At 55.1% G+C, this 141,275-nt stretch overlaps 6 protein-coding genes across 13 annotated transcripts in view; 2 read left to right on the plus strand and 4 right to left on the minus strand.

Moving 5' to 3' along the window:
* Positions 1-3,299: 3,299 nt before the first annotated feature.
* ZNF687 (zinc finger protein 687) lies at positions 3,300-45,409 on the minus strand. 3 transcript variants are annotated; one of them, XM_040411869.1, is made up of 9 exons: positions 45,236-45,409; positions 15,930-18,060; positions 15,661-15,839; positions 15,407-15,583; positions 14,792-14,969; positions 10,527-10,832; positions 5,935-6,047; positions 5,715-5,856; positions 3,300-5,547 (listed from the first exon to the last, which is right to left on the minus strand). In XM_040411869.1, exons 2-9 carry the CDS (start codon positions 18,039-18,041, stop codon positions 5,113-5,115), a joined length of 3,642 nt encoding a protein of 1,213 aa, XP_040267803.1. In that variant the 5' UTR covers positions 18,042-18,060; positions 45,236-45,409; the 3' UTR covers positions 3,300-5,112. The 3 variants fall into 3 exon arrangements, with proteins under 3 accessions (XP_040267803.1, XP_040267805.1, XP_040267804.1); XM_040411871.1 differs by lacking the exon at positions 45,236-45,409 and adding an exon at positions 18,482-18,611; XM_040411870.1 differs by lacking the exon at positions 45,236-45,409 and adding an exon at positions 18,441-18,572.
* Positions 45,410-45,743: 334 nt separating this feature from the next.
* On the plus strand, positions 45,744-61,902 carry LOC120982033. 3 transcript variants are annotated; one of them, XM_040411905.1, is made up of 6 exons: positions 45,744-45,809; positions 55,825-55,974; positions 61,258-61,380; positions 61,457-61,567; positions 61,643-61,760; positions 61,832-61,902. In XM_040411905.1, the coding sequence occupies exons 1-6, from the start codon at positions 45,762-45,764 to the stop codon at positions 61,864-61,866; spliced, it is 585 nt and encodes a 194-aa protein (XP_040267839.1). In that variant the 5' UTR covers positions 45,744-45,761; the 3' UTR covers positions 61,867-61,902. The 3 variants fall into 3 exon arrangements, with proteins under 3 accessions (XP_040267839.1, XP_040267840.1, XP_040267837.1); XM_040411906.1 differs by lacking the exon at positions 45,744-45,809 and adding an exon at positions 55,349-55,459; XM_040411903.1 differs by lacking the exon at positions 45,744-45,809 and adding an exon at positions 55,570-55,675.
* Positions 61,903-62,137: 235 nt separating this feature from the next.
* Positions 62,138-76,203, minus strand: PSMD4 (proteasome 26S subunit ubiquitin receptor, non-ATPase 4). Its single transcript, XM_040411898.1, has 10 exons — positions 76,100-76,203; positions 75,672-75,812; positions 66,972-67,086; positions 66,802-66,888; positions 66,637-66,705; positions 65,823-66,038; positions 65,627-65,735; positions 63,218-63,349; positions 62,622-62,686; positions 62,138-62,542 (listed from the first exon to the last, which is right to left on the minus strand). The coding sequence occupies exons 1-10, from the start codon at positions 76,123-76,125 to the stop codon at positions 62,372-62,374; spliced, it is 1,131 nt and encodes a 376-aa protein (XP_040267832.1). The 5' UTR covers positions 76,126-76,203; the 3' UTR covers positions 62,138-62,371.
* A 36,972-nt stretch (positions 76,204-113,175) lies between these two features.
* On the minus strand, positions 113,176-124,716 carry PIP5K1A (phosphatidylinositol-4-phosphate 5-kinase type 1 alpha). 2 transcript variants are annotated; one of them, XM_040411883.1, is made up of 16 exons: positions 124,224-124,716; positions 120,343-120,389; positions 116,123-116,215; positions 115,918-116,048; positions 115,730-115,847; positions 115,499-115,651; positions 115,120-115,419; positions 114,589-114,794; positions 114,394-114,477; positions 114,265-114,313; positions 114,104-114,188; positions 113,901-114,032; positions 113,699-113,825; positions 113,563-113,625; positions 113,382-113,484; positions 113,176-113,306 (listed from the first exon to the last, which is right to left on the minus strand). In XM_040411883.1, exons 1-16 carry the CDS (start codon positions 124,273-124,275, stop codon positions 113,304-113,306), a joined length of 1,746 nt encoding a protein of 581 aa, XP_040267817.1. In that variant the 5' UTR covers positions 124,276-124,716; the 3' UTR covers positions 113,176-113,303. The 2 variants fall into 2 exon arrangements, with proteins under 2 accessions (XP_040267817.1, XP_040267816.1); XM_040411882.1 differs by having other exon boundaries at positions 113,699-113,828.
* Positions 124,717-126,063: 1,347 nt separating this feature from the next.
* Positions 126,064-129,526, plus strand: LOC120981586 (mucin-1-like). The gene is made up of 2 exons (XM_040411124.1): positions 126,064-127,456; positions 127,506-129,526. The coding sequence occupies exons 1-2, from the start codon at positions 126,064-126,066 to the stop codon at positions 129,524-129,526; spliced, it is 3,414 nt and encodes a 1,137-aa protein (XP_040267058.1).
* Positions 129,527-132,441: 2,915 nt separating this feature from the next.
* Positions 132,442-141,275, minus strand: part of PBXIP1 (PBX homeobox interacting protein 1) — a 50,237-nt gene continuing 41,403 nt past the window's right edge. Inside the window, exons 3-13 of one of the 3 annotated variants that reach the window (XM_040411873.1) lie at positions 140,181-140,241; positions 140,043-140,104; positions 139,850-139,961; positions 139,679-139,765; positions 139,369-139,581; positions 139,256-139,279; positions 139,102-139,178; positions 138,411-138,536; positions 136,572-137,926; positions 135,147-136,079; positions 132,442-135,095 (exon numbers count right to left, since the gene is read on the minus strand). In XM_040411873.1, the coding sequence (XP_040267807.1) occupies positions 134,618-135,095; positions 135,147-136,079; positions 136,572-137,926; positions 138,411-138,536; positions 139,102-139,178; positions 139,256-139,279; positions 139,369-139,581; positions 139,679-139,765; positions 139,850-139,961; positions 140,043-140,104; positions 140,181-140,241 (3,528 nt within the window). In that variant the 3' untranslated portion in view covers positions 132,442-134,617. Of the gene's footprint in view, positions 136,080-136,571; positions 137,927-138,410; positions 138,537-139,101; positions 139,179-139,255; positions 139,280-139,368; positions 139,582-139,678; positions 139,766-139,849; positions 139,962-140,042; positions 140,105-140,180; positions 140,242-141,275 lie in introns of all 3 variants that reach the window. The other 2 variants (XM_040411872.1, XM_040411874.1) reach the window with 2 other exon arrangements.

The raw sequence follows: 141,275 nt of genomic DNA on the forward strand, positions 1-141,275 counted from the left end.
TCTCCTCCCTCTGATCTGTCCTCCCCCTGATCTGTCCTCCCCCTCTCCTCCCTGCCCTCTGTCCTCCCCCTCCTCCCTGCGCTCTGTCCTCCCTGCACACAGTCCTCCCCGCCTCCTCCCTCCTCCGCCTCTCTTCCCCATGCTCAGTCCTCCGCCTCTCCTCCCTGCGCTCAGTCCTCCCCCTCTCCTCCCTCTGATCTGTCCTCCCCCTCTCCTCCCTCTGATCTGTCCTCCGCCTCTCCTCCCTGCGCTCTGTCCTCCCCGCACACAGTCCTCCCCGCCTCCTCCCTCTGATCTGTCCTCCCCCTCTCCTCCGCCTCTCTTCCCCATGCTCAGTCCTCCGCCTCTCCTCCCTGCGCTCTGTCCTCCCCGCACACAGTCCTCCCCGCCTCCTCCCTCTGATCTGTCCTCCCCCTCTCCTCCGCCTCTCTTCCCCATGCTCAGTCCTCCGCCTCTCCTCCCTGCGCTCAGTCCTCCCCCTCTCCTCCCTCTGATCTGTCCTCCCCCTCTCCTCCCTCTGATCTGTCCTCCGCCTCTCCTCCCTGCGCTCTGTCCTCCCCGCACACAGTCCTCCCCGCCTCCTCCCTCTGATCTGTCCTCCCCCTCTCCTCCGCCTCTCTTCCCCATGCTCAGTCCTCCGCCTCTCCTCCCTGCGCTCTGTCCTCCCCCTCTCCTCCCTCTGATCTGTCCTCCGCCTCTCCTCCCCGCTCTCAGTCCTCCGCCTCTCCTCCCTCTGATCTGTCCTCCTCCTCTCCTCCCCGCTCTCAGTCCTCCACCTCTCCTCCCTCTGATCTGTCCTCCGCCTCTCCTCCCCGCGCTCAGTCCTCCGCCTCTCCTCCCTGCGCTCAGTCCTCCACCTCTCCTCCCTCTGAGGATCTTCTCCTCCGCCTCTCCTCCCCGCTCTCAGTCCTCCGCCTCTCCTCCCTCTGATCAGTCATCCGCCTCTCCTCCCTGCGCTCTGTCCTCCGCCTCTCCTCCCTCTGATCTGTCCTCCTCCTCTCCTCCCTGCCCTCTGTCCTCCTCCTCTCCTCCCTGTGCTCTGTCCTCCTCCTTCCTCCGGCCGGTGAACAGGTCGATGGCTTCCTGATGGTCAGTGAGGGGTCTGAGGTGAGGAGAAGCTCATGCTCCTGGGGCTGATCTGCCTTCTCCTGAAATAAACCCCGCCTCTGTGGCAGCCATTTTGAATAATTATTCTTTCAACCAATAGAAACTGACCTCATTTGCATAATTACCCATAATGCATTGCAAAAAGTCTCCCTAAGTTAAATGAACATTGAAAAGAATATATTAAATCCAAAATTTTAGTTAGAAAACAGAATTCTATGACAAAGTGGGCGGAGCTTAGTGGGGCTCCAGGAAGGTGCTGTCCAGGGCCTACGGGTGAGCTGCCGGCGGTGGGTTTGGTGTGGACCGGGACCAAAATCATCTCGTCTAATAAATTCATTAATAGAAATTATTTTTTTTTACATTCTACTCCCTGAAAATGTTAAAATTATGCTGTTTTCACTGTTTCAACTGCACCTCTCAGCAGTTCTCCATCACAGACAGGAAATGTTTGTCAGGTCAGTACCTTCCCCATCACAGACAGGGGGCGCTGTCCATCAGGTCAGCACCTTCCCCATCACAGACAGGGGGCGCTGTCCACACCGGTCAGCACCTTCCCCATCACAGACAGGGGGCGCTGTCTGTCAGGTCAGCACCTTCCCCATCACAGACAGGGGGCGCTGTCCATCAGGTCAGCACCTTCCCCATCACAGACAGGGGGCGCTGTCCATCAGGTCAGCACCTTCCCCATCACAGACAGGGGGCGCTGTCCATCAGGTCAGCACCTTCCCCATCACAGACAGGGGGCGCTGTCCACACCGGTCAGCCTCCTGCAACCACACACTGCAGTACATCAGGTCTCCACCAGGGAGCAGACATACCAGTCTGTATGGCAAACATGAGGCCAAAAGGCTTTCTCTATGTCTGCCCCTGTGCACACAGCGCCACCTTCCCTGCCAGGTTCATGTAACCTAAGGAGAGGAGAAGGCGATGCATTATGGGAAATATGCAAATTAGAGTTGAAGGTGTGTCTATTTTAAACTTACAGGAGTCACAAAGAAAAGGGAGGAGCATCACATTAGCCCCTCCCCAGTTCTTAGCACCCATTTTATGGCACATGGGTTGGGGGGGGGGGGGGGGGCTAATGACTGCAGGACAGGACTCCCCAAGTTGTTACAGACAAGGAGCTTATGCTTGGACCAACTCCCGATAGACCATGGAGAGCACAGTGGTCGCCAGCTGTCTACACCAGAGACCCCTCTCATGGTCACCAGCAGAACCACAAGTCTTAGAAGAACACAAATCCAAAACCCAGGAGTCTCCATCAATGAGACAATGCACTATGGGAAATACGCAAATCATAAAGGTCAAAGGTGAGACCAGAGCCACCTATCGGAGATCTACACCTTCCTGTGCTCCATCCACTGAGCAGTGCCAGGAGCTGCTCTATAACAGGCTCCATCACCTCTATGGTGATGATGACATCATCAGGTCCTGGCTGTGGACACCACTCATCTGGAAGTGGTTCTCCTCATCACCAGCCAGAAGAACCAGGGATCTGCAAAGAGGACAACCCAGGAGCCTCCATCACTGAGATATCTATTCCACCTAAGGAGACGAGAAGGCAATGCACTATGGGAAATATGCAGATCTGAGATGGAACAGTCCATCTGTAGTCATCATGGGGGAGGAGGTTAATCAGGTGCTTATTACCGCTGCACGCTCTGTAACTGCTGTTATGTAAATGAATGCGCAGTTGTCACAGCTCCACCCCTTTCACTAACATCACAATGGTGGAAAGTGCAGTTCTGTATGAATACCATACAACCTATGGCAAAAAGTAGGTGCCCCCTCCTTATCCTTGGTTACAGGCAGATATACCACGTCCCAGTATGGGCTGGCACCCCGGTGGTTGGGTTATAGAATATCCATGAACTCGCTGGGGTGACGTTGGCCGTCTCCGGCCTTGGAGCAGGTCCTCGGTGTCACCTCGGTCACACGGATTCCATCTGGTCTTCTGCAGATCCGTCCGGCTGGTGGCAGGGCAGGATACGAGGCCGGGAGGCCGGGAAGGTCTGAATCCAGGGAACGATGTGGAGAAGATCTGACCTCTGTGGCCTCCTGACACTGCATCCACCTCAACATTGAAATTACAGCATCAAGAATGAAGAGTTGTGGACGGATGGAAATCACACCACTGGCAGACATGTTAATTACTGTATATGCAAATTATAAAAAATGGAAACAAAACATTTAAAACATCTCAATTTATTCAGTAATGAGTATGAACGTGTAGAAATCCACGGCCTTCACACTTTGGCTGCTATCAATGAGGTTATTGATGGTCGTCTGAGGAACGTTTTGAAACGCTGAATGCACTTGGGCACACAAATCATCAAGATCCGCTGCTGGCAGCTCCCTCTGCAATTGGCGACTAATGATGTCCCAGATGTGCTTGATGAGACAAGTCTGGAGATGCTGCAGGGCATGGTGACACACTTAGACCATGCGGCCTGGACTTGTCCTGCTGACAAATGGCTCCTGGGACACTTTCAACCAGCAGGGGTCCAGCCATTTCTCCAGTGACCAAATCAATGTATTTACCTGAAATGAAGACTAGAGGGGTCCGGCCACCATACATTATTACTCCTGGGAGTAGGACCAGTGTGATGTTCTCTTGTGAAGGCCACGTGGTCTCCAGACCACTCTGCAGCAATCACTGCATCCAAGATAAATTCGGGACTCATCCCTGAAGAGTAAGGACCTCCATTGCCATCATTATAGCCTTTCAGATCGGTGGTTTGAGGTCAGTGGACACCTCTAGCCAATGACGTGTAGATGCCTCCTGACGGTTTGTGTAGATGCTGCTTGCCGCCCTAGGCTTGGGATGTGACAACTTCACCTGCTGTACAGAACTGATCACTAGGCGCCATTCTTCTAATCAGACGATCCGTCCGGGCAGAGGTTCTCCTCTCCCTGTCATTCCAATTCATCGTACTTCTCCCAACCACCAGGACACACAACATCCAGCAGTGCTGACATCTTGGCCTCAGTGCGTAGTGATCTGCCGGAGTGATAACCCAAGGCCTCTCAGCTGAAGGATTCTGTCCCTCTCAGTGTGACAACAAGTAGTGTAAACCCGCACATGGATGAACAGGAGGCCTCGCACAATCACCACACACAACCTGATCCAACTTCTCAGGTTTCCAGTGGTTAAACATTTTTTGCTTTCAATCTGGCTTTTATGTCCCTCCCACCAGCCACAGATTGGAGCTAGGTGCTAAAATTTTTGCCACCAATTTACATAATCTTACAGTTTCTCCTTCTTGGTGTTGTGATCTCAATGTTGAGGAGAGTATATGGGTGGGTGGGCGCCTCTAGGGAGCCAGCCGTGCTTTTATCACACATTCACCCTGGAAACGTGGGAAGCCGCCTTTATTTCTTGTACACGATTGGTTGAGCCTCATATAAAAAAAAATTCATGTAGTAAAATCAAAATTGCAAACCATTTACAATGGGAAGCCCCCCCAAGGAGGAGCTGTCGAGCAGGGGTCACCTGAGCCACCCTGTGTATATTACTGACTAGTATGGATTCCTGTGCTTGTCCTGAGGAGACACCCCATACAACATGGCTCCGTGGCTGACAAGACGTGGAGGACACAGCTGCGCCCCCCCCGCTGGGGAAGAGCTGAGATAAAATGGCTTCCTACAGCTCTCACAGAGAACATAGTGGAAGCAGCAGTCACAACATATAAATAAGACCCCCTCCCCCAGGGCAGAAGCGTAAAAAATGTCCCAAATCTAGAGCAGCGACCCCGGAGACGTGAGCAGAAAAATAGACATATTTCTACGAAATGTAGTTTACATATCTATAAGGACCGCCCCCGCGGAGCTAGGTTCAGTGGCCAGACGCTTCGTAGAGGAGACCCTGGGATGGTCAGGGTGGGCTCTGTGCTTGGTGGGATGCTTTGTGTCATGATATTAAGGCACTTCACGGGTTTTGTAACCATTGCTCTGGCTCTAGGAGGGTGTGGGCACCCCCTGAGTAATCCCGACACCCCCGCTCCCTCAGTTGTCCGTTCCGCTGCTCTGCCGCTGTTTGATAAAGGCCATACCATGTGTGCGGAAGTGAGTGTTGAGGTTGAGCTGACTGTCGAAGCTTTTATTACAGACCTGGCAGGTGAGTCTGCCATCGGAGGACTCCTCCATCTTGTGGGTGGGCTCTGGCTCCTCCTCGGCCACGTCCTTCATCTTGTGCGTCATGAAGCGATGGCGGCTCAGGGAGCTCTGGGAGGTGAAGCACATCCCGCACTCTCGGCACTGGTGGGAGCTCTCGCTGGTGCAGTGTTGGGGGATGTGCTGCCGGAAGTCGGCCAGGCTGCTGGTCTTGTAGCCGCAGGCTCGGCACTGGAAGCTGCGCTTCGGTTTCTGCAGGGCGGGCTTGCTTTTCAAGGGCTCGTCGCTCCCCGAGTCGTCAGATGAAAGTTTCCGTTTCTTCGAGGATCCCTATGGAAGGCAGAGCAGAGTCTTGGTTTACATGGAAGAAACAGCGCGGCACTGTGGGTAAGCGGCAGCCGAGGGAGAGGTGAGCGCAGGACTCACTCGTTATGTGCTACCCCAATATCTGCGCAGCCCCCCCCATAGATACCAGTATGAAGATCCATCTCTCCCACCTGCGATTTACTGCCGTTCCGAGGCACCAGGACCTCCTGACTCCGCGCCTGGTCTGTCACTTTAATACCGTGCCGCACCTGGATGTGCTTCTCCAGGATGAGGCGGCTGCTGAAGGTGCGCTTCCCCTCCGTGCAGTACCTGTGGGGGCAATACAGTCAACCATGGGGCAGAACAGCTGAGGGCCCAAGGGTTAATGGGGGCCCAGGGCCTACACACCTGCAGGGGTACACTCGCTTAATTCCCTCGTGATTGACTCGGACGTGACGCCGCAGACTGGGCGCCGAGCAGAAGGAGCGTTCACAAAGACGACACGGAAACTTCTTCACAGACTGGAAAACAGCAGAAGGCGGAGTCAGCACCCTAACCCCACCACTGCCCCCCAATATACACCCCCGAAACCCACCCCCCCTCTGTCTATACCCCTCCATCCACTCCTCTATCTATAGGCCCGGCCCACCATCCTCTCCTCCTCAGTCTATACACCCGGCCCCCCCTGTCCTCTCCTCCTCAGTCTATACACCCGGCCCCCCCGTCCTCTCCTCCTCAGTCTATACACCCGGCCCCCCCCGTCCTCTCCTCCTCAGTCTATACACCCGGCCCCCCCCGTCCTCTCCTCCTCAGTCTATACACCCGGCCCCCCCCGTCCTCTCCTCCTCAGTCTATACACCCGGCCCCCCCCGTCCTCTCCTCCTCAGTCTATACACCCGCCCCCCCCCGTCCTCTCCTCCTCAGTCTATACACCCGGCCCCCCCGTCCTCTCCTCCTCAGTCTATACACCCGGCCCCCCCCGTCCTCTCCTCCTCAGTCTATACACCCGGCCCCCCCGTCCTCTCCTCCTCAGTCTATACACCCGGCCCCCCCCTCCTCAGTCTATACACCCGGCCCCCCCTGTCCTCTCCTCCTCAGTCTATACACCCGGCCCCCCCGTCCTCTCCTCCTCAGTCTATACACCCGGCCCCCCCCGTCCTCTCCTCCTCAGTCTATACACCCGGCCCCCCCCGTCCTCTCCTCCTCAGTCTATACACCCGGCCCCCCCCGTCCTCTCCTCCTCAGTCTATACACCCGGCCCCCCCGTCCTCTCCTCCTCAGTCTATACACCCGCCCCCCCCGTCCTCTCCTCCTCAGTCTATACACCCGGCCCCCCCGTCCTCTCCTCCTCAGTCTATACACCCGGCCCCCCCCTCCTCAGTCTATACACCCGGCCCCCCCCGTCCTCTCCTCCTCAGTCTATACACCCGGCCCCCCCCGTCCTCTCCTCCTCAGTCTATACACCCAACACCCCTGTCCTCTCCTCCTCAGTCTATACACCCGGCCCCCCCTGTCCTCTCCTCCTCAGTCTATACACCCGGCCCCCCCTGTCCTCTCCTCCTGAGTCTATACACCCGGCCCCCCCCGTCCTCTCCTCCTCAGTCTATACACCCGGCCCCCCCCGTCCTCTCCTCCTCAGTCTATACACCCGGCCCCCCCGTCCTCTCCTCCTCAGTCTATACACCCGCCCCCCCCCGTCCTCTCCTCCTCAGTCTATACACCCGGCCCCCCCGTCCTCTCCTCCTCAGTCTATACACCCGGCCCCCCCCTCCTCAGTCTATACACCCGGCCCCCCCCGTCCTCTCCTCCTCAGTCTATACACCCAACACCCCTGTCCTCTCCTCCTCAGTCTATACACCGGACCCCCCCGTCCTCTCCTCCTCAGTCTATACACCCAACACCCCTGTCCTCTCCTCCTCAGTCTATACACCCGGCCCCCTCCATCCTCTCCTCCTCAGTCTATACACCCAGCCCCCTCCATCCTCAGTCTATACACCCGCCGCCCCCCCCCCCGTTCTCTCCTCCTCAGTCTATACACCCGCCCCCCCAATCCTCTCCTCCTCCGTCTATACCCCCAGCCCCACATCCCCTCCATCTATACACCCCGGCCCCCCATCCTCTCCTGTCTATACACCCGGCTCCCTGTCCTCTCCTCTTCTGTCAATACACCCGGCCCCCCAATCCTCTCCTCCTCCATCTAAACTTCCGGCCCCACATCCTCTCCTGTCTATACACCCGGCTCCCCGTCCTCTCCTCCTCAGTCTATACACCCGGCCCCCCCCCCCCGTCCTCTCCTCCTCAGTCTATACACCCGACCCCCCTATCCTCTCCTCCTCAGTCTATACACCCAACCACCCCCCCCGTCCTCTCCTCCTCAGTCTATACACCCGACCCCCCCCCGTCCTCTCCTCCTCAGTCTATACACCCGCCCCCCCCCCGTCCTCTCCTCCTCAGTCTATACACCAGGCCCCCCCTGTCCTCTCCTCCTCAGTCTATACACCCGACCCCCCCCGTCCTCTCCTCCTCAGTCTATACACCCAACCACCCCCCCCGTCCTCTCCTCCTCAGTCTATACACCGGACCCCCCCGTCCTCTCCTCCTCAGTCTATACACCCAACACCCCTGTCCTCTCCTCCTCAGTCTATACACCCGGCCCCCTCCATCCTCTCCTCCTCAGTCTATACACCCGGCCCCCTCCATCCTCAGTCTATACACCCGCCGCCGCCCGCCCCCCCCCGTTCTCTCCTCCTCAATCTATACACCCGCCCCCCCAATCCTCTCCTCCTCCGTCTATACCCCCAGCCCCACATCCCCTCCATCCTCTCCTGTCTATACACCCGGCTCCCTGTCCTCTCCTCTTCTGTCAATACACCCGGCCCCCCAATCCTCTCCTCCTCCATCTAAACTTCCGGCCCCACATCCTCTCCTGTCTATACACCCGGCTCCCTGTCCTCTCCTCCTCAGTCTATACCCCCGGCCCCACATCCTCTCCTGTCTATACACCCGACCCCCCCCCCCCCCGTCCTCTCCTCCTCAGTCTATACACCCGACCCCCCCGTCCTCTCCTCCTCAGTCTATACACACGACCCCCCAATCCTCTCCTCCTCCATCTAAACTTCCGGCCCCACATCCTCTCCTGTCTATACACCCAGCCCCCCGTCCTCTCCTCCTCAGTCTATACACCCGGCCGCCCCGTCCTCTCCTCCTCAGTCTATACACCCGGCCCCCCCCCGTCCTCTCCTCCTCAGTCTATACACCCGGCCCCCCCCCGTCCTCTCCTCCTCAGTCTATACACCCGACCCCCCCGTCCTCTCCTCCTCAGTCTATACACCCGACCCCCCCGTCCTCTCCTCCTCAGTCTATACACCCGACCCCCCCGTCCTCTCCTCCTCAGTCTATACACCCGGCTCCCTGTCCTCTCCTCCTCAGTCTATACACCCGGCTCCCTGTCCTCTCCTCTTCTGTCAATACACCCGCCCCCCCAATCCTCTCCTCCTCCATCTAAACTTCCGGCCCCACATCCTCTCCTGTCTATACACCCGGCTCCCTGTCCTCTCCTCCTCAGTCTATACACCCGGCTCCCTGTCCTCTCCTCCTCAGTCAATACCCCCGGCCCCACATCCTCTCCTGTCTATACACCCGCCCCCCCCCCCGTCCTCTCCTCCTCAGTCTATACACCCGACCCCCCCGTCCTCTCCTCCTCAGTCTATACACCCGACCCCCCCGTCCTCTCCTCCTCAGTCTATACACCCCCCCCCCCCCCCCCCCCCCCGTTCTCTCCTCCTCAGTCTATACACCCGACCCCCCAATCCTCTCCTCCTCCGTCTATACCCCCAGCCCCACATCCCCTCCATCTATACACCCCGGCCCCCCATCCTCTCCTGTCTATACACCCGGCTCCCTGTCCTCTCCTCTTCTGTCAATACACCCGGCCCCCCAATCCTCTCCTCCTCCATCTAAACTTCCGGCCCCACATCCTCTCCTGTCTATACACCCAGCCCCCCGTCCTCTCCTCCTCAGTCTATACACCCGGCCGCCCCGTCCTCTCCTCCTCAGTCTATACACCCGGCCCCCCCCCCGTCCTCTCCTCCTCAGTCTATACACCCGGCCCCCCCCCGTCCTCTCCTCCTCAGTCTATACACCCGACCCCCCCGTCCTCTCCTCCTCAGTCTATACACCCGACCCCCCCGTCCTCTCCTCCTCAGTCTATACACCCGGCCCCCCCCCGTCCTCTCCTCCTCAGTCTATACACCCGACCCCCCCGTCCTCTCCTCCTCAGTCTATACACCCGACCCCCCCCGTCCTCTCCTCCTCAGTCTATACACCCGGCTCCCTGTCCTCTCCTCTTCTGTCAATACACCCGCCCCCCCAATCCTCTCCTCCTCCATCTAAACTTCCGGCCCCACATCCTCTCCTGTCTATACACCCGGCTCCCTGTCCTCTCCTCCTCAGTCTATACCCCCGGCCCCACATCCTCTCCTGTCTATACACCCGGCTCCCTGTCCTCTCCTCCTTCGTCTATACCCCCGGCCCCCCAATCCTCTCCTCCTCAGTCTATACCCCCGGCCCCACATCCTCTCCTGTCTATACCCCCGGCCCCACATCCTCTCCTGTCTATACACCCGGCTCCCTGTCCTCTCCTCCTCAGTCTATACCCCCGGCCCCACATCCTCTCCTGTCTATACACCCGGCTCCCTGTCCTCTCCTCCTTCGTCTATACCCCCGGCCCCCCAATCCTCTCCTCCTCAGTCTATACCCCCGGCCCCACATCCTCTCCTGTCTATACACCCGGCTCCCTGTCCTCTCCTCCTTCGTCTATACCCCCGGCCCCCCAATCCTCTCCTCCTTCGTCTATACCCCCGGCCCCACATCCTCTCCTGTCTATACACCCGGCTCCCTGTCCTCTCCTCCTTCGTCTATACCCCCGGCCCCCTGTCCTCAATACACCCAGCCCTGCATTCTCAATGCTCTCCCTCCTCTGTGGACCCCTGATTCCTGACCTTTCCGTGCTCCTTCTTCATGTGCAGCACATACTCTTCTCTCTCGGGGAACCAGGCATGACAGATCCCACAGGTGCAGCAGTTGCTCCTTTGTCTGGGGGTCCCAGGCTTCTGTTGATCTTTAGTCTTGATCTTCTTCTTCACGTCCGGGGAGCTCGGTGGATCTGAAGACGACGACTCCTCTACCTCGGCCTCCGGTTCAGGATCCGACTGCTTACTGACGGGAATCTCCATGGGCTCAGGCTTGGGGGTGAGAAGCTCCTGAGACTGAGGGGGGTCCTCCTTCACCACACTGTTATGTGTCGTCTGTAAGAAACCAGAAACATGGAAGCGGTCAGCTCCTGACACACAGAGGACGCAGGAGCGGTCAGCTCCTGACACACAGAGGACACAGGAGCGGTCAGCTCCTGACACACAGAGGACACAGGAGCGGTCAGCTCCTGACACACAGAGGACACAGGAGCGGTCAGCTCCTGACACACAGAGGACACAGGAGCGGTCAGCTCCTGACACACAGAGGACACAGGAGCGGTCAGCTCCTCACACACAGAGGACACAGGAGCGGTCAGCTCCTGACACACAGAGGACACAGGAGCGGTCAGCTCCTGACACACAGAGGACACAGGAGCGGTCAGCTCCTGACACACAGAGGACACAGGAGCGGTCAGCTCCTGACACACAGAGGACACAGGAGCGGTCAGCTCCTGACACACAGAGGACACAGGAGCGGTCAGCTCCTGACACACAGAGGACACAGGAGCGGTCAGCTCCTGACACACAGAGGACACAGGAGCGGTCAGCTCCTGACACACAGAGGACTCAGGAGCGGTCAGCTCCTGACACCAGAGGACACAGGAGCGGTCAGCTCCTGACACACAGAGGACACAGGAGCGGTCAGCTCCTGACACACAGAGGACGCAGGAGCGGTCAGCTCCTGACACACAGAGGACGCAGGAGCGGTCAGCTCCTGACACACAGAGGACGCAGGAGCGGTCAGCTCCTGACACACAGAGGACGCAGGAGCGGTCAGCTCCTGACACACAGAGGACACAGGAGCGGTCAGCTCCTGACACACAGAGGACGCAGGAGCGGTCAGCTCCTGACACACAGAGGACGCAGGAGCGGTCAGCTCCTGACACACAGAGGACGCAGGAGCGGTCAGCTCCTGACACACAGAGGACGCAGGAGCGGTCAGCTCCTGACACACAGAGGACGCAGGAGCGGTCAGCTCCTGACACACAGAGGACGCAGGAGCGGTCAGCTCCTGACACACAGAGGACGCAGGAGCGGTCAGCTCCCTGACACACAGAGTAGCAGGAGCGGTCAGCTCCTGACACACAGAGGACACAGGAGCGGTCAGCTCCTGACACACAGAGGACACAGGAGCGGTCAGCTCCTGACACACAGAGGACACAGGAGCGGTCAGCTCCTGACACACAGAGGACGCAGGAGCGGTCAGCTCCTGACACACAGAGGACGCAGGAGCGGTCAGCTCCTGACACACAGAGGACGCAGGAGCGGTCAGCTCCTCACACACAGGAGAGGACGCAGGAAGCGGTCAGCTCCTGACACACAGAGGACGCAGGAGCGGTCCAGCTCCTGACACACAGAGGACGCAGGAGCGGTCAGCTCCTGACACACAGAGGACGCAGGAGCGGTCAGCTCCTGACACAGAGGACGAGAGCGGTCAGGACGCAGGGGTCAGCTCCTGACACACAGAGGACGCAGGAGCGGTCAGCTCTGACACACAGAGGGACGCAGGAGCGGTCAGCTCCTGACACACAGAGGACGCAGGAGCGGTCAGCTCCTGACACACAGAGGACGCAGGAGCGGTCAGCTCCTGACACACAGAGGACGCAGGAGCGGTCAGCTCCTGACACACAGAGGACACAGGAGCGGTCAGCTCCTGACACACAGAGGACACAGGAGCGGTCAGCTCCTGACACACAGAGGACGCAGGAGCGGTCAGCTCCTGACACACAGAGGACCCAGGAGCGGTCAGCTCCTGACACACAGAGGACACAGGAGCGGTCAGCTCCTGACACACAGAGGACACAGGAGCGGTCAGGCTCCTGACACACAGAGGAACGCAGGAGCCGGTCAGCTCGCTGACCAACAAGAGGTACGCCAGGAGCGGTCAGCTCCTGACACACAGAGGACGCAGGAGCGGTAAGCTCCTGACACACAGAGGACGCAGGAGCGGTCAGCTCCCTGACACACAGAAGACGCACAGAGCGGACAGCACCTGACCACCACAGAGGACGCAGAGCGGTCAGTCCTGACACACAGAGAAGCAGGAGCGGTCAGCACCTGACACACAGAGGACGCAGAGACTGTCAGCTCCTGACACACAAGAGGACGCAGGAGCGGTCCGCTCCTCGACACACAGAGGACGGCAGGAGCGGTCAGCTCCTGACACACAGAGGAACGCAGGAGCGGTCAGCTCCTGACACCACAGAGGACGCAGGAGCGGTCCAGCTCCTGGACCCCCCACACAGAGGACACAGGAGCGGTCAGCACCTGACACACAAGACGGACCGCAGGAGCGGTCAGCTCCTGACACACAGAGGACACAGGAGCGGTCAGCTCCTGACACACAGAGGACACAGGAGCGGTCAGCTCCTGACACACAGAGGACACAGGAGCGGTCAGCTCCTGACACACAGAGGACACAGGAGCGGTCAGCTCCTTGACACACAGAGGACGCAGGAGCGGTCAGCTCCTGACAACAGAGGACACAGGAGCGGTCAGCTCCTGACACACAGAGGACACAGGAGCGGTCAGCTCCTGACACACAGAGGACACAGGAGCGGTCAGCTCCTGACACACAGAGGACACAGGAGCGGTCAGCTCCTGACACACAGAGGACACAGGAGCGGTCAGCTCCTGACACACAGAGGACACAGGAGCGGTCAGCTCCTGACACACAGAGGACACAGGAGCGGTCAGCTCCTGACACACAGAGGACACAGGAGCGGTCAGCTCCTGACACACAGAGGACACAGGAGCGGTCAGCTCCTGACACACAGAGGACACAGGAGCGGTCAGCTCCTGACACACAGAGGACACAGGAGCGGTCAGCTCCTGACACACAGAGGACACAGGAGCGGTCAGCTCCTGACACACAGAGGACACAGGAGCGGTCAGCGCCCGACACACAGAGGACACAGGAGCGGTCAGCTCCTGACACACAGAGGACACAGGAGCGGTCAGCTCCTGACACACAGAGGACACAGGAGCGGTCAGCTCCTGACACACAGAGGACACAGGAGCGGTCAGCTCCTGACACACAGAGGACACAGGAGCGGTCAGCTCCTGACACACAGAGGACACAGGAGCGGTCAGCTCCTGACACACAGAGGACACAGGAGCGGTCAGCTCCTGACACACAGAGGACACAGGAGCGGTCAGCTCCTGACACACAGAGGACACAGGAGCGGTCAGACCCTCACACACAGGACACAGGAGCGGTCAGCTCCTGACACACAGGACACAGGAGCGGTCAGCTCCTGACACACAGAGGACACAGGAGCGGTCAGCTCCTGACACACAGAGGACACAGGAGCGGTCAGCTCCTGACACACAGAGGACACAGGAGCGGTCAGCTCCTGACACACAGAGGACACAGGAGCGGTCAGCTCCTGACACACAGAGGACACAGGAGCGGTCAGCTCCTCACACACAGGACACAGGAGCGGTCAGACCCTCACACACAGGACACAGGAGCGGTCAGACCCTCACACACAGGACACAGGAGCGGTCAGCTCCTCACACACAGGACACAGGAGCGGTCAGCTCCTCACACACAGGACACAGGAGCGGTCAGACCCTCACACACAGGACACAGGAGCGGTCAGCTCCTCACACACAGGACACAGGAGCGGTCAGACCCTCACACACAGGACACAGGAGCGGTCAGCTCCTCACACACAGGACACAGGAGCGGTCAGCTCCTCACACACAGGACACAGGAGCGGTCAGCTCCTCACACACAGGACACAGGAGCGGTCAGCTCCTCACACACAGGACACAGGAGCGGTCAGACCCTCACACACAGGACACAGGAGCGGTCAGCTCCTCACACACAGGACACAGGAGCGGTCAGACCCTCACACACAGGAGCGGTCAGACCCTCACACACAGAGGACACAGGAGCGGTCAGCTCCTCACACACAGAGGACACAGGAGCGGTCAGACCCTCACACACAGGAGCGGTCAGACCCTCACACACAGGAGCGGTCAGACCCTCACACGCTTCCTCCTACCTTCAGATGCTCCAGCATGGTGCGCTTTTGGGCAAACAGCAAAGGGCAGTCCGGGCATTTGAAGACGCTCACCCTCTGATTTCCCAGCTGCTGGTCAAAATGGGCATGATCCAAATGGGAGCAGAGCAAAGGTTTGTGGGTAAAAACGGTATCACACATAGCACATTTATAGATCATCCTGGTGAAATAAGAAACATAATGAAAAGCTGTGAAAGTATGTGACCCCCTCCGTCCACCCGCCCAGCTCCTAACATTGCCTCTTTATTACACCCAATCACTCAGCTGACGCGTTTCGCCTGTGTGATCTTTACTCCTAGTGGGAACCCAAGCTTAGGACGTGGTATAAAGCACATGGCCTCACACCAAGGATAATCCTGAGTCTAGTGTGATGTCGAGAGTCCAATGATGGCTGCATGAGATCGGACCCTTGAGAGGTTGCCTGCAGACGTCTGCTCTCCATACTCTGTTAGGGCCACGCTTGGGCTTGTGTTCAGAGCAAGGACTATGCAGGCTAGAAATGCGTCAGCAAGGGATTTTGTGAATTGCTGCCTAGAATCTGTGCAGAGACGTCTCCCTACCCCCAGGTCAGCCTCCTGAGGGGCTACCACCACTTACTTGGCCTGTTGATTGTTGAATCCTGGATGCTGGGTGTAGATGTGGGCATGAGCACTGGGCGCAGATTTGAAGGCCATGGGGCAGACCGGGCACTTGTGAAAGACCTCACAATGAGAAGTCTGAATGTGAGACTTGATGGAGTTCACTCCTCCGAACACCACGGCACAGCTCTGGCACCTGCATGGGGACAGACAGGGGTGGTGAGAGCCTGCTGGCACAACACCGGGCCCTCACTCCGGGGGACTAGAGAATACCTGTAGCCAATCCTGCGTGAGAAATGTAGACAGGTCTCCTTCAGGTGAGTCTGAAAGTTTTCAATGCGGAAGTTGCCCCCACATTCTGGACACACATTCGGGGGGCTCTGCTTGTGCATGCGCTTGTGGGCTTCAAAGCTGCATCGATTTGGCATCATCATGGGGCACAGAGAACACACCTGGAAAAGATAATGAAGGCAGAAGCCATGACATTAATGAGCGCCCAGTGGTCCATCACGCCACCGGGTGCTCAGGGCTTGGACACCTACCGTGCTGCCGCTGGCCGCAGTGGAGGAGATCTGCTGGAAGTGCAGGGCCAGCCCGGCCTTGTTCTTACACTGCTCCTTACACTCCAGGCACCGGAAGGTGGAGTAGGTGGACTGCTCTGGCAGGATGGCCGAGTCGCTGGTTGGGCTGGCTGTAGCTGCCGTGTCCTGGGCTGGACCCGGTGTGGATGCATTTCCTGGCGTCAAAACAGCAACGGACACGAGAGGCGTGACATCCGGCTGCCCGATCATCTGCTCCAGGGCGATGGGCCTCATGACCAGGTGCGAGCACTGCATCACCAGGCCGTTGTCCTTGTGTTTCCGGGCGTGCAGGAGGAGGCTGCACTTATTGAAGAACACCAGGCGCTTGGTGCAGTGGTTGCAGGTCACCTCGATCCTCATGCTCCGCCGGTCGTAGTGCCGGGCCAGGCTTTTCTCCAGGGCAAACGAGTCTCCGCACTCCAAGCAGCGGAAGCCGAACACGGGAAGCGTCAGGCTGGACTCTGCCGGTGGAGTCAGGTTCGGTTTGTAAGTGGGAAGTAAATTTTTGCTGTTGAGGATTTTATTGAAATTCTCCACCAGACTGGACTGTGTGCGGGAGATGACTGTGCCGGCCACGGTCGGGGTAGGTTTTTGGGATTGCACCATGACTACCGTGGCACTGCGTTGTGGGCTGCTGGTGGAGCTGGGGGCCACACTGACATTAGTGAGGGGGGCCGTGGTGGACAAGGGCTGCTGCACCAGATGGATAATGTTCTTGGTCATGACCTTATTGGCCTTGGAGGGCAGGACCACCGCTTTCTGCTGCGCCACGCTCGCTGCCATCAGCATGATGCTGCTGGCATTCTGGATGGTGGACACGGGCAGTATGGAGCCCTGCAGCTTCACTCCATTGCCCAGCGGAAGCTTCATCACCGGAGCAGCATCCACTTTCGATGGACTCGGAAGATCGGCTTTCCCCTTTGGAGGCGACATGGTAGCATCTACTTTTGGGTCAGTTGGGTTCTCTTGGCTGGATTCAGAGACGGGCGGCTGAGGAGAGCCCTCAGACATCTGAACAGACGTAACGGTATCGGAGTCGGAGGACACCCTGGTGACCGTCCTGGTGATGCTCCCGGATTGGGTCTTTATGGTTTTGATCCTGACTTTGAGGGGTCTTGAAGAGTTTGAAGATGGGGAGCTGATGCCTTCTTCCTCGAGGTCACTGGGTAAGCTCCTGGGGCTCCAGTGCGGTTCCTCTTTTACACTGGGGGCATCAGGTTCAGTGCTGGTTTTGAGGTCCTTTGGAAGATCCATGGTTGCTTCAGGCTTTGCCGGAGGTTTGGGCACTGTGCCCTCGCTCATGGTGGTGGGTTTCTCAGGGGTCTTGACTGAACCAATGGCAGGCTTGGGCTCAGGACTGCTCCGTGCAGGTACTGGGGGTCCAGAAGAATGAGGAGAGGCGCACTCTCTTGACGCTGAAGGGCTCCCCGGACGCTCTTCGCCCGGCTCCTCCTTGATGGAGTGGGGCCCCAGACACAGCCCGCCGGCAATTTTACTAATGGTAAAAGGTAGAGGGACGACCCTGTTCAGACCTTCATCCGCCGATGACTCAGCTGGCGGAGGACAGAGAACGGGCTCTGAAGGCTCAAACATCGGCCTCTCCTTCAGTTTCACGTCTCGCGGCCTGTCAATCATCTCCGACACGCGGCTGTCAATGGGATCATCCACTGGAGTGAAGTCCGTGAACAGATCCAAGGCCTTACTTGCCTTCACACGAGGCGTCCAGTTCTCTCCTCCGTTAGAAGCTGGAGGAGCGGCGACCAATGTCCGAGACACCTCGGGGCTGTTGAATCCATTCTGGACGAGTCGAGACCCCGGGGCCGATGCCTCCTTCCCGTGAACGTCCAGCAGGTCTGGCTGCTCCGGACACACCGTGTTCTTCACTATCACGCTGACCGCGGAGATGTCGCTTTGTGGAAGTCCATGCTCGCCACTCGCCGATTCCCCCAGTGAAGGTTTCCCTTGTCCCTCCGAGTCCTCAGGCCCCGACTGAATCGCTTCATTCGCATCCATGTCTGGAATATCAAACGCGGCTAAGAGATCATCAAAGTCAGGGGTTTTCATGTCGCCCATGGTGAAGGTCCCGGGGGGCCTAGGAGAGAACAGAGCCAGAGATTAACCCTGACAGCACTCACAGGGTTAACGCGGGCCTCTACCTGCAGTGCAGCCTCCATCCTCCACGGCTAGGCCGGAGCCTGCTGCATGGCTGATTCCAGCCGCTGATGTCATCATCCCCAGACCCCCTCCCACCTCTACAATCTGCAATAGGATCTCCCCGCTCCGGATCTGCCGCATTCCTGGCCGGGGACAGACCTGGCTTTGTCCTGCAAATGTCAAGAGGCCAGGCGAGCAGATCACATGACCCTGAGAGGGGGCCACGCCACAAACAGGACCCCAGACCTCAGCATTACAGGGGGAGACCCCAAAATGTGCATCTGGCTGAGCTCTCCCCAGCACATTCCCAGTACACACCTGTTCCCGGGGTGGGGGCAGGTAGACAGTCAGCACCTTACCCTGCTCCAGGGCTCCCTGCAACTCAGGGGGTGCACACAGCTGGTGACCAGGAACTGCTCAGGTCTGGGGCCCGATGCACCGCAGCCAGCGTCATGTGACTGCGACGTCAGGGGTCAGGGCGGCCGCCACAGCAAAACAGTCACCTCCTGCAGTGCATTCTGGGAGCAGAGCAAGCAGTCAACTTAACTCCTTGGCTGCTGGAAGTCTGCACTGCAGGAAGAGACAGTCTGTGGGTCCTAAAACCAGGGGTGCCCCCAGGACATGGGGGGCGGAGGACATAGGACGGGGGGACATAGGGGGCGGAGGACATAGGACGGGGGGACATGGGGGGGTGGAGGACATAGGACGGGGGGACATGGGGGGCGGAGAACATAGGACGGGGAGACATGGGGGGGCGGAGGACATAGGACGGGGGGACATGGGGACGGAGGACAAAGGACTGGGGGACATGGGGGGCGGAGGACATAGGACGGGGGGACAAGGGGGGCGGAGGACATAGGACGGGGGGACATGGGGGGCGGAGGACATAGGACGGGGGACATGGGGACGGAGGACAAAGGACTGGGGGACATGGGGGGCGGAGGACATAGGACGGGGGGACATGGGGGGCGGAGGACATAGGACGGGGGGACATGGGGGGCGGAGGACATAGGACGGGGGGACATGGGGGGGCGGAGGACATAGGACGGGGGGACATGGGGGGCGGAGGACATAGGACGGGGGGACATGGGGGGCGGAGGACATAGGACGGGGGGACATGGGGGGCGGAGGACATAGGACGGGGGGACATGGGGGGGCGGAGGACATAGGACGGGGGGACGGAGGACATAGGACGGGGGGACATGGGGGGCGGAGGACATAGGACGGGGGGACATGGGGGGACGGAGGACATAGGACTGGGGGACGGGGGACATGGGGGGCGGAGGACATAGGACGGGGGGACATGGGGGGCGGAGGACATAGGACATGGGGGGCGGAGGACATAGGACATGGGGGGCGGACGGGGACCTCAGATTTACAATGAGCAGTCAGGAAGTCATTATTAGTGAGAGGAAACGAGATGGGGGTCACTCCCCGCACAGTGACTCCCACATTCTCCTCCCCTGACCAGTGACCCCCACATTCTCCTCCCCTGACCAGTGACCCCCACATTCTCCTCCCCGCACAGTGACCCCATTTCTCCTCCCCTGACCAGTGACCCCCACATTCTCCTCCCAGCAGTGACCCCCACATTCTCCTCCCCGCACAGTGACCCCCACATTTCCTGCACCGTGACCCCCACATTCTCCTCCCAGCAGTGACCCCCACATTCTCCTCCCCGCACAGTGACCCCCACATTCTCCTCCCCGCACAGTGACCCCCACATTCTCCTCCCCGCACAGTGACCCCCACATTCTCCTCCCCGCACAGTGACCCCCACATTCTCCTCCCCGCACAGTGACCCTCACATTCTCCTCCCCGCACAGTGACCCTCACATTCTCCTCCCCGCACAGTGACCCTCACATTCTCCTCCCCGCACAGTGACCCCCACATTCTCCTCCCCGCACAGTGACCCCCACATTCCCCTCCCCGCAGTGACCCTCACATTCTCCTCCCCGCAGTGACCCCCACATTCTCCTCCCCGCACCGTGACCCCTGCATTCTCCTCCCCGGACAGTGACCCTCACATTCTCCTCCCCGCACAGTGACCCCCACATTCTCCTCCCCGCACAGTGACCCCCACATTCTCCTCCCCGCACAGTGACCCCCGCATTCTCCTCCCCGCACAGTGACCCCCGCATTCTCCTCCCCGCACAGTGACCCCCGCATTCTCCTCCCCGCACAGTGACCCCCGCATTCTCCTCCCCGCAGTGACCCCCACATTCCCCTCCCCACACAGTGACCCCCACATTCCCCTCCCCACACAGTGACCCTCACATTCCCCTCCCCGCAGTGACGCTCACATTCTCCTCCCCGCACCGTGACCCCCGCATTCTCCTCCCCGCACCGTGACCCCCACATTCCCCTCCCCGCACCGTGACCCCCACATTTCCTGCACCGTGACCCCCACATTCTCCTCCCCGCACCGTGACTCCCACATTCTCCTCCCCACACCGTGACCCCCGCATTCTCCTCCCCACACCGTGACCCCCGCATTCTCCTCCCCACACCGTGACCCCCACATTCTCCTCCCCGCACAGTGACCCCCACATTCTCCTCCCCGCACAGTGACCCCCACATTCTCCTCCCCGCACAGTGACCCCCACATTCTCCTCCCCACACCGTGACCCCCGCATTCTCCTCCCCGGACAGTGACCCTCACATTCTCCTCCCCACAGTGACCCTCACATTCTCCTCCCCACACCGTGACCCCCGCATTCTCCTCCCCGCACAGTGACCCCCGCATTCCCCTCCCCGCACAGTGACTCCCACATTCCCCTCCCCGCACAGTGACCCCCACATTCTCCTCCCCACACCGTGACCCCTACATTCTCCTCCCCGCACAGTGACCCCCACATTCTCCTCCCCGCACAGTGACCCTCACATTCTCCTCCCCGCACAGTGACTCCCACATTCCCCTCCCCGCACCGTGACCCCCACATTTCCCGCACCGTGACCCCCACATTCTCCTCCCCGCACAGTGACACTCACATTCTCCTCCCCGCACAGTGACTCCCACATTCTCCTCCCCGCACAGTGACTCCCACATTCTTCTCCCCGGACAGTGACCCCCACATTCTCCTCCCCGCACAGTGACCCCCGCATTCTCCTCCCCGCACAGTGACCCTCACATTCTCCTCCCCACACAGTGACCCCCACATTCTCCTCCCCGCACAGTGACCCCCACATTCTCCTCCCCGCACAGTGACCCCCACATTCTCCTCCCCGGACAGTGACCCCCACATTCTCCTCCCCGCACAGTGACCCCCACATTCTCCTCCCCGCACAGTGACCCTCACATTCTCCTCCGCGCACAGTGACCCCCGCATTCTCCTCCCCGCACAGTGACCCCCACATTCTCCTCCCCGCACAGTGACCCTCACATTCTCCTCCCTGGACAGTGACCCTCACATTCTCCTCTCCACACCGTGACCCCCGCATTCTCCTCCCCGCACAGTGACCCCCACATTCTCCTCCCCGCACAGTGACCCTCACATTCTCCTCCCTGGACAGTGACCCTCACATTCTCCTCTCCACACCGTGACCCCCGCATTCTCCTCCACGCACAGTGACCCCCGCATTCTCCTCCCCGCACAGTGACCCCCGCATTCTCCTCCCCACACAGTGACCCCCACATTCCCCTCCCCGCACCGTGACCCCCACATTCCCCTCCCCGCACCGTGACCCCCACATTCCCCTCCCCGCACAGTGACTCCCACATTCTCCTCCCCGCACAGTGACCCCCACATTCTCCTCCCCGGACAGTGACCCCCACATTCCCTGCACCGTGACCCCCACATTCTCCTCCCCGCACAGTGACCCCCGCATTCTCCTCCCCGCACCGTGACCCCCACATTCCCCTCCCCGCACCGTGACCCTCACATTTCCTGCACCGTGACCCCCACATTCTCCTCCCTGCACCGTGACTCCCACATTCTCCTCCCCGCACAGTGACCCCCACATTTTCCTCCCCGGACAGTGACCCCCACATTCCCTGCACCGTGACCCCCGCATTCTCCTCCCCGCACAGTGACTCCCACATTCTCCTCCCCGCACAGTGACCCCCACATTCTCCTCCCCGCACAGTGACCCCCGCATTCTCCTCCCCGCACCGTGACCCCCACATTCCCCTCCCCGCACCGTGACCCCCACATTTCCTGCACCGTGACCCCCACATTCTCCTCCCCGCACCGTGACTCCCACATTCTCCTCCCCACACCGTGACTCCCACATTCTCCTCCCCACACCGTGACCCCCGCATTCTCCTCCCCGCACCTTGACCCCCACATTCTCCTCCCCGCACAGTGACCCTCACATTCTCCTCCCCGCACCGTGACCCCCACATTCTCCTCCCCGCACAGTGACCCCCGCATTCTCCTCCCCGCACCGTGACCCCCGCATTCTCCTCCCCGCACAGTGACCCCCAAATTCTCCTCCCCGCACAGTGACTTCCACATTCTCCTCCCCGCACAGTGACCCCCGCATTCTCCTCCCCGCACAGTGACCCCCACATTCTCCTCCCCGCACAGTGACCCTCACATTCTCCTCCCCACACCGTGACCCCAGCATTCTCCTCCCCGCACAGTGACCCCCACATTCTCCTCCCCGCACCGTGACCCTCACATTCTCCTCCCCGCACAGTGACCCTCACATTCTCCTCCCCGCACCGTGACCCTCACATTCTCCTCCCCGCACAGTGACCCCCGCATTCTCCTCCCCGCACAGTGACCCTCACATTCTCCTCCCCGCACAGTGACCCCCACATTCTCCTCCCCACACCGTGACTCCCACATTCTCCTCCCCGCACAGTGACCCTCACATTCCCCTCCCCGCACAGTGACCCTCACATTCTCCTCCCCGCACCGTGACCCCCACATTCTCCTCCCCACACCGTGACCCCCACATTCTCCTCCCCGCACAGTGACCCTCACATTCTCCTCCCCGGACAGTGACCCTCACATTCTCCTCCCTGCACAGTGACCCCCACATTCTCCTCCCCACACCGTGACCCCCACATTCTCCTCCCCACACCGTGACCCCCACATTCTCCTCCCCACACAGTGACCCCCACATTCTCCTCCCCACACAGTGACTCCCACATTCTCCTCCCCGCACAGTGACCCTCACATTCTCCTCCCCACACCGTGACCCCCGCATTCCCCTCCCCACACCGTGACCCCCACATTCCCCTCCCCACACCGTGACCCCCACATTCTCCTCCCCACACAGTGACCCCCACATTCTCCTCCCCGCACCGTGACCCCCGCATTCTCCTCCCCACACCGTGACCCCCACATTCTCCTCCCCACACCGTGACCCCCACATTCTCCTCCCCACACCGTGACCCCCACATTCTCCTCCCCACACCGTGACCCCCACATTCTCCTCCCCGCACAGTGACCCCCACATTCTCCTCCCCGCACAGTGACCCTCACATTCTCCTCCCCACACCGTGACCCCCACATTCTCCTCCCCACACAGTGACCCTCACATTCTCCTCCCCACACAGTGACCCCCACATTCTCCTCCCCGGACAGTGACCCTCACATTCTCCTCCCCGGACAGTGACCCTCACATTCTCCTCCCCACACCGTGACCCCCGCATTCTCCTCCCCGCACAGTGACCCCCACATTCCCCTCCCCGCACCGTGACCCCCACATTTCCTGCACCGTGACCCCCACATTCTCCTCCCTGGACAGTGACCCCCACATTCTCCTCCCCACACAGTGACCCCTGTTAATTTCCACTGGTACATTGTAACAAACCTTCAGGACTCTCAGGTACTAATGTCACGTGTACGGAGGATTATGGGTAATCTGACGCCATCTTTCTCACTCCTCTGCTTGGCCACTTGCTCACACAGCGCTATTTCCTCTACAGACCTGTTGTGGGTAAACTGTTTGAAGGTTTTCTGAGAGATGCTATGTTAGAGCATCTTATGGGAAATAAGCAAATAACGCCATATCAGCATGGCTTCGTGAGGGATCGGTCATGTCAAACTAATTTAATCAGTTTCTATGAGGAGGTAAGTACTAGACTTGACAGCGGCAAATCAATGGATGTCGTGTATCTGGACTTCTCCAAAGCATTTGACACTGTACCTCATAAAAGGTTAGTATATAAAATGAGAATGCTCGGACTCGGAGAAAACATCTGTAAGTGGGTGAGTAACTGGCTCAATGATAGAAAACAGAGGGTGGTTATTAACGGTACATACTCAGATTGGGTCACTGTCACTAGTGGAGTACCTCAGGGGTCAGTATTGGGCCCTATTCTCTTCAATATATTTATTAATGATCTTGTAGAAGGCTTGCATAGTAAAATATCAATTTTCGCAGATGACACTAAACTGTGTAAAGTAATTAACACTGAAGAGGACAGTATACTACTACAGAGGGATCTGGATAGACTGGAGGCTTGGGCAGAGAAGTGGCAGATGAGGTTTAACACTGAGAAATGTAAAGTTATGCACATGGGAAGGAATAATGCAAGTCACCCGTACATACTAAATGGTAAAACACTCGGTAACACTGACATGGAAAAGGATCTAGGAATTTTAATAAACAGCAAACTAAGCTGCAAAAAACAGTGTCAGGCAGCGGCTGCCAAGGCCAATAAGATAATGGGTTGCATCAAAAGGGGCATAGATGCCCGTGATGAGAACATATTCCTACTACTTTACAAATCACTGGTCAGACCACACATGGAGGACTGTGTACAGTTCTGGGCTCCTGTAAACAAGGCAGACATAGCAGAGCTGGAGAGGGTCCAGAGGAGGGCAACTAAAGTAATAACTGGAATGGGGCAACTACAGTACCCTGAAAGATTATCAAAATTAGGGTTATTCACGTTAGAAAAAAGACGACTGAGGGGAGATCTAATTACTATGTATAAATATATCAGGGGGCAGTACAGAGATCTATCCCATCATCTATTTATCCCCAGGACTGTGACTGTGACGAGGGGACATCCTCTGCGTTTGGAGGAAAGAAGGTTTGTACACAAACATAGAAAAGGGTTCTTTACGGTAAGAGCAGTGAGACTATGGAACTCTCTGGCTGAGGAGGTGGTGATGGTGAGTACAATAAAGGAATTCAAGAGGGGCCTGGATGTATTTCTGGAGTGTAATAATATTACAGGCTATAGCTACTAGAGAGGGGTCGTTGATCCAGGGAGTTATTCTGATTGCCTGATTGGAGTCGGGAAGGAATTTTTTATTCCCCTAAAGTGAGGAAAATTGGCTTCTACCTCACAGGGTTTTTTTGCCTTCCTCTGGATCAACTTGTAGGATGACAGGCCGAACTGGATGGACAAATGTCTTTTTTCGGCCTTATGTACTATGTACTATGTTACTACTATGTACTATGTACTATGACCTCTCGCATAGATCAGACACTGCGGGGCCCCAGCAACCAATCACATCCCAGCGTCCATACACGGCCCTGCGCAGCAGGAAACCAGTGACCTGGTTTTAGGCCCCTCTCATCCAATGCTGAACTGGATGTATAAGGGCTGAGGGGCCACGACAACACCCACCCAATCTGAGCAGTTACAGAGATGTCAATGTACAGCGCGAGGTAAGTATGGCAGAGCACAGTGCCCGTAAGAACACACAGCACTGAAGGTAACACTGCCGAGACCCCGCCCCTGAGGAGCTGATCCAGAACTCGGCTCTATCACTGAGGACGCCCTCCTATGATGGCTAGGATGTATGGAGAGCTCCATGTAATAACCGTTCTGGAGCATCTACGCCTACGGCTCTATGTTCTGCAGTAATGGTACAGAGGGGGGTAACCAGTTGGGGGGGGGGGTCCCTGCACAGTCTGACAATGGCAGCACTGATTGCATAGAGTCAGTCTATGCAGGGACCCCCCCCCCCCCCCATCTGGTTACCCCCCTCTGTACCCTTACGGCAGACTGCTAGCATAACTTCTGGCAGGAATAATACAGGAACGGTACAAGATAGAGCCGTACGTTATTATTACATGGGGGATAAATACAGGGATCTCTCCATACAAGAGAGCTCACCCCTACTCTAGGCCTGTACTGCCGCCATCGTCTTCACTCTCCCCCTGTACAGTCAGGCCAGAAACAGGAGGGGTGGAGGTCGGTACTGCCGCTGCAAAGTAACGCGGGGGATCTGACCCATACCTGGGGTCTGTATACAGGGGGTCTGGTCTGGGGGTCTGTATACAGAGGGGTCTGGTCTGGGGGTCTGTATGCAGGGGGGTCTGGTCTGGGGGTCTGTATACAGAGGGGTCTGGTCTGTCTGTATGCAGGGGGGTCTGGTCTGGGGGTCTGTATGCAGGGGGGTCTGGTCTGTCTGTATGCAGGGGGGTCTGGTCTGTCTGTATGCAGGGGGGTCTGGTCTGTCTGTATGCAGGGGGGTCTGGTCTGTCTGTATACAGAGGGGTCTGGTCTGTCTGTATGCAGGGGGGTCTGGTCTGGTCTGTCTGTATGCAGGGGGGTCTGGTCTGTCTGTATGCAGGGGGGTCTGGTCTGTCTGTATGCAGGGGGGTCTGGTCTGTCTGTATGCAGGGGGGTCTGGTCTGTCTGTATGCAGGGGGGTCTGGTCTGTCTGTATGCAGGGGGGTCTGGTCTGTCTGTATACAGAGGGGTCTGGTCTGTCTGTATACAGAGGGGTCTGGTCTGTCTGTATACAGAGGGGTCTGGTCTGTCTGTATGCAGGGGGGTCTGGTCTGTCTGTATACAGAGGGGTCTGGTCTGTCTGTATACAGAGGGGTCTGGTCTGTCTGTATACAGAGGGGGGGTCTGGTCTGTCTGTATACAGAGGGGGGGTCTGGTCTGTCTGTATACAGAGGGGGGGTCTGGTCTGTCTGTATACAGAGGGGTCTGGTCTGGGGGTCTGTATACAGAGGGGTCTGGTCTGGTCTGTCTGTATGCAGGGGGGTCTGGTCTGTCTGTATACAGAGGGGTCTGGTCTGTCTGTATACAGAGGGGTCTGGTCTGTCTGTATGCAGGGGGGTCTGGTCTGTCTGTATGCAGGGGGGTCTGGTCTGTCTGTATACAGAGGGGTCTGGTCTGTCTGTATACAGAGGGGTCTGGTCTGTCTGTATACAGAGGGGTCTGGTCTGTCTGTATACAGAGGGGTCTGGTCTGTCTGTATACAGAGGGGTCTGGTCTGTCTGTATACAGAGGGGTCTGGTCTGTCTGTATACAGAGGGGTCTGGTCTGTCTGTATACAGAGGGGTCTGGTCTGTCTGTATACAGAGGGGTCTGGTCTGTCTGTATACAGAGGGGTCTGGTCTGTCTGTATACAGAGGGGTCTAGTCTGGGGGTATACAGAGGGGTCTGGTCTGTCTGTATGCAGGGGGGTCTGGTCTGTCTGTATACAGAGGGGTCTGGTCTGTCTGTATGCAGGGGGGTCTGGTCTGGGGGTCTGTATACAGAGGGGTCTGGTCTGTCTGTATACAGAGGGGTCTGGTCTGTCTGTATACAGAGGGGTCTGGTCTGTCTGTATACAGAGGGGTCTGGTCTGTCTGTATACAGAGGGGTCTGGTCTGGGGGTCTGTATACAGGGGGGTCTGGTCTGTCTGTATACAGAGGGGTCTGGTCTGTCTGTATACAGAGGGGTCTGGTCTGTCTGTATACAGAGGGGTCTGGTCTGTCTGTATACAGAGGGGTCTGGTCTGTCTGTATACAGAGGGGTCTGGTCTGGGGGTCTGTATACAGAGGGGTCTGGTCTGTCTGTATACAGGGGGGTCTGGTCTGTCTGTATACAGAGGGGTCTGGTCTGTCTGTATACAGAGGGGTCTGGTCTGTCTGTATACAGAGGGGTCTGGTCTGTCTGTATACAGAGGGGTCTGGTCTGTCTGTATACAGAGGGGTCTGGTCTGTCTGTATACAGAGGGGTCTGGTCTGTCTGTATACAGAGGGGTCTGGTCTGTCTGTATACAGAGGGGTCTGGTCTGTCTGTATACAGAGGGGTCTGGTCTGTCTGTATACAGAGGGGTCTGGTCTGTCTGTATACAGAGGGGTCTGGTCTGTCTGTATACAGAGGGGTCTGGTCTGTCTGTATACAGAGGGGTCTAGTCTGGGGGTATACAGAGGGGTCTGGTCTGTCTGTATGCAGGGGGGTCTGGTCTGTCTGTATGCAGGGGGGTCTGGTCTGTCTGTATACAGAGGGGTCTGGTCTGTCTGTATGCAGGGGGGTCTGGTCTGGGGGTCTGTATACAGAGGGGTCTGGTCTGTCTGTATACAGAGGGGTCTGGTCTGTCTGTATACAGAGGGGTCTGGTCTGTCTGTATACAGAGGGGTCTGGTCTGTCTGTATACAGAGGGGTCTGGTCTGTCTGTATACAGAGGGGTCTGGTCTGTCTGTATACAGAGGGGTCTGGTCTGTCTGTATACAGAGGGGTCTGGTCTGGGGGTCTGTATACAGAGGGGTCTGGTCTGTCTGTATACAGGGGGGTCTGGTCTGTCTGTATACAGAGGGGTCTGGTCTGTCTGTATACAGAGGGGTCTGGTCTGTCTGTATACAGAGGGGTCTGGTCTGTCTGTATACAGAGGGGTCTGGTCTGTCTGTATACAGAGGGGTCTGGTCTGTCTGTATACAGAGGGGTCTGGTCTGTCTGTATACAGAGGGGTCTGGTCTGGGGGTCTGTATACAGAGGGGTCTGGTCTGTCTGTATACAGGGGGTCTGGTCTGGTCTGTCTGTATGCAGGGGGGTCTGGTCTGTCTGTATGCAGGGGGGTCTGGTCTGTCTGTATGCAGGGGGGTCTGGTCTGTCTGTATACAGAGGGGTCTGGTCTGTCTGTATACAGAGGGGTCTGGTCTGGGGGTCTGTATACAGAGGGGTCTGGTCTGTCTGTATACAGAGGGGTCTGGTCTGTCTGTATACAGAGGGGTCTGGTCTGTCTGTATACAGAGGGGTCTGGTCTGTCTGTATACAGAGGGGTCTGGTCTGTCTGTATACAGAGGGGTCTGGTCTGTCTGTATACAGAGGGGTCTGGTCTGTCTGTATACAGAGGGGTCTGGTCTGTCTGTATACAGAGGGGTCTGGTCTGTCTGTATACAGAGGGGTCTGGTCTGTCTGTATACAGAGGGGTCTGGTCTGTCTGTATACAGAGGGGTCTGGTCTGTCTGTATACAGAGGGGTCTGGTCTGTCTGTATACAGAGGGGTCTGGTCTGTCTGTATACAGAGGGGTCTGGTCTGTCTGTATACAGAGGGGTCTGGTCTGTCTGTATACAGAGGGGTCTGGTCTGTCTGTATACAGAGGGGTCTGGTCTGTCTGTATACAGAGGGGTCTGGTCTGTCTGTATACAGAGGGGTCTGGTCTGTCTGTATACAGAGGGGTCTGGTCTGTCTGTATACAGAGGGGTCTGGTCTGTCTGTATACAGAGGGGTCTGGTCTGTCTGTATACAGAGGGGTCTGGTCTGTCTGTATACAGAGGGGTCTGGTCTGTCTGTATACAGAGGGGTCTGGTCTGTCTGTATACAGAGGGGTCTGGTCTGTCTGTATACAGAGGGGTCTGGTCTGTCTGTATACAGAGGGGTCTGGTCTGTCTGTATACAGAGGGGTCTGGTCTGTCTGTATACAGAGGGGTCTGGTCTGTCTGTATACAGAGGGGTCTGGTCTGTCTGTATACAGAGGGGTCTGGTCTGTCTGTATACAGAGGGGTCTGGTCTGTCTGTATACAGAGGGGTCTGGTCTGTCTGTATACAGAGGGGTCTGGTCTGTCTGTATACAGAGGGGTCTGGTCTGTCTGTATACAGAGGGGTCTGGTCTGTCTGTATACAGAGGGGTCTGGTCTGTCTGTATACAGAGGGGTCTGGTCTGTCTGTATACAGAGGGGTCTGGTCTGTCTGTATACAGAGGGGTCTGGTCTGTCTGTATACAGGGGGGTCTGGTCTGTCTGTATACAGGGGGGTCTGGTCTGTCTGTATACAGGGGGGTCTGGTCTGGGGGTCTGTATACAGAGGGGTCTGGTCTGTCTGTATACAGAGGGGTCTGGTCTGTCTGTATACAGAGGGGTCTGGTCTGTCTGTATACAGAGGGGTCTGGTCTGTCTGTATACAGAGGGGTCTGGTCTGTCTGTATACAGAGGGGTCTGGTCTGTCTGTATACAGAGGGGTCTGGTCTGTCTGTATACAGAGGGGTCTGGTCTGGGGGTCTGTATACAGAGGGGTCTGGTCTGTCTGTATACAGGGGGGTCTGGTCTGTCTGTATACAGAGGGGTCTGGTCTGTCTGTATACAGAGGGGTCTGGTCTGTCTGTATACAGAGGGGTCTGGTCTGTCTGTATACAGAGGGGTCTGGTCTGTCTGTATACAGAGGGGTCTGGTCTGTCTGTATACAGAGGGGTCTGGTCTGTCTGTATACAGAGGGGTCTGGTCTGGGGGTCTGTATACAGAGGGGTCTGGTCTGTCTGTATACAGGGGGTCTGGTCTGGTCTGTCTGTATGCAGGGGGGTCTGGTCTGTCTGTATGCAGGGGGGTCTGGTCTGTCTGTATGCAGGGGGGTCTGGTCTGTCTGTATGCAGGGGGGTCTGGTCTGTCTGTATACAGAGGGGTCTGGTCTGTCTGTATACAGAGGGGGTCTGGTCTGTCTGTATACAGAGGGGTCTGGTCTGGGGGTCTGTATACAGAGGGGTCTGGTCTGTCTGTATACAGAGGGGTCTGGTCTGTCTGTATACAGAGGGGTCTGGTCTGTCTGTATACAGAGGGGTCTGGTCTGTCTGTATACAGAGGGGTCTGGTCTGTCTGTATACAGAGGGGTCTGGTCTGTCTGTATACAGAGGGGTCTGGTCTGTCTGTATACAGAGGGGTCTGGTCTGTCTGTATACAGAGGGGTCTGGTCTGTCTGTATACAGAGGGGTCTGGTCTGTCTGTATACAGAGGGGTCTGGTCTGTCTGTATACAGAGGGGTCTGGTCTGTCTGTATACAGAGGGGTCTGGTCTGTCTGTATACAGAGGGGTCTGGTCTGTCTGTATACAGAGGGGTCTGGTCTGTCTGTATACAGAGGGGTCTGGTCTGTCTGTATACAGAGGGGTCTGGTCTGTCTGTATACAGAGGGGTCTGGTCTGTCTGTATACAGAGGGGTCTGGTCTGTCTGTATACAGAGGGGTCTGGTCTGTCTGTATACAGAGGGGTCTGGTCTGTCTGTATACAGAGGGGTCTGGTCTGTCTGTATACAGAGGGGTCTGGTCTGTCTGTATACAGAGGGGTCTGGTCTGTCTGTATACAGAGGGGTCTGGTCTGTCTGTATACAGAGGGGTCTGGTCTGTCTGTATACAGAGGGGTCTGGTCTGTCTGTATACAGAGGGGTCTGGTCTGTCTGTATACAGAGGGGTCTGGTCTGTCTGTATACAGAGGGGTCTGGTCTGTCTGTATACAGAGGGGTCTGGTCTGTCTGTATACAGAGGGGTCTGGTCTGTCTGTATACAGAGGGGTCTGGTCTGTCTGTATACAGAGGGGTCTGGTCTGTCTGTATACAGAGGGGTCTGGTCTGTCTGTATACAGAGGGGTCTGGTCTGTCTGTATACAGAGGGGTCTGGTCTGTCTGTATACAGAGGGGTCTGGTCTGTCTGTATACAGAGGGGTCTGGTCTGTCTGTATACAGAGGGGTCTGGTCTGTCTGTATACAGAGGGGTCTGGTCTGTCTGTATACAGAGGGGTCTGGTCTGTCTGTATACAGGGGGTCTGGTCTGTCTGTATACAGGGGGGTCTGGTCTGGGGGTCTGTATACAGAGGGGTCTGGGGGTCTGTATGCAGAGGGGTCTGGTCTGTCTGTATACAGAGGGGTCTGGTCTGTCTGTATACAGAGGGGTCTGGTCTGTCTGTATACAGAGGGGTCTGGTCTGTCTGTATACAGAGGGGTCTGGTCTGTCTGTATACAGAGGGGTCTGGTCTGTCTGTATACAGAGGGGTCTGGTCTGTCTGTATACAGAGGGGTCTGGTCTGTCTGTATACAGAGGGGTCTGGTCTGTCTGTATACAGAGGGGTCTGGTCTGTCTGTATACAGAGGGGTCTGGTCTGTCTGTATACAGAGGGGTCTGGTCTGTCTGTATACAGAGGGGTCTGGTCTGTCTGTATACAGAGGGGTCTGGTCTGTCTGTATACAGAGGGGTCTGGTCTGTCTGTATACAGAGGGGTCTGGTCTGTCTGTATACAGAGGGGTCTGGTCTGTCTGTATACAGAGGGGTCTGGTCTGTCTGTATACAGAGGGGTCTGGTCTGTCTGTATACAGAGGGGTCTGGTCTGTCTGTATACAGAGGGGTCTGGTCTGTCTGTATACAGAGGGGTCTGGTCTGTCTGTATACAGAGGGGTCTGGTCTGTCTGTATACAGAGGGGTCTGGTCTGTCTGTATACAGAGGGGTCTGGTCTGTCTGTATACAGAGGGGTCTGGTCTGTCTGTATACAGAGGGGTCTGGTCTGTCTGTATACAGAGGGGTCTGGTCTGTCTGTATACAGAGGGGTCTGGTCTGGGGGTCTGTATACAGAGGGGTCTGGTCTGTCTGTATACAGGGGGTCTGGTCTGGTCTGTCTGTATACAGAGGGGTCTGGTCTGTCTGTATGCAGGGGGGTCTGGTCTGTCTGTATACAGAGGGGTCTGGTCTGTCTGTATGCAGGGGGGTCTGGTCTGTCTGTATGCAGGGGGGTCTGGTCTGTCTGTATACAGAGGGGTCTGGTCTGTCTGTATACAGAGGGGTCTGGTCTGTCTGTATGCAGGGGGGTCTGGTCTGTCTGTATGCAGGGGGGTCTGGTCTGTCTGTATACAGAGGGGTCTGGTCTGTCTGTATACAGAGGGGTCTGGTCTGTCTGTATACAGAGGGGTCTGGTCTGGGGTCTGTATACAGAGGGGTCTGGTCTGGGGTCTGTATACAGAGGGGTCTGGTCTGTCTGTATACAGGGGGTCTGGTCTGGTCTGTCTGTATACAGAGGGGTCTGGTCTGTCTGTATGCAGGGGGGTCTGGTCTGTCTGTATACAGAGGGGTCTGGTCTGTCTGTATACAGGGGGGTCTGGTCTGTCTGTATGCAGGGGGGTCTGGTCTGTCTGTATACAGAGGGGTCTGGTCTGTCTGTATACAGAGGGGTCTGGTCTGTCTGTATGCAGGGGGGTCTGGTCTGTCTGTATGCAGGGGGGTCTGGTCTGTCTGTATACAGAGGGGTCTGGTCTGTCTGTATACAGAGGGGTCTGGTCTGGGGGTCTGTATACAGAGGGGTCTGGTCTGTCTGTATACAGAGGGGTCTGGTCTGTCTGTATACAGAGGGGTCTGGTCTGTCTGTATACAGAGGGGTCTGGTCTGTCTGTATACAGAGGGGTCTGGTCTGTCTGTATACAGAGGGGTCTGGTCTGTCTGTATACAGAGGGGTCTGGTCTGTCTGTATACAGAGGGGTCTGGTCTGTCTGTATACAGAGGGGTCTGGTCTGTCTGTATACAGAGGGGTCTGGTCTGTCTGTATACAGAGGGGTCTGGTCTGTCTGTATACAGAGGGGTCTGGTCTGTCTGTATACAGAGGGGTCTGGTCTGTCTGTATACAGAGGGGTCTGGTCTGTCTGTATACAGAGGGGTCTGGTCTGTCTGTATACAGAGGGGTCTGGTCTGTCTGTATACAGAGGGGTCTGGTCTGTCTGTATACAGAGGGGTCTGGTCTGTCTGTATACAGAGGGGTCTGGTCTGTCTGTATACAGAGGGGTCTGGTCTGTCTGTATACAGAGGGGTCTGGTCTGTCTGTATACAGAGGGGTCTGGTCTGTCTGTATACAGAGGGGTCTGGTCTGTCTGTATACAGAGGGGTCTGGTCTGTCTGTATACAGAGGGGTCTGGTCTGTCTGTATACAGAGGGGTCTGGTCTGTCTGTATACAGAGGGGTCTGGTCTGTCTGTATACAGAGGGGTCTGGTCTGTCTGTATACAGAGGGGTCTGGTCTGTCTGTATACAGAGGGGTCTGGTCTGTCTGTATACAGAGGGGTCTGGTCTGTCTGTATACAGAGGGGTCTGGTCTGTCTGTATACAGAGGGGTCTGGTCTGTCTGTATACAGAGGGGTCTGGTCTGTCTGTATACAGAGGGGTCTGGTCTGTCTGTATACAGAGGGGTCTGGTCTGTCTGTATACAGAGGGGTCTGGTCTGTCTGTATACAGAGGGGTCTGGTCTGTCTGTATACAGAGGGGTCTGGTCTGTCTGTATACAGAGGGGTCTGGTCTGTCTGTATACAGAGGGGTCTGGTCTGTCTGTATACAGGGGGGTCTGGTCTGTCTGTATACAGGGGGGTCTGATCTGTCTGTATACAGGGGGGTCTGGTCGGTCTGTATGCAGGGGGTCTGGTCTGGTCTGTCTGTATGCAGGGGGGTCTGGTCTGTCTGTATACAGAGGGGTCTGGTCTGTCTGTATACAGAGGGGTCTGGTCTGTCTGTCTGTATACAGAGGGGTCTGGTCTGTCTGTATACAGAGGGGTCTGGTCTGTCTGTATACAGAGGGGTCTGGTCTGTCTGTATACAGAGGGGTCTGGTCTGTCTGTATACAGAGGGGTCTGGTCTGTCTGTATACAGAGGGGTCTGGTCTGTCTGTATACAGAGGGGTCTGGTCTGTCTGTATACAGAGGGGTCTGGTCTGTCTGTATACAGAGGGGTCTGGTCTGTCTGTATACAGAGGGGTCTGGTCTGTCTGTATACAGAGGGGTCTGGTCTGTCTGTATACAGAGGGGTCTGGTCTGTCTGTATACAGAGGGGTCTGGTCTGTCTGTATACAGAGGGGTCTGGTCTGTCTGTATACAGAGGGGTCTGGTCTGTCTGTATACAGAGGGGTCTGGTCTGTCTGTATACAGAGGGGTCTGTATACAGGGGGTCTGGTCTGTCTGTATACAGAGGGGTCTGGTCTGTCTGTATGCAGGGGGGTCTGGTCTGTCTGTATACAGAGGGGTCTGGTCTGTCTGTATACAGAGGGGTCTGGTCTGTCTGTATACAGAGGGGTCTGGTCTGTCTGTATACAGAGGGGTCTGGTCTGTCTGTATACAGAGGGGTCTGGTCTGTCTGTATACAGAGGGGTCTGGTCTGTCTGTATACAGAGGGGTCTGGTCTGTCTGTATACAGAGGGGTCTGGTCTGTCTGTATACAGAGGGGTCTGGTCTGTCTGTATACAGAGGGGTCTAGTCTGGGGGTATACAGGGGGTCTGGTCTGTCTGTATACAGAGGGGTCTGGTCTGTCTGTATACAGGGGGGTCTGGTCTGTCTGTATGCAGGGGGGTCTGGTCTGTCTGTATGCAGGGGGGTCTGGTCTGTCTGTATGCAGGGGGGTCTGGTCTGTCTGTATGCAGGGGGGGTCTGGTCTGTCTGTATGCAGGGGGGTCTGGTCTGTCTGTATGCAGGGGGGTCTGGTCTGTCTGTATGCAGGGGGGTCTGGTCTGTCTGTATACAGGGGGGTCTGGTCTGTCTGTATACAGAGGGGTCTGGTCTGTCTGTATACAGGGGGGTCTGGTCTGTCTGTATACAGGGGGGTCTGGTCTGGGGGTCTGTATACAGAGGGGTCTGGTCTGTCTGTATACAGAGGGGTCTGGTCTGTCTGTATACAGAGGGGTCTGGTCTGGGGGTCTGTATACAGAGGGGTCTGGTCTGGGGGTCTGTATACAGAGGGGTCTGGTCTGGGGGTCTGTATACAGAGGGGTCTGGTCTGGGGGTCTGTATACAGAGGGGTCTGGTCTGTCTGTATGCAAGGGGGTCTGGTCTGGGGGTCTGTATGCAGGGGGGTCTGGTCTGGGGGTCTGTATACAGAGGGGTCTGGTCTGTCTGTATACAGAGGGGTCTGGTCTGTCTGTATACAGAGGGGTCTGGTCTGTCTGTATACAGAGGGGTCTGGTCTGGGGGTCTGTATACAGAGGGGTCTGGTCTGGGGGTCTGTATACAGAGGGGTCTGGTCTGGGGGTCTGTATACAGAGGGGTCTGGTCTGGGGGTCTGTATACAGAGGGGTCTGGTCTGTCTGTATGCAGGGGGGTCTGGTCTGGGGGTCTGTATACAGAGGGGGGTCTGGTCTGGGGGTCTGTATACAGAGGGGTCTGGTCTGTCTGTATACAGGGGGGTCTGGTCTGTCTGTATGCAGGGGGGTCTGGTCTGGGGGTCTGTATGCAGGGGGGTCTGGTCTGGGGGTCTGTATACAGGGGGGTCTGGTCTGTCTGTATACAGAGGGGTCTGGTCTGGGGGTCTGTATACAGAGGGGTCTGGTCTGTCTGTATGCAGGGGGGTCTGGTCTGTCTGTATACAGAGGGGTCTGGTCTGGGGGTCTGTATACAGGGGGGTCTGGTCTGTCTGTATGTATGCAGGGGGGTCTGTATACAGAGGGGTCTGGTCTGGTCTGTCTGTATACAGGGGGGTCTGGTCTGGGGGTCTGTATACAGAGGGGTCTGGTCTGGGGGTCTGTATACAGAGGGGTCTGGTCTGGTCTGTCTGTATGCAGGGGGGTCTGGTCTGGGGGTCTGTATACAGAGGGGTCTGGTCTGTCTGTATGCAGGGGGGTCTGGTCTGGGGGTCTGTATACAGAGGGGTCTGGTCTGTCTGTATACAGGGGGGTCTGTCTGTATACAGAGGGGTCTGGTCTGTCTGTATACAGGGGGGTCTGGTCTGTCTGTATACAGAGGGGTCTGGTCTGTCTGTATACAGAGGGGTCTGGTCTGTCTGTATACAGAGGGGTCTGGTCTGTCTGTATACAGAGGGGTCTGGTCTGTCTGTATACAGAGGGGTCTGGTCTGTCTGTATACAGAGGGGTCTGGTCTGTCTGTATACAGAGGGGTCTGGTCTGTCTGTATACAGAGGGGTCTGGTCTGTCTGTATACAGAGGGGTCTGGTCTGTCTGTATACAGAGGGGTCTGGTCTGTCTGTATACAGAGGGGTCTGGTCTGGGGGTCTGTATACAGAGGGGTCTGGTCTGGGGGTCTGTATACAGAGGGGTCTGGTCTGGGGGTCTGTATACAGAGGGGTCTGGTCTGGGGGTCTGTATACAGAGGGGTCTGGTCTGGGGGTCTGTATACAGAGGGGTCTGGTCTGGGGGTCTGTATACAGAGGGGTCTGGTCTGGGGGTCTGTATACAGAGGGGTCTCGTCTGTCTGTATACAGGGGGTCTGGTCTGGGGGTCTGTATACAGAGGGGTCTGGTCTGTCTGTATACAGAGGGGTCTGGTCTGGGGGTCTGTATACAGAGGGGTCTGGTCTGTCTGTATACAGAGGGGTCTGGTCTGGGGGTCTGTATACAGAGGGGTCTGGTCTGGGGGTCTGTATACAGAGGGGTCTGGTCTGTCTGTATGCAGGGGGGTCTGGTCTGGGGGTCTGGTCTGGGGGTCTGTATACAGAGGGGTCTGGTCTGTCTGTATGCAGGGGGGTCTGGTCTGGGGGTCTGTATACAGAGGGGTCTGGTCTGGGGGTCTGTATACAGAGGGGTCTGGTCTGGGGGTCTGTATGCAAGGGGGTCTGTATACAGAGGGGTCTGGTCTGTCTGTATGCAAGGGGGTCTGGTCTGGGGGGTCTGGTCTGGGGGTCTGTATACAGAGGGGTCTGGTCTGTCTATATACAGAGGGGTCTGGTCTGGGGGTCTGTATACAGAGGGGTCTGGTCTGTCTGTATACAGAGGGGTCTGGTCTGGGGGTCTGTATACAGAGGGGTCTGGTCTGTCTGTATACAGAGGGGTCTGGTCTGGGGGTCTGTATACAGAGGGGTCTGGTCTGTCTGTATGCAGGGGGGTCTGGTCTGGGGGTCTGTATACAGAGGGGTCTGGTCTGGGGGTCTGTATACAGAGGGGTCTGGTCTGGGGGTCTGTATGCAAGGGGGTCTGTATACAGAGGGGTCTGGTCTGGGGGTCTGTATACAGAGGGGTCTGGTCTGTCTGTATGCAGGGGGGTCTGGTCTGGGGGTCTGTATACAGAGGGGGGTCTGGTCTGGGGGTCTGTATACAGAGGGGTCTGGTCTGTCTGTATACAGAGGGGTCTGGTCTGTCTGTATGCAGGGGGGTCTGGTCTGGGGGTCTGTATACAGAGGGGTCTGGTCTGGGGGTCTGTATACAGAGGGGTCTGGTCTGGGGGTCTGTATGCAAGGGGGTCTGTATACAGAGGGGTCTGGTCTGTCTGTATGCAAGGGGGTCTGGTCTGGGGGGTCTGGTCTGGGGGTCTGTATACAGAGGGGTCTGGTCTGTCTATATACAGAGGGGTCTGGTCTGGGGGTCTGTATACAGAGGGGTCTGGTCTGTCTGTATACAGAGGGGTCTGGTCTGGGGGTCTGTATACAGAGGGGTCTGGTCTGGGGGTCTGTATACAGAGGGGTCTGGTCTGGGGGTCTGTATACAGAGGGGTCTGGGGGTCTGTATGCAGAGGGGTCTGGTCTGTCTGTATGCAGGGGGGTCTGGTCTGGGGGTCTGTATACAGAGGGGTCTGGTCTGTCTGTATACAGAGGGGTCTGGTCTGTCTGTATACAGAGGGGTCTGGTCTGTCTGTATGCAGGGGGGTCTGGTCTGGGGGTCTGTATACAGAGGGGTCTGGTCTGTCTGTATACAGAGGGGTCTGGTCTGTCTGTATACAGAGGGGTCTGGTCTGTCTGTATACAGAGGGGTCTGGTCTGTCTGTATACAGAGGGGTCTGGTCTGGGGGTCTGTATACAGAGGGGTCTGGTCTGGGGGTCTGTATACAGAGGGGTCTGGTCTGTCTGTATGTATGCAGGGGGGTCTGGTCTGTCTGTATGTATGCAGGGGGGTCTGGTCTGTCTGTATGCAGGGGGGTCTGGTCTGGGGGTCTGTATGCAGAGGGGTCTGGTCTGTCTGTATGCAGGGGGGTCTGGTCTGGGGGTCTGTATACAGAGGGGTCTGGTCTGTCTGTATACAGAGGGGTCTGGTCTGTCTGTATACAGAGGGGTCTGGTCTGTCTGTATACAGAGGGGTCTGGTCTGTCTGTATACAGAGGGGTCTGGTCTGTCTGTATACAGAGGGGTCTGGTCTGTCTGTATACAGAGGGGTCTGGTCTGGGGGTCTGTATACAGAGGGGTCTGGTCTGGGGGTCTGTATACAGAGGGGTCTGGTCTGTCTGTATGTATGCAGGGGGGTCTGGTCTGGGGGTCTGTATACAGGGGGTCTGGTCTGTCTGTATACAGAGGGGTCTGGTCTGTCTGTATACAGAGGGGTCTGGTCTGTCTGTATACAGAGGGGTCTGGTCTGTCTGTATGCAGGGGGGTCTGGTCTGTCTGTATGCAGGGGGGTCTGGTCTGTCTGTATACAGAGGGGGTCTGGTCTGGGGGTCTGTATACAGAGGGGTCTGGTCTGGGGGTCTGTATACAGAGGGGTCTGGTCTGGGGGTCTGTATACAGAGGGGTCTGGTCTGTCTGTATGCAGGGGGGTCTGGTCTGTCTGTATGCAGGGGGGTCTGGTCTGGGGGTCTGTATGCAGGGGGGTCTGGTCTGGGGGTCTGTATGCAGGGGGGTCTGGTCTGGGGGTCTGTATACAGGGGGGTCTGGTCTGGGGGTCTGTATACAGGGGGGTCTGGTCTGGTCTGTCTGTATACAGAGGGGTCTGGTCTGTCTGTATGCAGGGGGGTCTGGTCTGGGGGTCTGTATACAGAGGGGTCTGGTCTGGGGGTCTGTATACAGGGGGGTCTGGTCTGTCTGTATACAGAGGGGTCTGGTCTGTCTGTATACAGAGGGGTCTGGTCTGTCTGTATACAGAGGGGTCTGGTCTGTCTGTATACAGAGGGGTCTGGTCTGTCTGTATACAGAGGGGTCTGGTCTGTCTGTATACAGAGGGGTCTGGTCTGTCTGTATACAGAGGGGTCTGGTCTGTCTGTATACAGAGGGGTCTGGTCTGTCTGTATACAGAGGGGTCTGGTCTGTCTGTATACAGAGGGGTCTGGTCTGTCTGTATACAGAGGGGTCTGGTCTGTCTGTATACAGAGGGGTCTGGTCTGTCTGTATACAGAGGGGTCTGGTCTGTCTGTATACAGGGGGGTCTGGTCTGTCTGTATACAGGGGGGTCTGGTCTGTCTGTATACAGAGGGGTCTGGTCTGTCTGTATACAGAGGGGTCTGGTCTGTCTGTATACAGAGGGGTCTGGTCTGGGGGTCTGTATACAGAGGGGTCTGGTCTGGGGGTCTGTATACAGAGGGGTCTCGTCTGTCTGTATACAGGGGGTCTGGTCTGTCTGTATACAGAGGGGTCTGGTCTGTCTGTATACAGGGGGTCTGGTCTGTCTGTATACAGGGGGTCTGGTCTGGGGGTCTGTATACAGAGGGGTCTCGTCTGTCTGTATACAGGGGGTCTGGTCTGTCTGTATACAGGGGGTCTGGTCTGTCTGTATACAGGGGGTCTGGTCTGGGGGTCTGTATACAGAGGGGTCTCGTCTGTCTGTATACAGGGGGTCTGGTCTGTCTGTATACAGGGGGTCTGGTCTGTCTGTATACAGGGGGTCTGGTCTGTCTGTATACAGGGGGGTCTGGTCTGTCTGTATACAGGGGGGTCTGGTCTGTCTGTATACAGGGGGGTCTGGTCTGTCTGTATACAGGGGGGTCTGGTCTGGGGGTCTGTATGCAGGGGGGTCTGGTCTGGGGGTCTGTATGCAGGGGGGTCTGGTCTGGGGGTCTGTATACAGAGGGGTCTGGTCTGGGGGTCTGTATACAGAGGGGTCTCGTCTGTCTGTATACAGGGGGTCTGGTCTGGGGGTCTGTATACAGAGGGGTCTGGTCTGTCTGTATACAGAGGGGTCTGGTCTGGGGGTCTGTATACAGAGGGGTCTGGTCTGGGGGTCTGTATACAGAGGGGTCTGGTCTGGGGGTCTGTATACAGAGGGGTCTGGTCTGGGGGTCTTTATACAGAGGGGTCTGGTCTGTCTATATACAGAGGGGTCTGGTCTGGGGGTCTGTATACAGAGGGGTCTGGTCTGGGGGTCTGTATACAGAGGGGTCTGGTCTGTCTGTATACAGAGGGGTCTGGTCTGTCTGTATACAGAGGGGTCTGGTCTGTCTGTATACAGAGGGGTCTGGTCTGTCTGTATACAGAGGGGTCTGGTCTGTCTGTATACAGAGGGGTCTGGTCTGTCTGTATACAGAGGGGTCTGGTCTGTCTGTATACAGAGGGGTCTGGTCTGTCTGTATACAGAGGGGTCTGGTCTGTCTGTATACAGAGGGGTCTGGTCTGTCTGTATACAGAGGGGTCTGGTCTGTCTGTATACAGAGGGGTCTGGTCTGTCTGTATGCAGGGGGGTCTGGTCTGGGGGTCTGTATACAGAGGGGGGTCTGGTCTGGGGGTCTGTATACAGAGGGGTCTGGTCTGTCTGTATGCAGGGGGGTCTGGTCTGGGGGTCTGTATACAGAGGGGGGGTCTGGTCTGGGGGTCTGTATACAGAGGGGTCTGGTCTGTCTGTATGCAGGGGGGTCTGGTCTGGGGGTCTGTATACAGAGGGGGGGTCTGGTCTGGGGGTCTGTATACAGAGGGGTCTGGTCTGTCTGTATGCAGGGGGGGTCTGGTCTGTCTGTATGCAGGGGGGTCTGGTCTGGGGGTCTGTATACAGAGGGGGGTCTGGTCTGGGGGTCTGTATACAGAGGGGTCTGGTCTGTCTGTATACAGGGGGGTCTGGTCTGTCTGTATGCAGGGGGGTCTGGTCTGGGGGTCTGTATACAGAGGGGTCTGGTCTGTCTGTATGCAGAGGGGTCTGGTCTGTCTGTATACAGAGGGGTCTGGTCTGTCTGTATGCAGGGGGTCTGGTCTGGTCTGTCTGTATACAGAGGGGTCTGGTCTGTCTGTATGCAGGGGGTCTGGTCTGGTCTGTCTGTATGCAGGGGGGTCTGGTCTGGGGGTCTGTATGCAGGGGGGTCTGGTCTGGGGGTCTGTATGCAGGGGGGTCTGGTCTGTCTGTATGCAGGGGGTCTGGTCTGGTCTGTCTGTATACAGAGGGGTCTGGTCTGTCTGTATGCAGGGGGTCTGGTCTGGTCTGTCTGTATACAGAGGGGTCTGGTCTGTCTGTATGCAGGGGGGTCTGGTCTGTCTGTATGCAGGGGGGTCTGGTCTGGGGGTCTGTATGCAGGGGGGTCTGGTCTGGGGGTCTGTATACAGAGGGGTCTGGTCTGTCTGTATGCAGAGGGGTCTGGTCTGTCTGTATACAGAGGGGTCTGGTCTGGGGGTCTGTATACAGAGGGGTCTGGTCTGTCTGTATGCAGAGTGGTCTGGTCTGTCTGTATACAGAGGGGTCTGGTCTGTCTGTATGCAGGGGGGTCTGTCTGAATGCAGGGGGGTCTGGTCTGGGGGTCTGTATATAAGGGGCATCTGATCTGGTCACTCGGGGCAGCAGATCACTAGGGGGAGCTTGGGGCGGCCCGTCGCTGGGGGGGTTGGGGCAGCCTGTTGCTAGGGTGGGCTCAGGGCGTCCCGTCGCTAGGGGGAGTTGAGGCGGCCTGTTGCTAGGGGGGTTGGGACGGCCTGTTGCTAGGGTGCAATTGGGGCGGCCAGTTGCTAGGTGGTTTGGGTCGGCCTGTTGCTAGGGGGGGCTTGGGGTGGCCCGTCGCTGGGGGGGGACTCGGGGCGGCCCGTCGCTGGGGGGGGGGCGTTGGGGCAGCCTGTTGCTAGGGAGCGATTGGGGCGGCCTTTTGCTAGGGGGCGATTGGGGCGGCCTGTTGCTAGGGGGCGATTGGGGCGGCCTGTTGCTAGGGGGCGATTGGGGCGGCCTGTTGCTAGGGGGCGATTGGGGCGGCCTGTTGCTAGGGGTCGATTGGGGCGGCCTGTTGCTAGGGGGCGATTGGGGCGGCCTGTTGCTAGGGTGCAATTGGGACGGCCAGTTGCTAGGGGGGTTGGATCGGACTGTTGCTAGGGGGAGCTTGGGGCGGCCAGTCGCTGGGGGGAGCTCGGGGTGGCCCGTCGCTAGGGGGGGTTGGGGCGGCCTGTTGCTAGGGGGGTTGGGATGGTCTGTTGCTAGGGTGAAATTGGGGCGGCCAGTTGCTAGGGGGGTTGGGTCGGCCTGTCGCTAGGGGGGGCTTGGGGTGGCCCGTCGCTGGGGGGGAGCTTGGGGTGGCCTGTCTCTAGGGGGAGCTGGGGGGGGGGGGGGAGCTTGGGGTGGCCCGTCGCTGTGGGGGGGAGCTAGGGGTGGCCCGTCGCTGTGGGGGGTCGGTCTGTTGCTAGGGTGCAATTGGGACGGCCAGTTGCTAGGGGGGTTGGATCGGACTGTTGCTAGGGGGAGCTTGGGGCGGCCCGTCGCTGGGGGGAGTTGGGGAGGCCTGTTGCTAGGGGGCGATTGGGGCGGCCTGTTGCTAGAGGGGTTAGGACGGCCTGTTGCTAGGGTGCAATTGGGGCGGCCAGTTGCTAGGGGGGTTGGGTCGGCCTGTCGCTAGGGGGGGCTTGGGGTGGCCTGTCTCTAGGGGGAGCTTGGGGGGTGGCCGTCGCTGGGGGGGGGGGAGCTTGGGGTGGCCTGTCTCTAGGGGGGGCCGGCCTGTTGCTAGGGGGGGCTTGGGGTGGCCCGTCGCTGGGGGGGAGCTTGGGGTGGCCTGTCTCTAGGGGGAGCTTGGGGGGGGAGCTTGGGGTGGCCCGTCGCTGTGGGGGGGAGCTTGGGGTGGCCCGTCGCTGGGGGGGTCGGCCTGTTGCTAGGGTGCAATTGGGACGGCCAGTTGCTAGGGGGGTTGGATCGGACTGTTGCTAGGGGGAGCTTGGGGCGGCCCGTCGCTGAGGGGGGCTCGGGGTGGCCCGTCGCTAGGGGGAGTTGGGGAGGCCTGTTGCTAGGGGGAGTTGGGGAGGCCTGTTGCTAGGGGGCGATTGGGGCGGCCTGTTGCTAGAGGGGTTGGGACGGCCTGTTGCTAGGGTGCAATTGGGGCCGCCAGTTGCTAGGGGGGGCTTGGGGTGGCCTGTCTCTAGGGGGAGCTTGGGGGGTGGCCGTCGCTGGGGGGGGGAGCTTGGGGTGGCCTGTCCCTAGGGGGGGCTTGGGGTGGCCCGTCGATGGAGGGGAGCTTGGGGTGGCCCGTCGCTGGGGGGGAGCTTGGGGTGGCCCGTCGCTGGGGGAGAGCTTGGGGTGGCCCGTCGATGGGGGGGGAGCTTGGGGTGGCCTGTCTCTAGGGGGAGCTTGGGGTGGCCCGTCGCTGGGGGAGAGCTTGGGGTGGCCCGTCGATGGGGGGGGAGCTTGGGGTGGCCCGTCGATGGGGGGGAGCTTGGGGTGGCCCGTCGCTGGGGGGGAGCTTAGGGTGGCCTGTCTCTAGGGGGAGCTTGGGGTGGCCCGTCGCTGGGGGGGGGTCGGCCTGTTGCTAGGGGGAGCTTGGGGTGGCCCGTCGATGGGGGGGAGCTTGGGGTGGCTTGTCGCTGGGGGGGAGCTTGGGGTGGCCCGTCGCTGGGGGGGAGCTTGGGGTGGCCCGTCGCTGGGGGGGAGCTTGGGGTGGCCCGTCGATGGGGGGGAGCTTGGGGTGGCCCGTCGCTGGGGGGGGAGCTTGGGGTGGCCCGTCGATGGGGGGGAGCTTGGGGTGGCCCGTCGCTGGGGGGGAGCTTGGGGTGGCCCGTCGATGGGGGGGAGCTTGGGGTGGCCCGTCGCTGGGGGGGAGCTTGGGGTGGCCCGTCGCTGGGGGGGAGCTTGGGGTGGCCCGTCGCTGGGGGGGAGCTTGGGGTGGCCCGTCGCTGGGGGGGAGCTTAGGGTGGCCCGTCGCTGGGGGGGGGCTTGGGGTGGCCCGTCGCTGGGGGGGAGCTTGGGGTGGCCCGTCGCTGGGGGGGAGCTTGGGGTGGCCCGTCGCTGGGGGGGAGCTTGGGGTGGCCCGTCGCTGGGGGGGAGCTTGGGGTGGCCCGTCGCTGGGGGGGAGCTTAGGGTGGCCTGTCGCTGGGGGGGAGCTTGGGGTGGCCCGTCGCTGGGGGGGAGCTTAGGGTGGCCTGTCTCTAGGGGGAGCTTGGGGTGGCCCGTCGCTGGGGGGGGGGTCGGCCTGTTGCTAGGGGGAGCTTGGGGTGGCCCGTTGCTAGGGAGCACACTGCTGGTGACACACCAGGCACTTGGCTCCTCCCCTCAGACACCGATTACCTCAAGTCTCTAATACAAGGTTCCTCCTCTGACATATGACTGAAACCTCAAGTGACACAACTTTCAGACTCCACCCCTGAGGATCTGCTCATGGCCCCGCCTCTGCGGAAAACACGACCGACTTACGTTCCCCTCCCACAGCCGATGGGCGTCCTACCTGCGATCTCCTGGGTGCTGCTGACAGATTACCCCCTGGAGCAGCTCCCGGCGACGCCGCTACATTAAGAAGCCGAACGCCAGGATCTACGTCCGCTTCCTGCTTCTCCGCGCTCCGGTCACCACCCGATGCCTCACAGCAGACGCTCCGGCCTCTTCGTTTTGCTATTGGCTCACATTGTTGTCACTCAGATAATAGCCCGCCTCCAGCGTCCGTTCACTGCGATTCCATTGGACCACAGTCTGTCAGTCCGTCTGCTCCGCCTACTACGCGCTGTGGGAAATTGCATCAGTCTGCATAACGATACGCCCACCCTTCGTTCCGCCGCCTGATTGGAGGATGGATAACACTAAAGACAATTCAATTGGCTGAAGCACACGTCATTCTAATGTCCGTCTGACTTTAGCGGATCAGAGCCCACGTGACTACGGAATTTTTATTATTTTTTTTTACTTTGTGTGTATAAACTTTATTGACTGCGGTTTAGATTGGACAGTGACAAGCGGAAGAAAATGACCAGTAGATTATGAGGAGGGGACGGCGGCCATGGCTCCTCCAGCCTCTCACTGACCGTGTAATGCTGGCAGCCATGTTACCCAGGTCTTCACTGGACATTGTATAACCTGGTGACCTGAAAAAGAGTCCAAAAGAGACTGTAACTGAGCCACAGCTGGGGCGTATATAACCGTGTGCTGTCCCTGGTGGTCGGGGGTATATACAGTGTGCTGTCCCTGGTGGTCGGGGGTATATACAGTGTGCTGTCCCTGGTGGTCGGGGGTATATACAGTGTGCTGTCCCTGGTGGTCGGGGGTATATACAGTGTTCTGTCCCTGGTGGTCGGGGGTATATACCGTGTGCTGTCCCTGGTGGTCGGGGGTATATACAGTGTTCTGTCCCTGGTGGTCGGGGTATATATAGTGGTCTGTCCCTGGTGGTCGGGGTATATACAGTGTTCTGTCCCTGGTGGTCGGGGTATATATAGTGGTCTGTCCCTGGTGGTCGGGGGTATATACAGTGTTCTGTCCCTGGTGGTCGGGGTATATATAGTATTCTGTCCCTGGTGGTCGGGGGTATATACCGTGTGCTGTCCCTGGTGGTCGGGGGTATATACCGTGTGCTGTCCCTGGTGGTCGGGGGTATATACAGTATTCTGTCCCTGGTGGTCGGGGGTATATACAGTGTGCTGTCCCTGGTGGTCGGGGGTATATACAGTGTTCTGTCCCTGGTGGTCGGGGTATATACAGTGTGCTGTCCCTGGTGGTCGGGGGTATATACAGTGTGCTGTCCCTGGTGGTCGGGGGTATATACAGTGTGCTGTCCCTGGTGGTCGGGGGTATATACAGTATTCTGTCCCTGGTGGTCGGGGGTATATACAGTGTGCTGTCCCTGGTGGTCGGGGGTATATACAGTGTGCTGTCCCTGGTGGTCGGGGGTATATACAGTGTGCTGTCCCTGGTGGTCGGGGGTATATACAGTGTGCTGTCCCTGGTGGTCGGGGGTATATACAGTGTGCTGTCCCTGGTGGTCGGGGGTATATACTGTGTACTGTCCCTGGTGGTCGGGGTATATACAGTGTACTGTCCCTGGTGGTCGGGGGTATATACAGTGTGCTGTCCCTGGTGGTCGGGGGTATATACAGTGTACTGTCCCTGGTGGTCGGGGGTATATACAGTGTGCTGTCCCTGGTGGTCGGGGGTATATACAGTGTTCTGTCCCTGGTGGTCGGGGGTATATACCGTGTGCTGTCCCTGGTGGTCGGGGGTATATACAGTGTTCTGTCCCTGGTGGTCGGGGTATATATAGTGGTCTGTCCCTGGTGGTCGGGGTATATACAGTGTTCTGTCCCTGGTGGTCGGGGTATATATAGTGGTCTGTCCCTGGTGGTCGGGGGTATATACAGTGTTCTGTCCCTGGTGGTCGGGGTATATATAGTATTCTGTCCCTGGTGGTCGGGGGTATATACCGTGTGCTGTCCCTGGTGGTCGGGGGTATATACCGTGTGCTGTCCCTGGTGGTCGGGGGTATATACAGTATTCTGTCCCTGGTGGTCGGGGGTATATACAGTGTGCTGTCCCTGGTGGTCGGGGGTATATACAGTGTTCTGTCCCTGGTGGTCGGGGTATATACAGTGTGCTGTCCCTGGTGGTCGGGGGTATATACAGTGTGCTGTCCCTGGTGGTCGGGGGTATATACAGTGTGCTGTCCCTGGTGGTCGGGGGTATATACAGTATTCTGTCCCTGGTGGTCGGGGGTATATACAGTGTGCTGTCCCTGGTGGTCGGGGGTATATACAGTGTGCTGTCCCTGGTGGTCGGGGGTATATACAGTGTGCTGTCCCTGGTGGTCGGGGGTATATACAGTGTGCTGTCCCTGGTGGTCGGGGGTATATACAGTGTGCTGTCCCTGGTGGTCGGGGGTATATACTGTGTACTGTCCCTGGTGGTCGGGGTATATACAGTGTACTGTCCCTGGTGGTCGGGGGTATATACAGTGTGCTGTCCCTGGTGGTCGGGGGTATATACAGTGTACTGTCCCTGGTGGTCGGGGGTATATACAGTGTGCTGTCCCTGGTGGTCGGGGGTATATACAGTATTCTGTCCCTGGTGGTCGGGGGGTATATACAGTATTCTGTCCCTGGTGGTCGGGCGTATATACCGTGTGCTGTCCCTGGTGGTCGGGGGTATATACAGTGTGCTGTCCCTGGTGGTCGGGGGTATATACAGTATTCTGTCCCTGGTGGTCGGGGGTATATACAGTGTGCTGTCCCTGGTGGTCGGGGGTATATACAGTGTACTGTCCCTGGTGGTCGGGGGTATATACAGTGTGCTGTCCCTGGTGGTCGGGGTATATACAGTATTCTGTCCCTGGTGGTCGGGGGTATATACCGTGTGCTGTCCCTGGTGGTCGGGGGTATATACCGTGTGCTGTCCCTGGTGGTCGGGGTATATACAGTGTACTGTCCCTGGTGGTCGGGGGTATATACAGTGTGCTGTCCCTGGTAGTCGGGGTATATACAGTGTACTGTCCCTGGTGGTCGGGGGTATATACAGTGTACTGTCCCTGGTGGTCGGGGTATATACAGTGTACTGTCCCTGGTGGTCGGGGGTATATACAGTGTGCTGTCCCTGGTGGTCGGGGTATATACAGTGTGCTGTCCCTGGTGGTCGGGGGTATATACAGTGTGCTGTCCCTGGTGGTCGGGGGTATATACAGTGTACTGTCCCTGGTGGTCGGGGGTATATACAGTGTGCTGTCCCTGGTGGTCGGGGGTATATACAGTATTCTGTCCCTGGTGGTCGGGGGGTATATACAGTATTCTGTCCCTGGTGGTCGGGCGTATATACCGTGTGCTGTCCCTGGTGGTCGGGGGTATATACAGTGTGCTGTCCCTGGTGGTCGGGGGTATATACAGTATTCTGTCCCTGGTGGTCGGGGGTATATACAGTGTGCTGTCCCTGGTGGTCGGGGGTATATACAGTGTACTGTCCCTGGTGGTCGGGGGTATATACAGTGTGCTGTCCCTGGTGGTCGGGGTATATACAGTATTCTGTCCCTGGTGGTCGGGGGTATATACCGTGTGCTGTCCCTGGTGGTCGGGGGTATATACCGTGTGCTGTCCCTGGTGGTCGGGGTATATACAGTGTACTGTCCCTGGTGGTCGGGGGTATATACAGTGTGCTGTCCCTGGTAGTCGGGGTATATACAGTGTACTGTCCCTGGTGGTCGGGGGTATATACAGTGTACTGTCCCTGGTGGTCGGGGTATATACAGTGTACTGTCCCTGGTGGTCGGGGGTATATACAGTGTGCTGTCCCTGGTGGTCGGGGTATATACAGTGTGCTGTCCCTGGTGGTCGGGGGTATATACAGTGTGCTGTCCCTGGTGGTCGGGGGTATATACAGTGTACTGTCCCTGGTGGTCGGGGGTATATACAGTGTGCTGTCCCTGGTGGTCAGGGTATATACAGTATTCTGTCCCTGGTGGTCGGGGGTATATACCGTGTGCTGTCCCTGGTGGTCGGGGGTATATACAGTGTACTGTCCCTGGTGGTCGGGGTATATACAGTGTACTGTCCCTGGTGGTCGGGGGTATATACAGTGTGCTGTCCCTGGTGGTCGGGGTATATACAGTGTGCTGTCCCTGGTGGTCGGGGGTATATACAGTGTGCTGTCCCTGGTGGTCGGGGGTATATACAGTGTACTGTCCCTGGTGGTCGGGGGTATATACAGTGTGCTGTCCCTGGTGGTCGGGGGTATATACAGTGTACTGTCCCTGGTGGTCGGGGGTATATACCGTGTGCTGTCCCTGGTGGTCGGGGTATATACAGTGTACTGTCCCTGGTGGTCGGGGGTATATACCGTGTGCTGTCCCTGGTGGTCGGGGGTATATACAGTATTCTGTCCCTGGTGGTCGGGGGTATATACCGTGTGCTGTCCCTGGTGGTCGGGGTATATACAGTGTACTGTCCCTGGTGGTCGGGGGTATATACCGTGTGCTGTCCCTGGTGGTCGGGGGTATATACAGTATTCTGTCCCTGGTGGTCGGGGGTATATACCGTGTGCTGTCCCTGGTGGTCGGGGGTATATACAGTATTCTGTCCCTGGTGGTCGGGGGTATATACAGTGTGCTGTCCCTGGTGGTCGGGGGTATATACAGTGTTCTGTCCCTGGTGGTCGGGGTATATACAGTGTGCTGTCCCTGGTGGTCGGGGGTATATACAGTGTGCTGTCCCTGGTGGTCGGGGGTATATACAGTGTGCTGTCCCTGGTGGTCGGGGGTATATACAGTATTCTGTCCCTGGTGGTCGGGGGTATATACAGTGTGCTGTCCCTGGTGGTCGGGGGTATATACAGTGTGCTGTCCCTGGTGGTCGGGGGTATATACAGTGTGCTGTCCCTGGTGGTCGGGGGTATATACAGTGTGCTGTCCCTGGTGGTCGGGGGTATATACAGTGTGCTGTCCCTGGTGGTCGGGGGTATATACTGTGTACTGTCCCTGGTGGTCGGGGTATATACAGTGTACTGTCCCTGGTGGTCGGGGGTATATACAGTGTGCTGTCCCTGGTGGTCGGGGGTATATACAGTGTACTGTCCCTGGTGGTCGGGGGTATATACAGTGTGCTGTCCCTGGTGGTCGGGGGTATATACAGTATTCTGTCCCTGGTGGTCGGGGGGTATATACAGTATTCTGTCCCTGGTGGTCGGGCGTATATACCGTGTGCTGTCCCTGGTGGTCGGGGGTATATACAGTGTGCTGTCCCTGGTGGTCGGGGGTATATACAGTATTCTGTCCCTGGTGGTCGGGGGTATATACAGTGTGCTGTCCCTGGTGGTCGGGGGTATATACAGTGTACTGTCCCTGGTGGTCGGGGGTATATACAGTGTGCTGTCCCTGGTGGTCGGGGTATATACAGTATTCTGTCCCTGGTGGTCGGGGGTATATACCGTGTGCTGTCCCTGGTGGTCGGGGGTATATACCGTGTGCTGTCCCTGGTGGTCGGGGTATATACAGTGTACTGTCCCTGGTGGTCGGGGGTATATACAGTGTGCTGTCCCTGGTAGTCGGGGTATATACAGTGTACTGTCCCTGGTGGTCGGGGGTATATACAGTGTACTGTCCCTGGTGGTCGGGGTATATACAGTGTACTGTCCCTGGTGGTCGGGGGTATATACAGTGTGCTGTCCCTGGTGGTCGGGGTATATACAGTGTGCTGTCCCTGGTGGTCGGGGGTATATACAGTGTGCTGTCCCTGGTGGTCGGGGGTATATACAGTGTACTGTCCCTGGTGGTCGGGGGTATATACAGTGTGCTGTCCCTGGTGGTCAGGGTATATACAGTATTCTGTCCCTGGTGGTCGGGGGTATATACCGTGTGCTGTCCCTGGTGGTCGGGGGTATATACAGTGTACTGTCCCTGGTGGTCGGGGTATATACAGTGTACTGTCCCTGGTGGTCGGGGGTATATACAGTGTGCTGTCCCTGGTGGTCGGGGTATATACAGTGTGCTGTCCCTGGTGGTCGGGGGTATATACAGTGTGCTGTCCCTGGTGGTCGGGGGTATATACAGTGTACTGTCCCTGGTGGTCGGGGGTATATACAGTGTGCTGTCCCTGGTGGTCGGGGGTATATACAGTGTACTGTCCCTGGTGGTCGGGGGTATATACCGTGTGCTGTCCCTGGTGGTCGGGGTATATACAGTGTACTGTCCCTGGTGGTCGGGGGTATATACCGTGTGCTGTCCCTGGTGGTCGGGGGTATATACAGTATTCTGTCCCTGGTGGTCGGGGGTATATACCGTGTGCTGTCCCTGGTGGTCGGGGTATATACAGTGTACTGTCCCTGGTGGTCGGGGGTATATACCGTGTGCTGTCCCTGGTGGTCGGGGGTATATACAGTATTCTGTCCCTGGTGGTCGGGGGTATATACCGTGTGCTGTCCCTGGTGGTCGGGGTATATACAGTGTGCTGTCCCTGGTGGTCGGGGGTATATACAGTGTGCTGTCCCTGGTGGTCGGGGGTATATACAGTGTTCTGTCCCTGGTGGTCGGGGGTATATACCGTGTGCTGTCCCTGGTGGTCGGGGGTATATACAGTGTGCTGTCCCTGGTGGTCGGGGGTATATACAGTGTGCTGTCCCTGGTGGTCGGGGGTATATACAGTATTCTGTCCCTGGTGGTCGGGGGTATATACCGTGTGCTGTCCCTGGTGGTCGGGGGTATATACAGTGTGCTGTCCCTGGTGGTCGGGGGTATATACAGTGTGCTGTCCCTGGTGGTCGGGGGTATATACAGTGTTCTGTCCCTGGTGGTCGGGGGTATATACCGTGTGCTGTCCCTGGTGGTCGGGGTATATACAGTGTGCTGTCCCTGGTGGTCGGGGGTATATACAGTGTGCTGTCCCTGGTGGTCGGGGTATATACAGTATTCTGTCCCTGGTGGTCGGGGGTATATACCGTGTGCTGTCCCTGGTGGTCGGGGGTATATACAGTATGCTGTCCCTGGTGATCGGGGTATATACAGTATTCTGTCCCTGGTGGTCGGGGGTATATACCGTGTGCTGTCCCTGGTGGTCGGGGGTATATACAGTGTGCTGTCCCTGGTGGTCGGGGGTATATACCGTGTGCTGTCCCTGGTGGTCGGGGGTATATACAGTGTGCTGTCCCTGGTGGTCAGGGGTATATACCGTGTGCTGTCCCTGGTGGTCGGGGTATATACAGTGTACTGTCCCTGGTGGTCGGGGGTATATACTGTGTGCTGTCCCTGGTGGTCGGGGTATATACAGTGTGCTGTCCCTGGTGGTCGGGGGTATATACAGTTTCTGTCCCTGGTGGTCGGGGGTATATACAGTATTCTGTCCCTGGTGGTCGGAGGTATACACAGTATTCTGTCCCTGGTGGTCGGGGGTATATACAGTATTCTGTCCCTGGTGGTCGGGGGTATATACTGTGTGCTGTTCCTGGTGGTCGGGGGTATATACAGTATTCTGTCCCTGGTGGTCGGGGGTATATACAGTGTGCTGTCCCTGGTGGTCGGGGGTATATATAGTGGTCTGTCCCTGGTGGTCGGGGGTATATACAGTGTGCTGTCCCTGGTGGTCGGGGGTATATACAGTATTCTGTCCCTGGTGGTCGGGGGTATATACAGTATTCTGTCCCTGGTGGTCGGGGGTATATACAGTGTGCTGTCCCTGGTGGTCGGGGGTATATACAGTGTGCTGTCCCTGGTGGTCGGGGGTATATACAGTGTTCTGTCCCTGGTGGTCGGGGGTATATACAGTATTCTGTCCCTGGTGGTCGGGGGTATATACAGTATTCTGTCCCTGGTGGTCGGGGGTATATACAGTGTGCTGTCCCTGGTGGTCGGGGGTATATACAGTGTGCTGTCCCTGGTGGTCGGGGGTATATACAGTGTGCTGTCCCTGGTGGTCGGGGGTATACACAGTGTGCTGTCCCTGGTGGTCGGGGGTATATACAGTATTCTGTCCCTGGTGGTCGGGGGTATATACAGTATTCTGTCCCTGGTGGTCGGGGGTATACACAGTGTGCTGTCCCTGGTGGTCGGGGGTATATACAGTATTCTGTCCCTGGTGGTCGGGGGTATATACCGTGTGCTGTCCCTGGTGGTCGGGGGTATATACAGTGTACTGTCCCTGGTGGTCGGGGTATATACAGTATTCTGTCCCTGGTGGTCGGGGGTATATACAATGTGCTGTCCCTGGTGGTCGGGGGTATATACAATGTGCTGTCCCTGGTGGTCGGGGGTATATACAGTGTGCTGTCCCTGGTGGTCGGGGGTATACACAGTATTCTGTCCCTGGTGGTCGGAGGTATACACAGTATTCTGTCCCTGGTGGTCGGGGGTATATACAGTGTGCTGTCCCTGGTGGTCGGGGGTATATACAGTATTCTGTCCCTGGTGGTCGGGGGTATATACAGTGTTCTGTCCCTGGTGGTCGGGGGTATATACAGTGTACTGTCCCTGGTGGTCGGGGTATATACAGTGTACTGTCCCTGGTGGTCGGGGTATATACAGTGTGCTGTCCCTGGTGGTCGGGGGTATATACAGTGTGCTGTCCCTGGTGGTCGGGGGTATATACAGTGTGCTGTCCCTGGTGGTCGGGGGTATATACAGTATTCTGTCCCTGGTGGTCGGGGTATATACAGTGTACTGTCCCTGGTGGTCGGGGGTATATACCGTGTGCTGTCCCTGGTGGTCGGGGGTATATACCGTGTGCTGTCCCTGGTGGTCGGGGGTATATACAGTGTTCTGTCCCTGGTGGTCGGGGGTATATACAGTGTACTGTCCCTGGTGGTCGGGGGTATATACCGTGTGCTGTCCCTGGTGGTCGGGGGTATATACAGTGTGCTGTCCCTGGTGGTCGGGGGTACATACAGTGTGCTGTCCCTGGTGGTCGGGGTATATACAGTGTACTGTCCCTGGTGGTCGGGGGTATATACAGTGTGCTGTCCCTGGTGGTTGGGGGTATATATAGTGGTCTGTCCCTGGTGGTCGGGGGTATATACAGTATTCTGTCCCTGGTGGTCGGGGGTATATACAGTATTCTGTCCCTGGTGGTCGGGGGTATATACAGTGTGCTATCCCTGGTGGTCGGGGGTATATACCGTGTGCTGTCCCTGGTGGTCGGGGGTATATACAGTGTGCTGTCCCTGGTGGTCGGGGGTATATACAGTGTGCTGTCCCTGGTGGTCGGGGGTATATACAGTATTCTGTCCCTGGTGGTCGGGGTATATACAGTGTACTGTCCCTGGTGGTCGGGGGTATATACAGTGTGCTGTCCCTGGTGGTTGGGGGTATATACAGTGTACTGTCCCTGGTGGTCGGGGGTATATACAGTATTCTGTCCCTGGTGGTCGGGGGTATATACAGTATTCTGTCCCTGGTGGTCGGGGGTATATACAGTATTCTGTCCCTGGTGGTCGGGGGTATATACAGTGTGCTATCCCTGGTGGTCGGGGGTATATACCGTGTGCTGTCCCTGGTGGTCGGGGGTATATACAGTGTGCTGTCCCTGGTGGTCGGGGGTATACACAGTGTGCTGTCCCTGGTGGTCGGGGGTATATACAGTATTCTGTCCCTGGTGGTCGGGGGTATATACAGTATTCTGTCCCTGGTGGTCGGGGGTATATACAGTGTTCTGTCCCTGGTGGTCGGGGGTATATACAGTGTTCTGTCCCTGGTGGTCGGGGGTATATACAGTGTGCTGTCCCTGGTGGTCGGGGGTATATACCGTGTGCTGTCCCTGGTTGTCAGGAGTGTATACAGTGTGCTGTCCCTGGTGGTCGGGCGTATATACCGTGTGCTGTCCCTGGTGGTCGGGGGTATATACCGTGTGCTGTCCCTGGTGGTCGGGGGTATATACCGTGTGCTGTCCCTGGTGGTCAGGAGTGTATACAGATCCATCCTATTAACTCTTCCTTGCCCTATAGCAGGGGTCAGCAACCTCCAATACTCCAGCTTTGGTTAAACTACAATTCCCAGCATGCTCCATTCATTTCTATGGGACTTCACAGAACAGCGAAGCATGTATGCATGCTGGGAGTTGTAGTTTTACCGCAGCTGGAGTGCGGAACATGCGATTTCTAGTTCTGCAGACAGATTGAGCCTCACTCTTGGCAGAAGAGCTGACCCTTCAGTCCTCCCTCTTGCTGACAGTGGACTCATTCATCAGAACAGAGGTGTTCTGTGTGAGGAGGCTGCGGGGCTCAGGTGTCGCTATTGTCCAGCGCAGGAACATTACCCGGGCTCCTGTGCCAGACGTGGTCCCTATGTGCCTGCGCGCTGATTGGTCTGTACTTCCCTATATAACGCGGCTCCCCCTCATCTCACCCCAGAGCTGCCTGCATCCGCACAGAGCCCATGTCTGCCGAGGAGAAGACCCCAGAATCCTGGCCCCCCAGAGTCCAGCTGAAGACCCCCCCACATGTAAGTGACATGACACTACTGCCTCATTATAGCAGTATATCGCACCCTTGTACTCCAGAGGGCGCTGTATCCCAGCAGCCATGGCCCAGACTCCGCCCCCTAGGGGCCTCTGTGTGGACATTTCTCTATGGGCCCCTTTTGTTTTACAGTCCTTCCCAGTTGGTCTGGAGCTCACGGCCCCCGCTCCCCCCTCAGGCCGCAAGCTGCTAATAATGACCATCGGTGCAGTGACCGCCTTGGCTATCAGTGTCCTTGGAGTTCTGCTGGCCACCTACCTGGGGAGACTCCACTGCAGCCAGGTAAGTCTCCCACAAAACTCCCTGATTCACTGGTGGAGACCACAGGGGGCAGTATTGGAGAGGTCACAGTTACTGGTGGAGACCACAGGGGGCAGTATTGGAGAGGTCACAGTTACTGGTGGAGACCACAGGGGGGCAGTATTGGATGAGGTCACAGTTACTGGTGGAGACCACAGGGGGCAGTATTGGAGAGGTCACAGTTACTGGTGGAGACTACAGGGGGCAGTATTGGATGAGGTCACAGTTACTGGTGGAGACCACAGGGGGGCAGTATTGGAGAGGTCACAGTTACTGGTGGAGACCACAGGGGGGCAGTATTGGAGAGGTCACAGTTACTGGTGGAGACCACAGGGGGGCAGTATTGGAGAGGTCACAGTTACTGGTGGAGACCACAGGGGGCAGTATTGGATGAGGTCACAGTTACTGGTGGAGACCACAGGGGGCAGTATTGGATGAGGTCACAGTTACTGGTGGAGACCACAGGGGGCAGTATTGGATGAGGTCACAGTTACTGGTGGAGACCACAGGGGGCAGTATTGGATGACGTCACAGTTACTGGTGGAGACCACAGGGGGCAGTATTGGATTAGGTCACAGTTACTGGTGGAGACCACAGGGGGCAGTATTGGAGAGGTCACAGTTACTGGTGGAGACCACAGGGGGCAGTATTGGATGAGGTCACTGTTACTGGTGGAGACCACAGGGGGCAGTATTGGAGAGGTCACAGTTACTGGTGGAGACCACAGAGGGCAGTATTGGATGAGGTCACAGTTACTGGTGGAGACCACAGGGGGGCAGTATTGGATGAGGTCACAGTTACTGGTGGAGACCACAGGGGGCAGTATTGGATGAGGTCACTGTTACTGGTGGAGACCACAGGGGGCAGTATTGGAGAGGTCACAGTTACTGGTGGAGACCACAGAGGGCAGTATTGGATGAGGTCACAGTTACTGGTGGAGACCACAGGGGGGCAGTATTGGATGAGGTCACAGTTACTGGTGGAGACCACAGGGGGCAGTATTGGATGAGGTCACTGTTACTGGTGGAGACCACAGGGGGCAGTATTGGAGAGGTCACAGTTACTGGTGGAGACCACAGGGGGCAGCATTGGATGAGGTCACAGTTACTGGTGGAGACCACAGGGGGCAGTATTGGAGAGGTCACAGTTACTGGTGGAGACTACAGGGGGCAGTATTGGAGAGGTCACAGTTACTGGTGGAGACCACAGGGGGCAGTATTGGATGAGGTCACTGTTACTGGTGGAGACCACAGGGGGCAGTATAGGATGAGGTCACAGTTACTGGTGGAGACCACAGGGGGCAGTATTGGAGAGGTCACAGTTACTGGTGGAGACCACAGGGGGCAGTATTGGGGGAGGGGGTCACAGTTACTGGTGGAGACCACAGGGGGCAGTATTGGATTAGGTCACAGTCACTGGTGGAGACCACAGGGGGCAGTATTGGAGGAGGGGTCACAGTTACTGGTGGAGACCACAGGGGGCAGTATTGGAGAGGTCACAGTTACTGGTGGAGACCACAGGGGGCAGTATTGGAGAGGTCACAGTTACTGGTGGAGACCACAGGGGGCAGTATTGGAGGAGGGGTCACAGTTACTGGTGGAGACCACAGGGGGCAGTATTGGAGAGGTCACAGTTACTGGTGGAGACCACAGGGGGAAGTATTGGAGAGGTCACAGTTACTGGTGGAGACCACAGGGGGCAGTATTGGAGAGGTCACAGTTACTGGTGGAGACCACAGGGGGCAGTATTGGAGAGGTCACAGTTACTGGTGGAGACCACAGGGGGCAGTATTGGAGAGGTCACAGTTACTGGTGGAGACCACAGGGGGCAGTATTGGAGAGGTCACAGTTACTGGTGGAGACCACAGGGGGCAGTATTAGATTAGGTCACAGTTACTGGTGGAGACCACAGGGGGCAGTATTGGATGAGGTCACAGTTACTGGTGGAGACCACAGGGGGCAGTATTGGAGAGGTCACAGTTACTGGTGGAGACCACAGGGGGCAGTATTGGAGAGGTCACAGTTACTGGTGGAGACCACAGGGGGCAGTATTGGAGAGGTCACAGTTACTGGTGGAGACCACAGGGGGGCAGTATTGGAGAGGTCACAGTTACTGGTGGAGACCACAGGGGGCAGTATTGGATGAGGTCACAGTTACTGGTGGAGACCACAGGGGGCAGTATTGGATGAGGTCACAGTTACTGGTGGAGACCACAGGGGGCAGTATTGGAAGAGGTCACAGTTACTGGTGGAGACCACAGGGGACAGTATTGGAAGAGGTCACAGTTACTGGTGGAGACCACAGGGGACAGTATTGGAGAGGTCACAGTTACTGGTGGAGACCACAGAGGGCAGTATTGGAGAGGTCACAGTTACTGGTGGAGACCACAGGGGGCAGTATTGGAAGAGGTCACAGTTACTGGTGGAGACCACAGGGGGCAGTATTGGAGGTTTAGGAGCACAGGGGGCAGTATTGGAGGTTTAGGAGCACAGGGGGCAGTATTGGAGGTTTAGGAGCACAGGGGGCAGTATTGGAGGTTTAGGAGCACAGGGGGCAGTATTGGAGGTTTAGGCGCACAGGGGGCAGTATTGGAGGTTTAGGAGCACAGGGGGCAGTATTGGAGGTTTAGGAGCACAGGGGGCAGTATTGGAGGTTTAGGAGCACAGGGGGCAGTATTGGAGGTTTAGGAGCACAGGGGGCAGTATTGGAGGTTTAGGAGCACAGGGGGCAGTATTGGAGGTTTAGGAGCACAGGGGGCAGTATTGGAGGTTTAGGAGCACAGGGGGCAGTATTGGAGGTTTAGGCGCACAGGGGGCAGTATTGGAGGTTTAGGAGCACAGGGGGCAGTATTGGAGGTTTAGGCGCACAGGGGCAGTATTGGAGGTTTAGGAGCACAGGGGGCAGTATTGGAGGTTTAGGAGCACAGGGGGCAGTATTGGAGGTTTAGGAGCACAGGGGGCAGTATTGGAGGTTTAGGAGCACAGGGGGCAGTATTGGAGGTTTAGGAGCACAGGGGGCAGTATTGGAGGTTTAGGAGCACAGGGGGCAGTATTGGAGGTTTAGGAGCACAGGGGGCAGTATTGGAGGTTTAGGAGCACAGGGGGCAGTATTGGAGGTTTAGGAGCACAGGGGGCAGTATTGGAGGTTTAGGAGCACAGGGGGCAGTATTGGAGGTTTAGGAGCACAGGGGGCAGTATTGGAGGTTTAGGAGCACAGGGGGCAGTATTGGAGGTTTAGGAGCACAGGGGGCAGTATTGGAGGTTTAGGAGCACAGGGGGCAGTATTGGAGGTTTAGGAGCACAGGGGGCAGTATTGGAGGTTTAGGAGCACAGGGGGCAGTATTGGCGGTTTAGGAGCACAGGGGGCAGTATTGGAGGTTTAGGAGCACAGGGGGCAGTATTGGAGGTTTAGGAGCACAGGGGGCAGTATTGGAGGTTTAGGAGCACAGGGGGCAGTATTGGAGGTTTAGGAGCACAGGGGGCAGTATTGGAGGTTTAGGAGCACAGGGGGCAGTATTGGCGGTTTAGGAGCACAGGGGGCAGTATTGGAGGTTTAGGAGCACAGGGGGCAGTATTGGAGGTTTAGGAGCACAGGGGGCAGTATTGGAGGTTTAGGAGCACAGGGGGCAGTATTGGAGGTTTAGGAGCACAGGGGGCAGTATTGGAGGTTTAGGCGCACAGGGGGCAGTATTGGAGGTTTAGGAGCACAGTATTGGAGGTTTAGGAGCACAGGGGGCAGTATTGGAGGTTTAGGAGCACAGGGGGCAGTATTGGAGGTTTAGGAGCACAGGGGGCAGTATTGGAGGTTTAGGCGCACAGGGGGCAGTATTGGAGGTTTAGGAGCACAGGGGGCAGTATTGGAGGTTTAGGAGCACAGGGGGCAGTATTGGAGGTTTAGGAGCACAGGGGGCAGTATTGGAGGTTTAGGAGCAGAGGGGGCAGTATTGGAGGTTTAGGAGCACAGGGGGCAGTATTGGAGGTTTAGGAGCACAGGGGGCAGTATTGGAGGTTTAGGAGCACAGGGGGCAGTATTGGAGGTTTAGGCGCACAGGGGGCAGTATTGGAGGTTTAGGAGCACAGGGGGCAGTATTGGAGGTTTAGGAGCAGAGGGGGCAGTATTGGAGGTTTAGGAGCACAGGGGGCAGTATTGGAGGTTTAGGAGCACAGGGGGCAGTATTGGAGGTTTAGGAGCACAGGGGGCAGTATTGGAGGTTTAGGAGCACAGGGGGCAGTATTGGAGGTTTAGGAGCACAGGGGGCAGTATTGGAGGTTTAGGAGCACAGGGGGCAGTATTGGAGGTTTAGGAGCACAGGGGGCAGTATTGGAGGTTTAGGCGCACAGGGGGCAGTATTGGAGGTTTAGGAGCACAGTATTGGAGGTTTAGGAGCACAGGGGGCAGTATTGGAGGTTTAGGAGCACAGGGGGCAGTATTGGAGGTTTAGGAGCACAGGGGGCAGTATTGGAGGTTTAGGAGCACAGGGGGCAGTATTGGAGGTTTAGGAGCAGAGGGGGCAGTATTGGAGGTTTAGGAGCACAGGGGGCAGTATTGGAGGTTTAGGAGCACAGGGGGCAGTATTGGAGGTTTAGGAGCACAGGGGGCAGTATTGGAGGTTTAGGCGCACAGGGGGCAGTATTGGAGGTTTAGGAGCACAGGGGGCAGTATTGGAGGTTTAGGAGCACAGGGGGCAGTATTGGAGGTTTAGGAGCACAGGGGGCAGTATTGGAGGTTTAGGCGCACAGGGGGCAGTATTGGAGGGTTTAGGAGCACAGGGGGCAGTATTGGAGGTTTAGGAGCACAGGGGGCAGTATTGGAGGTTTAGGCGCACAGGGGGCAGTATTGGAGGTTTAGGAGCACAGGGGGCAGTATTGGAGGTTTAGGAGCACAGGGGGCAGTATTGGAGGTTTAGGAGCACAGGGGGCAGTATTGGAGGTTTAGGAGCACAGGGGGCAGTATTGGAGGTTTAGGAGCACAGGGGGCAGTATTGGAGGTTTAGGAGCACAGGGGGCAGTATTGGAGGTTTAGGAGCACAGGGGGCAGTATTGGAGGTTTAGGAGCACAGGGGGCAGTATTGGAGGTTTAGGAGCACAGGGGGCAGTATTGGAGGTTTAGGCGCACAGGGGGCAGTATTGGAGGTTTAGGAGCACAGGGGGCAGTATTGGAGGTTTAGGAGCACAGGGGGCAGTATTGGAGGTTTAGGAGCACAGGGGGCAGTTGCGCCCTCTTCTTATTTGCCCCACTCACGTCTGCCCCCGTCTCGCTCCGCAGAGGGAGGGGTCCGGCTTCCTGCCCCCCCAGCTGAATGTCCAGAATGAGGCGTCTCTACTGCTGGCGTTCAGCGAGCTCAGCGACCAGGGCTCGGGGCCCGGAATCACCTGTGACCTGAAGAATGTGAGTATTGGGGGATGGGTGGGGGGGTTGCGCTGTGTCTCTGGGGGGCACTCACCCTGCGCCCCTGTCCCCCCAGCACCTGATGGTCTACCATGGGCAGCCTGAGGGCTGTGTGGCCCGGAGAATGGACGCCGCTGCCAGCCTGCCCTCCTGCCAGGAGCTGGAGGACTACTTCCAGGAGGTGCTGGTGAGTATTAGACAGCGGAGCATCTGGAGGACCCCCGACTACTACTCTCATCCTCCTCCTCCTCTCCCCATCCAGAGGAACGTCACCCTGGGGCTCTCGCTGGACGTGCAGGTGGTGGGAGTGGGGTCTTTAGGAAGCTTGGTCACCCTGCTGTGTAACAACAAGCCGACCTACCTGCTGAGCCCCCGCCCAGGTAAGTGCCGCCCGCTGACACTAGGGCCCCTGTAAACAGCCCTGCACGATTAACCCTTGCTGTTCCTGCAGCTTCCAGCAGAGGGCACACCAGCCGTGCTGCCTGACTACAGCCTGGAGCGGACGGAAACGCCCCCCTGGAAGTAGAGGAACCCCGCCCACCCCACCAGTGGTCTGCTGCCAATCACAGCTCAGCTTCATGACCCCGCCCCCTCCGTAATATTACAATAAATGATTGCACGCTCTGTGGTCTCAGTGTCTGAGTGCGCCCCGGTAATGGGCGGAGTCTGGGCGTGGTATCCACAAGGCCACACCTACTTTGTTATACAAGCTTTTATTTGTGATGTCATCTCCAAGTATACAAATATGGCGGCCCACATCCACCTGTGCACACGCCGCTCAGAGGGGCCCCGTGCACAACACAAGCCACATACATGAGGGGCCCGTGCACAACACCCGCAGCGCACCTGGGAGAGAGGCTGCTGCCGCCATGTGGTTAACCCCCACCATCCCTGCTCCGCATAGGGGTCACCCATCTACACAGTGCATGGCAATTCATTAAGTACTAGACCCCCACACCCCACAGGGCCCCCACATCCTTCAGGGGCCCGGTTACTTCTTCTCTTCCTCCTTCTTGTCCTTCTTGCTGTCTTTGGTGGCCTGGGAGGCCAGGGAGCCCATGGCGTTGCGGATGGCTTCATTGTTGGGGTCCACGCCCGGCAGGTTCTCCAGGACACTCTGCAGGAATTCGGGGTCCTGCATGACATCGTAATCGTCCTCCTCCTGCGCCACAGAGAGAGGGATGAGGTCCTGGACACAGGAGCTGACACTCCACAATGCATACAGTGGGCTAGGGGGTTACCTTTGCGGGTTCTGGGATCTCCATGGCGCTGCTTTCTAGATCGCCCGATTCTGCCTGGCTGAACTCTGCGGAGAAGAGCGGAGACCAGTCACCAGAGCGCCACCCAGTGTGCACGCCCTCTCCCCGGGACGTCCCGGCCACCTCGCGTGCACGCCCTCTCCCCGGGACGTCCGGGCCACCTCGTTTGCACGCCCTCTCCCGGGGAAGTCCCGGCCACCTCGTGTGCACGCCCTCTCCCCGGGACGTCCCGGCCACCTCGTGTGCACGCCCTCTCCCGGGGAAGTCCCGGCCACCTCGAGTGCACGCCCTCTCCCCGGGACGTCCCGGCCACCTCGCGTGCACGCCCTCTCCCCGGGACGTCCCGGCCACCTCGCGTGCACGCCCTCTCCCCGGGACGTCCCGGCCACCCAGTGTGCACGCCCTCTCCCCGGGACGTCCCGGCCACCTCGTGTGCACGCCCTCTCCCCGGGACGTCCCGGCCACCTCGTGTGCACGCCCTCTCCCCGGGACGTCCCGGCCACCTCGTGTGCACGCCCTCTCCCCGGGACGTCCCGGCCACCTCGTGTGCACGCCCTCTCCCACAGCCCCCCACATACCTGCTCCTTGTAAGGACATCTGCATGGCATATGCGATCTGCTCGTCCTCGGTCATGCTGCTGAAATCGGGCAGTCCGCTGCGGCCTCCTTCTTGCTGCCCAATTGTCATCTTGAGCAAAGCCTCATCTGAATCTGAACAGAGAAGCATAGTGAGTGGCAGTCCTCAGCAGAGCGCACTCCCCCCTCAGCAGAGCGCCCGCCCCCCGCCCCCCTCAGCAGAGCGCCCCGCACTCCCCCCTCAGCAGAGCGCCCCGCACTCCCCCCTCAGCAGAGCGCCCCGCACTCCCCCCCTCAGCAGAGCGCCCCGCACTCCCCCCTCAGCAGAGCGCCCCGCACTCCCCCCTCAGCAGAGCGCCCCGCACTCCCCCCTCAGCAGAGCGCCCCGCACTCCCCCCTCAGCAGAGCGCCCCGCACTCCCCCCTCAGCAGAGCGCCCCGCACTCCCCCCTCAGCAGAGCGCCCCGCACTCCCCCCTCAGCAGAGCGCCCCGCACTCCCCCCTCAGCAGAGCGCCCCGCACTCCCCCCTCAGCAGAGCGCACTCCCCCCTCAGCAGAGCGCCCGCCCTCCCCGCAGTCCTCAGCAGAGCGCCCCCGAACTCCCCCCTCAGCAGAGCGCCCCCGAACTCCCCCCTCAGCAGAGCGCCCCCGAACTCCCCCCTCAGCAGAGCGCCCCCGAACTCCCCCCTCAGCAGAGCGCCCCCGAACTCCCCCCTCAGCAGAGCGCCCCCGAACTCCCCCCTCAGCAGAGCGCCCCCGAACTCCCCCCTCAGCAGAGCGCCCCCGAACTCCCCCCTCAGCAGAGCGCCCCCGAACTCCCCCCTCAGCAGAGCGCCCCCGAACTCCCCCCTCAGCAGAGCGCCCCGCACTCCCCCCTCAGCAGAGCGCCCCGCACTCCCCCCTCAGCAGAGCGCCCCGCACTCCCCCCTCAGCAGAGCGCCCCGCACTCCCCCCTCAGCAGAGCGCCCCGCACCCCCCCCTCAGCAGAGCGCCCCGCACTCCCCCCTCAGCAGAGCGCCCCGCACTCCCCCCTCAGCAGAGCGCCCCGCACTCCCCCCTCAGCGCGCACTCCCCCCTCAGCAGAGCGCCCGCCCTCCCCGCAGTCCTCAGCAGAGCGCCCGCCCTCCCCGCAGTCCTCAGCAGAGCGCCCGCCCTCCCCGCAGTCCTCAGCAGAGCGCCCTCCCCCCCCGCAGAGCGCCCGCCCTCCCCGCAGCCCCCAGCAGAGCGCCCGCCCTCCCCGCAGTCCTCAGCAGAGCGCCCGCCCTCCCCGCAGTCCTCAGCAGAGCGCCCGCCCTCCCCGCAGTCCTCAGCAGAGCGCCCGCCCTCCCCGCAGTCCTCAGCAGAGCGCCCGCCCTCCCCGCAGTCCTCAGCAGAGCGCCCGCCCTCCCCGCAGTCCTCAGCAGAGCGCCCGCCCTCCCCGCAGTCCTCAGCAGAGCGCCCGCCCTCCCCGCAGTCCTCAGCAGAGCGCCCGCCCTCCCCGCAGTCCTCAGCAGAGCGCCCGCCCTCCCCGCAGTCCTCAGCAGAGCGCCCGCCCTCCCCGCAGTCCTCAGCAGAGCGCCCGCCCTCCCCGCAGTCCTCAGCAGAGCGCCCGCCCTCCCCGCAGTCCTCAGCAGAGCGCCCGCCCTCCCCGCAGTCCTCAGCAGAGCGCCCGCCCTCCCCGCAGTCCTCAGCAGAGCGCCCGCCCTCCCCGCAGTCCTCAGCAGAGCGCCCGCCCTCCCCGCAGTCCTCAGCAGAGCGCCCGCCCTCCCCGCAGTCCTCAGCAGAGCGCCCCCCCCCCCCCCCGCAGCCCCCAGCAGAGCGCCCGCCCTCCCCGCAGTCCTCAGCAGAGCGCCCGCCCTCCCCGCAGTCCTCAGCAGAGCGCCCGCCCTCCCCGCAGTCCTCAGCAGAGCGCCCGCCCTCCCCGCAGTCCTCAGCAGAGCGCCCGCCCTCCCCGCAGTCCTCAGCAGAGCGCCCGCCCTCCCCGCAGTCCTCAGCAGAGCGCCCGCCCTCCCCGCAGTCCTCAGCAGAGCGCCCTCCCCCCCCCCGCAGCCCCCAGCAGAGCGCCCGCCCTCCCCGCAGTCCTCAGCAGAGCGCCCGCCCTCCCCGCAGTCCTCAGCAGAGCGCCCGCCCTCCCCGCAGTCCTCAGCAGAGCGCCCGCCCTCCCCGCAGCCCTCAGCAGAGCGCCCGCACTCCCCCAGCAGAGCGCCCGCCCTCCCCGCAGTCCTCAGCAGAGCGCCCGCCCTCCCCGCAGTCCTCAGCAGAGCGCCCGCACTCCCCCAGCAGAGCGCCCGCCCTCCCCGCAGCCCTCAGCAGAGCGCCCTCCCCCCCCGCAGTCCTCAGCAGAGCGCCCGCCCTCCCCGCAGTCCTCAGCAGAGCGCCCCTTTCCCCCCCCCGCAGCCCCCAGCAGAGCGCCCGCCCTCCCCGCAGTCCTCACCATCTCCCGCTGTGGAGGTAATCCCGGCCTCGGCGGCAGATGCAGCGGCTGCCCGCCTGGCCTCCTCTTCCTGCCGCTGTCGCTGTTCCTCCATGGACACACGCAGCGCCTGTGGTCACATAAGAGTCATGAGACATTACTCAGGTAATGGGGGTGCACACCTGACATGGGGCTGCTGCCCTCACAGGACACTCACCAGAGCCAGTTCTGGGTCAGCGCTGGGATCTACCCCAAACTCAAAGTCACTGGCACCCAGTCCGAGCATGGCACCGCCTTCTCCAGCCAGGATGGGGGAACTGATGAGGGCGTCTGCCAGGCTGGGCCCTGGGGGTACAGTGACCAGATGTGACCCTGTGCCATCCTTCCCGTTCAGCGTGTTGATGAATGCCGTCAGCTTCTCGGTGTTGGATTCCTAGAGGGGAAGCAGATCCACCATTAAAGGGATTCTGTCCTGAGATTTCAGCCCCATAAGCTAAACATGTGCCCAGGTCCGTACTAATAACAGGAACCCTAAACTGCCCTTATAAACCTGCTTGTGGCCCTATTAGCCTGTCAATCGCCTACCTAAGGTGCCCAATGGGACGTCCGTTAATACAGGGTGCCCAGCGCCTCCTTCCCAGTCTTAATCGCCGCCTTCCTCCCGTCCCTCTGCCAGATACGGCGCCTGCGCACTATGCTCAGCCTGATGTGCTGCGGGATCCTGGAAGCAGCTTCGTTGAGCGAAGTGCGCATGCGCCAGGCCCAAAACCGCGGCGCATCAGGCTGAGCATAGTGCGCAGGATCTGGCAGAGGGACGGAAGGCGGCTCTGTAGACAGGGAGGGCGGCGATTAAGACTGGGAAGGAGGCGCTGGGCACCAGATGGCCGGGCACCCTGTATTAACGGACGTCCCATTGGGCACCTTAGGTAGTTATTAGTACGGACCTGGGCACATGCTTAGCTTATAGGGCTGAAATCTCAGGACAGAATCCCTTTAACCCCTTCCTGTTCATGTGTCCCCCAGACACTCACCTCCTCGCCAAAGTTGATGATGTCTACGCTGACCTTCTCTTTCTTCAGCCGCTTCGCCATCTTCACCAACTGCAGGAAAGAGCGGGAGTTACACGAGGAGCCCCTCTGTGCCCCAATGATGGCTGCCACACACAAGCTGAGGCGGTGCCCGCTGACGTCACTTACGTCCTTCTCATTGTCCTCCACCGGGCTGCCCACAAAGGCGATGATCCTCATTTTATGGTTCTTCCCCTGGCGGTGCTTCAGAGCGAGCTGTAAGAGACAAGCACATTTACCATTGGGCGCAGCGCCCCACGGAGGCCTCCGCCACGTCCCCCGCACACCCCAGGACTCACGTGTGCAATGCGGATCCCGGTGCAGAAGCTGATCTTACCCACCGGCTGGACCGAGTGAAGCTTGGACAGGATTCTGCCGGTGTCCGGGGTGAGGGTGGTGAGCACCTCGCAATTACTGCAAGAGAGAAGAATGAGAGACCCCGACACCGGGAGCGCACCCCGACACCCCATAATACTGGACGAGGAGACCCCGACACCGGGAGCGCACCCAACACCCCATAATAACGGACGAAGAGAGACCCCGACACAGGGAGCGCACCCAACACCCCATAATACTGGACGAGGAGACCCCGACACCGGGAGCGCACCCCGACACCCCATAATACTGGACGAGGAGAGACCCCGACACAGGGAGCGCACCCCGACACCCCATAATAACGGACGAGGAGACACCCCGACAGCAGGAGCGCACCCCGACACCCCATAATACTGGACGAGGAGAGACCCCGACACAGGGAGCGCACCCCGACACCCCATAATAATGGACGATGAGACCCCGACACAGGGAGCGCACCCCGACACCCCATAATAATGGACGATGAGACCCCGACACAGGGAGCGCACCCCGACACCCCATAATAATGGACGAGGAGACACCCAGACACAGGGAGCGCACCCCAACACCCCATAATAACGGACGAGGAGAGACCCCGACACAGGGAGCGCACCCCGACACCCCATAATAATGGACGATGAGACACCCCGACAGCGGGTGCGCACCCCAACACCCCATAATAATGGACGATGAGACCCCGACACCGGGAGCGCACCCCGACACCCCATAATACTGGACGAGGAGAGACCCCGACACAGGGAGCGCACCCCGACACCCCATAATAATGGACGATGAGACCCCGACACAGGGAGCGCACCCCGACACCCCATAATAATGGACGAGGAGACACCCAGACACAGGGAGCGCACCCCAACACCCCATAACAACGGACGAGGAGACACCCCGACACAGGGAGCGCACCCCAACACCCCATAATAATGGACGATGAGACACCCCGACACCCCATAATAACGGACGAGGAGACACCCCGATACAGGGAGCGCACCCCAACACCCCATAATACTGGACGAGGAGAGACCCCGACACCCCATAATACTGGACGAGGAGAGACCCCGACACCGGGAGCGCACCGAACACCCCATAATACTGGACGAGGAGAGACCCCGACACCCCATAATACTGGACGAGGAGAGACCCCGACACCGGGAGCGCACCCAACACCCCATAATACTGGACGAGGAGAGACCCCGACACCCCATAATACTGGACGAGGAGAGACCCCGACACCGGGAGCGCACCCAACACCCCATAATACTGGACGAGGAGAGACCCCGACACCCCATAATACTGGACGAGGAGAGACCCCGACACCGGGAGCGCACCGAACACCCCATAATACTGGACGAGGAGAGACCCCGACACCGGGAGCGCACCGAACACCCCATAATACTGGACGAGGAGAGACCCCGACATCGGGAGCGCACCCAACACCCCATAATAATGGACGAGGAGAGACCCCGACACCGGGAGCGCACCCCGACACCCCATAATACTGGACGAGGAGAGACCCCGACACCGGGAGCGCACCCAACCCCCCATAATAACGGACGAGGAGACACCCCGACACAGGGAGCGCACCCCGACACCCCATAATAATGGACGATGAGAGCCCGACACCGGGAGCGCACCCCGACACCCCATAATAACGGACGAGGAGAGACCCCGACAGCAGGAGCGCACCCAACCCCCCATAATAATGGACGATGAGACACCCCGACACCGGGAGCGCACCCCAACACCCCATAATAACGGACAATGAGAGACCCCGACACCGGGAGCGCACCCCAACACCCCATAATAACGGACAATGAGAGACCCCGACACCGGGAGCGCACCCCAACACCCCATAATAACGGACGAGGAGAGACCCCGACACAGGGAGCGCACCCCGACACCCCGTAATAATGGACGATGAGACCCCGACACCGGGAGCGCACCCCGACACCCCATAATAACGGACGAGGAGAGACCCCGACAGCAGGAGCGCACCCAACCCCCCATAATAATGGACGATGAGACACCCCGACAGCGGGAGCGCACCCCGACACCCCATAATAATTGACGATGAGAGACCCCGACACCCCATAATAATGGACGAGGAGACACCCCGACACCCCATAATAATGGACGAGGAGACACCCCGACACCGGAAGCGCACCCCGACACCGGGAGCGCACCCCGACACCCCATAATAATGGACGAGGAGAGACCCCGACACTGGGAGCGCACCCCGACACCCCATAATAACGGACGAGGAGAGACCCCGACACAGGGAGCGCACCCCGACACCCCGTAATAATGGACGATGAGACCCCGACACCGGGAGCGCACCCCAACACCCCATAATAACGGACGAGGAGAGACCCCGACAGCAGGAGCGCACCCCAACACCCCATAATAATGGACGATGAGACACCCCGACAGCGGGAGCGCACCCCGACACCCCATAATAATGGACGATGAGAGACCCCGACACCCCATAATAATGGACGAGGAGACACCCCGACACCCCATAATAATGGACGAGGAGACACCCCGACACCCCATAATAATGGACGTGGAGATACCCCGACACCGGAAGCGCACCCCGACACCGGGAGCGCACCCCGACACCCCATAATAATGGACGAGGAGAGACCCCGACACTGGGAGCGCACCCCGACACCCCATAATAATGGACGAGGAGAGACCCCGACACCGGGAGCGCACCCCGACACCCCATAATAATGGACGATGAGACACCCCGACACAGGGAGCGCACCCCGACACCCCATAATAATGGACGATGAGACACCCCGACAGCGGGAGCGCACCCCGACACCCCATAATAATGGACGATGAGACACCCCGACAGCGGGAGCGCACCCCAACACCCCATAATAACGGACGAGGAGACACCCCGACACAGGGAGCGCACCCCAACACCCCATAATAACGGACGAGGAGACACCCCGACACAGGGAGCGCACCCCAACACCCCATAATAATGGACGATGAGACACCCCGACAGCGGGAGCGCACCCCGACACCCCATAATAACGGACGAGGAGACACCCCGACACAGGGAGCGCACCCCGACACCCCATAATAATGGACGATGAGACCCCGACAGCGGGAGCGCACCCCGACACCCCATAATAACGGACGATGAGAGACCTCGACACCGGGAGCGCACCCCGACACCCCATAATAATGGACGATGAGACCCCGACACCGGGAGCGCACCCCGACACCCCATAATACTGGACGAGGAGAGACCCCGACACAGGGAGCGCACCCCGACACCCCATAATAATGGACGATGAGACCCCGACACAGGGAGCGCACCCCGACACCCCATAATAATGGACGAGGAGACACCCAGACACAGGGAGCGCACCCCAACACCCCATAATAACGGACGAGGAGACACCCCGACACAGGGAGCGCACCCCAACACCCCATAATAATGGACGATGAGACACCCCGACACCCCATAATACTGGACGAGGAGAGACCCCGACACCGGGAGCGCACCCAACACCCCATAATACTGGACGAGGAGAGACTCCGACACCCCATAATACTGGACGAGGAGAGACCCCGACACCGGGAGCGCACCGAACACCCCATAATACTGGACGAGGAGAGACCCCGACACCGGGAGCGCACCGAACACCCCATAATACTGGACGAGGAGAGACCCCGACACCGGGAGCGCACCGAACACCCCATAATACTGGACGAGGAGAGACCCCGACATCGGGAGCGCACCCAACACCCCATAATAATGGACGAGGAGAGACCCCGACACCGGGAGCGCACCCCGACACCCCATAATACTGGACGAGGAGAGACCCCGACACCGGGAGCGCACCCAACCCCCCATAATAACGGACGAGGAGACACCCCGACACAGGGAGCGCACCCCGACACCCCATAATAATGGACGATGAGAGCCCGACACCGGGAGCGCACCCCGACACCCCATAATAACGGACGAGGAGAGACCCCGACAGCAGGAGCGCACCCAACCCCCCATAATAATGGACGATGAGACACCCCGACACCGGGAGCGCACCCCAACACCCCATAATAACGGACAATGAGAGACCCCGACACCGGGAGCGCACCCCAACACCCCATAATAACGGACAATGAGAGACCCCGACACCGGGAGCGCACCCCAACACCCCATAATAACGGACGAGGAGAGACCCCGACACAGGGAGCGCACCCCGACACCCCGTAATAATGGACGATGAGACCCCGACACCGGGAGCGCACCCCGACACCCCATAATAACGGACGAGGAGAGACCCCGACAGCAGGAGCGCACCCCAACACCCCATAATAATGGACGATGAGACACCCCGACAGCGGGAGCGCACCCCGACACCCCATAATAATTGACGATGAGAGACCCCGACACCCCATAATAATGGACGAGGAGACACCCCGACACCCCATAATAATGGACGAGGAGACACCCCGACACCGGAAGCGCACCCCGACACCGGGAGCGCACCCCGACACCGGGAGCGCACCCCGACACCCCATAATAATGGACGAGGAGAGACCCCGACACTGGGAGCGCACCCCGACACCCCATAATAACGGACGAGGAGAGACCCCGACACAGGGAGCGCACCCCGACACCCCGTAATAATGGACGATGAGACCCCGACACCGGGAGCGCACCCCAACACCCCATAATAACGGACGAGGAGAGACCCCGACAGCAGGAGCGCACCCCAACACCCCATAATAATGGACGATGAGACACCCCGACAGCGGGAGCGCACCCCGACACCCCATAATAATGGACGATGAGAGACCCCGACACCCCATAATAATGGACGAGGAGACACCCCGACACCCCATAATAATGGACGAGGAGACACCCCGACACCCCATAATAATGGACGTGGAGATACCCCGACACCGGAAGCGCACCCCGACACCGGGAGCGCACCCCGACACCCCATAATAATGGACGAGGAGAGACCCCGACACTGGGAGCGCACCCCGACACCCCATAATAATGGACGAGGAGAGACCCCGACACCGGGAGCGCACCCCGACACCCCATAATAATGGACGATGAGACACCCCGACACAGGGAGCGCACCCCGACACCCCATAATAATGGACGATGAGACACCCCGACAGCGGGAGCGCACCCCGACACCCCATAATAATGGACGATGAGACACCCCGACAGCGGGAGCGCACCCCAACACCCCATAATAACGGACGAGGAGACACCCCGACACAGGGAGCGCACCCCAACACCCCATAATAACGGACGAGGAGACACCCCGACACAGGGAGCGCACCCCAACACCCCATAATAATGGACGATGAGACACCCCGACAGCGGGAGCGCACCCCGACACCCCATAATAACGGACGAGGAGACACCCCGACACAGGGAGCGCACCCCGACACCCCATAATAATGGACGATGAGACCCCGACAGCGGGAGCGCACCCCGACACCCCATAATAACGGACGATGAGAGACCTCGACACCGGGAGCGCACCCCGACACCCCATAATAATGGACGATGAGAGACCCCGACACCGGGGAGTACCCGTTCCCCCAGCATATCAGTGGAGGGGGGGGGATAAGGACCCACTAATGGCCCCATGATTGGGAAGTGCTTTATGGTCAGGTGATCGGATTTGGTTGGGGGACAAAGAGTTCACACAATCCCCCCCCCCCCCCCCCATCTGTCGCCCCGTGTACACTATCCCCCCCATCTGTCGCCCCGTGTACACGACCACCCCCATCTGTCGCCCCGTGTACACTATCCCCCCCCATCTGTCGCCCCGTGTACACTATCCCCCCCATCTGTCGCCCCGTGTACACTATCCCCCCCATCTGTCGCCCCGTGTACACGACCACCCCCATCTGTCGCCCCGTGTACACGACCACCCCCATCTGTCGCCCCGTGTACACGACCACCCCCATCTGTCGCCCCGTGTACACTATCCCCCCCATCTGTCGCCCCGTGTACACTATCCCCCCCATCTGTCGCCCCGTGTACACTATCCCCCCCATCTGTCGCCCCGTGTACACGACCACCCCCATCTGTCGCCCCGTGTACACTATCCCCCCCCATCTGTCGCCCCGTGTACACTATCCCCCCCCATCTGTCGCCCCGTGTACACTATCCCCCCTCATCTGTCGCCCCGTGTACACGACCACCCCCATCTGTCGCCCCGTGTACACGACCACCCCCATCTGTCGCCCCGTGTACACGACCACCCCCATCTGTCGCCCCGTGTACACGACCACCCCCATCTGTCGCCCCGTGTACACGACCACCCCCATCTGTCGCCCCGTGTACACGACCACCCCCATCTGTCGCCCCGTGTACACGACCACCCCCATCTGTCGCCCCGTGTACACGACCACCCCCATCTGTCGCCCCGTGTACACTATCCCCCCTCATCTGTCGCCCCGTGTACACGACCACCCCCATCTGTCGCCCCGTGTACACGACCACAGCATCTGTCGCCCCGTGTACACTATCCCCCCTCATCTGTCGCCCCGTGTACACTATCCCCCCCCCATCTGTCGCCCCGTGTACACGACCACAGCATCTGTCGCCCCGTGTACACTATCCCCCCTCATCTGTCGCCCCGTGTACACGACCACCCCCATCTGTCGCCCCGTGTACACTATCCCCCCCCCATCTGTCGCCCCGTGTACACGACCACCCCCATCTGTCGCCCCGTGTACACGACCACCCCCATCTGTCGCCCCGTGTACACGACCACCCCCATCTGTCGCCCCGTGTACACGACCACCCCCATCTGTCGCCCCGTGTACACGACCACCCCCATCTGTCGCCCCGTGTACACGACCACCCCCATCTGTCGCCCCGTGTACACTATCCCCCCCCATCTGTCGCCCCGTGTACACTATCCCCCCCCATCTGTCGCCCCGTGTACACTATGCCCCCCCATCTGTCGCCCCGTGTACACGACCACCCCCATCTGTCGCCCCGTGTACACGACCACCCCCATCTGTCGCCCCGTGTACACGACCACCCCCATCTGTCGCCCCGTGTACACTATCCCCCCCCATCTGTCGCCCCGTGTACACTATCCCCCCCCATCTGTCGCCCCGTGTACACTATGCCCCCCCATCTGTCGCCCCGTGTACACGACCACCCCATTCTGTCGCCCCGTGTACACTATCCCCCCCCCATCTGTCGCCCCGTGTACACTATCCCCCCCCCATCTGTCGCCCCGTGTACACTATCCCCCCCCCATCTGTCGCCCCGTGTACACTATCCCCCCCCATCTGTCGCCCCGTGTACACGACCACCCCCATCTGTCGCCCCGTGTACACTATCCCCCCCCCATCTGTCGCCCCGTGTACACTATCCCCCCCCATCTGTCGCCCCGTGTACACTATCCCCCCCCATCTGTCGCCCCGTGTACACTATCCCCCCCCATCTGTCGCCCCGTGTACACTATCCCCCCCCATCTGTCGCCCCGTGTACACTATCCCCCCCCATCTGTCGCCCCGTGTACACTATCCCCCCCCATCTGTCGCCCCGTGTACACTATCCCCCCCCATCTGTCGCCCCGTGTACACTATCCCCCCCCATCTGTCGCCCCGTGTACACTATCCCCCCCCCCATCTGTCGCCCCGTGTACACTATCCCCCCCCATCTGTCTTCCCGTGTACACTATCCCCCCCCCATCTGTCGCCCCGTGTACACTATCCCCCCCCATCTGTCGCCCCGTGTACACTATCCCCCCCCATCTGTCGCCCCGTGTACACTATCCCCCCCCCATCTGTCGCCCCGTGTACACTATCCCCCCCCCATCTGTCGCCCCGTGTACACTATCCCCCCCCATCTGTCGCCCCGTGTACACTATCCCCCCCCCATCTGTCGCCCCGTGTACACTATCCCCCCCCCATCTGTCGCCCCGTGTACACTATCCCCCCCCATCTGTCGCCCCGTGTACACTATCCCCCCCCATCTGTCGCCCCGTGTACACTATCCCACCCCCATCTGTCGCCCCGTGTACACTATCCCCCCCCATCTGTCGCCCTGTGTACACTATCCCCCCCCATCTGTCGCCCCGTGTACACTATCCCCCCCCCATCTGTCGCCCCGTGTACACGACCACCCCCATCTGTCGCCCCGTGTACACTATCCCCCCCCATCTGTCGCCCCGTGTACACGACCACCCCCATCTGTCGCCCCGTGTACACTAGCCCCCCCCCATCTGTCGCCCCGTGTACACTATCCCCCCCCCATCTGTCGCCCCGTGTACACTATCCCCCCCCCATCTGTCGCCCCGTGTACACTATCCCCCCCATCTGTCGCCCCGTGTACACTATCCCCCCCCCATCTGTCGCCCCGTGTACACTATCCCACCCCCATCTGTCGCCCCGTGTACACTATCCCACCCCCATCTGTCGCCCCGTGTACACTATCCCCCCCCATCTGTCGCCCCGTGTACACTATTCCCCCCCATCTGTCGCCCCGTGTACACTATCCCCCCCCCATCTGTCGCCCCGTGTACACGACCACCCCCATCTGTCGCCCCGTGTACACGACCACCCCCATCTGTCGCCCCGTGTACACGACCCCCCCCATCTGTCGCCCCACTCACTTGGCGAGGGTGATGAGCCCCACGTTGTTTTCGGGGTTACTCCGCGTCTTGGAGTGACACACGATGTTGACGGCGTCTTGCTGCGCCTGGAGCCGCGTCGGAAGGAAGTCGCCATTCCTCATATATTCACTGTTGTCCACACTGAAAGACAAGGCACCAGGTTAAGACCCTGCAGCAGCCAATCAGAGGACGCCTTTCACCTCCTGCACAGTGACACACAATGAGAGCCGCTCTCTGATTGGCCGCTGCCGATTTCCATAGTAACAGCCCCGGCTGCTGCCCCATTATCCCAGGCTCGGGCGAGGATGACTCAGGGATTCGGCCCGAGCGTCTCCTGAGCCCCGAGAACCGGTCCCGTCCGCCGGGGCAGAGGTCACATCCCCGCCGCACTCGCCCCCTCCCCCGGTCAGCCCGCTCCCGGTTCTCACCAGACCATAGTACTCTCCAGCACCATCTCGCCGTATTGTCACCGTGCGCCGACCGGCCAACAAGCTGCGCGAAGACTGGACGTGAGCGTCAGCCAATCAGCGCCACTTCCGGCTCTCGGCGCGCGGCCTGCCGGGAAGTGTAGTTCTAAGGTTTCCCCACCTCCCTTCTTCCTCAATACTCCTCATTACTGCCTCAGTAGCCCTCATTAGTCCCCCCAGTACTCCCTCATTACTCCCACAGTACCCATCATTACTTCCCAGTACTCCTCATTACTCCCCCAGGACTCACCATTATTCTCCAGTACTCATCAGTACCCCTCATTACTCCCTTGTTACTCCCCCAGTACTCCTCAGTACCCCACATTACTCCCCCAGTACCCCTCAATATTTCCCCAGTACCCCTCATTACTCCCCAATACTCCTCATTACTCCCACAGTAACCCTCATTACTCCTCAGTACCCCAAATTACTTCCTAGTACCCATCATTACTCCCCCAGTACTCCTTATTACTTCCCAGTAGCCCTCATTACTCCCCCAGTACTCACCAGTACCCCACATTACTTCCCAGTACTCCTCATTACTCCCCCAGTACCTCTCATTATTCCCCAGTACCCCTCACTACTCCCCCAGTACCCCTTAATATTTCCCCAGTACCCCTCATTACTCCCCAATACTCCTCATTACTCCCACAGTAACCCTTATTACTCCTCAGTACCCCAAATTACTTCCGAGTACCCCTCATTACTCTCCCAGTACTCCTCATTACTTCCCAGTAGCCCTCATTACTCCCACAGTACCTCTTATTATTCCCCACTACCCCTCATTACTACCCAGTACCCCTCATTACTCCCCCAGTACTCATCAGTACCCCACATTACTTCCCAGTACTCCTCATTACTCCCCCAGTACCTCTCATTATCCCCCAATACTCCTCATTACTCCCCCAGTAGCCCTCATTTCTCCCCCAGTACTCAGTACCCCCTCACTACTCCCACAGTACCAATCATTACTCCCCAGTACACCTTATTACTCCCCCAGTACCTCTCATTATTCCCCAGTACCCCTCACTACTTCCCCAGTACCCCTCATTACTCCCCCAGTACTCATCAGTACCCCTCATTACTCCCTCATTACTCCCCCAATACTCCTCAGTACCCCACATTACTTCCCAGTACCCCTCATTACTCCCCCAGTACCTCTCATTATTCCCCAGTACCCCTCACTTTTCCCCCAGTACTCCTCATTACTCCCCCAGTAGCCCTCATTACTCCACCAGTATTCATTATTCTCCAGTACTCATCAGTACCCCTCATTACTCCCTTGTTACTCACCCAGTACTCCTCAGTACCAACATTACTTCATAGAACCCATCATTACTCCCCTAGTACTCATATTCATTAATCTCCAGTACTCATCAGTACCCCTCATTACTCCCTTGTTACTCACCCAGTACTCCTCAGTACCCCACATTACTTCATAGTACCCATCATTACTCCCCTAGTACTCATTACTCCCCAGCACCCCTCATTATTCCTCAGAACCCCTCATTACTCCCCAATACTCCTCATTGTTCCCACAGTAACCCCTTTTACTCCTCAGTACCCCAAATTACTTCCTAGTACCCCTCATTACTCCCTGAGTACTCCTCATTACTCCCACAGTACCTCTTATTATTCCCAAGTACCCCTCATTACTCCCCCAGCACCCCTCATTACTCCCCCAGTACCCCTTTTTACTCCCCCAGTACCCCTCATTACTCCCCCAGTACCCCACATTACTTTGCAGTACCCCTCATTACTCCCCCAGTACTCCTCATTACTCCCCCAGTACTCATCAGTTTCCCCTCAATACCCATCATTACTCCCCAGTACCTCTCATTATTCCCCAGTACTCCTCATAACTCCCCCAGTGCTCGTCATTACTCCCCAGTACCCCTCATTACTCCCCCATTTTTCCAAATTACTTCCCAGTACTCCTCATTACTCCCCTAGTACTCCTCATTACTCCCCCAGTACCTCTCATTATTTCCCAGTACCCCTCATTACTCCCCCAGTACTCATCAGTACCCCACATTACTTACCAGAACCCCTCATTACTCCCCCAGTACCTCTCATTATTTCCCAGCACCCCTCATTACTCCCCCAGTACCCCTCATTACTCCCCAGTACCCCACATTACTTTCCAGTACCCCTCATTACTCCCGCAGTACTCATCAGTACTCCCTCACTACCCATCATTACTCTTCAGTACCTCTTATTATTCCCCAGTACCTCTCACTACTCCCCCAGTACCCCTCATTACTTCCCAGTACTCCTCATTACTCCCCCAGTACTCCTCGTTACTCCCCAGTACCTCTCATTACTCCCTTGTTACTCCCCCAGTACTCCCCAGTACCCCACATTACTTTCCAGTACCCCTCATTACTCCCGCAGTACTCATCAGTACTCCCTCACTACCCATCATTACTCCCCATTATTATTATTCCCCAGCACCCCTCATTATTCCTCAGTACCCCTCATTACTCCCCAGTACTCCTCATTACTCCCCCAGTACCTCTCATTATTTCCAAGTACCCCTCATTATTCCCCCAGTACTCATCAGTACCCCACATTACTTCCCAGAACCCCTCATTACTCCCCCAGTACCCCTCATTACTCCCCCAGTACCCCTCATTATTTCCCAGTACCCCTCATTACTCCCCCAGTACCTCTCATTATTTCTCAGTACCCCTCATTACTCCCCCAGTACCCCTCATTACTCCCCAGTACCCCACATTACTTCCTAGTACCCCTCATTACTCCCCCAGTACTCCTCATTACTCCAGAGTACCCCTCATTACTCCCACAGTACCTCTTATTATTCCCCAGTACCCCTAATTACTATTTCAGTACCCATTATTTCCCAATACCCCTCATTATTCCCCCAGCACCCCTCACTACTCCCCCAGTACCTCTCATTATTTCCCAGTACCCCTCATTACTCCCCCAGTATTCATCAGTACCCCACATTACTTACCAGAACCCCTCATTACTCCCCCAGTACCTCTCATTATTTCCCAGCACCCCTCATTACTCCCCCAGTACCCCTCATTACTCCCCAGTACCCCACATTACTTTCCAGTACCCCTCACTACTCCCGCAGTACTCATCAGTACTCCCTCACTACCCATCATTACTCTTCAGTACCTCTTATTATTCCCCAGTACCTCTCACTATTCCCCAGTACCCCTCATTACTTCCCAGTACTCCTCATTACTCCCCCAGTACTCCTCGTTACTCCCCAGTACCCCTCATTACTCCCTTGATACTCCCCAGTACCCCACATTACTTTCCAGTACCCCTCATTACTCCTGCAGTACTCATCAGTACTCCCTCACTACCCATCATTACTCCCCAGTACCTCTCATTATTCCCCAGCACCCCTCATTATTCCTCAGTACCCCTCATTACTCCCCAGTACTCCTCATTACTCCCCCAGTACCTCTCATTATTTCCAAGTACCCCTCATTATTCCCCCAGTACTCATCAGTACCCCACATTACTTCCCAGAACCCCTCATTACTCCCCCAGTACCCCTCATTACTCCCCCAGTACCCCTCATTATTTTCCAGTACCTCTTATTATTTCCCAGTACCCCTCATTACTCCCCCAGTACCCCACATTACTTCCCAGTACCCCTCATTACTCCCCAGTACTCATCATTACTTCTGAGTACCCCTCATTACTCCCAAAGTACCTCTTATTATTCCCCAGTACCCCGTATTACTCCCTCAGTACCCATTATTTCCCAATACCCCTCATTACTCCCCCAGTTTTCCACATTACTTCCCAGTACCCCTCATTACTCCCCCAGTACTCCTCATTACTCCCCCAGTACCTTTCATTATTTCCCAGTACCCCTCATTACTCCCCCAGTACTCATCAGTACCCCACATTACTTACCAGAACCCCTCATTACTCCCCCAGTACCTCTCATTATTTCCCAGCACCCCTCATTACTCCCCCAGTACCCCTCATTACTCCCCAGTACCCCACATTACTTTCCAGTACCCCTCATTACTCCCGCAGTACTCATCAGTACTCCCTCACTACCCATCATTACTCTTCAGTACCTCTTATTATTCCCCAGTACCTCTCACTACTCCCCCAGTACCCCTCATTACTTCCCAGTACTCCTCATTACTCCCCCAGTACTCCTCGTTACTCCCCAGTACCTCTCATTACTCCCTTGTTACTCCCCCAGTACTCCCCAGTACCCCACATTACTTTCCAGTACCCCTCATTACTCCCGCAGTACTCATCAGTACTCCCTCACTACCCATCATTACTCCCCATTATTATTATTCCCCAGCACCACTCATTATTCCTCAGTACCCCTCATTACTCCCCAGTACTCCTCATTACTCCCCCAGTACCTCTCATTATTTCCAAGTACCCCTCATTATTCCCCCAGTACTCATCAGTACCCCACATTACTTCCCAGAACCCCTCATTACTCCCCAAGTACCCCTCATTACTCCCCCAGTACCCCTCATTATTTCCCAGTACCCCTCATTACTCCCCCAGTACCTCTCATTATTTCTCAGTACCCCTCATTACTCCCCCAGTACCCCTCATTACTCCCCAGTACCCCACATTACTTCCTAGTACCCCTCATTACTCCCCTAGTACTCCTCATTACTTCAGAGTACCCCTCATTACTCCCACAGTACCTCTTATTATTCCCCAGTACCCCTAATTACTATTTCAGTACCCATTATTTCCCAATACCCCTCATTATTCCCCCAGCACCCCTCACTACTCCCCCAGTACCTCTCATTATTTCCCAGTACCCCTCATTACTCCCCCAGTAATCATCAGTACCCCACATTACTTACCAGAACCCCTCATTACTCCCCCAGTACCTCTCATTATTTCCCAGCACCCCTCATTACTCCCCCAGTACCCCTCATTACTCCCCAGTACCCCACATTACTTTCCAGTACCCCTCACTACTCCCGCAGTACTCATCAGTACTCCCTCACTACCCATCATTACTCTTCAGTACCTCTTATTATTCCCCAGTACCTCTCACTATTCCCCAGTACCCCTCATTACTTCCCAGTACTCCTCATTACTCCCCCAGTACTCCTCGTTACTCCCCAGTACCCCTCATTACTCCCTTGTTACTCCCCCAGTACTCCCCAGTACCCCACATTACTTTCCAGTACCCCTCATTACTCCCGCAGTACTCCCTCACTACCCATCATTACTCCCCAGTACCTCTCATTAATCCCCAGCACCCCTCATTATTCCTCAGTACCCCTCATTACTCCCCAGTACTCCTCATTACTCCCCCAGTACCTCTCATTATTTCCAAGTACCCCTCATTATTCCCCCAGTACTCATCAGTACCCCACATTACTTCCCAGAACCCCTCATTACTCCCCCAGTACCCCTCATTACTCCCCCAGTACCCCTCATTATTTTCCAGTACCTCTTATTATTTCCCAGTACCCCTCATTACTCCCCCAGTACCCCACATTACTTCCCAGTACCCCTCATTACTCCCCAGTACTCATCATTACTTCTGAGTACCCCTCATTACTCCCAAAGTACCTCTTATTATTCCCCAGTACCCCGTATTACTCCCTCAGTACCCATTATTTCCCAATACCCCTCATTACTCCCCCAGCACCCCTCATTACTCCCCAGTACTCCTCATTACTCCCCCAGTACCTCTCATTATTTCCCAGTACCCCTCATTACTCCCCCAGTACACATCAGTACCCCACATTACTTTCCAGAACCCCTCATTATGCCCCCAGTACCTCTCATTATTTCCCAGTACCCCTCATTACTCCCCCAGTACCCCTCATTACTTTCCAGTACCCCTCATTACTCCCGAAGTACTCATCAGTACTCCCTCACTACCCATCATTACTCCCCAGTACCTCTGATTATTACCCGATACCGCTCACTACTCCCTTAGTACTCCTATTACTTCCCAGTACTCCTCAATACTCCCCCAGTACTCATCAGTACCCCCTCACTACTCCCACAGTACCCATCACTACTCCACCAGTACCCCTCATTACTTCCCAATACTCCTCATTACTCCCCCAGTACCCCTCATTACTCCCTTGTTACTCCCCCAGTACTCCTCAGTATCCCACATGACTTCCCAGCACTACTCATTACTCGCGAGTACCCCTCAATATTTCCCCAGGCCCCTCATTACTCCCCAATACTCCTCATTACTCCCCCAGTAACCCTCATTACTCATCAGTACCCAAATTACTTCCTAGTACCCCTCATTACTCCCCCAGTACTCCTCATTACTTCCCAGTACCCCTCATTACTCCCACAGTACCTCTTATTATTCCCCAGTACCCCTAATTACTCCCTCAGTACCCATTACTTCCCAATACACCTTATTACTCCCCCAGCACCCTTCATTATTCCTCAGTACCCCTCATTATTCCTCAGTACCCCTCATTACTCCCCCAGTACCCCTCATTACTCCCTAATACTCTTCCAGTACCTCTTATTATTCCCCAGTACCCCTCATTACTCCTTTGTACCCCTCATTACTCTTCATTATTCCCCAGTACCCCTTATTACTTCCCATTCCCCAATACTCCTCAATATTCCATCAGTACCACTCATTACTCCCCAGTACCCTCATGTAACACATGTAATGTATGTGAAGGTTTCCATCATGTCTCCTCTCCCTTCATGTAACATATGTGAAGGTTTCCATCATGTCTCCTCTCCCTTCTCTCTTCATGTAACATATGTGAAGGTTTCCATCATGTCTCCTCTCCCTTCATGTAACATATGTGAAGGTTTCCATCATGTCTCCTCTCCCTTCTCTCCTCATGAAACATATGTGAAGGTTTCCATCATGTCTCCTCTCCCTTCTTCCCTCATGTAACATATGTGAAGGTTTCCATCATGTCTCCTCTCCCTTCTCTCCTCATGTAACATATGTGAAGGTTTCCATCATGTCTCCTCTCTCCTCATGTAACATATGTGAAGGTTTCCATCATGTCCCCTCTCCCCTCATGTATCATATGTGAAGGTTTCCATCATGTCCCCTCTCCCTTCTCTCCTCATGAAACATATGTGAAGGTTTCCATCATGTCCCCTCTCCCTTCTCTCCTCATGAAACATATGTGAAGGTTTCCATCATGTCTCCTCTCCCTTCTTCCCTCATGTAACATATGTGAAGGTTTCCATCATGTCTCCTCTCCCTTCTCTCCTCATGTAACATATGTGATGGTTTCCATCATGTCTCCTCTCCCTTCTCTCCTCATGTAACATATGTGAAGGTTTCCATCATGTCTCCTCTCCCTTCTCTCCTCATGTAACATATGTGAAGGTTTCCATCATGTCTCCTCTCCCTTCTCTCCTCATGTAACATATGTGAAGGTTTCCATCATGTCCCCTCTCCCTTCTCTCCTCATGTAACATATGTGAAGGTTTCCATCATGTCTCCTCTCCCTTCTCTCCTCATGTAACATATGTGAAGGTTTCCATCATGTCTCCTCTCCCTTCTCTCCTCATGTAACATATGTGAAGGTTTCCATCATGTCCCCCTCCCCTCATGTATCATATGTGAAGGTTTCCATCATGTCTCCTCTCCCTTCTCTTCTCATGTAACATATGTGAAGGTTTCCATCATGTCTCCTCTCCCTTCTCTCCTCATGTAACATATGTGAAGCTTGCCATCATGTCTCCTCTCCCTTCTCTCCTCATGTAACATATGTGAAGGTTTCCATCATGTCTCCTCTCCCTTCTCTCTTCATGTAACATATGTGAAGGTTTCCATCATGTCTCCTCTCCCTTCTCTCTTCATGTAACATATGTGAAGGTTTCCATCATGTCTCCTCTCCCTTCTCTCCTCATGTAACATATGTGAAGGTTTCCATCATGTCTCCTCTCTCCTCATGTAACATATGTGAAGGTTTCCATCATGTCCCCTCTCCCCTCATGTATCATATGTGAAGGTTTCCATCATGTCCCCTCTCCCTTCTCTCCTCATGAAACATATGTGAAGGTTTCCATCATGTCCCCTCTCCCTTCTCTCCTCATGAAACATATGTGAAGGTTTCCATCATGTCTCCTCTCCCTTCTTCCCTCATGTAACATATGTGAAGGTTTCCATCATGTCTCCTCTCCCTTCTCTCCTCATGTAACATATGTGATGGTTTCCATCATGTCTCCTCTCCCTTCTCTCCTCATGTAACATATGTGAAGGTTTCCATCATGTCTCCTCTCCCTTCTCTCCTCATGTAACATATGTGATGGTTTCCATCATGTCTCCTCTCCCTTCTCTCCTCATGTAACATATGTGAAGGTTTCCATCATGTCTCCTCTCCCTTCTCTCCTCATGTAACATATGTGAAGGTTTCCATCATGTCTCCTCTCTCCTCATGTAACATATGTGAAGGTTTCCATCATGTCCCCTCTCCCCTCATGTATCATATGTGAAGGTTTCCATCATGTCCCCTCTCCCTTCTCTCCTCATGAAACATATGTGAAGGTTTCCATCATGTCCCCTCTCCCTTCTCTCCTCATGAAACATATGTGAAGGTTTCCATCATGTCTCCTCTCCCTTCTTCCCTCATGTAACATATGTGAAGGTTTCCATCATGTCTCCTCTCCCTTCTCTCCTCATGTAACATATGTGATGGTTTCCATCATGTCTCCTCTCCCTTCTCTCCTCATGTAACATATGTGAAGGTTTCCATCATGTCTCCTCTGCCTTCTCTCCTCATGTAACATATGTGAAGGTTTCCATCATGTCTCCTCTCCCTTCTCTCCTCATGTAACATATGTGAAGGTTTCCATCATGTCCCCTCTCCCTTCTCTCCTCATGTAACATATGTGAAGGTTTCCATCATGTCTCCTCTCCCTTCTCTCCTCATGTAACATATGTGAAGGTTTCCATCATGTCTCCTCTCCCTTCTCTCCTCATGTAACATATGTGAAGGTTTCCATCATGTCCCCCTCCCCTCATGTATCATATGTGAAGGTTTCCATCATGTCTCCTCTCCCTTCTCTTCTCATGTAACATATGTGAAGGTTTCCATCATGTCTCCTCTCCCTTCTCTCCTCATGTAACATATGTGAAGCTTGCCATCATGTCTCCTCTCCCTTCTCTCCTCATGTAACATATGTGAAGGTTTCCATCATGTCTCCTCTCCCTTCTCTCTTCATGTAACATATGTGAAGGTTTCCATCATGTCTCCTCTCCCTTCTCTCCTCATGTAACATATGTGAAGGTTTCCATCATGTCTCCTCTCCCTTCTCTCCTCATGTAACATATGTGAAGGTTTCCATCATGTCCCCCTCCCCTCATGTATCATATGTGAAGGTTTCCATCATGTCTCCTCTCCCTTCTCTTCTCATGTAACATATGTGAAGGTTTCCATCATGTCTCCTCTCCCTTCTCTCCTCATGTAACATATGTGAAGCTTGCCATCATGTCTCCTCTCCCTTCTCTCCTCATGTAACATATGTGAAGGTTTCCATCATGTCTCCTCTCCCTTCACTCCTCATGTAACATATATGAAGGTTTCCATCATGTCTCCTCTCCCTTCTCTCCTTATGTATCATATGTGAAGGTTTCCATCATGTCCCCTCTCCCCTCATATATCATATGTGAAGGTTTCCATCATGTCTCCTCTCCCTTCACTCCTCATGTAACATATATGAAGGTTTCCATCATGTCTCCTCTCCCTTCTCTCCTTATGTATCATATGTGAAGGTTTCCATCATGTCCCCTCTCCCCTCATATATCATATGTGAAGGTTTCCATCATGTCTCCTCTCCCCTCTCTCCTCATGTTACATATGTGAAGGTTTCCATCATGTCCTCTCTCCCTTCTCGCCTCATGTAACATATGTGAAGGTTTCCATCATGTCCCCTCTCCCCTCATATATCATATGTGAAGGTTTCCATCATGTCTCCACTCCCCTCTCTCCTCATGTTACATATGTGAAGGTTTCCATCATGTCTCCTCTCCCTTCTTTCCTCATGTATCATATGTGAAGGTTTCCATCATGTCCCCTCTCCCTTCTTCCCTCATGTAACATATGTGAAGGTTTCCATCATGTCCCCTCTCCCTTATTCCCTCATGTAACATATGTGAAGGTTTCCATCATGTCTCCTCTCCCTTCTCTCCTCAAGTATCATATGTGAAGGTTTCCATCATGTCCCCTCTCCCCTCATGTATCCATCATGTCTCCTCTCCCCTTCTCTCCTCATGTATCATATGTGAAGGTTTCCATCATGTCCCCTCTCCCTTCATGTAACATATGTGAAGGTTTCCATCATGTCTCCTCTCCCTTCTCTCCTCATGTAACATATGTGAAGGTTTCCATCATGTCCCCTCTCCCTTCTCTCCTCATGTAACATATGTGATGGTTTCCATCATGTCTCCTCTCCCTTCTCTCCTCATGTAACATATGTGAAGGTTTCCATCATGTCTCCTCTCCCTTCTCTCCTCATTTAACATATGTGAAGGTTTCCATCATGTCCCCTCTCCCCTCATGTATCATATGTGAAGGTTTCCATCATGTCTCCTCTCCCCTTCTCTCCTCATGTATCATATGTGAAGGTTTCCATCATGTCTCCTCTCCCCTTCTCTCCTCATGTATCATATGTGAAGGTTTCCATCATGTCCCCTCTCCCTTCATGTAACATATGTGAAGGTTTCCATCATGTCTTCTCTCCCTTCTCTCCTCATGTAACATATGTGAAGGTTTCCATCATGTCCCTTCTCTCTTCTTCCCTCATGTAACATATGTGAAGGTTTCCATCATGTCCCCTCTCCCTTCTCTCCTCATGTAACATATGTGATGGTTTCCATCATGTCTCCTCTCCCTTCTCTCTTCATGTAACATATGTGAAGGTTTCCATCATGTCTCCTCTCCCTTCTCTCCTCATGTAACATATGTGATGGTTTCCATCATGTCTCCTCTCCCTTCTCTCCTCATGTGACATATGTGAAGGTTTCCATCATGTCTCCTCTCTCCTCATGTAACATATGTGAAGGTTTCCATCATGTCCCCTCTCCCTTCTCTCCTCATGTAACATATGTGATGGTTTCCATCATGTCTCCTCTCCCTTCTCTCCTCATGTGACATATGTGAAGGTTTCCATCATGTCTCCTCTCTCCTCATGTAACATATGTGAAGGTTTCCATCATGTCCCCTCTCCCTTCTCTCCTCATGTAACATATGTGAAGGTTTCCATCATGTCCCCTCTCCCTTCTCTTCTCATGTGACATATGTGAAGGTTTCCATCATGTCTCCTCTCTCCTCATGTAACATATATGAAGGTTTCCATCATGTCCCTTCTCCCCTCATGTATCATATGTGAAGGTTTCCATCATGTCTCCTCTCCCTTCTCTCCTCATGTAACATATGTGAAGGTTTCCATCATGTCCCCTCTCCCTTCTCTCCTCATGTAACATATGTGAAGGTTTCCATCATGTCTCCTCTCCCTTCTCTCCTCATGTGACATATGTGAAGGTTTCCATCATGTCTCCTTTCTCCTCATGTAACATATGTGAAGGTTTCCATCATGTCTCCTCTCCCTTCTCTCCTCATGTAACATATGTGAAGGTTTCCATCATGTCCCCTCTCCCTTCTCTTCTCATGTGACATATGTGAAGGTTTCCATCATGTCTCCTCTCTCCTCATGTAACATATATGAAGGTTTCCATCATGTCCCTTCTCCCCTCATGTATCATATGTGAAGGTTTCCATCATGTCTCCTCTCCCTTCTCTCCTCATGTAACATATGTGAAGGTTTCCATCATGTCCCCTCTCCCTTCTCTCCTCATGTAACATATGTGAAGGTTTCCATCATGTCTCCTCTCCCTTCTCTCCTCATGTATCATATGTGAAGGTTTCCATCATGTCCCCTCTCCCCTCATGTATCATATGTGAAGGTTTCCATCATGTCTCCTCTCCCTTCTCTCCTCATGTATCATATGTGAAGGTTTCCATCATGTCTCCTCTCTCCTCATGTAACATATGTGAAGGTTTCCATCATGTCTCCTCTCCCTTCTTCCCTCATGTAACATATGTGAAGGTTTCCATCATGTCCCCTCTCCCTTCTCTCCTCATGTAACATATGTGAAGGTTTCCATCATGTCCCGTCTCCCTTCTCTCCTCATGTGACATATGTGAAGGTTTCCATCATGTCTCCTCTCTCCTCATGTAACATATATGAAGGTTTCCATCATGTCCCTTCTCCCCTCATGTATCATATGTGAAGGTTTCCATCATGTCTCCTCTCCCTTCTCTCCTCATGTAACATATGTGAAGGTTTCCATCATGTCCCCTCTCCCTTCTCTCCTCATGTAACATATGTGAAGGTTTCCATCATGTCTCCTCTCCCTTCTCTCCTCATGTGACATATGTGAAGGTTTCCATCATGTCTCCTCTCCCCTCTCTCCTCATGTTACATATGTGAAGGTTTCCATCATGTCTCCTCTCCCTTCTTTCCTCATGTATCATATGTGAAGGTTTCCATCATGTCCCCTCTCCCTTCTTCCCTCATGTAACATATGTGAAGGTTTCCATCATGTCCCCTCTCCCTTATTCCCTCATGTAACATATGTGAAGGTTTCCATCATGTCTCCTCTCCCTTCTCTCCTCAAGTATCATATGTGAAGGTTTCCATCATGTCCCCTCTCCCCTCATGTATCCATCATGTCTCCTCTCCCCTTCTCTCCTCATGTATCATATGTGAAGGTTTCCATCATGTCCCCTCTCCCTTCATGTAACATATGTGAAGGTTTCCATCATGTCTCCTCTCCCTTCTCTCCTCATGTAACATATGTGAAGGTTTCCATCATGTCCCCTCTCCCTTCTCTCCTCATGTAACATATGTGATGGTTTCCATCATGTCTCCTCTCCCTTCTCTCCTCATGTAACATATGTGAAGGTTTCCATCATGTCTCCTCTCCCTTCTCTCCTCATTTAACATATGTGAAGGTTTCCATCATGTCCCCTCTCCCCTCATGTATCATATGTGAAGGTTTCCATCATGTCTCCTCTCCCCTTCTCTCCTCATGTATCATATGTGAAGGTTTCCATCATGTCTCCTCTCCCCTTCTCTCCTCATGTATCATATGTGAAGGTTTCCATCATGTCCCCTCTCCCTTCATGTAACATATGTGAAGGTTTCCATCATGTCTTCTCTCCCTTCTCTCCTCATGTAACATATGTGAAGGTTTCCATCATGTCCCTTCTCTCTTCTTCCCTCATGTAACATATGTGAAGGTTTCCATCATGTCCCCTCTCCCTTCTCTCCTCATGTAACATATGTGATGGTTTCCATCATGTCTCCTCTCCCTTCTCTCTTCATGTAACATATGTGAAGGTTTCCATCATGTCTCCTCTCCCTTCTCTCCTCATGTAACATATGTGATGGTTTCCATCATGTCTCCTCTCCCTTCTCTCCTCATGTGACATATGTGAAGGTTTCCATCATGTCTCCTCTCTCCTCATGTAACATATGTGAAGGTTTCCATCATGTCCCCTCTCCCTTCTCTCCTCATGTAACATATGTGATGGTTTCCATCATGTCTCCTCTCCCTTCTCTCCTCATGTGACATATGTGAAGGTTTCCATCATGTCTCCTCTCTCCTCATGTAACATATGTGAAGGTTTCCATCATGTCCCCTCTCCCTTCTCTCCTCATGTAACATATGTGAAGGTTTCCATCATGTCCCCTCTCCCTTCTCTTCTCATGTGACATATGTGAAGGTTTCCATCATGTCTCCTCTCTCCTCATGTAACATATATGAAGGTTTCCATCATGTCCCTTCTCCCCTCATGTATCATATGTGAAGGTTTCCATCATGTCTCCTCTCCCTTCTCTCCTCATGTAACATATGTGAAGGTTTCCATCATGTCCCCTCTCCCTTCTCTCCTCATGTAACATATGTGAAGGTTTCCATCATGTCTCCTCTCCCTTCTCTCCTCATGTGACATATGTGAAGGTTTCCATCATGTCTCCTCTCTCCTCATGTAACATATGTGAAGGTTTCCATCATGTCTCCTCTCCCTTCTCTCCTCATGTAACATATGTGAAGGTTTCCATCATGTCCCCTCTCCCTTCTCTTCTCATGTGACATATGTGAAGGTTTCCATCATGTCTCCTCTCTCCTCATGTAACATATATGAAGGTTTCCATCATGTCCCTTCTCCCCTCATGTATCATATGTGAAGGTTTCCATCATGTCTCCTCTCCCTTCTCTCCTCATGTAACATATGTGAAGGTTTCCATCATGTCCCCTCTCCCTTCTCTCCTCATGTAACATATGTGAAGGTTTCCATCATGTCTCCTCTCCCTTCTCTCCTCATGTATCATATGTGAAGGTTTCCATCATGTCCCCTCTCCCCTCATGTATCATATGTGAAGGTTTCCATCATGTCTCCTCTCCCTTCTCTCCTCATGTATCATATGTGAAGGTTTCCATCATGTCTCCTCTCTCCTCATGTAACATATGTGAAGGTTTCCATCATGTCTCCTCTCCCCTCTCTCCTCATGTAACATATGTGAAGGTTTCCATCATGTCTCCTCTCCCTTCTCTCCTCATGTAACATATGTGAAGGTTTCCATCATGTCCCCTCTCCCTTCTCTCCTCATGTAACATATGTGAAGGTTTCCATCATGTCCCGTCTCCCTTCTCTCCTCATGTAACATATGTGAAGGTTTCCATCATGTCCCCTCTCCCTTCTCTCCTCATGTAACATATGTGAAGGTTTCCATCATGTCCCCTCTCCCTTCTCTCCTCATGTAACATATGTGAAGGTTTCCATCATGTCTCCTCTCCCTTCTCTCCTCATGTATCATATGTGAAGGTTTCCATCATGTCTCCTCTCCCTTCTCTCCTCATGTAACATATGTGAAGGTTTCCATCATGTCTCCTCTCCCTTCTCTCCTCATGTAACATATGTGAAGGTTTCCATCATGTCTCCTCTCCCTTCTCTCCTCATGTAACATATGTGAAGGTTTCCATCATGTCCCCTCTCCCCTCATGTAACATATGTGAAGGTTTCCATGATGTCTCCTCTCCCTTCTCTCCTCATGTAACATATGTGAAGGTTTCCATCATGTCTCCTCTCCCTTCTCTCCTCAAGTAACATATGTGAAGGTTTCCATCATGTCCCCTCTCCCTTCTTCCCTCATGTAACATATGTGAAGGTTTCCATCATGTCTCCTCTCCCTTCTCTCCTCATGTAACATATGTGAAGGTTTCCATCATGTCTCCTCTCTCCTCATGTAACATATGTGAAGGTTTCCATCATGTCTCCTCTCCCTTCTTCCCTCATGTAACATATGTGAAGGTTTCCATCATGTCTCTTCTCCCCTTCTCTACTCATGTATCATATGTGAAGGTTTCCATCATGTCCCCCTCCCCTCATGTATCATATGTGAAGGTTTCCATCATGTCTCCTCTCCCCTTCTCTCCTCATGTATCATATGTAAAGGTTTCCATCATGTCTCCTCTCCCCTCATGTATCATATGTGAAGGTTTCCATCATGTCCCCCTCCCCTCATGTATCATATGTGAAGGTTTCCATCATGTCTCCTCTCCCCTTCTCTCCTCATGTATCATATGTGAAGGTTTCCATCATGTCCCCTCTCCCCTCATGTATCATATGTGAAGGTTTCCATCATGTCTCCTCTCCCCTTCTCTCCTCATGTATCATATGTGAAGGTTTCCATCATGTCCCCTCTCTCCTCATGTAACATATGTGAAGGTTTCCATCATGTCTCCTCTCTCCTCATGTATCATATGTAAAGGTTTCCATCATGTCTCCTCTCCCCTCATGTATCATATGTGAAGGTTTCCATCATGTCCCCCTCCCCTCATGTATCATATGTGAAGGTTTCCATCATGTCTCCTCTCCCCTTCTCTCCTCATGTATCATATGTGAAGGTTTCCATCATGTCCCCTCTCCCCTCATGTATCATATGTGAAGGTTTCCATCATGTCTCCTCTCCCCTTCTCTCCTCATGTATCATATGTGAAGGTTTCCATCATGTCCCCTCTCTCCTCATGTAACATATGTGAAGGTTTCCATCATGTCTCCTCTCCCTTCTCTCCTCATGTAACATATGTGAAGGTTTCCATCATGTCTCCTCTCCCTTCTCTCTTCATGTAACATATGTGAAGGTTTCCATCATGTCCCTTCTCCCTTCTCTCCTCATGTAACATATGTGATGGTTTCCATCATGTCTCCCCTCCCTTCTCTCCTCATGTATCATATGTGAAGCTTTCTATCATGTCTCCTCTCCCTTCTCTCCTCATTTAACATATGTGAAGGTTTCCATCATGTCTCCTCTCCCTTCTTTCCTCATGTAACATATGTGAAGGTTTCCATCATGTCCCCTCTTTCCTCATGTATCATATGTGAAGGTTTCCATCATGTCCCCTCTCCCTTCTCTCCTCATGTAACATATGTGAAGGTTTCCATCATGTCTCCTCTCCCTTCTCTCCTCATGTATCATATGTGAAGGTTTCCATCATGTCCCCTCTCCCCTCATGTATCATATGTAAAGGTTTCCATCATGTCTCCTCTCTCCTCATGTATCATATGTGAAGGTTTCCATCATGTCTCCTCTCTCCTCATGTAACATATGTGAAGGTTTCCATCATGTCCCCTCTCCCTTCTTCCCTCATGTAACATATGTGAAGGTTTCCATCATGTCTCCTCTCCCTTCTCTCATCATGTATTATATGTGAAGGTTTCCATCATGTCTCCTCTCCCTTCTCTCCTCATGTATCATATGTGAAGGTTTCCATCATGTCTCCTCTCCCTTCTCTCCTCATGTAACATATGTGAAGGTTTCCATCATGTCTCCTCTTCCTTCTCTCCTCATGTATCATATGTGAAGGTTTCCATCATGTCTCCTCTCCCTTCTCTCCTCATGTAACATATGTGAAGGTTTCCATCATGTCCCCTCTCCCTTCTTCCCTCATGTAACATATGTGAAGGTTTCCATCATGTCCCCTCTCCCTTCTTCCCTCATGTAACATATGTGAAGGTTTCCATCATGTCTCCTCTCCCTTCTCTCCTCATGTATCATATGTGAAGGTTTCCATCATGTCCCCTCTCCCTTCATGTAACATATGTGAAGGTTTCCATCATGTCTCCTCTCCCTTCTCTCCTCATGTAACATATGTGAAGGTTTCCATCATGTCTCCTCTCCCTTCTCTCCTCATGTAACATATGTGAAGGTTTCCATCATGTCCCTTCTCTCTTCATGTAACATATGTGAAGGTTTCCATCATGTCCCCTCTCCCTTCTCTCCTCATGTAACATATGTGATGGTTTCCATCATGTCTCCTCTCCCTCCTCTCCTCATTTAACATATGTGAAGGTTTCCATCATGTCCCCTCTCCCTTCTCTCCTCATGTAACATATGTGAAGGTTTCCATCATGTCCCCTCTCCCTTCTCTCTTCATGTAACATATGTGAAGGTTTCCATCATGTCTCCTCTCCCTTCTTTCCTCATGTAACATATGTGAAGGGTTCCATCATATCCCCTCTCTCCTCATGCATCATATGTGAAGGTTTCCATCATGTCCCCTCTCTCCTCATGTAACATATGTGAAGGTTTCCATCATGTCTCCTCTCCCTTCTCTCCTCATGTATCATATGTGAAGGTTTCCATCATGTCCCCTCTCCCCTCATGTATCATATGTGAAGGTTTCCATCATGTCTCCTCTCTCCTCATGTATCATATGTGAAGGTTTCCATCATGTCTCCTCTCTCCTCATGTAACATATGTGAAGGTTTCCATCATGTCTCCTCTCCCTTCTCTCATCATGTATCATATGTGAAGGTTTCCATCATGTCTCCTCTCTCCTCATGTAACATATGTGAAGGTTTCCATCATGTCCCTTCTCTCTTCTTCCCTCATGTAACATATGTGAAGGTTTCCATCATGTCCCCTCTCCCTTCTCTCCTCATGTAACATATGTGATGGTTTCCATCATGTCTCCTCTCCCTTCTCTCTTCATGTAACATATGTGAAGGTTTCCATCATGTCTCCTCTCCCTTCTCTCCTCATGTAACATATGTGATGGTTTCCATCATGTCTCCTCTCCCTTCTCTCCTCATGTGACATATGTGAAGGTTTCCATCATGTCTCCTCTCTCCTCATGTAACATATGTGAAGGTTTCCATCATGTCCCCTCTCCCTTCTCTCCTCATGTAACATATGTGATGGTTTCCATCATGTCTCCTCTCCCTTCTCTCCTCATGTGACATATGTGAAGGTTTCCATCATGTCTCCTCTCTCCTCATGTAACATATGTGAAGGTTTCCATCATGTCCCCTCTCCCTTCTCTCCTCATGTAACATATGTGAAGGTTTCCATCATGTCCCCTCTCCCTTCTCTTCTCATGTGACATATGTGAAGGTTTCCATCATGTCTCCTCTCTCCTCATGTAACATATATGAAGGTTTCCATCATGTCCCTTCTCCCCTCATGTATCATATGTGAAGGTTTCCATCATGTCTCCTCTCCCTTCTCTCCTCATGTAACATATGTGAAGGTTTCCATCATGTCCCCTCTCCCTTCTCTCCTCATGTAACATATGTGAAGGTTTCCATCATGTCTCCTCTCCCTTCTCTCCTCATGTGACATATGTGAAGGTTTCCATCATGTCTCCTCTCTCCTCATGTAACATATGTGAAGGTTTCCATCATGTCTCCTCTCCCTTCTCTCCTCATGTAACATATGTGAAGGTTTCCATCATGTCCCCTCTCCCTTCTCTTCTCATGTGACATATGTGAAGGTTTCCATCATGTCTCCTCTCTCCTCATGTAACATATATGAAGGTTTCCATCATGTCCCTTCTCCCCTCATGTATCATATGTGAAGGTTTCCATCATGTCTCCTCTCCCTTCTCTCCTCATGTAACATATGTGAAGGTTTCCATCATGTCCCCTCTCCCTTCTCTCCTCATGTAACATATGTGAAGGTTTCCATCATGTCTCCTCTCCCTTCTCTCCTCATGTATCATATGTGAAGGTTTCCATCATGTCCCCTCTCCCCTCATGTATCATATGTGAAGGTTTCCATCATGTCTCCTCTCCCTTCTCTCCTCATGTATCATATGTGAAGGTTTCCATCATGTCTCCTCTCTCCTCATGTAACATATGTGAAGGTTTCCATCATGTCTCCTCTCCCTTCTTCCCTCATGTAACATATGTGAAGGTTTCCATCATGTCCCCTCTCCCTTCTCTCCTCATGTAACATATGTGAAGGTTTCCATCATGTCCCGTCTCCCTTCTCTCCTCATGTAACATATGTGAAGGTTTCCATCATGTCCCCTCTCCCTTCTCTCCTCATGTAACATATGTGAAGGTTTCCATCATGTCCCCTCTCCCTTCTCTCCTCATGTAACATATGTGAAGGTTTCCATCATGTCTCCTCTCCCTTCTCTCCTCATGTATCATATGTGAAGGTTTCCATCATGTCTCCTCTCCCTTCTCTCCTCATGTAACATATGTGAAGGTTTCCATCATGTCTCCTCTCCCTTCTCTCCTCATGTAACATATGTGAAGGTTTCCATCATGTCTCCTCTCCCTTCTCTCCTCATGTAACATATGTGAAGGTTTCCATCATGTCCCCTCTCCCCTCATGTAACATATGTGAAGGTTTCCATCATGTCTCCTCTCCCTTCTCTCCTCATGTAACATATGTGAAGGTTTCCATCATGTCTCCTCTCCCTTCTCTCCTCAAGTAACATATGTGAAGGTTTCCATCATGTCCCCTCTCCCTTCTTCCCTCATGTAACATATGTGAAGGTTTCCATCATGTCTCTTCTCCCCTTCTCTACTCATGTATCATATGTGAAGGTTTCCATCATGTCCCCCTCCCCTCATGTATCATATGTGAAGGTTTCCATCATGTCTCCTCTCCCCTTCTCTCCTCATGTATCATATGTAAAGGTTTCCATCATGTCTCCTCTCCCCTCATGTATCATATGTGAAGGTTTCCATCATGTCCCCCTCCCCTCATGTATCATATGTGAAGGTTTCCATCATGTCTCCTCTCCCCTTCTCTCCTCATGTATCATATGTGAAGGTTTCCATCATGTCCCCTCTCCCCTCATGTATCATATGTGAAGGTTTCCATCATGTCTCCTCTCCCCTTCTCTCCTCATGTATCATATGTGAAGGTTTCCATCATGTCCCCTCTCTCCTCATGTAACATATGTGAAGGTTTCCATCATGTCTCCTCTCCCTTCTCTCCTCATGTAACATATGTGAAGGTTTCCATCATGTCCCCTCTCTCCTCATGTAACATATGTGAAGGTTTCCATCATGTCTCCTCTCCCTTCTCTCCTCATGTAACATATGTGAAGGTTTCCATCATGTCTCCTCTCCCTTCTCTCTTCATGTAACATATGTGAAGGTTTCCATCATGTCCCTTCTCTCCTCATGTAACATATGTGATGGTTTCCATCATGTCTCCCCTCCCTTCTCTCCTCATGTATCATATGTGAAGCTTTCTATCATGTCTCCTCTCCCTTCTTTCCTCATGTAACATATGTGAAGGTTTCCATCATGTCCCCTCTTTCCTCATGTATCATATGTGAAGGTTTCCATCATGTCCCCTCTCCCTTCTCTCCTCATGTAACATATGTGAAGGTTTCCATCATGTCTCCTCTCCCTTCTCTCCTCATGTATCATATGTGAAGGTTTCCATCATGTCCCCTCTCCCCTCATGTATCATATGTAAAGGTTTCCATCATGTCTCCTCTCTCCTCATGTATCATATGTGAAGGTTTCCATCATGTCTCCTCTCTCCTCATGTAACATATGTGAAGGTTTCCATCATGTCCCCTCTCCCTTCTTCCCTCATGTAACATATGTGAAGGTTTCCATCATGTCTCCTCTCCCTTCTCTCATCATGTATTATATGTGAAGGTTTCCATCATGTCTCCTCTCCCTTCTCTCCTCATGTATCATATGTGAAGGTTTCCATCATGTCTCCTCTCCCTTCTCTCCTCATGTAACATATGTGAAGGTTTCCATCATGTCTCCTCTTCCTTCTCTCCTCATGTATCATATGTGAAGGTTTCCATCATGTCTCCTCTCCCTTCTCTCCTCATGTAACATATGTGAAGGTTTCCATCATGTCCCCTCTCCCTTCTTCCCTCATGTAACATATGTGAAGGTTTCCATCATGTCCCCTCTCCCTTCTTCCCTCATGTAACATATGTGAAGGTTTCCATCATGTCTCCTCTCCCTTCTCTCCTCATGTATCATATGTGAAGGTTTCCATCATGTCCCCTCTCCCTTCATGTAACATATGTGAAGGTTTCCATCATGTCTCCTCTCCCTTCTCTCCTCATGTAACATATGTGAAGGTTTCCATCATGTCTCCTCTCCCTTCTCTCCTCATGTAACATATGTGAAGGTTTCCATCATGTCCCTTCTCTCTTCATGTAACATATGTGAAGGTTTCCATCATGTCCCCTCTCCCTTCTCTCCTCATGTAACATATGTGATGGTTTCCATCATGTCTCCTCTCCCTCCTCTCCTCATTTAACATATGTGAAGGTTTCCATCATGTCCCCTCTCCCTTCTCTCCTCATGTAACATATGTGAAGGTTTCCATCATGTCCCCTCTCCCTTCTCTCTTCATGTAACATATGTGAAGGTTTCCATCATGTCTCCTCTCCCTTCTTTCCTCATGTAACATATGTGAAGGGTTCCATCATGTCCCCTCTCTCCTCATGCATCATATGTGAAGGTTTCCATCATGTCCCCTCTCTCCTCATGTAACATATGTGAAGGTTTCCATCATGTCTCCTCTCCCTTCTCTCCTCATGTATCATATGTGAAGGTTTCCATCATGTCCCCTCTCCCCTCATGTATCATATGTGAAGGTTTCCATCATGTCTCCTCTCTCCTCATGTATCATATGTGAAGGTTTCCATCATGTCTCCTCTCTCCTCATGTAACATATGTGAAGGTTTCCATCATGTCTCCTCTCCCTTCTCTCATCATGTATCATATGTGAAGGTTTCCATCATGTCTCCTCTCTCCTCATGTAACATATGTGAAGGTTTCCATCATGTCTCCTCTCCCTTCTCTCATCATGTATCATATGTGAAGGTTTCCATCATGTCTCCTCTCTCCTCATGTAACATATGTGAAGGTTTCCATCAAGTCCCCTCTCCCTTCTTCCCTCATGTAACATATGTGAAGGTTTCCATCATGTCCCCTCTCCCTTCTTCCCTCATGTAACATATGTGAAGGTTTCCATCATATCTCCTCTCCCTTCTCTCCTCATGTATCATATGTGAAGGTTTCCATCATGTCCCCTCTCCCCTCATGTATCATATGTGAAGGTTTCCATCATGTCTCCTCTCCCCTTCTCTCCTCTTGTATCATATGTGAAGGTTTCCATCATGTCTCCTCTCCCCTTCTCTCCTCATGTATCATACGTGAAGATTTCCATCGTGTCCTCTCTCCCTTCATGTAACATATGTGAAGGTTTCCATCATGTCCCCTCTCCCTTCTCTCCTCATGTAACATATGTGAAGGTTTCCATCATGTCCCCTCTCCCTTCTCTCCTCATGTAACATATGTGAAGGTTTCCATCATGTCCCCTCTCCCTTCTCTCCTCATGTAACATATGTGAAGGTTTCCATCATGTCCCCTCTCCCTTCATGTAACATATGTGAAGGTTTCCATCATGTCCCCTCTCCCTTCTCTCTTCATGTAACATATGTGAAGGTTTCCATCATGTCTCCTCTCTCCTCATGTAACATATGTGAAGGTTTCCATCATGTCTCCTCTCCCTTCTCTCCTCATTTAACATATGTGAAGGTTTCCATCATGTCCCCTCTCCCTTCTCTCCTCATGTAACATATGTGAAGGTTTCCATCATGTCCCCTCTCCCTTCATGTAACATATGTGAAGGTTTCCATCATGTCTCCTCTCTCCTTATGTAACATATGTGAAGGTTTCCATCATGTCCCCTCTCCCTTCTCTCCTCATGTAACATATGTGAAGGTTTCCATCATGTCCCCTCTCCCTTCTCTCTTCATGTAACATATGTGAAGGTTTCCATCATGTCCCCTCTCCCTTCTTCCCTCATGTAACATATGTGAAGGTTTCCATCATGTCCCCTCTCCCTTCTCTCCTCATGTAACATATGTGAAGGTTTCCATCATGTCCCCTCTCCCCTCATGTATCATATGTGAAGGTTTCCATCATGTCTCCTCTCCCCTTCTCTCCTCATGTATCATATGTGAAGGTTTCCACCATGTCTCCTCTCCCCTTCTCTCCTCATGTATCATACGTGAAGATTTCCATCATGTCCCCTCTCCCTTCATGTAACATATGTGAAGGTTTCCATCATGTCTCCTCTCCCTTCTCTCCTCATGTAACATATGTGAAGGTTTCCATCATGTCCCCTCTCCCTTCTCTCCTCATGTAACATATGTGATGGTTTCCATCATGTCTCCTCTCCCTTCTCTCCTCATGTAACATATGTGAAGGTTTCCATCATGTCTCCTCTCCCTTCTCTCCTCATTTAACATATGTGAAGGTTTCCATCATGTCCCGTCTCCCTTCTCTCCTCATGTATCATATGTGAAGGTTTCCATCATGTCTCCTCTCCCTTCTCTCCTCAAGTAACATATGTGAAGGTTTCCATCATGTCTCCTCTCCCTTCTCTCCTCATGTATCATATGTGATGGTTTCCATCATGTCTCCTCTCCCTTCTCTCTTCATGTAACATATGTGAAGGTTTCCATCATGTCTCCTCTCCCTTCTCTCCTCATTTAACATATGTCAAGGTTTCCATCATGTCCCCTCTCCCTTCTCTCTTCATGTAACATATGTGAAGGTTTCCATCATGTCTCCTCTCTCCTCATGTAACATATGTGAAGGTTTCCATCATGTCTTCTCTCTCCTCATGTAACATATATGAAGATTTTCATCATGTCCCTTCTCCCCTCATGTATCATATGTGAAGGTTTCCATCATGTCTCCTCTCCCCTTCTCTCCTCATGTAACATATGTGAAGGTTTCCATCATGTCCCCTCTCCCCTCATGTAACATATGTGAAGGTTTCCATTATGTCTCCTCTCCCCTTCTCTCCTCATGTAACATATGTGAAGGTTTCCATCATGTCTCCTTTCCCTTCTCTCCTCATGTATCATATGTGAAGGTTTCCGTCATGTCTCCTCTCCCTTCTCTCCTTATGTATCATATGTGAAGGTTTCCATCATGTCTCCTCTCCCTTCTCTCCTCATGTAACATATGTGAAGGTTTCCATCATGTCCCCTCTCCCTTCTCTCCTCATGTAACATATGTGAAGGTTTCCATCATGTCTCCTCTCTCCTCATGTAACATATGTGAAGGTTTCCATCATGTCTCCTCTCCCCTTCTCTCCTCATGTAACATATGTGAAGGTTTCCATCATGTCCCCTCTCCCCTCATGTAACATATGTGAAGGTTTCCATTATGTCCCCTCTCCCTTCTCTCCTCATGTAACATATGTGAAGGTTTCCATCATGTCCCCTCTCCCTTCTCTCTTCATGTAACATATGTGAAGGTTTCCATCATGTCTCCTCTCCCTTCTTTCCTCATGTAACATATGTGAAGGGTTCCATCATGTCCCCTCTCTCCTCATGCATCATATGTGAAGGTTTCCATCATGTCCCCTCTCTCCTCATGTAACATATGTGAAGGTTTCCATCATGTCTCCTCTCCCTTCTCTCCTCATGTATCATATGTGAAGGTTTCCATCATGTCCCCTCTCCCCTCATGTATCATATGTGAAGGTTTCCATCATGTCTCCTCTCTCCTCATGTATCATATGTGAAGGTTTCCATCATGTCTCCTCTCTCCTCATGTAACATATGTGAAGGTTTCCATCATGTCTCCTCTCCCTTCTCTCATCATGTATCATATGTGAAGGTTTCCATCATGTCTCCTCTCTCCTCATGTAACATATGTGAAGGTTTCCATCATGTCTCCTCTCCCTTCTCTCATCATGTATCATATGTGAAGGTTTCCATCATGTCTCCTCTCTCCTCATGTAACATATGTGAAGGTTTCCATCAAGTCCCCTCTCCCTTCTTCCCTCATGTAACATATGTGAAGGTTTCCATCATGTCCCCTCTCCCTTCTTCCCTCATGTAACATATGTGAAGGTTTCCATCATATCTCCTCTCCCTTCTCTCCTCATGTATCATATGTGAAGGTTTCCATCATGTCCCCTCTCCCCTCATGTATCATATGTGAAGGTTTCCATCATGTCTCCTCTCCCCTTCTCTCCTCTTGTATCATATGTGAAGGTTTCCATCATGTCTCCTCTCCCCTTCTCTCCTCATGTATCATACGTGAAGATTTCCATCGTGTCCTCTCTCCCTTCATGTAACATATGTGAAGGTTTCCATCATGTCCCCTCTCCCTTCTCTCCTCATGTAACATATGTGAAGGTTTCCATCATGTCCCCTCTCCCTTCTCTCCTCATGTAACATATGTGAAGGTTTCCATCATGTCCCCTCTCCCTTCTCTCCTCATGTAACATATGTGAAGGTTTCCATCATGTCCCCTCTCCCTTCATGTAACATATGTGAAGGTTTCCATCATGTCCCCTCTCCCTTCTCTCTTCATGTAACATATGTGAAGGTTTCCATCATGTCTCCTCTCTCCTCATGTAACATATGTGAAGGTTTCCATCATGTCTCCTCTCCCTTCTCTCCTCATTTAACATATGTGAAGGTTTCCATCATGTCTCCTCTCCCTTCTCTCCTCATGTAACATATGTGAAGGTTTCCATCATGTCCCCTCTCCCTTCATGTAACATATGTGAAGGTTTCCATCATGTCTCCTCTCTCCTTATGTAACATATGTGAAGGTTTCCATCATGTCCCCTCTCCCTTCTCTCCTCATGTAACATATGTGAAGGTTTCCATCATGTCCCCTCTCCCTTCTCTCTTCATGTAACATATGTGAAGGTTTCCATCATGTCCCCTCTCCCTTCTTCCCTCATGTAACATATGTGAAGGTTTCCATCATGTCCCCTCTCCCTTCTCTCCTCATGTAACATATGTGAAGGTTTCCATCATGTCCCCTCTCCCCTCATGTATCATATGTGAAGGTTTCCATCATGTCTCCTCTCCCCTTCTCTCCTCATGTATCATATGTGAAGGTTTCCACCATGTCTCCTCTCCCCTTCTCTCCTCATGTATCATACGTGAAGGTTTCCATCATGTCTCCTCTCCCCTTCTCTCCTCATGTAACATATGTGAAGGTTTCCATCATGTCTCCTCTCCCTTCTCTCCTCATTTAACATATGTGAAGGTTTCCATCATGTCCCGTCTCCCTTCTCTCCTCATGTATCATATGTGAAGGTTTCCATCATGTCTCCTCTCCCTTCTCTCCTCATGTAACATATGTGAAGGTTTCCATCATGTCTCCTCTCCCTTCTCTCCTCATGTAACATATGTGAAGGGTTCCATCATGTCTCCTCTCCCTTCTCTCCTCATTTAACATATGTGAAGGTTTCCATCATGTCTCCTCTCCCTTCTCTCCTCATGTAACATATGTGAAGGTTTCCATCATGTCTCCTCTCCCTTCTCTCCTCAAGTAACATATGTGAAGGTTTCCATCATGTCTCCTCTCCCTTCTCTCCTCATGTATCATATGTGATGGTTTCCATCATGTCTCCTCTCCCTTCTCTCTTCATTTAACATATGTGAAGGTTTCCATCATGTCTCCTCTCCCTTCTCTCCTCATTTAACATATGTCAAGGTTTCCATCATGTCCCCTCTCCCTTCTCTCTTCATGTAACATATGTGAAGGTTTCCATCATGTCTCCTCTCTCCTCATGTAACATATGTGAAGGTTTCCATCATGTCTTCTCTCTCCTCATGTAACATATATGAAGATTTTCATCATGTCCCTTCTCCCCTCATGTATCATATGTGAAGGTTTCCATCATGTCTCCTCTCCCCTTCTCTCCTCATGTAACATATGTGAAGGTTTCCATCATGTCCCCTCTCCCCTCATGTAACATATGTGAAGGTTTCCATTATGTCTCCTCTCCCCTTCTCTCCTCATGTAACATATGTGAAGGTTTCCATCATGTCTCCTTTCCCTTCTCTCCTCATGTATCATATGTGAAGGTTTCCGTCATGTCTCCTCTCCCTTCTCTCCTTATGTATCATATGTGAAGGTTTCCATCATGTCTCCTCTCCCTTCTCTCCTCATGTAACATATGTGAAGGTTTCCATCATGTCCCCTCTCCCTTCTCTCCTCATGTAACATATGTGAAGGTTTCCATCATGTCTCCTCTCTCCTCATGTAACATATGTGAAGGTTTCCATCATGTCCCCTCTCTCCTCATGTAACATATGTGAAGGTTTCCATCATGTCTCCTCTCCCTTCTCTCCTCATGTAACATATGTGAAGGTTTCCATCATGTCTCCTCTCTCCTCATGTAACATATGTGAAGGTTTCCATCATGTCCCCTCTCCCTTCTCTCCTCATGTAACATATGTGAAGGTTTCCATCATGTCCCCTCTCCCCTCATGTAACATATGTGAAGGTTTCCATCATATCTCCTCTCCCTTCTCTCCTCATGTAACATATGTGAAGGTTTCCATCATGTCTCCTCTCTCCTCATGTAACATATGTGAAGGTTTCCATCATGTCCCCTCTCCCTTCTCTCCTCATGTAACATATGTGAAGGTCTCCATCATGTCCCCTCTCCCCTCATGTAACATATGTGAAGGTTTCCATCATGTCTCCTCTCGCCTCTCTCCTCATGTAACATATGTGAAGGTTTCCATCATATCTCCTCTCCCTTCTCTCCTCATGTAACATATGTGAAGGTTTCCATCATGTCCCCTCTCCCTTCTTCCCTCATGTTACATATATGAAGGTTTCCATCATGTCCCCTCTCCCTTCTTTCCTCGAGGCTCTACAGATGCAGTTTGTTACAGGGAGCTGAAGGTGCCCTCCTACCTCCCCAGCGGCAGTGTGTACCCCAGGGGGCCGAAGGTGTCGTCCTTCCCCCCACAGCGGCAGTGTGAACTCCAGGGAGCTGAAGGTGTCCTCCTTCCCCCCCTAGCGGCAGTGTGTACCCCAGGGAGCTGAAGGTGTCGTCCTTCCCCCCCAGCGGCAGTGTGAACCCCAGGGAGCTGAAGGTGTCGTCCTTCCCCCCCAGCGGCAGTGTGAACCCCAGGGAGCTGAAGGTGTCCTCCTTCCCCCCCAGCGGCAGTGTGTACCCCAGGGAGCTGAAGGTGTCGTCCTTCCCTCCCCCAGCGGCAGTGTGTACCCCAGGGAGCTGAAGGTGTCGTCCTTCCCCCCCAGCGGCAGTGTGAACCCCAGGGAGCTGAAGGTGTCGTCCTTCCCCCCCAGCGGCAGTGTGTACCCCAGGGAGCTGAAGGTGTCGTCCTTCCCCCCCAGCGGCAGTGTGAACCCCAGGGAGCTGAAGGTGTCGTCCTTCCTCCCCAGCGGCAGGGTGTGTTACGGGGAGCTGAAGGTGCCCTCCTTCCCCCCCAGCGGCAGGGTGTACCCCAGGGAGCTGAAGGTGTCGTCCTTCCTCCCCAGCGGCAGCCTGTGTTTCAGGGAGAGGAGCGCAGCACCCTCTCTCCCCAGCGGCAGCTTACCATAACAAGGGGAGACACCAATCGCCCAGACGGCGCAGATGGGACCGTGGTCTCTGTGCCTGACCTACCGGGATGCTGGACAGCCTGTCCAGATCCCCCACCAGGACAATAGGAGGAGGGGGTAAGTACAAATTCCCCTCCCCAGTTAACTCCTAACGTGGCCTCAGGGTTAACAGAGGCGATGTTAACCCCTACTGACTCCCATGTTCCTCTGGCTACTGAGCCGGACTATGGTCTCAGCACCCCAGCAGAAGAGCTGGCAGCTGGGCAGAGTGCAGTCGTCCTCTGCCCTCCCTCAAGTCCCCACAGCATGTTGCCCCATCACCACAGCAAAATACCCCGGTGCAGTAACTGTTTCTTGTGGGTGGGTCACCCTTGTACCTGTTTGTTGTGGGTGGGCTACTCGGGCATCTGGTTACTGTGGGTTGGTGGATCGACTAACGGAGGCACTGACCGACAGAAGGTAAGGTGCCTGGTTAGTCTTCCCCCCAAAGGGGAGATGTGTGACAAACTGCCATTTGCCACGTGGCATTATAGAAAACTTATGGCTAGCCTCCTGCCCTACGACTATGGCCCCGGGACATATTACCCTTCAGGAACAGTGACAGAACTGTGCCGCATGTCTGGACTGTTGGTGGGACCGAACGCGGTCAGCGGTGTATGCTGGGGATTCTGTGGAACTAAAATCGGATGCGCAGATACACGAACGCCGCTGACCCTTACCTTCTTTCATACTGAACTTTCAGCTCCAGAGACTAAGTCCCATTCGAAGATGGGACTTAGTCATTTTTCTGCATGAAATTGACCGACCGCACAGCCCACATCTATGGAACTGTTTTGGGCAGGAAATTGTGCTTGCGGTCGGTCATAAAGGACTCCACTAAACTTTTGATCCGCTGGAGGGATTTGTGTGATTTTTGGAAGTGTTTATGTTTGATGTATGCTGAGTTTAAATATGTAATTTTTATGGAGATGGAATGTATGGTTTTAAAGTTACAGTGTATGTTTAAAAACTGTATTTTTACTGTCTGTGATAGTTATGTTAATCCATAATTATATCCCAGACAGAAGGGAGGATTTTGTGTATTTGGGTGGTGACTCCTCTCCTGTTGTTCTCACATGTGTATTGGTGATTTCCCTTTGTCCTGGGAGATAATTGAATTGCTCTTCGGGTGTCTCCAGGGCAGAGAGGAGGAAACCATGATGCATTGTGGGGACCTACATAAATACGGGCGGGTAGCCTTCAATAAAGAGTTCATGCTCAGTTCATGTTTTTCTAACCCTTCAAAACGCAGCCTCGTCTCGTTATTGGAGGGAATTGCTGTATCACACTGGGGATTGCTATGCTCTGCATATTCCCCACACGGTCCTGAATGCTGGAGGTTCATTCAGGGTGGAAGGAAGACAGCGCGGCTCCAGTTAAGCTACGGCGGTTGTGGAGTCTGCAGTGGTTGTGGTGTCCAGTGCGGTGCTTGTGGTCCTCGGCGCAAGCTAGGAAGCGTCCATTAACGGAATTTGGCAGTTTGTCACACAGTTGTTTTAGTTAGACCCTCCACCATTTTTTGTAGCCTGCTTTGCACCCATCCTTTTGTGGTTGAGGTCTCCAGGACTGGACTCCATATTCCAGGTCTCGCCATATGTCTTCTGATTGGCTTTATAGCTGGAGGTATAAAACAGACTTCACACATACTTTCCCCGCCACCTGTCCACATTGTGTTTTATCTCAGGACCCATTGATCCTTCTCTTCTGAAGTCCTATGTGATCGTCAGATCGAGGTTCCTTCTCCCCAAGCGCACTGACCTGCAGTTCCCTTACGTCCTAACCAGTGGCACAAATGGGGTATTCTGCCCCTGTGGACTGGTTAGGACAGGTGGAAGTTTTAATGAAATAAAAACTAAAACATATGCACGCCCTCCCTGCCCCCAATAAAGAGGGGCGTAACCCTCAGAACATCGTGTTTTTTTCTGTCCTGCGGACAAGACAGGACGGGTGGTCCACTCCTTCATCCCTTTCGGTGGAGAGAGTGTTTTTTATTTTTCCCTTTGGGAGCGGTTTTTCCGCTCCTCCTATGCCGCCTGAGGTCTAGGACTCCTTAGCCCTCTGGAGTTCGGTCTTACCTCATTCCGTGGACCGAAGCGGCAGTAGCAGTGTCCCGCATGTTCTGCCGGGCGCCACCATCTTGCGGAAGTGACGTCACTTCCGGTTTTCTCCGGCCGATCGCAGCAGCGTCGGCCGGGGAGTATTTCTCTGTTTAGGGCTGTTGTGTGCCTTTATATGATTAAGGAGTCCCTCTCTGGGTTCCAGAGGATGTTTTTTTTTACATAAATCTAAGGAGTAGACTGTAGAGGTTTACCCCGCCCCTTTGTGGGCGGGGCTTCCGTTTTGGCACCCAAACACCCTATTTAAACGTGGTGAGGCTCCAGGTTCAGTCTCCTGGATCGCAGATTTCTGTTAACCTTGAGTCGTGTGGTTGGTGCTAGAGTTGTTTGCGTGCAAACCTCTGTATTGCTGAAAAACCTTTTTCCTTTATAATAGAGCTTGCTAGGATCTTCTGGGTAAAGATCCTGAAGCTTGCGGATAAAGGTCTTTTTTTCTTGAATTTATGCTTAATTCATATCTCTTCTATTTTTCAGCCATGTCTTCTACCGGGGGCGGTGAGCGAGAGCCCAGCAGGAAGTCCACTAGCAAGAGACGTCACCTGCAGTGCCATGACTGCCAGATCGTGCTGGAGGACTCCTACGACTTTTCCCGGTGCCCACCCTGTAGGGCCAAGACACTCCCCCAGCTGGAGCCATCGGTCCACGACGTTGTCGATTGGGTAAAGGGCTATATGGAGACCAATATGAACCAGGTGAACGCTTCCATACAAGAGTTGAAGAATGCCCTGGTTTCTAAACGCCGTCGTCCCTCCTCCCGCCATTGGGCGATGGAGGTATCGGGATTTCAGGAGGCGAGAGACGGTTCAGCCTCTTCCTCCTCGGATGAGGAGGACGGATTTTCATATTTTTTTCCGCTGGAGAAAGCCCAGCGGCTACTAAGATCCATCCGGTCGGGGGACCAGGACGTTGATCCGGGGGAAGCCTCATCTTCTGCCTCTAAAGGGCCTAGGGCCTTTAAAGCAGATGGTTCTCTCCTATCTCTGATGAAGACGGAATGGAGAAAGCCGGAGAAGGGTCCAGTGTTGACCAAAAGATTTAAGGCAGTATTTCCGGTCAAAGAAGATCAAGTATCTTCCTGGGGGCCTGTCCCCAAAGTGGACATGGCGATTGCAAAACTATCGAGAAGGACCCTAATCCCATCAGACGACGGGTCAAGTTTGCAAGACCCAAATGGATCGGAAGGCAGATTGCGCCCTTAGGCGTGCTTATTCCTCAGCCTCCGCTGCGATTTCTTCGTCTGAAGTGGCGAATTTTCTGAAGACAAGATTCACCCAGATTCAGTCTGACCTAGACCAGAGGGTCTCTAGGGACGACATTCTGGCCTCATGTAAGACGGCCATAGACTTCCTGTGTGACGCAGCTCCACAACAGTTGAAGCTGGCATCTAAGTCCATGGCTCTCTCAACCGCGGGCAGGCGTCCGCTTTGGTTGAAACCTTGGAAGGCCGATACGACCTCGAAGCACAATCTTTGTGCCATGGCATATGAACCCGGCAAACTCTTTGGTGCAGAGCTTGACCAAATAATGGAAGGGCTGTCAGACAAGAAGGGCAAGTCCCTTCCCCAGCAGTCCTTTCGTGGTCGGGGCAAGGGGTTTGGTTCCAGGGCGGAACCTCAACCCTGAGCCCAGAGGAATTGGGGCTCCCGTAGAGGAGGAAAATCCTCTCAGGGTTCTAGACCCCCCAAGAAGTCCTCGGCGCTCTGATTGCGGGCCTCCTCGAGGCTCTTGGTATTTAGCCGGTCTGACTGGAAATCCCAGGCTCCCTTCTGCTCACATTCCTGTAGGCGGTCGCCTACAGAATTTTCTACCTTGTTGGCAGGATCATATCCAGGACAGTTGGGTCCTGCGTATAATTTCTCAGGGCTACCTTGTAGACTTGAGCAGTCCGCCTCCGGACAAGTTTGTCCAAACAAGGCTTCTTCCCAGCAACAAGCAAAAGATTCTAGATAACTACGTGCTAGAATACTTTCAGAAGGGGGCCTTAAAAGAGGTTCCTCTCCAAGAGAGGGGAACAGGTATCTACTCCCCAGTTTTCCTGGTACCCAAGAATACCAGAGGTTGGAGGATGATTATAGATTTGAGGTTCTTCAACCGTTTCATAAAACAAAAGAAGTTCCGTATGGAAACTATCCAGTCGGTGACCAATCTTCTTTTGCCGGGAGATTTCTTGGCAACCTTAGACCTCAAGGATGCTTATCTCCATATTCCCATCCATCCTAGGTCCAGAAGATTCTTAAGGATCGCGGTAAACATCGGGGGGGGGTCCTAAGACATTTTCAGTTTGTGGCCCTCCCGTTTGGGATTTCTTCAGCCCCACACACTTTCACCAAAGTGGTGGTCTCTGTGGTGGCCGCGCTAAGGCTTCAGGGCCTGAGTATAGTTCCATACCTGGACGACTGGCTCCTCAGAGCTCCTTCCCAAGCGATCCTGTCCCAACACATCCAACAGGCTGTCACATTCCTGCATTAGTTGGGATGGATAATCAATTGGGACAAATCCCAACTTCAACCAGCCACCTCGGTAAGGTTCCTGGGGTTCATGGTGGATTCAGTCAGGATGACGATTACTCTCACTCCCGAAAGAAGGCAATCCGTGCAACAGACAGCCCGTTCTCTCTCTGTACCAAAACAGGTAACGATTCGAACATGGATGAAGATGTTGGGACTAATGTCTTCAACCGCTCAGGCGGTACCTTGGGCATTATGGCATCTACGTCGGCTCCAGTCGGAAGTACTAGCCAAGTAGAATCACAGTCCAGTGGGACTCAATTCCGTGCTCTCCCTGCCTTACAAAGTCCGATCCTCTCTAAGGTGGTGGTCCCACCTCGAGGACGGCAAGTCCCTGATCCAGCCCTCTTGGATCATACTTACTTCAGACGCATCCCTAGTAGGCTGGGGTGCGCATCTTCAGGACATGACAGTCCAGGGAACTTGGACACCTCAGGAGAGGTTATTGTCATCAAATCTCCTGGAGATCAGAGCAATCAGACTAGCTCTTTTTCATTTTGCTCCCTTCATTCGAGGGAAGGCAGTGAAGGTACAGTCAGACAGCATGACCGCTGTACTGTATATCAACAAGCAGGGAGGCACGAGGTCACAAAGTCTCCTGAGAGAGATAGGGGTGATATTGGATTGGGCAGAACTGAACCTCACCCACTTATCAGCCGTTCACATTCGCGGAGTTCTCAATGCGATTGCGGATCGCCTGAGCCGAGGTCTTCCAACCGGAGAATGGTCACTTCATCCAGAGGTCTTCAAGGAGATAACGCTCAGGTGGGGCATGCCAGAGATCGATCTCATGGCAACGAGGTTCAACACCAAGGTGGAGAGGTATTGCTCCCTTTACAGGGAGGACAACCCGGTGGCTATAGATGCTCTGTCAATCCCATGGAGGTTCAGGCTGGCCTACATCTTCCCTCAAATTTCCTTGATACCAAGGGTCTTGATGAAAATCAGGCAGGACCAAGCGTCAGTTATCGCCATTATCCCATACTGGCCGAAGAGAGCTTGGTTTACCCAACTCTTACAGATGAGTCGGGGTCAATTTCTGAGGCTTCCCCCAGAGAGAGTACTGGTGTCGGGGGCCACCCAGATCTCCTCAAATCTTCAACCTGACGGCCTGCAGAAGTGGTAGCTGCAAATACAGTGAAGGAGGTTAAGCATGCATGGGATAGGCATAAGGCCATCCTTCATATAAGATAGGGCCGGGGGCTATCCATAGTATTCAGTATATTGGGCAGACTAGATGGGCCAAATGGTTCTTATCTGCCGACACATTCTATGTTTCTATGGAGGTTGATCAGTCCCTTCCAAGGATAGAAGGGCTATCAGGGTCTGTCTTGAGAACCTTAGAGCACTCCAGATCAGAAGCTACCAATAAGGCCTACTCCAGAATCTGGAAGATTTTCTCATCCTGGTGTACAAGGCATCAGCAAACATCCGCTGAAGCTTCCATCCCGATAATTCTCCAATTTCTTCAAGACGGTCTGGACAGGGGGCTATCACCCGCTACCCTTAAAGTGAAAATGTCAGCAATCTCTGCTTGTCTCAACAGAGCTGTTTCTCAAGACCCCCTTATCAAGAGATTCCTGAAGGGAGCCTCAAGATTAAAGCCTACAGTAATCAGACCTATCCCTGTTTGGGATTTATCGGTCGTGCTCAGGGGGTTATCATCTCCCCCCTTTGAGCCCCTAGAGGAGGCGGGATTCAATTTCCTGACCTGGAAGATCACCTTCTTGTTGGCTGTTACCTCTGCAAAGCGAGTTGGGGAACTCCAGGCTTTTTCTGCCTTTGAGCCATATAAAAAGTTCCTGCAGGATCGGGTACTTCTGAAATTTTTGCCTACTTTCATTCCAAAGGTTCCTTCCTTTGACAATATCAACCAGGTGATCTCCCTGCCAATGTTGGCTCCATCCCCCTCCTCTGAGGAAAGAGGGCTCCATACCCTCGACATTTCGAGATGTCTTAGGATTTACCTGGAACGCTCCAAGGTATTTAGGAAGGATGAAAACCTCGTTATCCTTTTTTCCGGTACCCAAAAAGGGAAAGCCTCTAAGCCCTCCATCAGTCGCTGGATCAAAGAGGCAATTCGGGAGTCTTATATGTCTCAGGGCTCGGAGCCCCCTGAATTTGTAAGGGCCCACTCTACTCGAGCAGTGGCCACTTCTTTTGCAGAGAGAAGCTCGATCCCATTGGACGTGATCTGTCAGCTTCTTGGAGTTCTCACTCCACTTTTATCTCACACTATAGAGTGGACACTAGAATACATAGTTATTCCTCATTTGGCCGGACAGTGTTATCTTCCGCCAGGCATGAGGACCCTCCCAAGGGGGTTTCTACTTGCTAAATCCCCATCTGTGCCACTAGTTAGGACGTAAGGGAAGCGTTAATTTCTAACGATAATTTGTTTTCCCTTAGTCCTAACAGTGGCACACAAATTTCCCCCTTTTTTTTAATTTATCGTAATTGTGGTTATTTTTGTCTACTTGTAATTACACAAGGTTCTGAGGGTCACTCCCCTCTTTATTGGGGGCAGGGAGGGCGTGCATATGTTCAGTTCTTTATTTCATTAAAACTTCCACCTGTCCTAACCAGTCCACAGGGGCAGAATACCCCATCTGTGCCACTGTTAGGACTAAGGGAAAACAAATTATCGTTAGAAATTAACGATTTCCACAGTTTGGACCTTTTGTCCAGACACATTATCATTTCCTGTTTTATAAATCCCTCCAGGAACATCACCCCTATTCCACAAACCTTCTCTGGTATCTCCTACATGACAGGCCCTTGCAGTCATCACTTGTAACCTGTTAATCCTCAGAATCCACACCATAAACATCAACCCTCCGGTGTCTACCACTGAAGAGTCCGGGGTCCACTGACCTATCCCAGGATTACGTCCAGTCATACATCTTTTATCCATCAGCTCGTTGTAGGACACTGCATTAAAGGCAGTAATTTTCTTTTTGGATGGTTTCCATTATTTTCACTACTTTCACGATGTCAAGCTCACTGGTCTGTAGTCTCCAGCTTATGTAATGTACGCAGATGCAGGCGATAGCAGATATCCCCTGACCGGGCAGTCACGTCCAGCCCTCATGGGGGAGGACCATGGCACAGTGGTGCCAATGACACAAGTCACACCAAGAGTTGTCAGGTCTCGGTTTATGTGCCCTGCCCCCGCACAGGCCATACACTACAAGGAGAAAACAAGGGGGTGGTGGAACCTATGACAAATCACACCCAGAGCTGCAGGGTTGTCAGGTCTCGGTTTATGTGCCCTGCCCCCGCACAGGCCATAGACTTAAATAAAACTCTCATAAATAGTAAAAACACCAGGAGGTAAGAAGAAAGCGAATATATAAAAGAAGAGAAGGTGCAGCAGCGCAGGGGGTCTCCACCCTCCACAGCACGGATTGCGCTGTGAGACCCCCTGAAATGTGGAGGTACTACCTCATGGGGGCAGCACTGAGGATAAGGCTAAATAAATACATTGTCATTGGGGGCTGTAGAGGGCGATGCACCGTTCTGACCCGCTACTGCACTTCTTATTACATGTAAAGTCAATGCCCGGGCACAGGTCAGTTGGCACAGGAGGGAGGGGGGGGGGGGGGCCCTTTCTTCTGGCACGGGTAACGTAGGCAGCAAACGCTTTTCAGTTTTTGGTCCAAGTTTACTCAACGCAGCATGAAGAACAGCACAAAGTCCGTAAACCGTCAGTCTGCTCCAAAAATACCATCTAGGAAGTCGGGGAGACTGCACATAAGGCGGTGTGAGGGGGGGGGGGCCCCCCACTTGTAACATTCACCGGGGGCTCCAGGCCCCCCAATGTCCAATAATACAGTGTCCTGGACGCTCTCTCCAAGTCCCATCACTGTGAAGAGAATGAGAGGCAGGGTCAGCACGGCGCCCCCGGCAGGCCAAGTCACGAAGCGGCAGAGCTACTCACAAAACAGATCTCTGTCTCAATCTGACTGGCATCCAGCGCCTCCTCTTCCTCCTCCTCCTCCTCCTCCTCCTCCTCTGCGGGGTGTGCGCCAGAGTCAGCCGTCCTGCAGGGAGGACAACCAGCGTTACAGAGAACAGACCAGGGGCCCCCAGGATCAGGATCAGGGGGCGCAGCCACTCACCTCTCTCTTGTGCTCGCCTCGTTCTCGGTCGTCTCCGATTTGTGGACTTCTACACCGACCGCCCTACAAAGCAGACAAATCCTGAGCGCGCGGCGTCCACAGGGGCCCTGCACCGACCCCTGGAACCAGCACCTACCTGTGTGCCGGGGAGTTTAACCCTCCACTGCCTAAAGACGATGTGGAAAGAGTGGTGGCGAGGGAGTCACTGGCAGCTTCATCTACGGGAGGGGTGCGGGGCAGCACGTCAGGTCGTCCATAGGGACCTTCTGGGATAAGAGATAGTGGTCAGACAGCGGAGGATGAGGGTTACGACACAGAGGAGAGATGGCAGCACTCACCCTGATCGCCCTCTGGGCTCAGGTACTGCTTGCTTTCTCCTGTCAGCTGTAGCTGAGAGGGCACCGCAGGCTGGGTGGCCCTGCGGGTGATGCCGGGCATGATCCGGCTCTTCTTGGAGGGCGAGGCTTTGACTGTGGAGGGGACACATGGTTAGTGTGAGGGAGGGGCTGATAGATTGGCCCCGGGCCCTCTGACTACTCACGTGGCACTTTCTTGAACACTGTGTTACACATGAAGCGCTGGAAACGTTCGGCGTAGAAGCCTGGCCTGTGAACCGAGACCGTGTCCTAAAGAGAAACGGACCGTTACCACAGCGAGATGGACAGCACGCCACCCAACAACACATCCACAGGGACAACTCACCCCATCGTGGACGAGCGCCTTCCAGGAGTGCTCCAGCTTCTTAATGAACCTGCAGGGAGACAAATGGACGGACTAAGCCCAAGGACAGGCAGGGGCAAGGCCGCAGGACGAGGCGGGGGGAGGACTGACCTGTAGGACTGCAGGACGTCGATGACCCCGATGTACAGCAGCAGGCGCTCTCCTCTCGCATTACGAGCTGGAATACCGCCCATCCTAAAGACACAGAGACCCCTGCATTAGGCAGACCCTCAGGACAGATGACATATTCTCGTGCCCCCCGGGTGCCTCCATGCTGAATCACAGCAGAATACATGAGGGACCTACTGATCGTCCGTCTCTATGGGGCCCCCTCGCCGAGCCTCGCCCTGGATGGATTCCATAGCGGTGGAGTAGAGTGCCTTCTGTGCAGCCGGTTTCCGCGTATCGGCCTGCGTCTGGCCGTCCACCACGGTATGCTCCCTCTGTGCGTGGTCCATATTGTGGATGCCCACCAGTAAGCTGTAGTCCATGATCTTGAAGCTCTGCAGAACCTGGAGCAGAAACACAAGTGATGAGAAAGTCCATGCACCCAGGAGGAAGGCAGCCATGACACTGTTCTGGCCTCCTGTACTAGTCCTGATCTTCTGCAAGATCTCTGCTTGCTGTGAGAAACAACATTTATCCTCTGGGAGCCTGCACTAACACACTGTAACAGACTATCAGGACCAGAAAAAGATTTGCGACACATTCACCTCACAGAAGATTATCTAGGCGGACACACTGCAACAGCCTCTCAGCTGTGAGAAGTACTAGGTCAGGTCTCTATTCGCTGACAGCAAGCGGTGAGGGCTAGAGCTCCCACCCACTGCTCCTTACCAGACAGTCCCTCTGGATGGTCTTGCACAGGGCGCTGAACATGTCGAGGTCCAGGAAGAGTCCGTCAGGCATGTCCTGCATGAAGTCCAGGTCCTTGTAGGTGGGGAAGCTCTTCTCCCGCTCCTTGGGGGAGGCGCGCCTCTTGTAGGTGGAGCCCTTCAGGTCGTACTTCAGGTGCATCTTCACGGAGCGGGGGAGCAGATTATTCATCACCACGATGCGGATGTTCTTGCCCCCGGCTTGGACGCAGTACAGTCCGTAGAACTTGGGCAGCAGGGTGCGGGGGTTCTGGTTCAGGTTCTGGAGGAGGAAGCAGGGTTATTTGGGGGGGGTCTCTGCCTGTCCACCACCACATTACCACCCGGCGGGCAGTCCTTACCATGTAGTATCCAGGCAGCAACTTCTGCAGGAACTCGGCCTCCTTGTGCTGAACCGTCTTGATGATGAACTCGTCGTCTCCGGACACGTAGAAGAGCGACCCGCTGGCCCCAGAATTAAACAGCTCAATGAGGGGCTCGTTACAGAGCGAGTACTGCAGGCAGAACACAGGCACTGAGTCCGGGGGCCACACACATCATTAACCCCTACACCGCTGGACTCCCCTACTCACCAGATAATCATCCGGCCGAATGCCGAAAAGCTCCCTGAAGTAACGGAAAGCCACCGGGGCGTAGGTCTTGAAGCGGAAGTCGTGGTAATGATGGGCGGGCGTCAGGTTGCTGCCCTCGCTGTAAGACAAGACATCACGTCACACAATCTGCCCCAGGGCTTACTGGACACCCGAGGAGCCACACGTACCCAGGGAAGAATATGCTCTCGACCACATAGAAATCCTGCATGAGGACATCTCTCTCAGGCTTGGTGCTGAGGCTGCCCACCGTGTGGGTGATCCCCAGCTGTATGGCACCTTTAAGAGCGGACGATGTGGTCTGGGGGAAGAAGAGAAGGTTTAGGTTACCCCTCACAACACAGAGCGCGGGGAGTCACCACCCCCTGCACCCACCTTCTTATACGTGGTCTCCCCTGTAGAGTCCACACCTCTGTGCCCAATCTTCTTCATGGTGAGCGCTCCCGCCTGAGCCGAAGAACCGGGCAACTGGGAAAGACACAGATCCAGGGTCACCCTAATGTCCTGCCGAGTCTAGGTGACATCCATACTATATGGAGAAAAGTAAGTGACCCCTCCAATTCTGTATTAACATGGAGCTGCCCCTCTGTCTGCTCCTCTAGGAAGGTCCTCCCCTCACTCCTCCTGGGAGGTGATTTTGGAGGGTGTCGGTGGGGATTTTCACCCCTTCATCCAAGACACCACTTGAGACGTTAGACCCTGATGTGGTAGGAGAGGGCCCGGCTCGTAGTCTCTGTTCCTGGTGCTGGATGGGTTGAGGTCCGGACTCTGTGCGGCCAGTCAGGTTCTTCCAGACTCTTTATGGAGCTTGCGCACCGGGCGCACAGAGGAGCAGAAAAGAGTCGTCCCCAAACTGTCCACAATGTCTCATCTGCTGAAGCATTATGCATTCCCGTCACTGGAACAAAGCTGGCCCCTGAATACCCTGCATAGCCTTACCCCTCCACCGATCCCTGAAGACCCTGCATAGCCTTACCCCTCCACCGACCCCTGAAGACCCCGCATAGCCTTAGCCCTCCACCGACCCCGCACAGCCTTACCCCTCCACCGACCCCTGAAGACCCCGCAAAGCCTTACCCCTCCACCGACCCCAGAAGACCCCGCAAAGCCTTACCCCTCCACCGACCCCTGAAGACCCCGCATAGCCTTACCCCTCCACCGACCCCTGAAGACCCCGCATAGCCTTACCCCTCCACCGACCCCTGAAGACCCCGCATAGCCTTACCCCTCCACCGACCCCTGAAGACCCCGCATAGCCTTACCCCTCCACCGACCCCTGAAGACCCCGCATAGCCTTACCCCTCCACCGACCCCTGAAGACCCCGCAAAGCCTTACCCCTCCACCGACCCCTGAAGACCCCGCAAAGCCTTACCCCTCCACCGACCCCTGAAGACCCCGCAAAGCCTTACCCCTCCACCGACCCCTGAAGACCCCGCAAAGCCTTACCCCTCCACCGACCCCTGAAGACCCCGCAAAGCCTTACCCCTCCACCGACCCCTGAAGCCTTACCCCTCCACCGACCCCTGAAGCCTTACCCCTCCACCGACCCCTGAAGCCTTACCCCTCCACCGACCCCTGAAGCCTTACCCCTCCACCGACCCCTGAAGACTTACCCCTCCACCGACCCCTGAAGACTTACCCCTCCACCGACCCCTGAAGACTTACCCCTCCACCGACCCCTGAAGACTTACCCCTCCACCGACCCCTGAAGACTTACCCCTCCACCGACCCCTGAAGACTTACCCCTCCACCGACCCCTGAAGACTTACCCCTCCACCGACCCCTGAAGACTTACCCCTCCACCGACCCCTGAAGACTTACCCCTCCACCGACCCCTGAAGACTTACCCCTCCACCGACCCCTGAAGACTTACCCCTCCACCGACCCCTGAAGACTTACCCCTCCACCGACCCCTGAAGACTTACCCCTCCACCGACCCCTGAAGACTTACCCCTCCACCGACCCCTGAAGACTTACCCCTCCACCGACCCCTGAAGACTTACCCCTCCACCGACCCCTGAAGACTTACCCCTCCACCGACCCCTGAAGACTTACCCCTCCACCGACCCCTGAAGACCCTGCAAAGCCTTACCCCTCCACCGACCCCTGAAGACCCCGCATAGCCTTACCCCTCCACCACCATACTGTACAGTGGGCACAATTTACCAGATTCGTCCATCAGACCGCTACCTGTGGTAATGGTAGACTGCACAGCTAGAGGCTGGATGTTATACACTGTGGTAATGGTAGACTGCACAGCTAGAGGCTGGATGTTATACACTGTGGTAATGGTAGACTGCACGGCTAGAGGCTGGATGTTATACACTGTGGTAATGGTAGACTGCACGGCTAGAGGCTGGATGTTATACACCTGTGGTAATGGTAGACTGCACGGCTAGAGGCTGGATGTTATACACCTGTGGTAATGGTAGACTGCACGGCTAGAGGCTGGATGTTATACACCTGTGGTAATGGTAGACTGCACGGCTAGAGGCTGGATGTTATACACTGTGGTAATGGTAGACTGCACGGCTAGAGGCTGGATGTTATACACTGTGGTAATGGTAGACTGCACGGCTAGAGGCTGGATGTTATACAGTGTGGTAATGGTAGACTGCACGGCTAGAGGCTGGATGTTATACAGTGTGGTAATGGTAGACTGCACGGCTAGAGGCTGGATGTTATACACCTGTGGTAATGGTAGACTGCACGGCTAGAGGCTGGATGTTATACACCTGTGGTAATGGTAGACTGCACGGCTAGAGGCTGGATGTTATACACCTGTGGTAATGGTAGACTGCACGGCTAGAGGCTGGATGTTATACACCTGTGGTAATGGTAGACTGCACGGCTAGAGGCTGGATGTTATACACCTGTGGTAATGGTAGACTGCACGGCTAGAGGCTGGATGTTATACACCTGTGGTAATGGTAGACTGCACGGCTAGAGGCTGGATGTTATACACCTGTGGTAATGGTAGACTGCACGGCTAGAGGCTGGATGTTATACACCTGTGGTAATGGTAGACTGCACGGCTAGAGGATGGATGTTATACACCTGTGGTAATGGTAGACTGCACGGCTAGAGGATGGATGTTATACACCTGTGGTAATGGTAGACTGCACGGCTAGAGGCTGGATGTTATACACCTGTGGTAATGGTAGACTGCACGGCTAGAGGCTGGATGTTATACACCTGTGGTAATGGTAGACTGCACGGCTAGAGGCTGGATGTTATACACCTGTGGTAATGGTAGACTGCACGGCTAGAGGCTGGATGTTATACACCTGTGGTAATGGTAGACTGCACGGCTAGAGGCTGGATGTTATACACCTGTGGTAATGGTAGACTGCACGGCTAGAGGCTGGATGTTATACACCTGTGGTAATGGTAGACTGCACGGCTAGAGGCTGGATGTTATACACTGTGGTAATGGTAGACTGCACGGCTAGAGGATGGATGTTATACACTGTGGTAATGGTAGACTGCACGGCTAGAGGATGGATGTTATACACTGTGGTAATGGTAGACTGCACGGATAGAGGCTGGATGTTATACACTGTGGTAATGGTAGACTGCATGGCTAGAGGCTGGATGTTATACAGTGTGGTAATGGTAGACTGCATGGCTAGAGGATGGATGTTATACACTGTGGTAATGGTAGACTGCATGGATAGAGGCTGGATGTTATACACCTGTGGTAATGGTAGACTGCATGGCTAGAGGCTGGATGTTATACACTGTGGTAATGGTAGACTGCATGGATAGAGGCTGGATGTTATATACTGTGGTAATGGTAGACTGCACGGATAGAGGCTGGATGTTATACACCTGTGGTAATGGTAGACTGCACGGCTAGAGGCTGGATGTTATACACCTGTGGTAATGGTAGACTGCATGGCTAGAGGCTGGATGTTATATACTGTGGTAATGGTAGACTGCATGGATAGAGGCTGGATGTTATACACCTGTGGTAATGGTAGACTGCACGGCTAGAGGCTGGATGTTATACACCTGTGGTAATGGTAGACTGCACGGCTAGAGGATGGATATTATACACTGTGGTAATGGTAGACTGCATGGATAGAGGCTGGATGTTATACACCTGTGGTAATGGTAGACTGCACGGCTAGAGGCTGGATGTTATACACTGTGGTAATGGTAGACTGCATGGCTAGAGGCTGGATGTTATACACTGTGGTAATGGTATACTGCATGGCTAGAGGATGGATGTTATACACCTGTGGTAATAGCCGACTGCATGGCTAGAGCCTGGATGTTATACACCTGTGGTAATGGTAGACTGCATGGCTAGAGGCTGGATGTTATACACTGTGGTAATGGTAGACTGCACGGATAGAGACTGGATGTTATACACTGTGGTAATGGTAGACTGCATGGCTAGAGGATGGATGTTATACACTGTGGTAATGGTAGACTGTCCTGTACTGATCCTGAGTTACATCCTGTATTATGCTCCAGAGCTGCACTCACTATTCTGCTCTTCCTCATGTAATTTATGAGCTTGTCAGTAACCTTTGGAGAGTGCCACCTACAGGCTGATCACAGGAGTTGCACACTGGCAGTCACTCACCCCAATGCTGCCCTCAGACTGGGTGCTCCTCTTCATGGTGGGTGCTCCTGTAAACAGAGAAGCAATCCGTTTAGGACTGTGCAAAACAATTGCCATTCACAAGATTTGCATAATCACGCCCTAATTATGGTAATGACATCACAGCACAAGCACAGCAGTTAACGGTCACTCCGCTAATTACAAAAGGGTTAAGCATCGTCTCTAGAACACAAGGGGTTAATTAATTATGTAACCCTCTCACGCCAGCAGCAGGGCCACTCTGACCTAGAAGGTGGGGGTTACAGCTGCACACACTGAGGGGGCGGTCTGGATCGGACCCAGGGATCCCCCCCCCCAGTGGAGCAGAGGACAGGCGGCATGCAGCACTCCGCTCTGGACAGACATGCAGACGAGGCACCCGGTACCTCTGCGGGAGACGAGAGCACCCAGACCACAGCATAGACCGCAGCCAGCTGGGGGAGACAAAGGAGGACAACCATCACTGATCTCAGGAGCTGACACTCAAACTGTACAACCCCTCCCCCATCATAGAGTCAAGACCCCCCACCCTACAACCGCTCAGAACCCCAAGATAGGTGCCAGATACAGGTGTTTTTAGGTTCTTAAAAAGAGTCAGGATCCCGGGAGCACTGCCACAGCCCCTCTACACCCAACACCCCCACACAGGGTGCAACTGCATCACAGCGGTCTGTAGGCGGAAGATGGTCAAAAGGTACCCAGGACTAGAGAGGGGGAGGCTGGGGGTGATCACAGGTCCTCACGACTAGAGAGGGGGAGGCTGGGGGTGATCACAGGTCCTCACGACTAGAGAGGGGGAGGCTGGGGGTGATCACAGGTCCTCACGACAAGAGAGGGGGAGGCTGGGGGTGATCACAGGTCCTCACGACTAGAGAGGGGGAGGCTGGGGGTGATCACAGGTCCTCACGACTAGAGAGGGGGAGGCTGAGGGTGATCACAGGTCCTCACGACTAGAGAGGGGGAGGCTGGGGGTGATCACAGGTCCTCACGACTAGAGAGGGGGAGGCTGGGGGTGATCACAGGTCCTCACGACTAGAGAGGGGGAGGCTGGGGGTGATCACAGGTCCTCACGACTAGAGAGGGGGAGGCTGGGGGTGATCACAGGTCCTCACGACTAGAGAGGGGGAGGCTGGGGGTGATCACAGGTCCTCACGACTAGAGAGGGGGAGGCTGGGGGTGATCACAGGTCCTCACGACTAGAGAGGGGGAGGCTGGGGGTGATCACAGGTCCTCACGACTAGAGAGGGGGAGGCTGGGGGTGATCACAGGTCCTCACGACTAGAGAGGGGGAGGCTGGGGGTGATCACAGGTCCTCACGACTAGAGAGGGGGAGGCTGGGGGTGATCACAGGTCCTCACGACTAGAGAGGGGGAGGCTGGGGGTGATCACAGGTCCTCACGACTAGAGAGGGGGAGGCTGGGGGTGATCACAGGTCCTCACGACTAGAGAGGGGGAGGCTGGGGGTGATCACAGGTCCTCACGACTAGAGAGGGGGAGGCTGGGGGTGATCACAGGTCCTCACGACTAGAGAGGGGGAGGCTGGGGGTGATCACAGGTCCTCACGACTAGAGAGGGGGAGGCTGGGGGTGATCACAGGTCCTCACGACTAGAGAGGGGGAGGCTGGGGGTGATCACAGGTCCTCACGACTAGAGAGGGGGAGGCTGGGGGTGATCACAGGTCCTCACGACTAGAGAGGGGGAGGCAGGTGGTGATCACACGTACTCAGGCCTATTGGTGGAGGCAGGTGGTGATCACAGGTACTCAGGACTATTGGTGGAGGCAGGTGGTGATCACAGGTACTCAGGACTATTGGTGGAGGCAGGTGGTGATCACAGGTACTCAGGACTATTGGTGGAGGCAGGTGGTGATCACAGGTACTCAGGACTATTGGTGGAGGCAGGTGGTGATCACAGGTACTGAGGACTATTGGTGGAGGCAGGTGGTGATCACAGGTACTGAGGACTATTGGTGGAGGCAGGTGGTGATCACAGGTACTCTGGACTACTGAGGGGAAGAAGGATTATTTGGGGGTAGGGGCACGGGCAGGACCTGATCTCCCAGCACAGGTGAGGCGTTGCTCACATTCCATGCGTGCGACGTGTGACCTGGTGATGTCATCGCTGTCATGGACTCTCCAGCAGCAGGGCGAGTAGACGGAGCTGCCAAACAAGAAAGGAATGTGGAGTATGCGGCAGGACAGTGAGCGCCAGCAGCCCGTGTGTATCATTAACCAGCAACAGCCAGGGGCCCCGCGCCTCAGTGTCCCCCTGACAACGTGAGGGTCCAGTGCTCAGAGGCCACATGACACCAGGGGGCTCCTATACTTACCCCCCATGTGAGGGGGGATCAACTGCTCATGTCTGACCTGTGGATGGGACAGAAGCAGCCGATTGCCGACCCCTATGAGGCCACACGGGGCGGCTCGCTGCCAGTCACCTACCGACCGGAAAAAAGGAGCGCCAGGAAAAACAATTGTCACTGGCCCCGGACCCCTGAGGGCCCTACTAACCCAACGGCTACTTACCCCCGACACCTGAGGGCTACACTGAGCTAGCCATGATATATATACCGGACCCCTGAGGGCCATACTAACCCAACGGCTACTTACCCCCGACACCTGAGGGCTACACTGACCTAGCCATGATATATATACCGGGCCCCTGAGGGCCATACTAACCCAACGGCTACTTACCCCCGACACCTGAGGGCTACACTGACCTAGCCATGATATATATACCGGACCCCTGAGGGCCATACTAACCCAACGGCTACTTACCCCCGACACCTGAGGGCTACACTGACCTAGCCATGATATATATACCGGGCCCCTGAGGGCCATACTAACCCAACGGCTACTTACCCCCGACACCTGAGGGCTACACTGACCTAGCCATGATATATATACCGGGCCCCTGAGGGCCATACTAACCCAACGGCTACTTACCCCCGACACCTGAGGGCTACACTGACCTAGCCATGATATATATACCGGGCCCCTGAGGGATACACTGACCCAGCCATGATATATATACCGGGCCCCTGAGGGATACACTGACCCAGCCATGATAAACCTTGGGGCCCCTGAGGGATACACTGGCCCAGCCATGATAAACCTTGGGCCCCTGAGGGATACACTGACCCAGCCATGATAAACCTTGGGCCCCTGAGGGATACACTGACCCAGCCATGATAAACCTTGGGCCCCTGAGGGATACACTGACCCAGCCATGATAAACCTTGGGCCCCTGAGGGATACACTGACCCAGCCATGATAAACCTTGGGCCCCTGAGGGCTGCACTGACCCAGCCATGATAAACCTTGGGCCCCTGAGGGCTGCACTGACCCAGCCATGATAAACCTTGGGCCCCTGAGGGCTGCACTGACCCAGCCATGATAAACCTTGGGCCCCTGAGGGCTGCACTGACCCAGCCATGATAAACCTTGGGCCCCTGAGGGCTGCACTGACCCAGCCATGATAAACCTTGGGCCCCTGAGGGCTGCACTGACCCAGCCATGATAAACCTTGGGCCCCTGAGGGCTGCACTGACCCAGCCATGATAAACCTTGGGCCCCTGAGGGCTGCACTGACCCAGCCATGATAAACCTTGGGCCCCTGAGGGCTGCACTGACCCAGACATGATAAACCTTGGGCCCCTGAGGGCTGCACTGACCCAGCCATGATAAACCTTGGGCCCCTGAGGGCTGCACTGACCCAGACATGATAAACCTTGGGCCCCTGAGGGCTGCACTGACCCAGACATGATAAACCTTGGGCCCCTGAGGGCTGCACTGACCCAGCCATGCTTGTTTGTGAGCGGCTCCTCAGTATACCGGCCCCTCCCCCACGGAGCGCCCCCTTACCTGGGCTGGTGCCCCCCACGGGTTCAGCGGCTGCAGCTGCCATGTCAGTCATGGAAGTCCAAGGTCAGGTGAAGGCAGGGGCCCATAAACAGAACAGTCCACAGGTCGGGGCCCTACAAGCAGCCGATGTAACAAGGGGCCCCTGGACCACACCGAGAGCTCCAGTCACACTTATACACCAGGGGCCCCTCCAATGTCCTCAGCACAAGAAGTGCCGGGGCCCATCAGCAGTACAGGGGAGACCTGGGGAGCAGCAGTAGAACTCTGGTGGCCCCCGTCCAGTGCAAGGGGCCCTGCTGGGGTTCCTTTAGGCCTCGGTCCGGAGTTGATTCCCGACGCCCTGTAAATCGGGGCTCTCTGAGGGCTCCGCTGCTGCCGCCGACGTACGGAAGCCGGAAGGGCCGGTTATTCCGGGAGCGCCAGGTATATGTAACGAACAATTCACTCGGTCGGCGGTAACTCGCTGCAGCGCATGCGCAAATCACGTTCTCTAAGAGGCGGGGCAACAGTGACGCACGCCGTGCCCTGAGAGACCGCACCTCCCCGTGACGTGCGAGGCGTCCACACTGTGACCCGGAAGTGACGCTCCGGACTGGCGCCAGCTACGTCAGCGACTGATTGACGTGGAAGGGGCGGGACTACGAACTGCTCGGCCCCGCCTTTCTGTTATGGAGATGTGGTTGTAACCCTTAGCAACCGGGCAGCGCCAGGAGGAGGCGGTACGAGGGCGGCACCAACCCTGTAGATGGCGTCCGTACAGCGCCCCCTGCGGATGGCGTCCGTACTGCTCCCCCTGCGGATGGTGTCCGTACTGCGCCCCCTGCGGATGGCGTCCGTACTGCTCCCCCTGCGGATGGCGTCCGTACTGCTCCCCCTGCGGATGGCGTCCGTACAGCGCCCCCTGCGGATGGTGTCCGTACTGCTCCCCCTGCGGATGGCGTCCGTACTGCGCCCCCTGCGGATGGCGTCCGTACTGCGCCCCCTAAAGATGGTGTCTGTACTGCGTCCCCTGCGGATGGTGTCCGTACTGCGCCCCCTGCGGATGGTGTCCGTACTGCGCCCCCTGCGGATGGTGTCCGTACTGCGCCCCCTGCGGATGGTGTCCGTACTGCTCCCCCTGCGGATGGCGTCCATACAGCGCCCCCTGCGGATGGTGTCCGTACTGCGCCCCCTGCGGATGGCGTCCGTACTGCGCCCCCTAAAGATGGTGTGCGGATGGCGTCCGTACTGCTCCCCCTGCGGATGGTGTCCGTACAGCGCCCCCTGCGGATGGTGTCCGTACTGCTCCCCCTGCGGATGGCGTCCGTACTGCTCCCCCTGCGGGTGGCGTCCGTACTGCTCCCCCTGCTGATGGTGTCCGTACTGCGCCCCCCTGCGGAAGGCGTCCGTACTGCGCCCCCCTGCGGATGGTGTCCGTACTGCGCCCCCCTGCGGATGGTGTCCGTACTGCTCCCCCTGCGGATGGCGTCCGTACTGCGCCCCCTGCGGATGGCGTCCGTACAGCGCCCCCTGCGGATGGTGTCCGTACCGCGCTCCCTGCGGATGGCGTCCGTACAGCTCCCCCTGCGGATGGCGTCCGTACTGCGCCCCCTAAAGATGGTGTCCGTACTGCGCCCCCTGCAGATGGTGTCCGTACTGCGCCCCCTGCGGATGGGGTCCGTACTGCGCCCCCTGCGGATGGCGTCCATACTGCGTCCCCTAAAGATGGTGTCCGTACTGCGCCCCCTGCGGATGGCGTCCATACTGCGCCCCCTAAAGATGGTGTCCGTACTGCGCCCCCCTGCGGATGGCGTCCGTACTGCGCCCCCTGCGGATGGCGTCCGTACTGCGCCCCCTAAAGATGGTGTCCGTACAGCGCCCCCCTGCGGATGGCGTCCATACTGCGCCCCCTAAAGATGGTGTCCGTGCTGCGCCCCCTGCGGATGGCGTCCATACTGCGCCCCCTAAAGATGGCGTCCGTACTGCGCCCCCTGCGGATGGCGTCCGTACTGCTCCCCCTGCGGATGGCGTCCGTACTGCGCCCCCTGCGGATGGTGTCCGTACTGCGCCCCCTGCGGATGGTGTCCGTACTGCGCCCCCTGCGGATGGCGTCCGTACTGCTCCCCCTGCGGATGGCGTCCATACTGCGCCCCCTAAAGATGGCGTCCGTACTGCGCCCCCTGCGGATGGCGTCCGTACAGCTCCCCCTGCGGATGGCGTCCGTACTGCGCCCCCTGCGGATGGCGTCCGTACTGCGCCCCCTAAAGATGGTGTCCGTGCTGCGCCCCCTGCGGATGGCGTCCGTACTGCGCCCCCTAAAGATGGTGTCCGTACTGCGCCCCCTAAAGATGGCGTCCGTACTGCTCCCCCTGCGGATGGCGTCCCTACTGCGCCCCCTGCGGATGGCGTCCATACTGCGCCCCCTAAAGATGGTGTCCGTGCTGCGCCCCCTAAAGATGGTGTCAGTACTGCGCCCCCTGCGGATGGCGTCCGTACTGCTCCCCCTGCGGATGGCGTCCGTACTGCTCCCTCTGCGGATGGCGTCCGTACTGCGTCCCCTGCGGATGGCGTCCGTACTGCTCCCCCTGCGGATGGCGTCCGTACTGCGCCCCCTGCGGATGGCGTCCGTACTGCTCCCTCTGCGGATGGCGTCCGTACTGCGCCCCCTGCGGATGGCGTCCGTACTGCGCCCCCTGCGGATGGCGTCCGTACTGCGCCCCCTAAAGATGGCGTCCGTACAGCGCCCCCTCCGGATGGCGTCCGTACTGCGCCCCCTGCGGATGGCGTCCGTACAGCTCCCCCTGCGGATGGCGTCCGTACTGCGCCCCCTGCGGATGGTGTCCGTACTGCGCCCCCTGCGGATGGCGTCCATACTGCGCCCCCTGCGGAAGGCGTCCATACTGCTCCCCCTGCGGATGGCGTCCATACTGCGCCCCCTAAAGATGGTGTCCGTGCTGCGCCCCCTGCGGATGGCGTCCATACTGCTCCCCCTGCGGATGGCGTCCGTACTGCTCCCCCTGCGGATGGCGTCCATACTGCGCCCCCTAAAGATGGCGTCCGTACTGCGCCCCCTGCGGATGGCGTCCGTACAGCTCCCCCTGCGGATGGCGTCCGTACTGCGCCCCCTGCGGATGGTGTCCGTACTGCTCCCCCTGCGGATGGCGTCCGTACTGCTCCCCCTGCGGATGGCGTCCCTACTGCGCCCCCTGCGGATGGCGTTGCGGATGGCGTCCATACTGCGCCCCCTAAAGATGGTCCGTGCTGCGCCCCCTGCGGATGGCGTCCATACTGCGCCCCCTAAAGATGGTGTCAGTACTGCTCCCCCTGCGGATGGCGTCCATACTGCTCCCCCTGCGGATGGCGTCCGTACTGCTCCCTCTGCGGATGGCGTCCGTACTGCGTCCCCTGCGGATGGCGTCCGTACTGCGCCCCCTGCGGATGGCGTCCGTACTGCGCCCCCTGCGGATGGCGTCCGTACTGCGCCCCCTGCGGATGGCGTCCGTACTGCTCCCCCTGCGGATGGCGTCCGTACTGCGCCCCCTGCGGATGGCGTCCCTACGGCGCCCCCTAAAGATGGTGTCCGTACCGCTCCCCCTGCGGATGGCGTCCGTACTGCGCCCCCTGCGGATGGCGTCCCTACTGCGCCCCCTAAAGATGGTGTCTGTACTGCGTCCCCTGCGGATGGCGTCCGTACAGCTCCCCCTGCGGATGGCGTCCGTACTGCGCCCCCTGCGGATGGTGTCCGTACTGCTCCCCCTGCGGATGGCGTCCGTACTGCTCCCCCTGCGGATGGCGTCCCTACTGCGCCCCCTGCGGATGGCGTTGCGGATGGCGTCCATACTGCGCCCCCTAAAGATGGTGTCCGTGCTGCGCCCCCTGCGGATGGCGTCCATACTGCGCCCCCTAAAGATGGTGTCAGTACTGCTCCCCCTGCGGATGGCGTCCGTACTGCTCCCTCTGCGGATGGCGTCCGTACTGCGTCCCCTGCGGATGGCGTCCGTACTGCTCCCCCTGCGGATGGCGTCCGTACTGCGCCCCCTGCGGATGGCGTCCGTACTGCGCCCCCTGCGGATGGCGTCCGTACTGCTCCCCCTGCGGATGGCGTCCGTACTGCGCCCCCTGCGGATGGCGTCCCTACGGCGCCCCCTAAAGATGGTGTCCGTACCGCTCCCCCTGCGGATGGCGTCCGTACTGCGCCCCCTGCGGATGGCGTCCCTACTGCGCCCCCTAAAGATGGTGTCTGTACTGCGTCCCCTGCGGATGGCGTCCGTACCGCTCCCCCTGCGGATGGCGTCCGTACTGCGCCCCCTAAAGATGGTGTCTGTACTGCGTCCCCTGCGGATGGTGTCCGTACTGCGCCCCCTGCGGATGGTGTCCGTACTGCGCCCCCTGCGAATGGTGTCCGTACTGCGCCCCCTGCGGGTGGTGTCCGTACTGCGCCCCCTGCGGATGGCGTCCGTACTGCTCCCCCTGCGGATGGCGTCCCTACTGCGCCCCCTGCGGATGGCGTTGCGGATGGCGTCCATACTGCGCCCCCTAAAGATGGTGTCCGTGCTGCGCCCCCTGCGCATGGCGTCCATACTGCGCCCCCTAAAGATGGTGTCCGTACTGCTCCCCCTGCGGATGGCGTCCGTACTGCTCCCTCTGCGGATGGCGTCCGTACTGCGTCCCCTGCGGATGGCGTCCGTACTGCTCCCCCTGCGGATGGCGTCCGTACTGCGCCCCCTGCGGATGGCGTCCGTACTGCTCCCTCTGCGGATGGCGTCCGTACTGCGCCCCCTGCGGATGGCGTCCGTACTGCTCCCCCTGCGGATGGCGTCCGTACTGCGCCCCCTGCGGATGGCGTCCGTACTGCGTCCCCTGCGGATGGCGTCCGTACTGCGTCCCCTGCGGATGGCGTCCGTACTGCGCCCCCTGCGGATGGCGTCCCTACGGCGCCCCCTAAAGATGGTGTCCGTACCGCTCCCCCTGCGGATGGCGTCCGTACTGCGCCCCCTGCGGATGGCGTCCCTACTGCGCCCCCTAAAGATGGTGTCTGTACTGCGTCCCCTGCGGATGGCGTCCGTACCGCTCCCCCTGCGGATGGCGTCCGTACTGCGCCCCCTAAAGATGGTGTCTGTACTGCGCCCCCTAAAGATGGTGTCTGTACTGCGTCCCCTGCGGATGGTGTCCGTACTGCGCCCCCTGCGGATGGTGTCCGTACTGCGCCCCCTGCGGATGGTGTCCGTACTGCGCCCCCTGCGAATGGTGTCCGTACTGCGCCCCCTGCGGGTGGTGTCCGTACTGCGCCCCCTAAAGATGGTGTCCCGTACTGCGCCCCCTAAAGATGGTGTCCCGTACTGCGCCCCCTAAAGATGGTGTCCGTACCGCACCCCCTAAAGATGGTGTCCGTACTGCTCCCCCTGCGGATGGCGTCCGTACTGCGCCCCCTAAAGATGGTGTCCGTACTGCTCCCCCCTAAAGATGGTGTCCGTACCGCGCCCCCTGCGGATGGTGTCCGTACTGCGCCCCCTGCGGATGGTGTCTCGTACTGCGCCCCCTAAAGATGGTGTCCGTACTGCGCCCCCTAAAGATGGTGTCCGTACCGCGCCCCCTAAAGATGGTGTCCGTACTGCGCCCCCTAAAGATGGTGTCCGTACTGCGCCCCCTAAAGATGGAGTCCGTACTGCTCCCCCTGCGGATGGCGTCCGTACTGCTCCCCCTGCGGATGGCGTCCGTACTGCTCGCCCTGCGGATGGTGTCCGTACTGCGCCCCCTGCAGATGGTGTCCGTACTGCGCCCCCTGCAGATGGTGTCCGTACTGCGCCCCCTGCAGATGGTGTCCGTACTGCGCCCCCTGCAGATGGTGTCCGTACTGCGCCCCCTGCAGATGGTGTCCGTACTGCGCCCCCTGCAGATGGTGTCCCGTACTGCGCCCCCTGCAGATGGTGTCCCGTACTGCGCCCCCTGCAGATGGTGTCCGTACTGCGCCCCCTGCAGATGGTGTCCGTACTGCGCCCCCTGCAGATGGTGTCCCGTACTGCGCCCCCTGCAGATGGTGTCCCGTACTGCGCCCCCTGCAGATGGTGTTCCGACCTGGAGGCCAGGGTGTTGGAGGCACAGGAGGATGCTCCGGACTCTTGTCCTCCGGGGAAGTTGTTTGTTCCCCCCGAATTACGTCACAAGGTGTTCGAGGAACATCACTGTACGGTGCTTGCTGGGCACCCTGGGAGCAGATCGACTGTCGATCTCATCTCTCGCAGATTCTGGTGGCCGGGGTTGCGTAAGTGTATTGAGGACTATGTGTCAGCCTGTGGTACCTGTGCACGTGCTAAGGTGACACATACTCGGCCTTCCGGATCTCTGCTTCCATTGCCCATCCCGTCCAGACCTTGGACCCATTTGTCCATGGACTTTATCACGGATTTACCGAATTCTTCAGGAAAGACCGTGATTCTGGTGGTTGTCGATCGTTTTAGTAAAATGGCGCACTTTATTGCATTACCTAGTCTACCCAATGCTAAAACTCTTGCGCAGGTGTTTGTCGACAACATCGTGAAACTACATGGCATTCCCTCTGATGTGGTGTCCGATAGAGGGACAGATTCTGGAGAGCGTTCTGTGCTCGTCTGTGTGTACAATTGTCCTTCTCTTCGGCTTTTCATCCTCAGTCGAACGGACAGACGGAGCGCACTAATGAGAATCTGGAGACTTGAGATGTTTTGTCTCGGAGAACCAGGAGGAGTGGTCTTCATTCTTGTCGTTAGCTGAGTTTGCATATAAATAATCGTAGATAGAAGTCCACTGATAAGTCGCCGTTTTTTGGTGCATATGGGTTCCACCTGCAATTTGGCACATTTTCTGGTAATTAGACTTCTGTTATACCTGAAGAGGAACGATTATCCTCTTCTTTGTCATCTATTTGGCGGAAAATTCAAAATAATCTGAAAAAAAAAGGGCAACAAGTATAAGCGTGCGGCTGACAGGAGACGTAGGAGTGGTCCGGACCTGAGAGCGGGTGATTCTGTGTGGCTGTCCACAAGAAACATTAAGTTGAAAATACCTTTTTGGAAGTTGGGCCCAAGGTTTATTGGTCCATATAAGATCACTGCCATTGTTAACCCTGTAGCTTTTCGTCTTGAACTTCCTCAGGCTTTGAAGATTCATAAGTCGTTGTTGAAGAAAAATGACGAACCATCCAGAGGCCACACGTAGAAGGGGAGTACTGTCACGGTCTCTCCCGTGACAGGGGTCAGAAGATCTAAGAGACTGGCTGCATGTGATGTGACCTGACAGCCTCTTTAGTTTCACTTGTTTCTGTGTTGTTGCTGGGTATGACCACACCTCTGGTCTCAGGTGTAGCTTAAGTGGTCATTCCAACTCCTCTATTTAGTCTGGTCTCACCCATCTTTCTATGCAGTTGATAGCTCCTTTTAGTTGTGAAGAGCTGGTGTCTGGTTCTCCTCAAAGTTCCTGCTCGTCCGCATACTTTGGAGTTAAGCGTCTTTCCTTTATTTCTTGTTTGTTGTTTTACCCTACTTTTTGGTATTAGGCCTGAGAGAGTCTCCTGTTCCTTCAGCTGGGAAGGAACAGGTCATCTCTTGTCCTGACACTATTTCCAGGGCCTCTGTAGTGTCAGATAGGGCCCTAGGTTCCAGCGTATGAACATTCCTACCATCAAGGTCTGTTCATACTTATAGTAGTCAGGGCTCGGTTTAGGGACCCCCTTGTCCTCTCCTCCGGACCCCTCTATCCTCTCTCTGGACCACTCTATCCTCTTCCGGATCCCTCTATCCTCCCTCCTCTGGACCCCCCTGTCCACTCCTCCAGACCCCTCTGTTCCCCTCCGGACCCCCCTGTCCTCTCCTACGGACCCCTTTATCCTCCTCTAGTCCCCCTGTCCTCCCTCCTCCGGACCCCTCTGCCCCCCCCCCCCCCGACTCTCTTAAAGCTGGGTTGGCAGCCTCAGGAACTGTCTTAACCACTTGGAAATGTTCTTGCATTGGGTGATGGAGGAAGGGTGCAGAGATGGGCGCATGGTTGTCTCTTAGAGGTTTGGGATCTGCTTTACATCACTGCAGAATCACTGCTCCCCATAGGTGCACTGTATCTACCTGCCCCTCAGTCCACACACGTCTCCGGGTGGATTGTGTATGTACATCACATGTAGGAGGGTGGTGGACACCCCGGGTCTGTTACGTGTGTACGGCCTCTGCCCACTCAGGAGAGAGCGCCCCACAGTGACTCAAGAAACAACTGCAATGTTTTAAAGTTTTATCTCCAAAGTGCATTAGTTCAGTGAGTTAAATTAAAACCGCAAACGGCATAAAACACACAAAAAACAAACAAAGCGCAACCCAGTGTGGACGAGAAGAGAAGTGGTGAAACAGGGCCATCCACCATACACTGCCTTCAGGAAGGACACACTCACACAGGCACGGTCTGGGACAGGGTTTTATAGCGAAAGGTAGAAATGATTCATGAAGGAAGGAAGTATGAAGGAAGAGGAAACATGAAGAAGGGCGGAGAAGACTGAAGGAACAAGCACAAAGGAAGGAAAAGTATGAAGGAAGAGAAAGCAAGAAGAAGAAGGGCAGAGAAGACTGAAAGAACAAGCAAAAAGGAAGGAAAAGTATGAAGGAAGAGGAAGCATGAAGAAGAAGGGTGGAGAAGACTGAAAGAACAAGCAAAAGGGAAGGAAAAGTATGAAGGAAGAGGAAGCATGAAACGTGGAGAAAACAGGTATAGAAGATAGGAGAAGCCACACATGAAGGGAAAGCATTAAAGCAGTTGTCCGCTTCTATTGATGACCTATCCTCAGGATAGGTCATTGATCTCAGATCAGCGGGGGTCTGACTCCCGGCACCCTCGCCGATCAGCTGTGTGAAGAGACCGCAGTGCTCATACGAGCGCTGCCTTCTCTGCTCAGTTTACCTGCTCACTGCAGCTATTGCGGTGGTGATCGGTGTAATACTACAGAGCCGGTCCACGGAAGTGAATAGCGGGGGTGCCACCAATCTGATATCGTCCTATCCTGAGGATAGGTCATCAATAGTAAAAAGCAGACAACCCCTTTAAGGATGGAGAATCATATGAAGGGGAATCATGATGGCAGAAGTATGAAGAAGCAGGAAGGACAGAGATGGAAAAGGAAGGATGGAGCTGCATGAAGGCCAAAGAGGCCAGATGGAAAATAATGAAGGTAAGGAGGATGATGATGCATGAAGGATTGAGAATTACAAAGGAAGGACAAAAAATGAGGGAAGAAGAAAGGAGAAGTAGGAAGGAAAGGAGAAAAAGAATGGAAGAAGCATCATGAATGAAGGTTGGAGAAGCAGAAAGGGTGGAGAATCAGGATGATGGATGGAGGAAGAAGTAGGAAGAGAGAAGCACGAAGGGGAGAGAGGAAAGCTTAAAGGGTAAACATGAAAGACAGAGAAGCCTGAAGAAGGGGAAGCACAAAGGATGGGACAGCTGGAAGGAAAGGGACTCACAAGAACAAAGGAGAAGGAAATAGAAGTATGGAGGAAATGGAGGAAATGCATGAAGGAAGGAAGGGGAAGTATGACATTTTCAGAGTTTTAGATTTACTTCTGACTTTGGCTAAGAACATATGCCCCAGGTCCTGTGTGGCTCCGTTCCTATCGCCAGTGTTTCAGCACAGCTGTGCCCATCAATAACCCCTTATCATCCACTTCACAGGGGTTCTGTTTTGCTTCCACTGCATCTACATAGGCTTAAGATATTGGGGTTACCTCAGGTCCGTGTCTTATCAGCTGGCCCAACACTACAGGTGGCCATTTTCTTTAGCCTTGTAATTTGCGGCTGGTCTGTTAAGACTGTGGCTGCGGAGGACTCTGACTCCTGCCTTGTCTATGGGCAGTGAAACCCTCGACAGACTCATGACCACAAAAACAAGATAGAAACCAATCACATTTGAGCTTTTAACTTCCAGCCATGATGTGACTGGAGATGGCTTACTGACCCTCTCCACTCTCTGCTGGTCTCACAATAGATTACTGTAAGAAGTGGCATTATCCTACAACTACTTCCCATTTTCTTAGCACAAAGAGGATGGAAGGAAAAACAGGATAAAAACACAGCAACGTGAAAAGAAGATGGAAAACCAGAAGGAACAACCGTAAGGTGGGACGGACTGCCGATTCCAGGGGGAGCAGGATAAGGGATGCAACCAACAAAGTCCAGTGACCTCAAACAACGCAAACTATAGGAGTGTGTGACCGAAACAGCAACACAACATCTTCCTGACTGTGAAGATCATCAGTGTGAGGCTAGGGCTACACGGCGACATATGCGACTGTCGCATCGCGGTGTTCCCATGTCGAAGACTATCATTATAAAAATTGTCGCACGACACATGTCGTCATGAAGCCCTAGCCTTACTGGTGAAGTGACGTGCAGCTATGGTGCAATATCTAGTATTTCCTGGGGTCATCATGCTGGTAGTCCTGCAGTCTTCTCTCTTCTTCAGGTCTGTAGCGGAAGTTGCCATGTTTATCCTTGCCTTCTTTACGTTTGTGGTGGTCTTTATCATACTTGTGATGGTAGTCCTTATCATCTTCATGTTTATGGTGGTCTTTGTCATACTTGTGGTTGTAGTCCCTGTCATCTTCATGTTTATGGTGGTCTTTGTCATACTTGTGGTGGTAGTCCCTGTCATCTTCATGTTTATGGTGGTCTTTGTCATACTTGTGGTTGTAGTCCCTGTCATCTTTATGTTTATGGTGGTCTTTGTCATACTTGTGGTTGTAGTCCCTGTCATCTTTATGTTTATGGTGGTCTTTGTCATACTTGTGGTGGTACTCCCTGTCATCTTCATGTTTATGGTGGTTTTTGTCATACTTGTGGTGGTAGTCCCTGTCATCTTCATGTTTATGGTGGTCTTTGTCATACTTGTGGTGGTAGTCCCTGTCCTCTTCATGTTTATGGTGGTCTTGGTCATACTTGTGGTAGTCCCCATCACTGTCCTTAGATCGTTCATGCAATTGATGGTAATTTCCATGTTTGTCCTTGCCATGCTTTTGGTGGTAGTTCCCATGCCTGTCATGAACATCATGTTGGTGGGGATGGTAGTCTCCAGGTCTGCCCTCGTTTTCTTTATGCTTGTGGTTATAAGCCTTTGATAGGTAACGTTGAGTGGGTCCGTGATCATTTTTATGGAAGGTGTCAGTCTGTCTATGTTGCTGGTTACCATCTCTCCATGATTTGTGATCAGTAGAGTGGTCATCATGGCTCTTGTGAAGTGACTGATAATGGTCATTGTGTGCGTCCTTCTCCTGTTTCTTAGGACTATCTTCGTCTTCCTTGTACTTTTCAGGGCTCTTATGTTTAAGCTTGAGGGATCCTTTTCCAAACCTCTCATCGGGCACTTTCTGCTCCTTGTTTGTGTTTTGATGTCTGTGGTTTTGTGGGTCGTACTTCTGTTTGTCATGGTTCTGCATCTGCCAGGCTCCATTTTCTTTATATTGTATATTGTGAAAGTGTTGACCATCGTGGTGCTGTCCTCCTGCTTCTCTGCCAGGCTTGGTGTGAGGGTATCTAGGCTTCTTCTCAGAATGGTGGCCATGATGATGGAATGAGCCATCATTTTTGTCATGTTTGTTGTGTTTAGGTGATTGATGATGGGTTTTGGGATGGTCTTTATTGTGATATTTGTGGTCAGATTCTTCTTCATGCTGAGAGTTTGGAGACCAGACTTTATCATTTTCATGTGCCTTGTGTTTTTTTATGGGTTTGAAGCCATGAGAGTCTACATGAAGGTCAGTGGTGAAGGGCTTGTTGTCATTGGATTGGTTGATGCTCTGGTCATACGTCTTCTCCAGTTGTCCATATTGCTTGTGGCACTTGCTGGTTTTCTGCTGCTCGTCCTTTGCACATCTACAAGAGGAATTAAGACCTAGAAGACGTTATTAGAGGAAGTGCTAGTAATAGGTCACACAAAGCAATTAATAATGGCATATTCCACAAATATGGCTGGCAGAGGGAAACGTGACAGAGCACACATGGCTGAAGACCCAATGAATGTGGATGGGTCAAATGGACAAAGTGTGTGGACAGGACAATTAATGAGCCATGTACATACAGAAGAGGGTGCAGCAGATATTAAAGGCAGAGAATTCTATACCAAAAATGGAGCTCAGACAAAGTTGGAGAATTACTTTAGGGACCATTTTGCCCAGATAAATGTAAGACATGGACTTAATATTTCCAATTTAGTCATTTCTTGCATAGAACTCGGCAACAACTACTGGGGCCACCAGTGAACCCGAGAGGTTCTAGAATCTAGACTTCTGAAAAAACAGCCAGCCAAGAAACTGACAGAGAGGACCATGGGCACCATGTTTTCTGTTTGGGCAGTAACGGACTCACCTTTTCTTGGGGACGCCTTCTCCAAAGAAGTTGGTATACACGTATCTCTCAAAGTCGTCCACAATGTCATCATTTCCCATCTCTTTTCTGGCCAGATCTTCCAGGAAATCTTCCACATCATCCACAAAATCCTTAAAGCGGATCTTGTGGTGAGAGAAGAGAGGCCCCTCGAAGAAGCCATCAAGAAGAGGCGTGAGCTCGGGCAGGTGATCTGACAGCTGGGACTTGGTCAGGTAATTCAGCAGAACCTCCTCAAACTGCTTCCTCTGCACGGGTTTCAGCTCCATGTTGAACAGGTCCACACCATCCTTCCGAGCACAGTCTTCCAGGCCAGAGCATCCCTCAGGAACCCGGTACTGATGGTCTGAGAGCTTCTTCCAGAACTTGTTGTGGTCATGGTGCCGATGGTCTTTTTCCCTGTCTTCCCGTCTCTTGTGACTGTCTGTAAAGTCCTTCTGTCCCTTCCGAGGATGGAACCCAGCCTCTGCTTCTCCCTGATGATGCCGGGCTTGTTTCTCGTGGTGATCATGATGATGGTGTGCAGACTCTTTGCTCCTGTGTTCTCTGGATTTGCTCTTCCAGTTCTCCTTCTCCTCTGGGATCTCCGCTCCCGTCTTCTCCCCATGCCGATGCTTCTTGTCCTGCCAGTGTTTGTCATCATGCTTTTTGCTCCTCCGTTCTTCATGCTGTGACTCTGGATGCGTGTCTTCTGTCCATCGCTTGCCGTGCTCCTTGACATGCTTGTAATGTGATTTTCTGAAGTCTCCTCCAGGAGTAGAGATGTTTGACTTGTCCACCCTCTTCCACTCCTTATAACCATGGTCTCTCCTTTCTTCTACCACTTGCTCCTTCCTTCTCTGCGCATGCTCTACATACTTCTTCTCCCATGTTTCGGACCTTTGAGCCTCCATTGCCAGCCTGCTGCTCATCTCCGATAGCCTTTCTTGAAGTAACGTCCCGTCCTCGCCTTCGTCACTTTTCGCCACTAGATTATCGAGCTCTTGTCTGATTGAGGTCACCAACAACCGCTGTTTATCCAGTTCCTGGCGCAACATTTGAGACTCAGCCACCAGGGTCTCCTTCTGAGCCAAGAAGCCTTCTATCTGCTGCCTGAGGGCATCCAGGTCCACCTTCATCTGGGAGTTCTCCACCACCAGAGCTTCCTTCTCCACCCCACCGCTCTTCAGAACCTCCAGCTTCTCCTGCACATTCAGCAGCTCCTCCTTTGCAGAGAGGTGCGCGGTCTCTTCTTTCAGTAGGGTGTCCTTCAGTCTGATGTTCTCCTCTGCCAGTCCTGGAGTAATGTTCCTCCCGTCACTGACAGACAGCAGAGCTTCTAACTCTTCCTTCTGTGCCTATAAATGTAAACATCTGGTCACACAGAATCCTACACCGAACATCTGTCACCAACCTCCACTCATATGTATAGAACACAGACGACAGCTCTGGATGTGACCGGAGTATAAGACATGATGTAACAGCAGGTTAGTGAGGACAGCTCTGGATGTGACTGGAGTATAAGACATGATGTAACAGCAGGTTAGTGAGGACAGCTCTGGATGTGACTGGAGTATAAGACATGATGTAACAGCAGGTTAGTGAGGACAGCTCTGGATGTGACCGGAGTATAGGACATGATGTAACAGAAGGTTAGTGAGGACAGCTCTGGATGTGACCGGAGTATAGGACATGATGTAACAGCAGGTTAGTGAGGACAGCTCTGGATGTGACCGGAGTATAGGACATGATGTAACAGTGGGTGTGAGGTCTCCAGTACTCAGATTGGATGACACAGCAGTACACAGGACAGTGAAGTGATGCATTGTGGGATCTGGTGACCTGGAGCGTGGCCTGCATGTGCCGAATCTCCTGGTTTTCCTTGGCGACCCTGTCCAGGAGGCCGCTCATGAGCTGCAGGCTGCTGGGGTCCCCGGTGAATTGGTCTGCGTGCTGCTCAATCCAGTCCTGGCCAGAGACAAGGGGTTAAACCAGTCAGACAAGGGCTGCACGTGCCACTGGGGCCAACTAAAAGTATGTACCCCCCAAACCACAGCACACGGGGTCCACAGAGTCCATGTTCCCCCCAAACCACAGCACACGGGGTCCACAGAGTCCAGGATCCCCCCAAACCACAGCACACGGGGTCCACAGAGTCCAGGATCCCCCCAAACCACAGCATACGGGGTCCACAGAGTCCATGATCCCCCCAAACCACAGCACACGGGGTCCACAGAGTCCATGATCCCCCCAAACCACAGCACACGGGGTCCACAGAGTCCAGGATCCCCCCAACCACAGCATACGGGGTCCACAGAGTCCATGATCCCCCCAAACCACAGCACACGGGGTCCACAGAGTCCAGGATCCCCCCAACCACAGCATACGGGGTCCACAGAGTCCATGATCCCCCCAAACCACAGCACACGGGGTCCACAGAGTCCAGGATCCCCCCCAACCACAGGATACGGGGTCCACAGAGTCCATGATCCCCCCAAACCACAGCATAAGGGTTCCCACAGAGTTTACTCACCTGAATGTCGGCAATGACCTGTGGCGGCCGCTCGTCTCCTCCTGTCACACTGCGAGACACGACATTCTGAGGAGGATCTGGAGGGGGGGAGGAGAGACTGGGATGAGACATGGAGGAGGCCGCACTCGCTGCGCGCGGAGGAGGCCGCACTCACCATCATCAGAGCTGAAGCTGCCGCCTGCGGAGAGAGTGGAGACCGTTAGCTGCTGGTATGGTGGGGGGCAGATATACAGCTACATAACGGCCAGCAGGAGGCGCTCCCCTCACCTGAGAAAACCAGGACACCGACACACAGGAGGCCGACGGCTGCAATCACCAGGACATTGAGGTTCAGTGAGGATCCACCATCCAGGTCCTGCTCTACGGCTTCTCTGACACTCGGGCCGACGCTGGCAGGAGGGGGGCCTCTGCCCACGCGCTTCCTGAGACCCTCCACGTCATCATCACTGCTGGAGCAGCTGACTTCCTCCAAGTCGCCCCCTGTGCAGGCAGAAGAATGGGGGCATGAGATAAGAAAGGAGCAGTAGTGTCAGGAGGAGGCTGCACAAGCCAGCAGAGCACGGATGGCACGCAGCACCTGCTCCAGCACGCGGACCCCCGCTCCTCAGGACGCCCACTGACAGGGGCTCTGGGATGAGCTGCACTAGTCTCTGAAAACAACGCGCTTCAAGACAAGAAAAAGATAGAGGGGCGGAGTTAGAGGCGGAGACATTCTAACGAGAGGCGTCCTTATCCACACACTGCTCACCTATTATGCCTGGACCTCTCGGGTCCTCCGTGTTTGAGGGTGGCCCCTGCTCCTCATCCAGCTTCTCGGGCTCCTCAGGCTTCACATGGAGTGTGGGGCCCTCAGCAATTTCCTGGAAGACAGAGTCACCTCATATTATACAGAATGACAGGCAACATGGCCGCCAAGTCAGCTCCTGACGGGCAGGTCTTACCGCGCCCGGCTTCACATCTGGCGCTGTCTCCTCACTGTCAGGGGGGGGCGCCGGTTCTAAGCCTGTAATGACCAAGACACAGGTGAGATCCCCACATTGAGGTAAAACCACTGATGTGATCCCTACACGAACCCTCACCTGCGGCTCCGACCTCTTCCGCTCCACCCTGTGCCGCTCCCACCGTCTCCACCGGGAAACTCTGCGCAGTAACAGATAACTATGTGAACGGGAGGAGCCAGATCAAGACCTCGAGGGGACAGTAACACTCACAGCCGGACATTATAACAGTGTCAGTGCATTATAAGAGGGGATATCAGTCACATACAGGAGGCCGGACCATACAGTCCAGGATTATATCAGCCCTGGAGCGTTATAAGAGGGGATATCAGTCACATAGAGGAGCCCGGACCCTACAGTCCAGGATTATATCAGCCCTGGAGCATTATAAGAGGGGATATCAGTCACATACAGGAGCCCGGACCATACAGTCCAGGATTATATCAGCCCTGGAGCATTATAAGAGGGGATATCAGTCACATACAGGAGCCCGGACCACACAGTCCAGGATTATATCAGCACTGGAGCGTTATAAGAGGGGATATCAGTCATATTGTTGTGCCTTTTCAGAAGTGTCAACAGTTATATCTACTTAGTCTAGTTATGATGAATAGTTTATAGTCACAAATTTTTTTATGGACTTCTGGGTTTGAGACTTTGTTCAGATGAAGTTGTGTTTTTGTAACCAATAGTCAATCGTCATTTAGACAGTTAGAAGATACACACCGCCTGTGGTAGTAGAGGCTTCATTGTATTTCTTATCCACAACGTGAGAAGTGTCAAGATGTTCCTCCGAGTCTATATTATAGTTGGTTCATGTATCAAAGTTTGTCCCTCAGCTCTGAGATAAGGCTTCCAGATGTCAGGTATGTGTAGTGTTGAAGATGTTGGGCATGTACGAGTTAACCCTTAATGGTATGATGCTTATAGCTTATACAACAGTGCCACCTAGGTATGAGCAGGTAACACTACACCAGTAGCAAAAGTGCATTCTGGGTAGTGTTATGACATCACATTCCTTATCAATGTACACGCCTATCTGACAATGATTGGAGAGTTCCAAACTAGGAAGGTGTGTTCATCTGATAAGTTTTTGGTTAAGAAACCACATACCAAAAAGAGAGGAAGGAAGAACAAAAAAGAAAGAGGAGGAGGAACAAAGAAAGAGAGCCGGGA

The sequence above is a fragment of the Bufo bufo genome, chromosome 11 (genome assembly GCF_905171765.1).
Source record: "Bufo bufo chromosome 11, aBufBuf1.1, whole genome shotgun sequence".
NCBI lineage: Eukaryota > Metazoa > Chordata > Amphibia > Anura > Bufonidae > Bufo > Bufo bufo.

Coding starts and splice junctions, on each gene's coding strand:
- ZNF687 (XM_040411869.1), bottom strand. CDS start 18,041: ATGGGCGACATGAAAACCCCTGACTTTGATGATCTCTTAGCCGCGTTT. Junction 15,840..15,929: donor CTGCGGCCAGCGGCAGCACG/GTAGGTGTCCAA, acceptor TATCTTTTCCAG/GTGTGTTCTCTGTGCCCCAT. Junction 5,857..5,934: donor AAGCGAGTGTACCCCTGCAG/GTGTGTAGGCCC, acceptor TTGCCCCCACAG/GTACTGCACGGAGGGGAAGC.
- LOC120982033 (XM_040411903.1), top strand. CDS start 55,610: ATGTCTGCCGAGGAGAAGACCCCAGAATCCTGGCCCCCCAGAGTCCAG. Junction 61,381..61,456: donor TCACCTGTGACCTGAAGAAT/GTGAGTATTGGG, acceptor CTGTCCCCCCAG/CACCTGATGGTCTACCATGG. Junction 61,568..61,642: donor ACTACTTCCAGGAGGTGCTG/GTGAGTATTAGA, acceptor CTCCCCATCCAG/AGGAACGTCACCCTGGGGCT.
- PSMD4 (XM_040411898.1), bottom strand. CDS start 76,125: ATGGTGCTGGAGAGTACTATGGTCTG. Junction 66,706..66,801: donor TGGAGGACAATGAGAAGGAC/GTAAGTGACGTC, acceptor TCTTTCCTGCAG/TTGGTGAAGATGGCGAAGCG. Junction 62,543..62,621: donor AGATCCCAGAACCCGCAAAG/GTAACCCCCTAG, acceptor TCTGTGGCGCAG/GAGGAGGACGATTACGATGT.
- PIP5K1A (XM_040411882.1), bottom strand. CDS start 124,275: ATGACTGACATGGCAGCTGCAGCCGCTGAACCCGTGGGGGGCACCAGC. Junction 115,848..115,917: donor GAGAGCATATTCTTCCCTGG/GTACGTGTGGCT, acceptor CTTGTCTTACAG/CGAGGGCAGCAACCTGACGC. Junction 114,033..114,103: donor AGTGTTCAAGAAAGTGCCAC/GTGAGTAGTCAG, acceptor TCCCCTCCACAG/TCAAAGCCTCGCCCTCCAAG.
- LOC120981586 (XM_040411124.1), top strand. CDS start 126,064: ATGGTGTCCGTACAGCGCCCCCCTGCGGATGGCGTCCATACTGCGCCC. Junction 127,457..127,505: donor TACTGCGCCCCCTAAAGATG/GTCCGTGCTGCG, acceptor CGCCCCCTAAAG/ATGGTGTCAGTACTGCTCCC.